This window comes from Pagrus pagrus (genome assembly GCF_965226575.1).
Source record: "Pagrus pagrus genome assembly, chromosome: 11".
Lineage (NCBI taxonomy): Eukaryota > Metazoa > Chordata > Actinopteri > Spariformes > Sparidae > Pagrus > Pagrus pagrus.
Genome location: NC_140195.1, coordinates 17640442 through 17757131, shown reverse-complemented (window position 1 = coordinate 17757131; position 116690 = coordinate 17640442). Strand labels below are relative to the sequence as shown.

The 116690-nt window shown below is 41.2% G+C and overlaps 9 protein-coding genes across 16 annotated transcripts; 3 read left to right on the top strand and 6 right to left on the bottom strand.

The window, feature by feature from the left end:
* The first annotated feature begins 3274 nt into the window (after positions 1–3274).
* Positions 3275–14020, top strand: rbm15 (RNA binding motif protein 15). The gene has a single exon (XM_084366931.1). The coding sequence runs from the start codon at positions 3419–3421 to the stop codon at positions 5966–5968; it is 2550 nt and encodes an 849-aa protein (XP_084223057.1). The 5' UTR covers positions 3275–3418; the 3' UTR covers positions 5969–14020.
* A 7-nt stretch (positions 14021–14027) lies between these two features.
* On the bottom strand, positions 14028–39895 carry slc16a4 (solute carrier family 16 member 4). Of its 3 annotated transcripts, none has more exons than XM_084366928.1 (11): positions 39577–39895; positions 39144–39225; positions 36745–36884; positions 30462–30594; positions 29938–30070; positions 29540–29683; positions 29178–29339; positions 27396–28049; positions 22421–22632; positions 18177–18270; positions 14028–15553 (listed from the first exon to the last, which is right to left on the bottom strand). In XM_084366928.1, exons 4-11 carry the CDS (start codon positions 30576–30578, stop codon positions 15345–15347), a joined length of 1725 nt encoding a protein of 574 aa, XP_084223054.1. In that variant the 5' UTR covers positions 30579–30594; positions 36745–36884; positions 39144–39225; positions 39577–39895; the 3' UTR covers positions 14028–15344. The 3 variants fall into 3 exon arrangements, with proteins under 3 accessions (XP_084223054.1, XP_084223055.1, XP_084223056.1); XM_084366929.1 differs by having other exon boundaries at positions 39144–39222; XM_084366930.1 differs by lacking the exon at positions 39144–39225.
* A 973-nt stretch (positions 39896–40868) lies between these two features.
* On the bottom strand, positions 40869–45444 carry lamtor5 (late endosomal/lysosomal adaptor, MAPK and MTOR activator 5). Its single transcript, XM_084367007.1, has 4 exons — positions 45294–45444; positions 45140–45201; positions 42620–42737; positions 40869–41243 (listed from the first exon to the last, which is right to left on the bottom strand). The coding sequence occupies exons 1-4, from the start codon at positions 45326–45328 to the stop codon at positions 41183–41185; spliced, it is 276 nt and encodes a 91-aa protein (XP_084223133.1). The 5' UTR covers positions 45329–45444; the 3' UTR covers positions 40869–41182.
* Positions 45445–45463: 19 nt separating this feature from the next.
* prok1 (prokineticin 1) lies at positions 45464–50215 on the top strand. Of its 2 annotated transcripts, XM_084367003.1 has the most exons (4): positions 45464–45503; positions 46229–46291; positions 49293–49418; positions 49789–50215. In XM_084367003.1, exons 2-4 carry the CDS (start codon positions 46265–46267, stop codon positions 49906–49908), a joined length of 273 nt encoding a protein of 90 aa, XP_084223129.1. In that variant the 5' UTR covers positions 45464–45503; positions 46229–46264; the 3' UTR covers positions 49909–50215. The 2 variants fall into 2 exon arrangements, with proteins under 2 accessions (XP_084223129.1, XP_084223128.1); XM_084367002.1 differs by lacking the exons at positions 45464–45503; positions 46229–46291 and adding an exon at positions 48096–48314.
* A 2727-nt stretch (positions 50216–52942) lies between these two features.
* LOC311264759 (pepsin A-like) lies at positions 52943–56140 on the top strand (the record flags this gene model as incomplete). Its single annotated transcript, XM_084365858.1, has 9 exons — positions 52943–53001; positions 53199–53340; positions 53511–53628; positions 54697–54815; positions 54921–55117; positions 55212–55328; positions 55421–55565; positions 55764–55862; positions 55960–56140. The coding sequence occupies 9 exons, from the start codon at positions 52943–52945 to the stop codon at positions 56095–56097; spliced, it is 1134 nt and encodes a 377-aa protein (XP_084221984.1). The 3' UTR covers positions 56098–56140.
* A 1363-nt stretch (positions 56141–57503) lies between these two features.
* On the bottom strand, positions 57504–59011 carry LOC311265140 (uncharacterized protein). The gene is made up of 6 exons (XM_084366490.1): positions 58955–59011; positions 58543–58854; positions 58196–58322; positions 57990–58108; positions 57842–57888; positions 57504–57714 (listed from the first exon to the last, which is right to left on the bottom strand). The coding sequence occupies exons 1-6, from the start codon at positions 58986–58988 to the stop codon at positions 57544–57546; spliced, it is 810 nt and encodes a 269-aa protein (XP_084222616.1). The 5' UTR covers positions 58989–59011; the 3' UTR covers positions 57504–57543.
* A 1330-nt stretch (positions 59012–60341) lies between these two features.
* On the bottom strand, positions 60342–73228 carry LOC311265538 (zinc finger protein 335-like). 5 transcript variants are annotated; one of them, XM_084367290.1, is made up of 28 exons: positions 73109–73228; positions 71013–71206; positions 70594–70870; positions 70393–70470; positions 69031–70158; positions 68751–68933; positions 68467–68631; positions 68091–68349; positions 67813–67990; positions 67604–67716; positions 67485–67503; positions 67271–67387; positions 66792–66868; positions 66453–66613; positions 66131–66351; positions 65921–66020; positions 65745–65833; positions 65403–65659; positions 65185–65299; positions 64896–65093; positions 64570–64712; positions 64304–64443; positions 64067–64164; positions 63862–63948; positions 63265–63348; positions 63114–63173; positions 62910–63015; positions 60342–61067 (listed from the first exon to the last, which is right to left on the bottom strand). In XM_084367290.1, the coding sequence occupies exons 2-28, from the start codon at positions 71202–71204 to the stop codon at positions 60946–60948; spliced, it is 4767 nt and encodes a 1588-aa protein (XP_084223416.1). In that variant the 5' UTR covers positions 71205–71206; positions 73109–73228; the 3' UTR covers positions 60342–60945. The 5 variants fall into 5 exon arrangements, with proteins under 5 accessions (XP_084223416.1, XP_084223419.1, XP_084223420.1 ...); XM_084367293.1 differs by having other exon boundaries at positions 63862–63927; XM_084367294.1 differs by having other exon boundaries at positions 63862–63924.
* Positions 73229–74103: 875 nt separating this feature from the next.
* mmp9 (matrix metallopeptidase 9) lies at positions 74104–79359 on the bottom strand. Its single transcript, XM_084366467.1, has 13 exons — positions 79037–79359; positions 78583–78821; positions 77903–78051; positions 77685–77813; positions 77399–77572; positions 76518–76691; positions 76251–76424; positions 75993–76148; positions 75681–75903; positions 75430–75569; positions 75188–75338; positions 74935–75038; positions 74104–74819 (listed from the first exon to the last, which is right to left on the bottom strand). Exons 1-13 carry the CDS (start codon positions 79172–79174, stop codon positions 74695–74697), a joined length of 2076 nt encoding a protein of 691 aa, XP_084222593.1. The 5' UTR covers positions 79175–79359; the 3' UTR covers positions 74104–74694.
* Positions 79360–93803: 14444 nt separating this feature from the next.
* On the bottom strand, positions 93804–100193 carry adora1b (adenosine A1 receptor b). Its single transcript, XM_084366879.1, has 2 exons — positions 99618–100193; positions 93804–96631 (listed from the first exon to the last, which is right to left on the bottom strand). Exons 1-2 carry the CDS (start codon positions 99956–99958, stop codon positions 95818–95820), a joined length of 1155 nt encoding a protein of 384 aa, XP_084223005.1. The 5' UTR covers positions 99959–100193; the 3' UTR covers positions 93804–95817.
* Between the last annotated feature and the right edge of the window lie 16497 nt (positions 100194–116690).

Genomic DNA, 116690 nt, shown 5'->3' with positions numbered 1-116690 from the left:
AGGTGGCACCTCATGTATCAGGAGCGGGTGGCAGGTTCATTAATGAAAAGCTAACCGAGCAACCACACTTCACTATTGATGATAAAGTGGAGAGCCTCCCACGGACGGTTGGCTTCATGTTGAGGCAGGCATTTCTCATTCACATCTGGCATCAGGGGTAAACCCGACCAAAAGGCTAATGAGTCACAGTTTAATCTGAGAAATTGGGGTTACCATGGCTCAGAGCGTGTTTGTTTACTTACGTTATTCATTGAAGCCAGTACAACTGCTTTCTGCTTTTAGTTATTAATACGTGTGTTTTCATGTATTATCTTTTAAAAGAAGAATATGACATGAATATGTTATGGCATACGTGTATTCTGAATCGTTCCTAATAATTGTTTTCAGGAAATCTCCTTGTTGTGCATTACCCCAAACAATTTACTTTATTGTCAAGGAAACACTGAATTGCAGGGTACCATCCCATCTGGTGTAAATTACTAAACACCAACATATTCATGTCAGATGTGCAAACATTTCAATCTGTGCAAGATGGAAAATGCAACTTGAATAGAGAAAAAACAGAGCTCCACTGGTGGACAAAGCCCTCCCAAGCTCCACATACTCCCCAGGACCGTGCATGGCTTACGGCGGAATATATTGGCTCTGCTCTCCCATTGCTTGCTTCACCATGACAGCCACGCTGGGGCAGATTAGCTGCCATTCCCGTAGTCTGTGCCGGGGTTTTGTGTGAGCCACTAACATGTGGTTCCAATAGAAGAATGCACAAACCCATCAGAAACACTTTCCACACCCACAGCTTCAAATTCCAGCCAGGCCCTGGGAGACTCTTACTGCAGTTACATAGCCCCCCTGATTAAATCCCAGATTAAGTGGAGAAGATAAGAAAAGCTGTCAGTAGGGATAAGGGATTGAGGCGATGGTCATCTTTCAGAAAGTTGAAGAAATAGCAGATGGTGGATCAGTGTTCAATTTTAATATTTATTTTTAGAGATAGAGAGCAGGTTAATCAAATGTATCTGTCCATAAGCAGAAGAGGAAACTCAGTGGCTTAGTCAATTTGATTTGTTAACTCTCAAAGAGTCGGGACGGCTGTAATAGAATATTTCACAATATTATAAATACAGTATGGTTTATTCCACTTCAGAAAGGACCAGTTACCCCCATCTTAAAGTTTTGATTAAGTTTCAATAAGAGTGATTTGGGATATGCTTTGATCTGTATTGACTCAATATATCAGCCTCCAAAAGCCTTATAAGATTTGTCAGAAATGAAAAACGTTGAGTTGAGACTGCACAATGCTGGGGGCAGTTATTAACTAAGCATCACTCCATCCTGTGTCAGGGTCATTGGGTGAAGACTGTCACTAAAGTCTGGAAATTACTATACCCTTAGCCTCATTAATGGACAAAAAAATATGATTTAATGCTCATTAAAATCTGCAGAGCTGCCTGCTGGCCACTGTTCTGAGCTTTGATCTTAACAAGATTTATCTTGGCCTTGAAGTGTAGCTATTGTGACACAACAGATCCTTGAAGTATTAGAACAGCATTAGCACGTTCCAACCAAGCTAAAAAATATGGCTGCACAGTCAAATGGTGGATTGAGGCAAGTTGAGCAAAGTCTGTCATGAAGTATTTGGCTGTTTTCAGACATTTATCAGTAGACCTTCATGATGACGTTCCACACTTGAGTCCACTTTTTGCACTTAATTGTACAGTGTGCACAAAATATTACCACATATGTCCGGGAGTGTAAAAGGGAGTTGACAGCAAGGGTGTCACTTTGTGCTGAAAAGTGGTGGGGACATAAGGGCACAGATGAAAAACATTTTTTTTTTTTTAAATGGTCTTCAGGATATGCAATTTTAGGCAATTTAATGAAGGGATCATGTGAGGTCAGAGTAGATTATTACTGTGGGTGAAAAAATTGCAAAAATGATGCATCAAAATTAATCTTAATCTTTAATGATGATCTTTTTTTTTTTCTAGCACATTTTAGCTAATTATGCTTTTAAAAAGTGATGGGGACAAAATCGTCCATTTCATTAAGTGGTGGGGAGATGTCCCCAGTGTGAATGAAACCTATGGTTGATAGAAACAGTGATTTTTTTTTTCTATTTTAACATTATTCTTACAAAAGTTTGACTCAGAAATGAAGAGAAAACAACTCTAATAAAAGGACAAGAAGTAGCAAATGACAATGTTTTTATTTTGTGTCCCTCCAAAACTTTTGTATTTAAAAGTAAACAAAGTGTTCTCAAGTAAAGGGCACTAACAAGTATAGAGGCCTAGTGTCAGCTTATTAGCACATACTTGCTTACTAGGTTCATTAATTACTTATTATGCCTCTACAATATGATAAAAACCAATCTAATTGTGATTATTCTTGACAAATATTGCGATTGTGACATGATTGACGATTAGTGGGAACGATTATCAGTGAAGAAAACTATTAGAATCATGAAGATGTGACATTTAATGGGGTCTGTACCAAACAAACATGTCTTTCTTACATCTGGAGAACAAGATTTGACATGTTTGCAGCACTACATAATGCTGTTTCCTCACATCTTTGAGCTTTATCAAAAATGTGCATCCTCTTGGGCTGTGGATACTGCACTTAACCATACTGCAATTTTGATTAACACAATTGTGCAGCCCTATTACTTTTTAACTCACAAGGCACTAAAATTACATTTTCCATCTTTACATAAATCCTTAAAATATGACAGGAACTTTGCTACTGTATACTTATGAGCACAAAGATCACAGCTGGTTTATCAGAAGCTTGCTCTTTCCATACAGAGAAAGGCCATGTGCCTTTCCAGGGTCATTTTTACGGATTAGTTAAGGGTTTATGGGCTACTGTACCCTTTTGAGCCGCTGTTCAAATACTGCCATCTTGTGGTTTATGGTGGACTTGTGTAAAAAGTTTCCCATCTCTCCCATAATGATCATTCTATTCCCCTCCTGTGAAATCCTAGATTATGTTTTATTGTAAAAAATCTGCTCAGTTCAGATGTGTAGTGTAGTGGAGTCATGTGACTGAGGAGGGACAAAATAATCATTAAAAAAGCCTCAGATATTAAATGAATACCACCTCTCTGTGCTCATGTTATTTAATATGCTGAGACAATGAGCGATTTTATCACTTGATAATGAATAACCAAAATTAAACAGTTTCACCAGAGGATGATTGACAGGCGTATTAAAGTTTTCCACCCACTTTTTCAACCAATCAGCGTGAAGAGGCGGGCCTTCGCACTAATCCTTACAAAATGGCGGCTGTTGTTGTTTTGCCGCAGGGTCACTGAATAAATCCGTTTTTCTTTGCAAGAATTTTCTGCACTAAATTGCATAAACAGCGCTAAAAAAACAGCCCAGGCGTCCCGACGGTCGGCTCCGTGTGGACTGAAATGAAAGGTAAAGAGCGGTCGCCGATTAAAAAACGCTCCCGGGCCTTGGACGATATTCGAGACAGGGGAGGATGCCACCCGACCAGCAAGAAAATGGGGGCTCTCTCCGTTTCCAGTGGGAGTAATAATGGAAACAGCTCGACCAAAAGCGACGGCGGCTCGACGAGAAGGAGCCTGCTCGGCGAAAAAAGAGACAGAGATTTCGACGGACATAGTCGGACTGGGAATAACCACAGTTTGTCTGCTGCCGCTAGCTCCGTCGGCAAAAACCACAACCTGAGCCTGACGCTGGATTTAGCCTCACCGAGGACAACTTCCCGGGGGGAGCCGCGGGTCCAGCCGCCCAGCGCCGAGAGTGAGTACAAAACCCTCAAAATAAGCGACCTCGGCACCCAGCTGAGCGACGAAGACATAGAGGATGGACTATTTCATGAATTTAAGAAATTCGGGGATGTGAGTGTTAAGATAAGCCGCAGCAACGATGAACGGATAGCGTTCGTGAATTTCAGGAAGCCCGACGACGCCAGAGCTGCTAAGCACGCCAGGGGCCGGCTGGTGCTGTACGACCGGCCGCTGAAAATTGAGGCGGTGTACATCAACAGGAGGAGAAGCCGGTCCCCTGTGGAGAGAGACTTGTATGGTGCAGCTCAAAGCCATAGACATTTGCAGAGACCCCTCTCGCCCACCGGGCTTGGATATAGAGACTACCGGCTGCAGCAGCTGGCCCTGGGACGGCTCCCCCCTCCCCCGCCGCCCCCTCTGCCCCGAGAGCTGGAGCGGGACAGGGAGTTCGCCCTGTTTGAAGCCAGGGCACGTCCAGCTTTCATTGCAGAGCGAGCAGCTTTTCGTGAGGAGGATTTTATATCGCCAGAAGATGACCAAAGAGCCAATAGGACGTTGTTTTTAGGTAATCTGGACATAACTGTTACAGAAGCGGACCTGAGGAGAGCTTTTGACAGGTTTGGGGTCATAACGGAAGTGGACATCAAAAGACCCACACGGGGACAAATCAGCACATATGGGTTTCTGAAATTTGAGAACCTTGACATGGCCCACCGTGCTAAGCTTAGTATGTCAGGCAAGGTAGTAGGCCGCAACCCCATAAAGATAGGTTATGGGAAAGCAACTCCTACCACACGCCTGTGGGTGGGTGGACTTGGACCTTGGGTCCCTCTAGCTGCACTGGCGAGAGAGTTTGATCGTTTTGGCACTATAAGGACCATTGACTACAGAAAGGGGGACACTTGGGCCTACATTCAGTATGAAAGTTTGGATGCTGCACAAGCGGCATGCACACACATGAGGGGCTTCCCGCTGGGAGGCCCAGAGAGGAGACTCAGAGTGGACTTTGCTGATGCTGAGCATCGTTACCAGCAGCAGTTCCTGCAGCCTCTCCCAATACCACCGTTTGACATGGTGGCTGAGTCGTTTGTCCACCGTGCCACTCCTGAACCTCTGAGGGTCAGGGAACGGACTCCACCGCAGCTTCACTTCAGGGAGAGAGAGCTCTTTCCTGGAACTGAGTGGCCCAACCCAGCTATCCGTGATCGAGTACGTGCCTCACCCTTTGAGCCTCTAGAGCATCTGGAACGTGAGCGGCGGGCACGTGAGCCCTGGTCCTTGGAACGAGAGCTGCAGGGACGAGAACCTGCACGCAAGCGCCGTGTACTGGAGGATGGACGCCACATAGACCACTCCCCTGACAGCACCGATAGGACAGTAAGGCGCAGGCGTGCTTCTCCAGATGGTAGTCCTGGAGGTAGCAGCAGAGACGGAGGGCGCTTCAGTGACTCAGAGCGCCCCCTGCGGGGTGAAAGACCCTCCCCCACACGAGAACATCACAGTGGACTAGAAAGAGTTGGTGCTGAAAGGAGACTCAAAAGCCAGAGTCTTTCTGAAAAAGGACCTTCAAGCAGCAACATTTCAGCAGTTGTAGAGCGTAAGCGCAAAGCTGGTGATGGTGGTAAGGGACCAGCCAAGAGAGAACGTTCTGAGAGCAGCACCAAGGGCGGTCAGTCATCCAAACCTGACGGCACCAGACTCGGTTTGGCCTGGAATGGCATGCTACTGCTCAAGAACAGCAATTTTCCAGCCAATATGCACTTGCTGGAGGGCGACCACAACGTAGCCAGCGACCTGCTTGTTGACGGCACAACAGGGAGGCAGGTGAGCGAGCTAAAGATTACCCAACGTCTCCGTCTGGACCAGCCCAAGCTTGACGAGGTGTCCCGACGCATCAAGGTGGCGGGTCCCGGCGGCTACGCCATCCTGCTGGCAGTTCCTGGCACCACGGAGGATGCATCTTCGTCTGACCCTGCAGCTTCAACTCAGCGGCCACTTCGCAACCTGGTGTCCTACCTCAACCAAAAACAAGCAGCTGGAGTCATCAGCCTGCCTGTCGGGGGGAGCAGAGATAAAGACAACACAGGGGTTCTTCATGCTTTCCCTCCCTGTGATTTCTCCCAGCAGTTCCTGGATTCCTCTGCCAAAGCTCTGGCTAAAAGTGAAGAGGACTATCTGGTCATGATTGTTGTTCGTGGAGCATCTTGAAAAACATCAGAACACACTAAGTTCGAATGGTGTAAAAAAAAAAAAAAATCTGCTGTATGTCAGTAACTATTGCATGCTGTGTGTTCTGCATTATGGGGTACACTAGTATGGTTCTTGAGTGTTTGTATGTTGCCATGTAATCCACTAAAAGGACAAACAGCGCCCTCCTACAAAACTAAAAGGATGTGTGTTTTTGAAATTATTTTTAAAGGGTGCATAAATTGCTCTCAAGGTCATAAACCGGCAGTAATTCAGTACAGTTGAACAGGAAAATATGAGGAGCATTTGCTGAATACATTTTATTTAAGAAGAGATACGTCACATAGAAAACAAATATTTGGTTAATTCACAGGTTTAAAATCTTACCCACCCCCTGTTCCATTACAAGAAAAGCAAATTTAGAAATGCAATGAATGGACACAGTAACACCTCAGACTCCCTCAGAGGCTACTGTAGTGTCGAAGCCACATCTATCAGACACAGTATTAACAAAATCTTAAAATGACAAGCTTAACAAAGTTCGCTTATACTGTAGTGCTGAGATTGTATAGGTGTTATTGTGTCTATCTCCTGCACAGGTATTTATGAGGGGAGGGGAATTAGAAAACATCCTTTTTCAAAGCTTTGAATTACAGTGCAATAATATTTCTACTATAATCACTTTGTTTGATGGATGGAGACAAAGGAGTGCATGACATTTTTGAATTGAAGGTTTTCAGTAATGGTGTAGTGAATGATTTGGTATTGCAGTTACAAAGCTAATCTCTTTGGAGAAGGAATCCTGGTTACATTTTGAAGGTCAGAACATGTTGGACAAGTTTTCTTCAGCACAACACTCGCCAGACGTGTTCTTCTTGCCTTCCACAAGTAACATACTTGATGATAAAAAAGATAGCTTTGCTGAATGGAGTTTGGTGTACTGAAGAAGAGTTGTACACTATGTTTTAATTTTAATAGTCCCTAGATACAAGTCACCATTTCAGTTACCTATGTTGTGATTAATGTTTGAAAAATGACAGATTATGTTCAGGTTCATGGTTTGGATTTGAGTGTATCTTTTTTTTAACGTGTTCCGCAATGTGGGAACACCAAATTGCAAGATAGACAATGAACTCAGTGTGTGTCCACTGGTCAGACTAAGGTGTTATGTCAACTCAATGTGGAATGCTCAATACTAACAGATGTGAGATTATTTTTGCCCAGGGAACAGCCCATAACAACACGTATAGCATAGTAAAGCAAATACTAACATGTTTTTCTTTTTTTACTCCATATTTTATTTCGTGCATCCCTACCTTAGAAATGGTTGTGTCATGTGATCTATGAAAATCTACAGTAGTAATGGATAAAAAAAAAAAGCTTAGAGAGGTTTGTGTTGTTTCATTTATTGCTCTGAAACCAGTAGGTCCTCCAAGAATAATAATATTCAGTATCAGTAAAATGTTGGTTCAAAGTAACCTGCTATTTGTTCAGTGTAATTTTAAAGTTTTAAAAACAATTTAACAGTTAATGTTTGAATTTAAAGTCTAAAGATCTAAATTGGACAGTATTTTACTCATGCCTGCCAACATGTTCCTAAGGCCTACTTACCGTATTTTGTTTTGACATTGTATGTTCGTCATGCAATAGTTACCCACCCTGAATTATAATTTGCTGAGTTTGGTTTAATGTGTATTGAAAACATTAATATGTCGGAAAACTGTTACATGTGTGAACACATCACACCCACTTCAACGTTGGACTCATGAGGAACCAAGTGCAGAGCTGAACACCTCTGCAGAGAAGTGTTTGTGAGTCCTCGCTAATGAGGCAGCTTTTAAGTTGTGTGTCCCCTCTGCACCTGTGATGACTCCTGTTTTTAAATGGAAAAATTGAGCAATGTACACTTTGATGTCATGGGAAAGGAAAATCCGTAGAGCCCATGCGAAGCTGTTCACATACCTGCAAGTGCGTTTGGGCACTTAATGTGACCGATTGTCAATAAATTGTTCATTTGAAGGGAAACATGTTTCTTCGATGGAAGTGAATTGAAGAAAAGAGCTGCCATACCTTATTGTGTTTCGAAGGAGTTTGTCACTTGAAATTGTGTTTTCCTGCACACGAAAAAGGGAGACAATTAACAGTTTGTTTAGCACCAGAAGAGAGACCCAGGATCACTGTTTGCTTACAGGCCTGTTCTGAGCCCCTAAGTTGCCCATCTTAAATTACTCCCCTGTTACACCCACATCTGTTCCTGTTGGCATGTGAACACCTGATCAGGATCGAGGAGCCTGCACTGCCCCTTGTTTACAGCCAGTTTGCAGTGTGAAAAGGTGGCAGACAGCTGTGCAGTCCGGGAGTCGAGGGCTGGAGCAAACAGCAGCACGTGCCAGTATCCTGTTGTCTTCCCTGCTCATAACTCAAAAGGTTTCATGTGCGTTCTGAATAGGAGCTGAGGAAACCCCATCACCGCCTGTCACACACTCCACTCGGGAGACTGTGGGTGACACTGCTCTGAAATTTCCATACAGTTCAGGCTGTCTCACTGCAGAGGCCAAGCTGAACCACTGGGCTGATTTGTCTTTATTAAACTTTGCCCAATTATGATTTGATTTGACTAAATGTTTGGCGCAGGGAAGAGGATTGGCCCAAACCTCAGCTAGGAATATTGTTTGCTCCCGTCTTTGTGTTCTCCTCTGATTGAACCCTCTCCGAGGAGACGAGTGAAGAAGTGTTTTGCCGTGCTGAAGCTGTACTCCATCATCATCTGAGGTCGGCTGCAGCATGGAAATGAAACATGAACAGGGTAGATTGTTTACCCTTTTCAACATCGCTGGAAGGAATCCACGCTGCGGATGCCACCCCTCCCCCATATTCTTCTAGGAGACCTGTTTGTTTAAGTTTAAGGCCACTTTACACAGGAGAGAAGGTTTTCCATTTCCTCCTACCATCCATTTTAGTCATATTAGTGTGAAAACAAAAGCTGTGTCCTGTGCTGAGAAGGAGCCCGCACTACACTAGAGAAACATTGCCATCTTGAGGACCTTGATGCTCCTGCCTTCCCCTCACAGTCTACCTGACAAATCATACTCATGCACATCAGACAGCCAGGACAGAGCTGGTATCAGTGTCAGACTGCTGTGTAGAAATGGCATGAGGGTGAGTACAGAGGAAAAGTGCTGTCTGCCAGGTCTGTATCGGTGGCTAAGGCAGCAGTGGTAAGTATAAAGTGTCAACACCACATGTTTTATAATAACAAATGCAAAGTGGCACACTGTAGTTTTCAGCCAAAGTCATTACTGACATTATTTCAACTAATGGCAGCTGGCATTAGTCCAGTTGTGTAAGATAATACAATGACCCATCACATAGTGCTAGTTTGATCAGCAGCTTAAGAATCAACAGAATAACATGATGATGAATTGTCTCAAATGGTGAACATTTTAATACCCAAATGTATACTTTTTTGATAATACACTCACACAGAGGCTTATGTTTACATTAATTGTAAAACTGATGTAAGAACACGTAGCTGCTTTTGCAGCCTAAAACCAATTCTGTATTAGTATCATTCATGTAAAGATTAATTATGTCTGATGAAAAAGAAGTACAGGCAGGGTTAATATGATGTGGTCTCTGAGAAAAGGGTGACGTAGGCCTCATTGTTTCATGCAGAACAAAAAAAACGCTTCAAACCACTCAAATACATTCATGTTGAACACTGTCAGTACGCAACTCCTGATAGATAATATTATTGATCCTGCTAAAAAGGAACCTCCATTAGATTATTTCTTGTGCACGACTGAAGCATTATTATCAGTAACCAGCTGGGCAAATGTTATTTAAGGAATTACAATAACATTAAGAAGTTGCTACTGCTACAGAATCATCTTTTACATTAGGAGATTGGCCACAAATGATAACCTCGTATTAATTAAATGGAGAATATTAATGTGACATTTAAAGGAAGTCATCGTACATCATATGCCACCAGCCGGCGATCAGAATCTAGCTTGTGAAAATAAAATCAATTTCTGTTCAATAGGTGTTGAATCCAGAAGCCGGCCCCTTACTGATAGCATATTAAGACTGTTTGAGCAGCTACGTGCTATCTGTCTAATATTTAACAGCCAGCTAAATATTCACTCATTATATATCAATCAGCAATACAATGTGTGGCTTAGAGCTTTGTGCAAAACATAGATATTCACAAATTAAGGTATATATAAAAAAAAAAACAGTGGCCTGATACACTGTTAATAAAATAGGCTAATTTATACCTCTTAAAACAAAGAATTGTAATATTTCACAAATTTGAAAGATGACTGAAAAAATGTACCTACATCTGGAGAAATTAAAACAGTACATTAAGTTCATCATTGAAATATACTCACTCTGGTATTGGTGTCACCAGTTTTCCAAATAAGTGTTGTTACCTTTAATCTAAAGCAAAATATGGTAAATATTATAATTTTATGCCAGTCGCACTACGATATTTTAACATTCTGTAATGCAATCCGCAGTAAGATTTGGTAATGTACAATCACCTCAGCTCAACACTTCTCATGTCATATTATTTGCTAATGCATACTGGCAGAAAGGTAATCTGTTTTACTCATAGCCAAACAGTAATTCACCGGTATGCTGACATGGATTTTTTTCAGCCACTACAATAACCGATAATTAGCTGCTTCTTATGGCCGATAACAATGAGATAACTGCTTCATATTTTTGTATTTTAAAAAGAGATTAATACCTGTAGTTTATGTGAACTACTTATTCTTCTTCTGGCAGATCACAAACCATCTTTAAAGGTGCAAACCACTGTATGTGAGTGTGTAGACAGTGAAAGCAATCTGGATTCATATTATTAACTTTATTAGTTGGCTAAAAGTTCACTGATATTGATAAGTAGCAGATAAATAATATGAATTTCCCAGTATCAGGCCGACAAATGTATCAGTCCAATATTATTGTGCATCCCTAATAATTTATAAAAGCCACAAATAATCAATTTCACACTTGATTTATGTTATCCATGCTGATTGCAGTGTAGTTCATCTTAGTGTAAAGCCCCTAGTTGGATATTAAGTTATTGATAAGCATTTAAATCTTGTAAAAACAAGTGTTAACTTGCCATAACATTCATTTACACTGTCATAGTAAACATTCACGTTTGTTTCCTTTACAGAGTTTCCTGGACAGGTGCATCAGTTTGTTTCCTGGCACTAAACACAACATCAGGTGACGTCTACTGTAAGTACCTGTTCTCTTTGATTACCAGTATTTTTACAATATGAAACAACAAGTGGAATAATTGAAAACATTTGATGGGTCAACTTTTGAAAACAAGATGAAATGAATGTAATGTATACATTAATCATTTGTTTATTCAAGTCAGTGTGTCTGAATAATGTCTCAATAAAACATGTTGAAGATGTCAAAAGTTGTGAATGTTTTTGTTTTTTTCCCCCGAAAGAGATGGAGGTTGGTCTGGCATCAGTGTATTTATTGCCAAATCACACAGGAACAGACTTGAGTCACATGTCAGTTTATTACAGCTGACTGCGCACTGTTACAAGGCTTAAAAATGAACTCTAAGGGCTCGGAACAGGATATCTATGATTGGTTAAGCAGGTTTTCTAATCTATCAGTTAACAAATGTAGGAGCAGAGTAGTGACAAAACAGTGCTTTACCCATAAATGCATTCACTGCGACAAAAACACAAAATCATACGCTGCCAAGCAGAACTCAGTTCCTTATCGGCAGAGTTTAAGACATACCAAAGGGACACATAAATCCTTTCAAGATATTTCTCAAATACACAGTTCCTTAAAACTAACAAGTAAAATAATCCCAAGACCAAAATCTACTCTTAAAGCATCAAATACTTTTCATAAAAGATTTATTATGGTACAAAATATTCAGTGGTCCTCAATCACAAAAGCATACTGGTGCTGAATGCAACTCGTGAGCCAAAAGAGCTTTTGTGCATGACTGTCGTTATTGAAACAATACAAAGAGCCTTGCTCAGTATTGTGAAAGTGAGTTGAGGGGGAATAATTTGGTACTAATTGAGACAGCATTCTTTGAGTAAGAGCGCTCCTCTGCCACAAGAGGGCAGCGTAACAACACACGTCCATCATTGGAGTCTGGGCTGTCCTCAAGACTGGATGACTGGATAATGATCATAGTGGTTTAAATTATTTGAACTCCCCAAACTATTTCTTTTTAAACTAATGAGCTAAAATAAGCTTCAAGTTGTAGGTAGGTTTCTAATGTGTCTTTGGCTGACATCACAGGAAGGTTAGTAAAGATACAGTACAGTACCTTGTAAGGCAAACTGGTGAAAACACAAAAATCTCTATTACATAAAAAAAAAAAAAGATTCACAACCAACAGACTCCCGTATATAAACAAAATATAACTACAAGTTGCATTGCCATTAATTGGCTGCCTGCAGGCACTGTTAAGGCTTGGCAACAGTTTCCTACCAGTCCAGTGGGGCGACGTGCATCTACACACATCTACAAGGGCAACAACAGCGAAATATCTTTGTTACACAGTTGGTCAGATGATTTACAGACATACAAGGTCGACAAAATGACACTTTTATCACCCTCATCAGCTCCGTCGCCCCTCAGTCTAACTGTGATCAAAATATTGAGGAAACATACTTAAATCTCGCCTTCAGGATCTACAGTTAAAATGTTGTGCAAGTGAGCTGTTAATGACAGGAAAAACTCTCTTTGTGTGCACTTGCATAGAACAGCTCACAAATGATGAGCCAGGTGTGACTGTTTGCCAAGATAGAGTTATTAAAATGCGCATTATCATTACTGACCCACAAACAGAGAAAGGCAGTTTGTAGATTTGTTGTAGCATTTAAAAGGTCACAACTGAGGTTTCAATTGAAAAGAAAGTAAAGAAAAAATTAAGTGTGCTTGCTTGCACTAAAAACTGCAAGTGCAAACACTGTAAACAGGTTAAAATGTGCTTAAAGTTGATGCGTCAGTGATGGTGTCAGTTCGATTTGTCATTTGAAGTGTAAGCATTGAAAAAAGCTGAGGTGTGAGTTGATCTGCAAGAGCTGAAGGCAGCTGAAATCAGTTGAGGTGCAATGACTGAAATCATGTGATATTTGAATTGATCCCTGGTTAGGGGCTACAGTATTTCTATACAACTGTCAGCTGATGCGTCAGTTTAACTGTCATTTGCAACAATACAAGTAAAAGTTCAAATGTCAGTTAAACTGTAAACAATGAAGGAAAGATAAGTATTAATACTACAAGTACTAGAGAAAGTTGAAGTGTCTACCCTGTATAAGTAGTTGGAATTGAAGCAATTAAAGCAACATTATGTGGAAACTGGCATTGAGTGCAACACCACTGTCGTAAATACAAATCCCAGGTCTGTAACAATTTGTCAGACGTAATGTAGGTGCTAACTACAAACAAAACTCACTATTCATGACAATATGCATTGAAAACTTGTATCTTGAAGTAAACGTGTGTAACGCTGTGATCCTACCCTCTTACTGAAGTTTCACAGTGCAGAAACAAGAGATAGGAGGGCGGAGTGGCTGAGACAGAGACACCATTCACCCTGTTACAAGACACTGTATCATCAAAATGAGTTTGAAGCTGTTATTTTAGGTTAAAAAGTTGCATAATGTTGCTTTAAAGTTGCTGAAATTTCAGCTGAAGTGGAAATGCTGGAGAGAGATGAAAGCAGGTGAAATCAGTCACATGTGAAAAGTTTTAAAGGTGCATTATGTAGTTTTGGGGAAGAATTCTTAATCATAAGAGAAAGATCTTCATTGACTGATTTTCTTTATGCCTAAACAAACTAAATAAACAAACTCTTCATTTTCATGGCTGAATAACCGGAATAAACAAACTGGCCTTAAAGGACAACTCAGTTTCATGCTGTTTATATTTGGCGGACCCTGCCACCATTCTAGCTTCAGACAGTGTTCTTATTTTCCTCTGAGAACAGCTTGTTTATTCAGAAATGGAAAAAAATCAATATTTCTGAGTTTGTATTATCACCTCATTAATATTGTAAGTATTGTGAGTTTGATTTTCCTTTTCCAAAACTACATAGTGCCCCTTCAAGGGTTACTTTATGTGAAGTCAGTAAAAGATGGTGACGGGCCATTTTTTGTGCAAGTACTGAACACAGCTGAGATTTTAGTCAAACTTCTAAATGCCTCTGAATGCTCTGCTGTAAGGAGTCGGTGTCACCAGCACAATATACACACATTATAACTCCTGAACAGCTCTGAAAAAAGTTTAAAGCTTCAACTGCGATTCCAGAAAAAGTATGAGATATGAAAAGACGTAACCAAAGGGTTTAACTGTATATAGATGTAAGTATGAATTACGAAATTGAAAAGGATTTTGAAAATGTTAACTTTTGAACATTCTGCCCATTCACTTCAATGGGAATAAAAGATTGGTGAGTGTATGTGAAAGAAGCCCTAAGTAGTTGACGGACAAAAAACGTCCAGATTATTATTAATAAAGATATAAATACGAGAATATGAGAGTGCATCAGCGAAAGCAAGCAAGTCATACCTCGAAATACTATATAATGCATGCCATACAATCTATAATTATCTTGTAGGGACAATAGATACCTTTTCTACTGAAGCAGCTGCTGCTTTTTTGGCTTTAAGGAGCAGATTACACATCGTGTCATACAAGCAGGCAGCAATTAAGTGGTTTGCTCAGTATCTTAACTATCTGGCAGTTAAAGGTCAGAGGAAATGACATGCAGCATAATCACATATTGGCCCAAAGTGCATATCAGTGAGTACAGGTTTACAGATACAGGTAAAGGCTTCCCAAAGGATTCAGGTGATGAGTATTTCTTCATGGATGTGTGCTTTCATTAACGGAGAGAACCAGCTGAAGACAGGATTTTGAGCTCAACCTCATAGCTTAGTTCCCGGCAATATTGTGTGCATTGAGAAGTTTCTGCAAAGTGAGCGCAGTTTTGCTGTTGCATTGGGAAAAATCTATAATATGTTTTAATAAGTTATGGTTGCACAGCGGCTGACATTAAAAAATGTGTTTGAACATATTTGTAGGGGATTATCTTCAGTTTGGATGCATGTACCTCTGATAAGAACAATAAGAGGGGATAAAATATTTTGCAGAACTCTAAAATTTTGGCTTTTTAAAAGTTCAACATAATCATCGTCCAGTCTACTGTATGTTCTCAGACATCTTAGGCAGGACATAACTTTCCTCTCCTCGGCCTGTGTTACGTTCCTGCTGAAATTAAGGGTCACTTGGGTCCCGACTTTAAGCTGGAGTCCAAGGTATGCAGGCCTATGTCAAGTTATGAGCATGCTGGCTCAAGATCCAAGGCCTTCCCTGGGTTTCATTCCTACACAGCGCCGTTCTGTAGGCGGTCGGGGGTGAAGCAGCCGTTGGTCCTACAGCTGCTTTCTGCCCTCTTGTCCCAGGTCAGTTTGTTCCGGGCCCTCCAGCGCTGAGCCAGCGGCTCCAGGAAGAGGGAGAGGGAGGAGAGCAGATAGCAGAGCCCAGCCAGGTAGAAAGAACAGTCGTAAGTCTGAGTGTAGTCGTACAGGAAGCCTGAAACACACACAAATGAACAGGAGCACTTTAAAAGTCTGGTTCATTCACAAGCTGAGGAAACCAACTGACAGTGCTTGAATTTTTTTTTTTTTTTTTTTAAAGAAACTTTTAAAACTGGGAATTAACAAAAGCATACGTGGACTTTAAGACAGAAAAAAAGTTTGTATCAAATGTGGCCTCTGTGTGTATCGTTAATGAAACAATATTTTTGAACTTTTCTATAAAATTATTTGAGCAGCTAAAGATTTGTACATTTCTACAGGAGCACTTGTCACTTTTCTTGTGTTTTAGGCTTTGGCAGCTTGGTTAAATCGTTGGACTTGTAGCTGAGTTTGTACTGAAAAAAGACACCGTGCATGTGGAGTAAGAGTTTAAAAAGTGGAAAACGATGATGAATGACAATCAGAAAAATGAAACTGGACTCCCAAGGTATAACACAGAAGAAAGCAAAAACTAGGCACCACTTTCTAGTATGGCACCGTGTATATAAAGTGTTTGTAAGTAGGGTTGCAGCAGTTATATGCCCTTGTACATTTGCCTGTATCAGATTTGAATTCTACCGTATTAGTGTATCAAAATATTTACATTTATTTCAAGTTTTTATGCGGCGTCATGTCTGTCAGGACATCATATTTTGCATGCAACCCCCCCCCCCTTTACTTTCAGTCCCAACTTATAATAAATATCAAGATAACAATTGCATAATACCGTGATACTATGAAACAGTAATATTCTCTGAGGTGGTTATCGCTATTTGTTAGTTGTAGCTGATTCCTTTATAATGGTCAATAATATCTCATTATTTAGCCATTAATAAGAAGAATTAGCGGTTGCCAGGTTGTGAAAAATCCTCATGGTTGATGTTTAATGTGTTTTAGCAAAACAGCTCTAGATCTTTTCTCTGACTTCATGGAAAAGTGCTACGAAACTAGCAGAACTCAATAACTCTTTATTAATGACTTATTATTATGTATAAGTGCAGATTTGGCTTGTTGGAAGGGGAAAACCCCAAGAGTGTTTCCTTATGCACTATGAACCTTAATAACTGCATTACTACCAAAAACTTCAGGATGAACACCATCCAGGAAGGTTTTTCACGACCTGGCAACCCAAATGTTTCTTTATAATAGCTTATAACTGCCTTACAAAGGATTAGTAACTGACATAACCATTAAGAAAACTATTCATTACAATAAGACCCTTTGTAAAGGTTGCCTTATTAGAAGGTGGTGCTAAAATTAGGCACATTTCTCATTTGACATATTCACATTACAGCACGGCGAGGGATCACATTTTAAGCATGAATGATCTCAGTGTTATCTATACTGCAGGTGACTCATAACTGCATGTGTTCCCGTGATTGTTTTCTCTGCACGATCCATGTTGACATTTCACTTCAGACAAGTGAACTGGTGTGAGACATGAGCCCCTGAGCCAGATAAAAAGCAGGTTCGACAACAGTAAAAGCTGCCGCTGCGGACATTAGCGGCCAGCTGGCTACCCTGAAGAGACGGACAAGACAACAGGAATGTTATCACGACCTGTGGCACGAAAGCCTAACGTCAGTTTCTGACTCGAACCGCATGGATGGTAAACAGAGCCACACGCTATTTCCATTCCACCCTGAGGGGGTCATTAGTCACATTTCAAACCTGAAATCCATAAGCTCCTCTGAGGGGATTGCCTAACATGTCAATAGGTTCAAGGGAACCCCCCTGCTTTCTCTGGGGCCAAATGTTACCTATGAGGGTAACTCAGAGTTACTTTTCCTAGAAAGACACACGCACATTCACAGAAAAAAATAGCCTGGGTGGATATATGCACTAATCATGACGAGACTTGTTCTATTAAGTTCAAAACAAGTCTGAGAGTCCCACTTAATGAAGATTAAAAAACTGGTTTGGTTCATGGACGAGTTCATGTGTTAAGAAGATGATTGATATATGACCTAGAAAAGGCGTAGTTCAACTTGAGGTAACAAAAAAAAACGCTTCCCAGATTAGAAACAGCTCTCAAAGACAAATATAGGCAATCTGCCTTCACTTAAACAAAGTGAGTCAAAGCCAGGCATGAACACAACCCTGTTATTCTTAGAGTTAGGATTGGCTTACGTGCAGGCAGGATGAAACTTGACCCAGTAACCCCTGTGTGAGTTTTCGTCAAAGCAACCCCAAAATCCCAGCCTGCATTGAGGGCGGCTCCATAACTAACTATAGGTTGTTTTTCTCCTGTGTGTTTCAGTTTTCACACTCCGCGGTGAGTGCAAGCACACGGACAGGCAAACACACACTTGGAGGCGCTGCCAGGAATTCAGGGCCCCAGGAAAAAATGTGCCACAACACCCCCAAAAAATATATGTTCATAGGAAAGGCTTATGAACCCCTTCACGGATCCCCCAATTCACTCACTACACACACACACACACACACAAGAACAAGCAGAAACACATACAAACTTCACCTTGCCCTCTGTGTAACAAATCACTTTCCGACAGTAACATCACAGCCACAATCCCATGCCTGTGCAGTGCATATGTGTGCGCTTGTTTCTGTATACGTGTGGAAAAGTGGGTTAGCACATGTCTAACTCCTGACATTATTCCATGACGTGATCCACTCACCCGCCAAAGGAGGCCCCGTGAGGCAACCCAGGCCCACGAAGAACATGGAGAAGCCCATGGAGTTGTTGAGTTTGTCCGCGCCGACGAGATCGACCTGCAAAACAAAAACATCATATTCAACCTGAAGCTCTTCTTTCTTATTTAAATTTAAAAACATAAAGCTGCATGCATGTTGGCACTGTACAAGTCACATATACTTCACATTATAACCATATTATAACAAACATTTTTCAATGATGCAATTTTAAATAAAAAGCTACCAGGTAGCTGCAAACATTCAACAATAGACCATATTCACACAGCGGCCATTTTCCTGACATCACGCTCAGGGTGGGAAGCTCAATAGCGTACTGCTGTCTCAGGTTGCAAGTGTTATAAAAGTAGGAAATCTGAAAAATTGTTGTAATTTCACTGCTTCCTGATTGATCAACAACTGAAAAGACAATAGATAGTTAAAATCCAGAGGAACATCGGGCCATAATTCAAGATAAAACCACAGATATCCTGTTAGCTTCCCGTTAGACAACTGCTAACGTTAGCATTCAACCGCTTTCTAGCTAACAATACTGTTTGATAGTGTTAGACGACACGAAAGGAAAGGCGCAAACTAATTCTAAAATATCAACACACATCTTGGACACTTTTATTTAAGTTTGAAAGTGAAACAAACTGGATGTAATTAAGACATAATCTTAGCTAGGCAGTGGTTGTATGCTAATATTAGCGAACAGTAACCAAATATGTTGTTTTACCTTTAAATAGGCCTATGGCCTGATGTCCCTTCAGATTATCACTATCCATCTTCTATTCAATTGCAATAGAGAAGCGGTGACATAATATTGTTTTGTCTGATACGTTCAGAGTTGGGACATGGTGTTTGGAAGCCAGGGGCCGAAGTGTTTTCATGTTTATTGTTTCTTTCCTTATTAATCACAGTTCATTTTACTAACAGTTGTATTCTTAACCTCAATTAGACAATGACTTAAAGGGTAACTCCGACAATTTTACACTTTGAAGTCTGTTTGAAGGTCTTGGGGAGTACTACTGCATATGTTAAAAAGTATTTTGTGGCTCCAGAGGAAGCTGCATGTAATCTGATAAACTGCCACCACTAATGTCATTCTGTGACTAAGGTGCACTGTTGGAGACAGATGCCAGCCTGTTGAAAAGGAAGAAGAATGTGTGGAATAAAAGAGGTGATATCTCTGGTTCTGCTGTATCGATTCTGATCACCTGTTTTTAAACTGTCCATAATTTACCTGGTTGCAAATGTGGCACATTTTCTAACTAAAAGGGGCTACCCTGTCAAGAGAGACAAGTTTTACACTCACTACACCTACCAGCAGTTACAGAAATGTAAAAAAAAAACATTGTAAGGGCTGTGGTGACGCTTAAGGCAATTAATGTAAACCGATAGCTCTCCCCAGGATCAGAATAATAAAAAAAAGAAAAAAAGAAAGAAAGAAAGAAAAATAACTCTATAAGATTTAGTTGTTCTCTACGGTGAGCTGCTGTGCTGAAAGACCTGTCAATCACTTTGGGAGTGACTACAGGTTCCAGACTTGTGTTTTGAATGCTCCTTTGTTTCCATTGTACTTTTAATGTCATGTCTGACAGCACTAGCTCTGACTGAGATTTTAAGGACAGCTGTTGCTTGCCATTTCAAACTCTTCAAAACATTGGCAACTGATCAACATCAGCAGGTTCTTGTCAAGTTTTCAATCTGATTGAGGAAGAAAACCAGTTTGACTGTTTCTTCCGTTCACATTCAAAGAAAAAAAAGACTGATCACACTTGTCGACATTTAGGCCCAGAGGCATGTCCTGGCCTTTGAGACCACACCATCGCCAGGTGATATCACACCACATGATGAACGTCCTCACGTTTTTGTTTTCAGTTGTGATATGACCTGACGTTACTGGATACATGCTGACTTAATATGTCGTTCCACCCATAAAAGGCAGTTGGGAAACATCTCCAATGATCTGCTTCAAGGATACTTTTCCCTCTCAGTGCGTGACACCCTGATGTAATGACGCCACTTTTAGTCCTCACATGCAAACACAATTATTGTGAATTCACCAGATTCGGAGTCTGATACTGTCGAGGTTCATGGTAAATGAACTACAGACTGATAATATAGTGAGACTAAAGTCAAATGATATTAAGAGAAAACACTGTGGCACTATCTATGGGTACCACAGACAACACTGCATTGTTTTTGATTTTCTAAAAGACAGCTTTCACTTGCTCAGAACTCCTTTTCCTCTGTGACCATAACTGGTTCTGGAAAACATTTTTATGCAAAGTTGAGTCATAGTGTCTTAGACCTTTGAAGCTGAAGCGAAAGTTAGCTAACTGTTCATTTCATAGGTTTGAAATTTCCTAATAATTTAATTGCAAGTTCCCTGTCAAGAATTATGTATTTTGACGGAGTGGTGCACAGGAGAGAGGTCCATTCAAATAAGGGAAGCAAAAAGAGAGTTTTTAGTATTTTGGTATGTAATGTGTCATAAGGCCCTGACACACCAGACCGTCAACCATTGTCAGGGGACTGACTAAGCATGTAGAGCAGGTGGCGGCTTGTTGTTGAGAGAAACCACTCTGACTGGCTGTTCAGGTTAGAGGATCAGTGCACGCAAAGAGAGACGGAAAAAGGACGGGAAAGCACTAAATGATTCTCCTTAATTTACAAGCTTGTCGGCCACTGGCTATGGTCTTTCCGGTGTGTTCCAGTTCAGCTTTTTGGTTGAGACGCAGGAGGTGTGTGGCGACAACAGTGGACCTTCAGCGCAGCTAGGTCCCTGATGTCAGTTTGGTGTGTCAGGGCCTTTAAACTTACAACTTAGAACTAGAGCTGCAATGATTGGTTGATGTATGGTGTATAATGATGTAATGATGTAGTTGATTAATTCATTGGAAATTGGCTCTTGGAAATTGTAATGAGCAATTTTTCATTATTTTTGACATTTTATAGACTAAATACTTAACCATCAAAATAATCCGCAGATCAATCAAAGATAAACATAATTGTTGCAGCCATACTCGGAACACGTCTGTTTCTAGCATAAAGTCAACCTGCTGCCAGTCTGATGATTTAATCGACATAGCAAACAAATGTTCAGCAATGCCACAATAATGCTTAAAATATAAATAAACAATTTTAAGTAAACACTCCCCCGCCAGTAGATGAAATATTCAAATGTATGTAAATAAAAAAATGTTTGCTGTGATACAGCAGGAATAGCTGTAACTCTGTCTGTATTTATCTCTAAATTGATGAATGACTCTTACAGTATCTGTTGTAGAGTTGTCATGATTTAATTCAATTTTCAGAAAAAAAAAAAAAAAAGTTTCATCACTGACGGCTATGCAATTGTAAGATTTAGACTTTTATCCCCTGACTTCTGCCATTTACATTTTTTATGAGGTGCACCTGAATGCACCATGAAGTCCCTCTGAGAGTGTCAAACAGGGACACAGACAGACAGCAGAGGAGAGAAGCAGACGAATCTACGGAGATCAACGCCACCAAAACACGACAGAGACGCACAGCAGAGTTTTGTGGATACTGCATTTGATTATGAGTGCAGAAACTGAAAGCTTATTTTGATGCACTTCCGTGTTAAACTTATTACTTAAAAAGCTTCTCCCTCACTTTAGTAAATCCCTGCAGACGTGAGGACAGCAGGGCAGAGATGCTGATACATTACACCAGAGTACAGTGCCAATACAAATGTCACCTGGCTGCTCTACACACTTCAGGTGGTTCGGTTATAACTGCCTTTTGTTGTTTACAGTATGCGGAAGACGTGCCTGTTGGCATCAGAGCTCAATCATCCTGTGTGTCTACGATTGAAATGCATCAGGGATCCTTTGTTGAACTATTGTTGTCATGAGTTATTACAATTGGCACAGCTGTTTCAGAGCCGTGACACCAGGGACGTGACTGTCTGAGAGTGCATTTATTCCCACACCCTCTGGTCTATATTACAGTTCAGGCAGCCTTTCTGCACTTTGAAGACTTAATTTATTGGAATTAATATTTTGGATGAACCAACTCAAGACCGTGTCTGTTTCCCTACACTAAGAACCAAATTAGCCCACTCCTGTGAATTTGAAGTTACATATCAGCAATTTCTACAAAACTACAAGACCTGTAAGGTAAAGCAATACTGAAAATTACGTCCCAACTTGTAATAGTACAAATGAATAGGCATGTTCAGATCAAGTGGTCTCCTTACTAGAACGGGAAGCAGCAGAGCCATGTATCCACCACAAAAGATGGCGAAGAAGATGGCGTAAACCATCAGCAGGATGTAGGAGGTCGCCAGTGGGGAGAGCAGGTTGACGAGGCCACAGAGGATCAGGTAGGCCTTGTGGTAGTGGTATTTATGGAACAGGTTCCTGTCTGTCACCCAGCCTGAGGCCAGCTGGGCGATGGTCTCTGTGATACCTGCGACAGACAGAGGTGGACAGGTGAGGCTCATGATGACTCACAAGTGAGAGAGAAAGGAGAGAAAACATCAGACAGGGATCAGACGGTTTGTGATAATACCATTTTTTATCCTTGAATTGTTTTTAAATGTATGCACCCAGAGCTCCTTGGGAAAAAAATATTGATAGTGAGTGTTTTATCTGAGTTAAATAAAGTGAAGTAAGATGTTCCTGTTTCTTAGAGGGAGGAATACGAGAAGAGAGGCAGACTGTGGAAGGCAGACAATGAAATATTCAGGTAGTAACAGGAAGATGCTCTCTGGTAATGGAGTTTTTGATGGAATCCAAAAGACAACAAGAGCATCGCTGCTCTCTTCACCTTTAGATATAAATGTCTCCATCTGCTCCGTAGGGCAGAACTATCTGCATGATAAATACCACTTGAGGTAACTGATAATTACATTTTTAGCCTATGGCATGGCTCTACGTGTACTTTAGGACTATCGGTATGTTTATCACTGTGGTCCAGACTTAAGTATCCCAACTGTAATTCTTAAAAACATTCATGGTTTCCAGGCGATGAATGCTAATAACTTCAATGATCCCCTGACTTTTCTTCTCGCTCCACCATGAAGCTCACAGTTCAGTTTTTAGTTTAGATGTTTTGACAACAATTGGATGGACTGAATTTGGTACACAAACCCTCAAGATGAACTGTCATACTTTTACAATCCCTACATATTTAATCTACTTTGTCCACTACTTTTGTTTATGACGAAACACCTACAAAACAAGACAGTGCTAAATAGAAAATGTTAGCATGCTTATGCACTTTACTAAGATGGTGGACATTATACCAGCTAAATATCAGCCTGTTAGCATCATCAGTAGCAGCATAGTAGCATGCAGATGTTAGCATTTAGCTAAAAGCCCCCCCACTTAGTCTTATTGTTATTTTGAGCTAACTGACCCTTCCAGCTCCACATAAACATTCAACCATCACGTAGTTTAGACCTATTCAACTAGCAGGCCTTTTTGGGAGCGTACCTATGTTCCCCGGGTCCTATGTTCCCCGGGTCCTATGTTCCCCGGTCGGGAACCCTAACCCTAACTCTAACCCTAACCCTTCACCTAACCCGGTCACATACAAAGCGGGGAACATAGGACCCGGGGAACATAGGGATGATCCCGCCTTTTTTATAACTCAACATGCTAATGAGCCCATTCATTAGTTGTGTCTTTTGCTAAGCGCGGAAATACTCTTATTTCATTTAAAATGTTTGAACCCAGGCTGAAACCCAGAGGAAATTCAAGAGAATCAAACCTTCCTCTAAGATTAAAAAGGTTCATTGTTTTGTTTCATGCACTTTTGTACATAGTGATCCTTTGTCATTGTGAAAACTAATAAGAAGTGGAGAGACAATGTGTTTCCTGGACTATGACACTGATGGCATAAAACACTAAATACCATTGTTCTTTGGTGTTCCTGGTGGGACGAACACTGATAAAGTATGTAGTTTACACAGAAAGAGTTAAATGTCAAAGTCAGCCATGACACTGCAAAGTGTGGTTCGAGTGCACCTTAGGCAGCCTATACATGCATCTACCAACAGTGACAAGCAGAGAGCTGTGCATGTTCCACTTCTTTAAAATAATGCAGTTTAATAAAAAGAAAGCCTTGAGGAAGAGATAGTGTGCACCAATACCTATGTGTGTGTGGGGGTGGGTGAAGGTGGAGCAAAGAAAGCACGCGAGGGAAGGCTGATGCTCTGCAGCAAAACTACACCGGTCTGCATTAATAAAAAACATGATGTCTAGACGAGTCTACTTCCTGTTGCTCCCGTTCTCTAAAACGAGAATGCTGGCAGGAACAGTGAGTGGCAACCTGTACATTTATTAACATCTGTATGACACCAAGCAAACTACTCATTATGCTCTATCCCATCTGATTGATTGTTTGCTCCAGTGGGGTATGATGACTGGGCAGATATATCCTCCTCTTTGCTGAGGTCAACTGGAACGCGATAGGCGGTGCGGAAGCTGCAGTGGTGTATTGACCGTTGCAGGAATAGCTACACACAAGCAGCCCTGAGCCATTGATCAATGAAACAAACTGGTTCTATGCAGATCAGAGTTACCCACCCTCCGCTCCGCTCAGCCTCTGCACCACAACCGCACAGGCTGCAGCCACGGAGACACTCAGCTTGAACTCCAAACAGAAGAACTGCTGAATATGGATGAGTTTGCATACAGCATGTATCACCAAGTAAACTTTTATTTTGACTAAAACTCACGTTTATCTACATAAATGAACATATCCCTGTAATAAAGGCTGATGAACACTGAAATGCCTTGTCAGTGAACACCTTTGCCTTCCTTACATAACCGACTCCAGAGCGTTTCTTTCCTCCAAGGTTACAGAGATGACATGAGGCAGCTGTGCAGTGTTTATGTGTCCTCCTCTAGCGACCCAAGACAGTGTCCTGGGGTGTCCCCTGCTTGCACACAGACAAGTTGTGAGTTTGTTTGTGTGTTTTAGCCTCAGCAGGTTGGTCCAGGCTTGCAGCTGTTCCTGTTCAAACTCAGCACAATGCAGTTTAAATTTGGCCTTGCCAAGTAGCATCTTAAGCCAACTGCACCAGGAACATTATTGGTTCTGTCCCTTTCTCTCTGCAGAGCTGACAGATATAAAAGGTGTATGTGCATGCCTCTGAACAGAGGGACAGTTTGTCACTAAAATAAAGCAAAGGATTATAAAAGGCATGTTGGTTTTCCCAGCTTCTCTGATCTGCAGTTGGCTGGTCTTCTTGCCTCCTCTTTTGTACGCACTGCTCAGTGCTCCTCTGCAAAGTATCAGCCACTTTAGCCACAAAATTGGGAGCCCCTCTTGTCACCACGCCAGCAAATTTACTCAGTTAGCAGTTGCTTAGCGACTTCGGTTAGCTCCAGTGTTGGCGGCTGAGGGTTGACGAACAGACTGACCCGGACGATAGCTGCCTCCCTCCCTCCCTCAGCCGAGTCAATGGGCCTCTATGACAAGCGCAGGGTCAGGGGAAAGAGGGACAGCGGGATGCTGGCATGGTGGCTTTGTGGTGAGGGTGGCACCACATCTCTTCATCTCTGTCTCGCTCATTGCAGTGCACGTGACCAGCGAATGGGACAGAACAAATGTGTGTGACTCAAAAGAATTCTTAACGCTCGCTGGCTAGAAGCTCGTGAGGAACCCTGCGGACCACCAGGGAAAATTCAGACACCTATATCCTCTGGTTTTTGTTACACTTCCATGGAAACGTTGTCATTTTATCCAGCAGTGTTATTTGACCTCAGTCTTAGTTGTGCCTAAATCCATAAATGTTTCATCCCAGCTATGTATCTTAGGTGTGCATATGGTTTTCTTGAGACCTCTTTCTTTAATTCTTCCACATTTTCTGTTGTTGTTGCACAGCAATACTGACAAAACAAACCCTGAATTTTTCCAGACGGTCTACATACAGTAATTCAAGATGAGTCCTCAAGGCACACGAAGACCATTTCCTCAAAAGCATGGATGCATAATTCAAACAATCACATCACATTTAAGAGATGTGAGGTTAAAAATGTATTAAAAGTCAGCACATGTGTATGTCTGCAGCTTCTCTCACTTTGTCTCTTTTTATTACATCCTACAGTAAACGATGACCGATGATCATTACTCTTATCTCCAAGACACCTTTCATCAAAGGTGATGCCATATCTGCCCTCTGACGACTAATTACCGACCGATGGATTACAAAACAGAAGCATGTAACTCATAAACGTACAACCCCATCTGGAGCGTTTTAATTATTCACAAAGCCTGACCGAGTACTCTTAGAGAATCACATGCACATGTGTTCGCTGGTCAAGATGTTAATGCTGTTTTCTGTTCATATGGAGTGGCCTCATCGGTGGCATACTGCTGAACCCACCCGCCCTGGCCAGTGGACCAAAGTTCAGCTTTTATGTAAGCACATTCATTACATAAGACTGCAGAGTCTGAGCAGCTCACAAATAATTAATGCCTAGAAGTTGACTGAGGACTTTTTTTTTTTTTTTTGCATTGCTTCTTAAACCGAGCCTTAAAGTAACCTGGACCTTCCCCGGCTCAGTCACTGTGGAGTCCCTGCTGGAAGCTGCTTTCAAAGACAGACAGCAGGAATCGACTGTGTACTACACTGTCTGTTATTTATAAAGAGTGTCAGGTTTATTATTTGACTTGATGCTGCAAAATAAGTCAGGCACAGTCAATTCCATCACTGGTGTCTAATGTAGAAGATGAGAGCAGGTGAGATTTGGTGCTGGTGTTGGATGGAGAGGACAGCATATTCGCTCTACAGTCAGGAGAAATACTGCACCTTACAGAGGCACCCAGAAGAGGAATATTAGAAACATATTACAAATATTCAAAGGAATTAAATGCCTCCATTCATTTTAATGCCTTGTAACAGTCAATAGCACCAAAGTTTCAAGAATGTGTTGTTATTACACTTTGGCTTTTATATGGATCAAACAAACACTATCTAACATTTTAAATTAGTGAGCTTTAAAGGTGTTGGTAGGAGGATTTTGTTACCTTAGGACTGAGCAGACTAGCTGTTTCCAACTGTTTCCCATATTTTTGCTAGGCTAAATGAATTGCCTGTAGCTTCATTTTCACTGTACTGATTATAAAAGTGAAGGCGCTGCACTTTCCAAAAGGTCAGACTGTTCCTTTAAGGTGGATCATAAAAACCCAGTCGGATTGGCTATTGGCCAATGTCTTACCTGCAACAGAGATGATAAAGGAAGCATCCATGGCATCGATGCCCAGGGTTCTGGCACGGGCAGACAGGTGGAAGTAAGGGATGAAGTAGGCCAGCTGGCTGAAGACCAAGGACCAAGTGTATATGCAAAAGAAAGGGTTCTTGAGCAGGGAGAAATCCAGTACTTTGGTTTTTCTGACAGGTACCTCAGTCGGCGTGCTGGCATGTGAGGGAAATCCAACAATGGTGGAGCCATTCATGCTGCCATTGACCTCTGCGGGATTGTCTGGAGTTGTGGGTTTACACTGACCCAAGTCATGGTGTGGCTCACGGCCATTCACTCCATTGAGGACCAGTCTGGTCAGTTCAGGGTTCACTGACTGGTCCTGGAGTCCCTGAGTACATTGGCCCCCCTGGATCTCAGTGTCCCCGTGAGGAGCAGGAGGAGGGGAGGGGAATGAGTCTGATTTGGAGATGCCATTGGATAAGTGGGAGGAGCCATTAGAGCTGCTCTTAGTGTATTCCTTCTCTGAGGAGCTCTTGATGGAGACAGCAGGGCTCTTTTGGATGGGAGAAGAGGTAGGGTTTGCAACGGGAGGCTTCACGTTGATGGGTCGCAGAAGCATCCCAGTGGCCACCAGATTCAGCATGAGACCGCCGAGAATCAGCATCGCCCCTGTGGAGGACAAAGAGAGCTCAGGACCAACAATGTCATCTTATATTTGCTGTATTTCTTCTATACTCTCTATTATAACTCTATATTAACATAACAGGGGGTCCCTCATGGTTCTATCCTGGGGCCTGTTTTTTTTTTGCCTCTACATGCTCCCTGTTGGAAACATTAAAACCTCCAACAAGGAGGTCATGTTTTCACCAGTGTCCATTTGTTTGTTTGTTGGTTGGTTTTGTCAGCAAAGTTACACAAAATCTTCTGAACAGATTACTAGAAAACTTGGATGGAGGATGGGTCTCGGCCCAGAATAGACCCCATTAACATTAATTCTTTTGTTGATTTTTTAAGGAAATGATGCATGCATCTTAAAAAAAATCATATTGAGGTGGCTGGGATGTATGAGTAAGTTCAAAAGAGGACTGTTGGGCCTTGGCGGCGGTTTGTGCGCTACTGAGTACCATTCCAGTTAGAAAGTGTAACATCTTTTGTCATTTCTACGCTGATGATTCTCAGCTGGACCAACCAACTGGATGGATGGGTTTGAGGACATTAAAAGCTGGGTGGCAAATTATTTCCTTTTGCTAAAAAGCAGTAAAACTGAAGTAATTATCTTTTGTCCCAGAAACCGTCTCACCAGTATGCTAGGCCATGCCAGCCTTGTGTTATCTTTTATTCTGAGCTCTGTCTTGATAATCAAACCAGTGCTGCTGTGATGGATAGGTGGGCTAGTAAGAGGAGAAAATACATCATTTTATGTTAAAACACCACTTGAGCCAACCAATGATAGGAGAATTTCCCTTACAGTTGATAAAAAAAGGTTAATGTTAATGTTCATTGGCTCCCTATTCATTTTACAATTCATTTTAAGACCGTGCTGATTACTTCCTAAGCTCTTATTGGTCAGACCCATTCTTGCATCACAGATCTCTGTATTTTCTCCCTTGTTGTTCATTGTTGTGTTTTTTATTCTTAACTATATATTTTAATGTGCTTTTGTACAGCACTTTGGTCAGTCTTAAGCTGTGTTGAAATGTGCTCTAGAAATAAACTTGACTTGAATTATACAATGTGCACCAATCAAAGAAATGTGTTAGGACCTGACAGTGCCTGCTCATGAACAGCTCTGCCTACCTTGCCAAGCATATTGGTCCAGGAGCAGCTGAGTGAACGGAGCGAGGGCAAAGGTCAAACCCATGCCAGAACGCCCGATCGCATACGCTGTCGCTAGCCTCTTTCTGAAGTACTGCGCTGTGACCACTGAGAAGGATTGGTATAGTAGTGCAAAACCCATTCCTAAGAGGAGAAAAGAAGGTTACCATGATCAGATATCTTTTATAGGAATGTGGACAGACAAGAGGTAGATGAAAAGTCTTTCACAACCACTGACCACAAATAGCTTTTTTTTCATGCTTGGTTTCGCTTTGTGGTTTCAGAGTCATCAGGGAGGTGTGCATCTCATTGAGGTATTTTGGCTCACAGAGATTTCTACTCACCAACTATGACTCCCATGCTGATGTAGAGGAACACCACACTATTGGCGAAGATACTCATGATGAATCCTCCACTAACCAGCACTGCCCCAGCGATGGAGGTCACCCTGGTTCCCAGCTTAGCACAGGCCACAGAGGCAAGGGGCGCTACAGACGATAAAAGAGAGGAAATTCTCAAACTTTTCTGTTTTCAGCATCTAAGAGTGAACATGTAGAGGTAATGTGGCTTGAAAATGATGCAACTTTGCAATCTCTTCTTAGAAACTCATTTGGGTCATGAGGGTGAGAGGACACAATTGTACAAGAAACATCTCTGAGATATTATTATCTTTATATCCAGCCTATGGATTCAGCGAGAGCTGAGTCAGTGATGCAGACAGTTTGCTGTTCTCAATACGGACCTCCGGACAGACGCAGACTCGACATGATGGAACCGATCCAGCTGATGCTCTCTGACGAGCCTCCAAACTCATCTTGAAATGCCACAAAGAAGATCCCGAAGCTTTTCAGGGTTCCCATCACGAGGACATTTACCTGCACACACACACACAAACACACACACAAACACACACACACACACACACACACACACACACACACACACACACACACATACAGGAATTGTCAAGTGATCCGTGCTTGCAGAAAAAACATCTATTTAAATGTGTTTGGCTCTGTAAAACAAACACGTGAGGGAAAATGAAACATGTTGCTGTTTAAAGTTTTGTCTTGCTGTTGCAACCATTTTTTTCTTGTAGAAAGAGAGCAGAAACTACATCATTGCACACAATATATCTGCATTTGATCACAGTGGTTGAGAAAACTACCGGTAGTAGTTTAAGGACTCTTTCACTGTTAGAAACTGTTGGGTTAAATATTTGCCTGTTTCAGGATGAAGGATCGTAAAGATTTGAGGTGGACATACCAGGAAGCAGTGCAGCACCACCATCCAGCCCCACCCTCCATCTGGAGGATCCTCGTACTGGATCTCTTTCTCCTTCTCCTTCTTGGTGGTCATGGCATCCTTCCTGAACAGGTTCATGGCTGCCTTGGTTTCACTAAGGAAACAAAAAGAAAACATCAGTAACATATCTCAGAAGCATTCACCGCATTACAGATCAAATTCATACAAACATGCATGACGTGTTTAAATGTAGGTGATGTTGATATATACACAGTTGTGGTTGTTGTACAGTAACACAGTGACATAGTGCTGTCCAGTGTTAATACACATTCAATTCATTTATATTCTGTGAGCGAGTCTCTTGGTTTCGGTGTAACAACTGCAGCAGCACAACAGTGTGCAGCATATTAGAGATTTTGAGGAGAAACATGAACAAAGAAAATCCTGATCACTTTCTAAATAAACTGCGATATAGATTTCTTCTGCAGAGCTTTTGCTTCAAGCAACTTTACAGAAATCTGTCGACCGAAAAAATCAAATCTTTTGAGCCATTCAAGGAGACAAATGAAGATCTGTTATCTTCATGTCTTACAATGACCCTGTAGGGATAACTGACACTGGACAGTTGTAAGGGTTGACCAAGTCTACCTTGATGTGTGGTAATTGTGGTGATTAACATGTTTTATTTGTTGCCAAATGTGATAAATGGGGGAGAGGGGAAAGGTCAAGAGAGAGATGACGAGTGCGGCAGGTGTAGACCGTCGGAGTTTGGAGGACGTGGCCAGCAGGATTGTTTGGTGAATCTCCACTGGAGGAATCCAACAGAAACCAAAAAAAGATTAAAAGACCACCGGATTGCGTGCCAAACGGGCTGGGTGAGCTTTGCGTGGGTTTGCTTCTTTTTTGCATTAAGACTTACGGCGGCTCGCCATGTTTCCTTTCAGGACTTATTCTTTCATGGACACTTTACGTTGGGATTTGGATGTTTGAACTGTGGGGATTTTCGGAGTTATTGTGGGGTTTTTTGGTGAAATGTTTGTTTGTATTGGAGTGTGCCTCCCCTCTTTTGTTTGGTGTGTGCGTCCGGGTCGGACGTAATTTAATTTATTTTCTGTTAATAAAGAGTACGAAATCAAACCTTCTGTGTGTTTTCGTTTACTTAGAATTTATCCCAACATTATCGTAGGTGTAACGGTGAGATTTGCTGTTTACTTTTTGGGGTTAAATTAGTTTCGGTCAGCCGACAGTGTCCATTCGCGGCATTTATCAGGTCCGCCCGTTCCCTTAAAATTTGCGCTTGTACTTTTCCTTTGTCTAGTTAATAATTGAGGGAGATTGTTACCTAGTAATACTGTATTAACTTGTTGAGTCTCTGAGCTGTGAAATAGGCCAGTTACAGAACAGCTAACCCTGGTTACTTTTCCACCTCTTTTGCTCTTATTACAACTTTTGTGCTTGACTGAATGTCTCAGCAGTGTTTATATTAAGTGTGTCTGTGTCACAGCGAGGATAAATATTCAATCATGTGTACCTCCAAGCTCCCTGACAGCATGTACTATAACAGCATGTCCTCTGCATGATGGCTAAAGTTTGCTTTGATGATGATGTTTTAACTTTGTGAGAGGTCTGTTCTGGGTCATCGCTGCGGCTTTGCAAAGTCATCCACATACTCAGTAAAACTTCTTCTAGGAACTGACTTTTGAACAACTTGAAACCATGCCACCTGAAAAACATGACTGACCTGCTGATGTTTTAGTCAGATTTGGAGATTAATTTATTTGCTTATAAAATGCTGTGTCAATTAGGTTTCGAGAGAAAGGTGCGTGAGGGAAGTGACGTGGCGACAGTTGTGACCACATGTGGTGCGCGCTGTAAGGATTCAGCTACCAATGTGCTCCAAGCATTTATCCTCATTACCCTGTGGAGTCTGACGACTTTTCGTGAAATGGAGTAGTAGTTGGGGTCCCTGTTTTGTTCGTATCTCCCACAAGGATGCAACTGCCTGCAGGTGTGCATGTGCGTCACCTAATACACAGCCCTGCCAATGGTTTCAAACTATTTGTGTAATCAGAATGGCACTCCGCCTAAGGCCCAACAGTCCTCTTTTTGACTCACTCATAGATACCAGCCACCTAAATATGCCTGTGCTTTTCATTAAGATCCTTGCATTATTCATTGAGAAATTAACAAAAGGCCCTTCCTCACAATATTGAAGAAAGTGAGAGAAATTCCTGGATCTTGGATATTTCATGGAAATTGGCATTTTTTCTTTAATCCTGCTGACAAACCAAGCCAACAAATGGACACAGGTGAAAACAGAACCTCGAACAGGGATTTAAACAATGCTGATTTCAAAATCAGGTTTGAAAACGCTTAATGAGGAAGGAAACAGATCCCATACCCATTTTATGTCTAAAATACACAAAGATTTGGTAGTTTTTTGTCTCGGTAAGGGACAGTAAGAGTAAACATAGTAAATAGAAAAGAAAAAACTCCACAGGGTACCTTCAGTTTGATGTCTGTACTGGCACATGGCAGAGCGGGCCGCAGAGGATGATAATGGTTCACTGATTGCATTGATAATTCAATGTTTTTCAGCTTAATGTCGTGTTAGGCATGCACAACGTTCTGCAGTGCATGTGTGTCCACACGTGTGTTTATTCTATATGGTATATGTGTAACTTACGAAGTTAAGACTTAAGCTGTTAAGACTGCAGCTTTGTGAAAGGAACCTGCGCTCCTGCTGTGAGGGTTCATGCCTGTGTTATGAGCCAACTGTACTGCAGTTTGACTTGGCACCCCAACACGCAACGTGTGACCTTGAATCACTTTGAGCCCTTCTTGGAAAACACCTCCAAACGATCCTCTTCTGACTCGTGTGAGCAGATATTTTATGAGTGAAAACATCTTTTTAGTCAAGAAAAGCCCTCAGTGTTGTCATTTTTTCTGATATAATTGATTATACAATAGCAGCTACACTAACGTGTTTAAGAACTGTCATTGTTATTATTTTGCCATTATTAGCTGCCAGACCCGAGCTACAGGCTTGTCTCCAAACCATAAACCACACGGTGCGGTGTTTTGGGTCCTTCAACATCATACAGCCTCCTCCAGGTGACCCAGCCGAAGCTAGCTACTCTGACTCCATGGCTCTCCTCTTTTGAGCCACAGGAGGGTTGACAGTGAGACGAAACTCTTATTTGTGACACGCAAACTTGACTGTAAATACAAAGACACAAATTCAGAAGTCTGAGACTGAAAATTCAAGCTTTTTTCAGAATAGCCATTATTATCCTTCTGCTGTACCTATCAGATAAAGTCATGCAATCAAAGTAGCTCAGTTCAAATACTGACCAGAAACAGATGGAGCATGTGTATCTATGAGAATGAAGCAGAAATGAGCTGCTTTATCAAATGTCTGCAAAAAAAACATGATAAAACCATATAATCTGTTCTCATTATCTGTCATCCGCTCTATTATTATCTCATTTAGGCTATGTAAGAAACGACTGATAGCAATACTCGTAATACTAGTTGGACGCGATGACTATAATTATGCTGTAAATCAAAAGATAGTGTCATGATAGATCATTGTCTCTGTTGGCTGACAAACTTACAGGGCATGGCAGGCAAGTGAGTTTGAACCTGCCAGGCGATCGCACTCAAACACATGAGGAATACAAAGAAAGTTAGGGTTACAAAATCCTCAGTTCGATGGGCTGTTTCAAACGGGAGGGCTTCAGTTTCAAAAATAACCACTGAAAAAACAACTTTTATAAAGAATGGAGAGTTGATGGTGCACTTTATATATAATGATATATAATTTCATATAGCTGTAAAAAGTGCTATAAAGGTGATGGAATCACTCAAGTAATGTATTTAAGTACAGTTTTGAGGTACCTGTTTTATTGAGTATTTCCATTTTCTGCTACTTTATACTTCCACTCCACGCCATTTCAAAGGATAATTTTTACCCCACTACATCTATTTGATAACATTAGTTATAAGCATATTTAGTGCGTTTTTACTACACTACGTCCTCTCGTGTAATATTAAATATCAGTAATATTTTAACATGATATCTTTACTTTTACTCAAGCATGACTTTTAGGAACTTTTTACAACGCTGATGCTTTATAACCCACAGATCTTTGTAACATTTCATGTGTATGTGAAATATGTACCGAGCGAATCAGCACATCTGTAACCAGATCTCAGGATCAGGTGCCCCATCAGGTACTTGAAATAACATCAAACAAAACAACTGTGGTTACATGCTTATTAAAACTTGCCTGTCTTACATTGTCAGCACGCAGAGAGCACGAGGGGACGTAGTGTAGTAAACCTGTGTTTATCACCAGTCTTCTGTAGCCTGCATCACTCACTCAGTCTGACTTAGACGTGTATAAGAAGCCGAGACCAAATTAGGCAGAGAGTGCAGAGCGGATTAAAAGGGGAATGAATTGGGCCAGTGTACTGTGAGGAAAGTATTTCCCCCCATGTGCTGTTCACAAGTTGTCCTCAGAGTGTGCTTGAGTGCATGTTTGTGAATGTGCTGGGGGTCTGAGGGTTTGGAGCGATGGGGGATTGGAGATCAGAGCTTTGTAGTGTGGTATTAACAACGTGTTCCTGCAGACTTCCACCAGGAGATTCTCTCTCCGACTTTAACACTGTGAAATCTAAAAAACATTCCTGTGGAAAGAAGCCCATGAGATACATTTAACAGATCTCTTCACCTTCATCAGAGACTTCAGAGTCTGGACTGGGCAAACTGGAAACAAAAGTCTTAAAGGGGCCCTGTGGAGTTTACTTTTTAAACATTTTTAAAAGTATTTTAAATCCAGCATTGTTTACTTCAGTGTTTGCTAGCTCACAGTCTTCCGCCTCCCTGCCTCTGCTTGCACAGTGCAGCATATTGTGGCTTGTTACCGCCAACTGTTGATCAGTGAATAAGTGTGAAATCATTGGCAGGAGTGTGTATGGAAGCATGCACCTCAAAACAAAAGGGGGACCCACTCAGAACAGAAAGAAAAATAGAGCCATAACATGACTAGAGGTAACAAAGAAAAGAAAAGGAAAACTTGACAGGGAACCTCTTGAAAGGGAGCCTTTACATGTATAAGCTTTCTACCAGCGAATTACATCAAAAGATCGTTACCGCTCTCATAACTGGAGCAAGCAACCTCATAAAAGTTGTACAAAGGCAATAAAATCCACCTACAGCACCTTGACAGGTCATTAATCAACATGCTGCTTCTTGTTTGTCTTGTCTGCTAATTCATTTCAACTGAGGTCTAGAGCTGTGACGATTAATGATGAATACATTTTTTGTCAACTATTACATTCATAGCCAAATATTTTAATAATCGATTAATTGGTTTGCATAATTTTCTAAGACAAAATTCTCTGATTCCAGCTACTTAAATTTGAATACTTTCTGGTTTCCTCACTCCCCTATGACACTAAACTGAACGTATTTGGGTTGTGAGCAAAGCAAGACATGTGAAGACGTCATCTTGGGCTTTTGGAAACACTGATCGACATTTTATTCACCAAACAACTAATCGATTAATCAAGAAAATAATTGGCAAATGAATTGACAATGAAAATATTTACTCCTCGCAGCCCTACCAGACTCCATGTCCGACTATAATGGCTATAATATAATCAAAGTTTAATGTTTCTCATTTGGTTTTGGTCTCTCGTGTTTCCTGACACACACATACACACACACACACACACACACACACACACACACACACACACACACACACACACACACACACACACATACTTAACTTGAGAGATCAGGTTCAGGGTGTTATTGGTGTAGCCAGTAAAACTGTGTGTTCTTCTGTGATTACTTTATTAATTCTGAATAATGTTTGAATGGAACATCTAAAGAGTATCGACTGATTTTTTAATCAACCGTAAAAACCATAACAGGACTTCAGAAAAATCTCTCCCACTAACTGAACTACCTCACTACTTATGTGGCATAACTCAGGAGTTGTACGTCGCTCTTCAACGCTCTTCATTATCATCTAATAAAAGCACAATGCAATCTAATTGCAAGTACATTTGTGTGGATAATGTGTATCATATAATAATGGTCAATATACTTGAATAAGAAGTAAAAAAACAAGATGAGAGCATTTTCAAATGTTTAGTGACACATCAAAATAAACACGCAGGAAAGGAATCGAACACACGTACGAATTCAGGTTAGTCAATCAGTGAAGCTGCGACGGCATCAGCAGCTCGCAGTGACAGATATTCTGATCAAACCAGTCTGTTAAGTTACCTCTGATGCTGATTCGGTCGACGCCTGAAAGCTCTGTCTGGAGATGACGGATAAACTCAGCAGTCCTATTCTCTGAATGTCATTCTCAGGTTGGCTGAAGGGCACTTGTAACTATGGCTGCATCAAGATTAGCGGTACACCTGCGACAAGAACAGGACAAGGAGAGTGATGAGTAAAGGGAGATTACACAAGAACATGAGAAAAAAAAACACTGACATCTGTGAAACTTAAAACAATAATGTGGATACTGGGCAGGAATATTCTGTAATGACAATATTTTACATTCAATCCATCCCGTGATTATTGAGACATTTCCCTCTTATCCTCAGAAAGACAGAAAAGCCATCACAGAAGTTACTAAGTTTTACCCTCTGGAGATAACCAGCGTCTGTCCAAAGTTACTTGTCCACTAATCTAATGGTTATTTGGATATTTCAAACCAAATACTGACCAATTTGGCACAGGAAATTGCCTTTAAATTGCCAAAACACCTGAGCTTAACTTGCATTAATCTGTAAAAGTTGTATTTATCAACCTGTTCAAAGTTTACGTGTGACTTAATGTGGGTTTTTTTCATACAACCCTGATGAAAACTTTACCTCATCAACTTCATGAATTTTTGTAACATTAGAGAAACAGAATTTGATGCCAGCCACAAGATTCCAAGTTGGGACAGGTGCAACGAAAGACTGGGAAAGTTGTGAAATGATCAAAAATACCCAAAATGATTGTAGGCTTACCACCTTGTGAAACACATGATTGTAAAAAGGTAATCACTGCACGGGCTCGCAAAATAAACACACTAAAACGCTTTCTGCTTCCTCCAGCCAGATGTCCCCCTACGTTGCAGACTTCCGAGCTCTCCCCACAAGTGTCCACACCTGCAGGCATTAGGGGACACCCCCCCCCCAACCCCGTCCACAGCTGTGCTTTAAGTAACCGAGCTGACAGGTTCAACAGGTTTGTCCTATCCAGGTTCTGTTTTTGTCCAGTGTCCAGCACGACAGGAACCTTTGCAAGCAAATATTATTTGAACCAGCACAAGAGTCTGAGGTTTGACTGATGGAAGGGCTCCCTGCGTGTTAGAGTTCTGACAAGAGTACTCACTGACACTGAGGACAGACACTGAGGGACAGACACTGAGGGACAGACACTGATGGACAGCTCACTCAATCTTTTTTCAGCTTTAAAACAAGAGATGACATTAAAGATCTCACAGAGATCTAACATGAAAATTCCGACATGGATTTGTCAGAAAAATTAGTAAAAATACCAAATCAAAATCTTTAATTGGCACCAACTCCTTCTCCCTCAATATGCAAATATCTTAACTGCTGGACACAATATCACTGTAAAGTCCATTCTCAGTGTGTGTGCACTGGAGGCTTCAAGTTTCCACATCACACTCGTGTACGGACCACTGCTGGCTTCCAAACGATGTGTGATGTCACAAATCATGCCTCTTGAAAATAACATTTCTTCAATGAGTAGAAAAATGTACAATAAATGTGAAGGAAACGTTAAACTGGAGGAAAGAGAAGAAAAAACAAACACTTTTGCCCGGAGGACTCTCCAATCTGCACAGACTCGTCTTGAGATAAATAGCCACAGCCAAAACAGCAGACAAATCAAATTCTGACACTTCCAAAGGAGCCTAGCGCTACGAGGCAAATCAGCTTCGAGGTAATTGTACAAAAAGTGGGTCAAAGAAGGATCCCGCTTCCAAAATAGTTACAAACTTCACGCCAACTCTGCAAAAAAGCATTCAGGTCTGCATTGTGTGAAAAACGTATGCATCAAATCTGCTGGCACCCCTGTAACAGATCCGTTATACACAGAGCAGTACTTGGTAGAATGATACGTCTGCCTCTGCATCATTATCGTCCTACAAATGCAGCCTGTGAACGTTGTTTAAACTCTCTGAAGTCTCCTCACCCAGTGCTGAAACGTCCTGCTCAGGCTCTCCAGGTGATCAGACGTGAGGATGTGCACATTTGATGCAGCCACCCCGTTTCACTGGAAAGTTTAAAGGCTCACCAGAAAGACACTCATTTACTCACCAAGTCAAAATATCAGGATTTTGGCCTCGTTCCAATCCTGACACTTTCTATTGCAGGTTATCCACTGATAGCTGGAGAGATTACTGTGTTACTCTAATGCAAGTAATTTTCTGTTTTGAGTGTGTTTATTTATTTATTTTCACTATTTCATCCATCAAGGTAGAAGCTGGAGCCTCCACCCCTGACCCCAGCACTGAGCCCTGGGGGCAGCCAGTCATCAGTCCTGAAGGAATTGTGAGATTATGTAGTAAACGCAGCAGAGTGTTGAGCTGAGAGCTTTTGGCTCGGGACGCATACGCAAAACCGCATTATCGTGAGGACAAAACAGGGTGGCCTTACCGTGTGCAGCTGTGGACGAGTTGTTATCTTCACCTCACAGGCCTGTTGCATCGTGCCCCTCACTCAACTCAACGCAAAGCTGCTGGGATGGGCAAGAACAGAGTGGTTCAGTCAGACGCACTTTGCACGTCGAGAAGACGTCACCTGGGTGACATCTGTCAATAAAGACGCGCAAACTCGCATTGACGCAAGAAAAAAGTTTTAAAAACTACAAGCACGTTTGGAGAGTCAGAGAGCGGCTCGGAGGATAAGTTGTGTTGATGTCTCAGGGGAAAAGTTTGTTCTGGCAAATAAACCAAAGAAAAAGTAAATAACAATCTGATCTTCTAATATTAAACATGATGGATGTGTCATTTTAAGTGAATGTGCCCCAAAAAACATTTAATTATAATAATAATAATATTAATAACAATAATAATGAATAAATACATACCTGAAATCTTCTGCGCTCCTGTCCCAATTTTCAATTAGTTTAATTTGACGCGTAATTTGGAGGTTTCCCGCTCCAGAGATGTGCGCCCCAGAAAGCAGTGCGTGTCACCGGTGAGGGACTTTTTGGCTGAGACGATCTGCTGCGGGACCTTTTTCTCCGATGGTGACCGTGCCATAACTTTGCCTCTATGAGCGACTCCCTCTGAGTTGCATCTCACGTTTCAGCCCCGACATCGCTGGCTGTGTGCTGAGGAGCTGCAGAGAGCAAAGCCTTCACTGAGGAGAGACACGTGACCGAGACGTAGCGGTGGTGAACCTCATCTGAGGGCTCACAGGGAGGGAGAAAGGGAGGGAGGGGGGGGAAAAAGCAAGCTCTGCGGTCTAAACATCAGAGCCACCGCAGACTTTCCTCAGGTCCTGAGTGTGAGGCAGTGCGCCACCAAGACGCACTGCACTGTCAGTCTGCAGCAGACAGGACACCGTGTGCTGTGACAGGAGGGGCTCACTCCTGCAAGGGAGCTCTGGAGATGATCCAGAGATACTGTAGGTGCATGATACACCTGGTCCACCTCACGGTTACCCTCCTCCAGTCATCCCTCACTGGCAGAACCACAGCAAAGCCACTCTAGGGAGACATCTACTTTGGTTAACTGAAGTTGTCAAGCATGTTAAAATGGGTTTAAACATCTTGAAAGATAAAATTGACAGTGTACTTATGATAAGGTTCATTTATTGTCATCTTTTTTTCTCCATTTAATAAGAAGGGTTTTAAAAGATGAAACAATGTTTGAGTCCTGCTACATCTATTTTGTAAAATGGAGTCTTGGTGATGAATTGAGGAGTCTCACGGCCTGGAGAAAGAAGCTGCTCTGTGGTCTGGTGGGACGGCAGCGGATACTTCTGTATCTTTTGCCAGAAGGCAGCAGGGTCAACAGACATCTCCCTTCATTGATGTCACTGATGCCCTGTAGATGGGTACTGTACTTCACTTCACTACATTTTGGAGGCAAATTTTGCATTTTATTTTACTCCGTTACATTTATTTTATAACTTTAGTTCTTTTGCAGATTACAGTGCGTTCCTAAAGGTGAAGTCAGTAATAATTGGCCACCTTTCAAATCCATGCTTCGCAGCAGCTTTAATTAATGATTGTTTAGCCTGAAACAAGTTTTCGTCTGTCACCTGTATGTCTGTGAAGAATTTCACACGGCTGCCAAAGAAAGTTAATTGGTTAACCACGAAACACTGAGCAAAGGAGAAAATAATGAATACTTAACGCGGAAGAGGGCAGCGTGAAGTCAAGTTAAAGTTTATTAAAGCTTGTTACTCTGTGCATGACTGCCCTGGATGTAAGTGTATGGAACAAAAAGACACGCACACATCACATGATAGCAATAAAATAAGAGAAAGAAATCACACTCAACATAGTAAAGTTAGCAATCATGTTCTGGTTTAAATATGAGATCTAAATATACGGAAAACACAACAGACGCAAGCAGAAACCGACAGTCTTTCACAGAGTTCATCAGATTGTCAGAGTAAAACTTGTGTGTGTGTTTACATGTACATTTCTTTACAGTAAAACTCCTCAGTGTGTCTTGTTGTCTTCAGGATGCTATCTTGTGAACTGCTACTGTGATGGTCCCGTGAGTCCTCACCAGAATGTTTCTACAGAAAACAAACAAACAAAAAAACAATTCAATTAGACACAATTGTTTTTATGATGAACAATAATCAGACAGACAAATAAGAGGGATTAGTCAACATCTGTGGATCTCTCTCCTTCGGACTGCATTATTACTGTTTCTGGTATTATGACTATAACAGTTATCTTAAGTGTTTCTCATCATCATCAATAAATTCACATTGTGCAAAGTGTAAATGCTGACTCATAGGATTTCTCAACGTCCCACAAATAAGTTGGGTCACTCCACATGCCAAGTCCAACCAAGTCCTGACCAAGTACCCTTGGTCTGCTTTTAAAGACTTATTTTTATGCAAAGGTCTTCTTATAAGGGTGTTTAAGTTTTGAGGTTTATTTTTTCTTTTTAATTACACTTAACTTTATTCTTGCTCTATTTGAATGTACCCACTGCTTTTCTAGCTTTTGATCTTTGGTGTTAATCATCCATTGTTATTAGCTTTATTTGTCTTTAATGACTTTGAATTTTATTATTGTGTTTGTTGTGAAGCACTTTGTAATGCTGGTTTTGATAAGTGCTATACAAATAAACATATTATTATCAGCATTATTATGATTATGAAGATGTTAAGGGCAAATTTCAACCCAATCCAGGCTAAACTTCAAAAATACATAATTTTAATAGAAGTTTTAACATGAATTAATTCAAGGAAATCTAGGAAAAGAAATGGGAAAAGTTCTGGGTGAGTTGGCATGAAATTACTCAGTTTTTTTAAACAAACTTGCTATTTAAAAAGAAGAAATATCGAAAGTCATTGAATGTTGACCTTAAAATCCTCAACTTCAGCACAAACCCAAACTGAAATAACTTGACCTAGTAGTTGATTATGGATTGGATGGATAAATGCCTGTAACGTTTTGTTTTGAAATTCAATATCTGTCCCGGTCATCAAGTCATTGATTTACACCTTGTTGACAGACACTGTAATCTTAGAAACCAGCCTACAAGTCACAACAAGGCAGCAGGCTCATCTACAGAAGACAATCACAATATCGTCTAACATTTTAAATAACTTCTTTCTATCTATCAATAATAATAATAAGTTCTGGTGTGAGTTGAAGTCATTGATATACGTGCAAAAGATGATGTTTTGTCCAGAAGGTGGCAGCACAGCCATGCAAATGAAAATAACCTCCTTTGCCAAGACTTTGAGTCTGAGGTGCAAACAATGAACACTCAATCTTTGATTTTGGATCTCTTTCAACAGTTTGCCCAGGATTTACTGATCTTCTCTGAGTATTAATCAGACCCACTACAGTCAGAACTCTTAAATTCACTGAGAAGGAGAAAAAAGAAGAGTCAGTCAAGCAGAAAAGACAAAAAGCTTGAGGCAGTGCTCACCCTGACTCAGACTCCAGGCAAACAGTCGGGGTGTCTGTCGGGTCTCTGGTGAGAGCTGCAGCTTGTTTGGCCAAAACTGACACAACACCTCCGTGTTCATCAGACAGGGAGCCTCGGCCTGGTGATTGTTAGATAAAAACAGAGTGTTAATGTGCAGCACTGAAGAAAGACAAAAGAAGCACTAATGAAACTTTCTCCTGAGGTAACTGAAGTGCATCCAACCATCTGTTGTATCTACAACCACGAGCTGTGGCTCTCCAAAGTTAAAATCTACATGCTTTTATCATGTAGATCAAGGAGACAGTTGGATTTTATTTTCACTGCAGTCATAACCTGTCAAACATAAATGTGTAGATCTGGATTGAATGAAACAAGCAGCCACGACCCGACAGAAGTTAACAGTGGACTCAGTGGTCTTGGACTCCAGTAAGGTCATTTTTCAATCACATCTCACTGAGGTACACATTCCGGTGGAGGTTTGTTCATACAGTTTTTTGTTTTTAAAAATACAGGTCAACCAGTGAATGATGATGGATTGATTTTTTGTCTTACATCTGGAGCTTCAATAATGAATCAGTTAATCGTCAGCTTTTAAATTAATCGCCAATTATTTTGATAATACATGAATTGGTTTGAGTTATATTTTAAGGAGAACATTTTCCCTGATTTAAGCTTCCTAAATGTGAAAGTTTTCTGGTTTCTTTACTCCTCTATGATAGTACACTGAATATCTTTTGGTTGTGGACAAAACAAAACATTTGACAAGATCGCTTTGTGCTCTTGGAAACACTGATAACCATTTTCTGACATTTTATAGAACAAACAACTAATCAATCAATCGAGAACAAACTCAACATTGATCAACAATAAAAAACATTAATTAGTTGCAGGCCTATTCACATCCAAGCTGCTCTCTGAACTATGTTAAATCCTCCCTTGGGTATATTCAGAACACTGGTGCTGGCACCTGACTTTGTGTGGGGTTCCCAGGATAACGTCCCTTCTCGATACCCACCTTTCCCCCTTTTTTTTTGGTCTTGTGTGTGTGTGTGTTTAAAAAATAAAATAAATACAAAAAACAAAAACAATGATTTACAATTTTCAGTGCTAATTGATAATGTTGTATACTTCCTGCAAATTCAACTTCAGTCATCCTTAACTTTCACATGTCGTTTACGGCTGTCATTTCTCAAACACATTAAATAAGAACTTCACACTCAAGGGGAAAACTAGCCATTATGTGGGGACCACAGTTACTGACTATGAACCAGGCCAACATCAGAGTGGGACAATACACTGCTTTTACAAAAGGGAAGATGTGAAATTTACTGTATGTGATATGTTTTGGTTGGCGCAGTAAAACACAGAAGGAAGAGACAGAGGGAGGACACAACCTATACTCCCGTCTTTGAGGATGTCACAGACTAGACATGCAGAAGAGTTGGATAAATAGCTGATAACATGCTGTGAACAGACAGACAAGAGTGTTTAGATGGCCAGTTAGTGGTTTCTTTTTTTCTTTACACTTCCTGCAAAAATGAGGTGAAATGAGATGTGGGTTTTTTTCTACTTTCAGTTTGACATTTCTGTTGCACAGAAGGTAATTACTGTTAATAGGGGACAGAGAGGTGAATATTTACAATTAGAAACCAGTAAATAGATTGTTTGAACCAGTGTTTTTATGACACGAGGTTAGCGTCAATGAGAAATGACAGCAAGAAACACTAGTTGAGTGGCATCTGTGATACTAACACTGTTATTCAAACATTTGACTGTCTTGGCTCTGATCACAATTTCTTTCTTTCCTTTGACTCATGAGGTACATGTTTGTTATTGGACTACAATGAATAATTGTTTTCATAATCAGATATGTTTTTTTTAATTAATTCATACTTATATTGGTCTCTAAAATGTCACCAAATGATGAAAAATGGTTATCACAAGTGTCCAGAGCCAACGGTGACGTCTAAAATATGCTGTTTTACTCGACAACTGTCCAAAACCCCAAGATGTTCAGTTTACTGTCATAAAAGACTAAGAATACCTGAAAATAGTCACATTAGACAAGATGTATTCACTTTGTTTTTGCCATTTATGCTTAAAAAACTATACTTATTTGTTAAGCAATTAACAAAATAGCTACCAAGCATTTTCAGCTCCTCAATTAATCAACTGTGCTGTTGAGTATAAAATGAGGTGGTGATTAAACTTGATGTTTTAAGAAGATTGTGTTTCATGAAAAAAAAACTATATACAAGTTTTATTAAGTAAATAATCATTGGACAAGTGTTGTTTAAAACACCAATGACAGCATCATCGGTCAGTTATCTGAGTGATTCACATGTAGAAATGAGTCTTTCCTGTCTGAAGCAGGTCTACTTGTTTGCAGTAATGTCATGGGAGCTAACAACAGAGGAAACCCTCACTTCCCCCTCAAGCAAAGGTAAGTTTGGTGTAATTAATTTTGAGAAGCACATTCCTGAAAAACCTCAGATAGACCAAGCAACTCTGTTTTCTTACAGCCCAGGTTGTGTCCCTGTTGATCCGTGCACAGCACCCCGACGACTGCTGGATTTTTCATGCTGCCAACAACAAACAAACAAAGAGCGATAAGTCGTCTTTAACGTCCCGACATTTAAAATACAAACTCAAACTGGGTCCGGTATCAACTTACGTGTCATCTAGATGTTGTTCGAGGGTCGACTCCATCACTAACAACCGTAAATAACTGCAAAATGTAAGTTTTGTGGAGGAAGTTTTGTTTTGTTGTCTGCTTCCTCAGAGCTTCCGGGTGGAGTCAGCTGACTGTCACGTGAACGAAGGGTGCCTGTGAGGACAAACTACACGAAAGGCGGCAAAATAATAAACAACCCCCAAATTGACGGTAAGATTGATATTTGAGCTAAAAAATGAAGACTTTAAAGTGTAGTGCGATCAAATAGATGTATTTATCTATTGTAAGATAGCTATGGTTATTTAAGCGGTGTTTATATGTATATGTGAGGAGATTTCATATTCTGCCATCAGCATTTGATATATAAGCTTAATATAGTGTTGATGCAATTATTATTATTCGTGGCTTCTTCTACGTGGCTGGACTGAAATCATTTTCTAAACTGGATTAGTTATGTGATGAAAGCCTGCCTCTCTATATGTCATCATTCACATGTCACTCTCTTCATCCAGGCCTCAGTGAGAAATTGATTTTGATATTCAGAGTTACATAAATATAAAATTACATTACTTGAGCTATTTTTTTCCCCCTCTGGAATCTTTATTGATAATGTAGCTCCCGCTTTGTTCTCACGCATTGCAGAGGCAGTCACACTCAGATGACTCTCACAAATAAGCTAAAAAAGCTCCAGAGTCACATGCTCCTCAGTCATAACACAGATATTTGGAGACACGTGAAGTTTTTTTTTGGACATTCAGCTTTAGAAACAAGAAGATAAAGATAAATACTTACAGCATTTCTCAACACAATGTGAACTTTACCAGTGTCTAGTCTTTATTGAACATAAAATATAGTATTAATATTATGAGTGTAAACCAGGAGCCTTGTTTCTCGCCTTTTGTTGACAAATTTTATTAATGTGTTTTCTTCAAAAGTTGGCCGGAGGCCACTGCTCGGGCTCACCTCCCTGCATGATTTCTGCTGCCTATCCCAAGACGGTGAGGCTTCAGCGCTCCTGCTGACAGGGCAGAAATGGGTGAATGTAATTATGTGGCCGCTGCATTGGAGGAATCCATCACCTGCGCAGCAGCAGGGTAATGTCCTGCTGACTAACCCATGGGGTATGCTCCCCCTCTTCTCCTCTAATTCCCATCCTTTCCTCTCCTCTTTGCTCACTCATATTTCTCTCCTCGCTGTTTAAATCACAGCTCGGCTGCTTCTGCTGACAAGCTGCTGCCCATCACTGTCGGAGGGTGCACGTAGGCTAACACACGCACAAGGGAAAGTTTATGCATGCATAATGATTTAAAAGGTCCACATGCATGTGATATCTTCTTCTCTTCTCTTCTCTTCTCACACACACATACATGCATCATGGTGCATCACACACACACACACACACACACACACACACACACACACACACAAGGAATCTTTCATCTTGTCTGAAGGGAGGTTGGCATAGAGAGTAGACCCCATTATTTTCTACATATGGCCCCTTTACAACCACAGTAAATCTCCAAATGAGCCGAACCCAAAATAGAGATCGGACTCAGAGTCAGTGTATCATCACCCTGACATGTACTGGAGGACAGCTAATATAATTCAGGGATTTAGCTATTTGTTTTGCAATTTAGCACATAATCAGGTCATTTCATTCATATTCTTTTATCCATTATGTGACGCTGTTTCTTATTAAGAATTTGCAGAGAGGTGAAATGAGCGGGAGTCTTTCCAACCTCGATACAAACTGAACCAAGTTGTTCCTTTACATCTTACATAACATTTAAACCAAACAGATACTTAAAGGGGCTCTGCTGAACTTCTGTGTTGTGCTTGAAGCTGGACATTAGTTTAAGTTAGTGGACTCCATTTCTAAATTAACGTTAGCTACTGTGGCTCTCTGTGAGAGGCTCTGAGAGGAGGCACTTGAGGACGTGCAAAAAGTCACATCCTTTGGACTTCACGAAGAAATCCACAGTCCAGCACAGTTAAACAACTTAAACACATCGTCCACAGGCTTGTATAGGCAACCAAGAGAGACGGGGAAGGTCTAATTTTTCATTTCACGTTACAGTCTGCTCACATATGACCAATACAACAGTGATTTAATGTTAATTGCAACAAATTGTTAAATAGAGTGACTTTAAGATCATATACATCACACTGATTACAGAGTCGTTTATGTGGTAAAGAGGATATTTTAACCTTACAGGCCTTATTCTCTCAGTGTGGATGGACTGGTGATGTCCTAAACACCACAGCTGTCACAGTTCATGGCATTCTGGAACACATCACCCATAATAAAATAAGGAATATCACTTTCCATATAAACGATTCACATGACGCCCAGTCCATGAGTCAGCCGGTGATAATTTGAGTAAACTTGTTATATGGCCTTGATGCTGATTTGTCTTGTCCTGCTGCTCCAGACTGACAAATAACTCTGGATTTCACGGCACCTGTGCCCTTTTTCTCTCATGGAGGTGTCGGATTCATTTCAGCTCATATGAATGTCATCAACTGGCGAGTTCCATACTTTTTGTGTGTTAGCTTGGACCACTTGAGTCATGGAAACACTGTCAGCCTCTGCTTTGAGCAGATGTGCTCAAACCCTGAAGATCTACAGGTAGAGGGGACGACTGTGAGCCTCCATCAGCCGTCATCCGGATGAGTAAGATGACGAAGCTTCTGATGAGAGGGCGTAGAGGGATGTCAGACAAGGGGAAAGAGGGAGGGAGGGAGGGAGGAAGGGAGGGAGTGTTGGGTGGGGGTCTGAGGTGGATAAAGAGAGGGAGAGAGTGCAGCTCCCCCCTCTGAGGAGTTCTGGGAACCTTTATGAGTGACTGGAGAGCCGGGGATCCAGTGCGAGGTGATAGAGAGAGTGTTAACAGCTGTTGTCCAGTGTTGAGGGTGTTGTGAGAGTCCAGTTCTCCTGTTGCTGTCATGGGCTTCAGGGCGGTGCTGCTGTCTTTGCTGCTGGTGTCTCTGAGCCTGTCCAGAGGAGCCGTCATCACCGGGGTGAGTGAGACGAATCTGGAAAAGTCATCTTCTGTATATTTTATCTGTTAATTAGATTCATGTTTTATACGTTTTTAGGAGAGTTTACTGATTACTGTAAATTATGAATTACTCTTTTGAGTAATGTCTCATTTAAAATAACATTTTAGATTGTTATTATCCAGTTTTTGTGTGATTGTGCATTGAGTCACTCATTGATTTTACACATTACATGGCTGCACTTAACAGTTATTTTCATTATCACTTAATCCATCAGGGTTTTCTTTTGATTACTTAATGAATCATTTAGCCTGTTACATGTAAAATGGTGACAATTGCCCATCACAAGGTGACGATAGGTTGTTTTTGTCCGACAAAAAAAGTCCAAACCCCCAGATATTGAATTGACAACAATATAAGACATAGAAAAGCACCAAATCCTCCCATTTGAGAAGCAGAAGCCAGTAAATGTTGGTCATTTTTGCTTGATAAATGACTTATTTTCTTTTGATGAATTAATTGACCAGTTATTTCAACACAAATTGTGTCTATGCATTGTGAAATGTGCTGAACTTGCAGTCAATCCTTTACATATACTTTGTTTTAAGTACTACCAGCCCTTGACTCTTGATTTTTTGGTCCAATGTTCAAACGATAAATGTGCGCATAAAAAAAGCTATATATGCAAACAGCACAGTCCAATTTTCAGGATAATTGTCTTAAATTTGATTACACGTGAGTGACAGGAGACCACATCCTCCTCCGCTTCAAGTCGGCTGGAAAAACGAGAGGAAATTATCTCAGTCCTCTGATTGATATTCATTTGTAAATGGATTAGGGAGATGACGGGCAACGGACGACATGTCTCTGACTGTAAGAACATGAGAGGACGTCTCTATTAACACAGAATAGAGCAAAACTAATTCACTGGCATCAAAAGAACTCCCCTCGTCTGACCTTCTGCCTCTTTTATTCTTTTAATGTGTGTATCTCCTGCAGGCCTGTGAAAGAGACATGCAGTGTGGGTTTGATTTTTGCTGTGCCGTCAGTCTGTGGCTGAGGGGTCTGAGGATGTGCGTCCCGAGAGGTGTGGAAGGGGATGAGTGCCATCCCTTTAGTCACAAGGTGGGGAGAAATGTGAAGTCACTAATCTGCCTGCATCACAGTCTCATACTCGCCCACACTTGTTCTCAGCGTTAGTGGAAACTCAGATGATATCAAGTGCTGGCAGGTTGGCTGAAGCTTTAGAAAAGCTGCTGATAAATGCAGGAGCTATTGATCTCCTCTCCGGAGCGAAGCGTCCAATCAGAGCCATACATCACTTTGATCAAATGGCAACAATTAGTTGTTCTAACACCACATCCATCTAATTCAGAGTTTTAAAGAGCAGCTTTTTAAAAAGACCTGCAGCTCCACTTGTCAGCCGATGAAGGATTTAAACTGTCAGATTATCACCTCCTCCTCCTCCTCCTCCTCCTCTTTTTCCCACTTTCAGGTGCCCTATCCAGGCAAAAGGCAACATCACACCTGCCCCTGTCTGCCCCACTTGGTGTGCACCAGGTACGATGAGAGCAGGTACAGATGTACTGAGGACTTCAAAAACATGGACTTTTAAAACATGCAGATGAAGAGGAGCGTGACAGAAACAGCATTTCGGAGTGAAGATCAGAAACTTATTTTATCTTCACTGACTGTATTCTTCATTTGTATTCTCTATGCACTATAATACATAGTTTTGATTCAATTAATCCACATATCAAGGACAGAAAAGAACAGAGACTCGGTAGACATCAGACACTTTTTACTTCTTAAAAAACAAATGTGTTGTTTGTGATTGTTTTGTTTTCCTGCTCATTTTATGTTAATTTATCAAGAGAAATGTATAAATATATTATTGTCAATAAAAATGGAATAACAACATTGTCATGCCCTTTTTCCATGAGCAGTTTATGTTGCTTGATTAAACATAATGTGTTTTATGGGACGGAGGTGTCAGGTGGTTTTAATCACAGTCTGATTAAGATGAAGGTCATGATCAGAGAAAACTCTTGACTTTGCTGACTTACTGAACTGAACTAAACTGAAAGCATTTGACTCGTGCCAAACTACTGCAGATGTCAATTAAAGGGCAATTCCACCAGAACAACACAAGATTTAGGGGTTTTTTCTGTGCACAAGATGGTTAGAAGCAAGGCAATATGAATCACATTATTATCATTGACAGTAGTAGTGGTACAAGCAGCAGTATAAGTATTATTAACAATGAAAAAGGTTATTTTGATAGAAACAAACAGATTTAGATACTAAACAATGGATCAACAGAGAGTTTTCAGCTGTAGAATTCATCACAGTACAGATGTTTTCACAGTAAATGTACTTGAAGTAATTGAATGTGCTTTTTACTTTATTACACTGACAGCTGTGGTTACCAGTTACTTTGCAGTTTGCAGATCAAGTTACCGTGCAAGAAATTAAAGGAACAGTTCGCCTGTTTTGTCTTTCGACTCTCTCTCTTTCCTCCAACACAGTAGTTCTTTGCCTGTTTTCTTCTCCACCAGTTCTTTAATGTTTTGTTTTTTTTCAAGTCTTGTCAAGGCAGTTTTAGTTTCATGAGCGGCTTCTTTGTGTTCCTGTCTTAACGTGTGTAGTTCTGCCAGAACTGCAGCATGCTGCTCATAATGCTCCTCAGCTGACGTGTCCATTGTTTCATTTGTTTCTTTTCTGTCGCTCTCTCCTTTTTTCCCTGCGCCTCTTGACATTGTCTTCACTTTAGGGCAGTGTTGACTTCATTCTTTTTGTTACTGTTTTAAATGAATATGCAAGTTTTGTCAGGGGTTTTCAGGGAGCAGTCGTTCTCATGCTGCCACCATCAGCAAGACACCAAAGAAAGTCCTCCGAAAACGTTCACCCAAAAATGAAAATACAGTCATTATCTACTCAACCCCATGTAAATGGAAAGTCAGGTGAAGTTTTGTAGTCCACAAAACATTTCTGAAACTTCACAGCAAAACAGTGTTGCAGCGTTCTCCTAAACAATAAAAAAAACAAAATAAACAACAACATTAAATTGCTCTATACAGCTTGTCCGGCATAATCCAAGTTTCCGGAAGCTGTGAGAACCCAAATTGAGTTGAAAGATGTTGTTTGCACCCTTTTTTAAACTGAAATTTTCACTGTCATGAAGTGGGTGCACGAGCTCAGCTGCACATCGAGGGTGTAAATTATGTCCTATTCAAATCAATTTTGGATCTCAGCGGCTTCCAGAGACTTGGATCACACCAGACGAGCCCTACGGAGTGATTTTACAGTTTTTTTTTCATTGTTTTTTCACGTTTTAAAACAAGTCACCATCAACTTCAGTTGTTTAGCAGAATGCTGCAACACTCTTTTGCTGTAAAACTCCAGAAATGTCACGTTGACTGCGAAACTGACAAACCTATCCTTTATTTCGGCCAACGAAATTAGCTTGACCTCAACCAGCTGCAACAAAAAAGCTACTAATATATTAATATATTATAATAGTTGAAAAATATGACAATTAAAACACTGGCAAGGGGCATTTTTCTGCTTTAGGGGTACTCTGTGTACTATATCTACTGCCACTTAAGTCACATTTATGTATTTTTTACATTTATGAATCATAATACTTTTCCCACCTCTGTGCTTTGATAAATGTTACTTTCACTATTTTATGGAATAAATATATTGCAAAAGCCAAAAGTTATGAAAGCAGTTCTGAGTGGGATTTCAAATTAAATGAATTATAAAATGCAAACTCTGTCAGTATGGCATAAAAACAACTTGTTAATCAAAGTCAAACCACAGTATATGTACTTAAAGTTCGCCAAGAATTTTGACATTGTTTGTTAACACTTCAAGTCAATAACCTGAAGTCTTTGTTTTGTGTATTATTGTTATCAGATAACCCTGCCCACGTAACCTCAGTTCACACCCTTGAAACACGTGGAAAGTTTCCATATCAGTGTTAAACAGAAGTTTTGAACAGCAAATCACCTGACCTACACACGGTTCACATTGTATCACACTGTAAACACTTATCCTGCACTTATATATTCAAATGATCAGTTAGATAATAAAAGTCAAAGAATTTTTTTGCTGAACTGTTTTCCACATTAAGGAAAATACATCAACAATGCTGAGATCATCATTAGCAATGTCACACTACTTTTGCATGTAAAGTTTCTCTTCAGCAAAATTGTAGAAATAAAAAAAACCACAAAGATTTACATTTTTTTTATCAATGTATATGACGTGAGCAGCTTCTATTCATTAAGATTATTTGAACTGTATACAATCAACACACGCACTTACAAAATATCGGTTAATTTGAAATGAAAACTTTAAACTTGAACTTTAAAAAGCAAACTTTGTTTCACAGTACAATGTTGCCACAAAATAGTTTAATAATTCCAGTAAAACTCTTCATTGTTCAATCGTTTAATGGAGTATTTGCTTCTAGATAAGAGGCAATTTATCACCATATTGCAGATTTCTTATCTCCAGCTGAATCATGATATCAAGTTATGTAGAAGGGCATTTCGGAGTCACAACCTTGATATGTTGTATATAAGGGCTGGGCTCTGCTACTGAAACTTCACTCCTCTGAGTCCAACAGTAAAGTGACCGACATGATGAAGTGGCTCGTTGTCCTTTCAGCCCTTGTGGCTTTCTCCGAGTGCCTCCACAGGTAAGTCTCACCTGGCTGGTTGAAAAGAACCTGTCCCTCCATTTCTTTGACACTTCATGCCTCAATAGGCAAAATTATTGGAAGATCAACATCTAAAGACCGTCTTTCTTAGAGCTTACTCTCTGATTCATCCAGCTATAAAATGGTGGACATCTGTGCATTTTTGCTGATTCTTTATTCACCTTCTCTGTGTGTAGGATGCCCCTGATCAAGGGAAAGACTGCCAGGCAGACCCTGCAGGAGCAGGGAAAGTGGGAGGAGTTCAGGAAGCAGCACCCATACAACCCAATGGCCAAGTTCGCCCAGTATGGAACTGAGTCCATGACCAACGATGCTGACGTAAGTCCAGACCAGTCACCATCTTATTGTTTGCAGCCTCTGGTTGAATAGCATACGTATGTATAGAGTTGTGTGTCTCTTAATGCACTAAAAGCAGGTATTTATAGCACATATTTTGTGCTTTGAATCAAGTTGTTAATCTCTTTGGTTGTCCTCTTGCGTCCCTCTAGCTGTCCTACTATGGTGTGGTCTCCATTGGTACTCCTCCTCAGTCCTTCAGCGTCATCTTTGACACTGGCTCCTCCAACCTGTGGATCCCTTCAGTCTACTGCAACAGCCAGGCCTGCCGTGAGTGTTACTGAGACTACTAACCCGGGCTGTTATTCAGTCAGTTGTACTCTCTCTGGGGGGTAAAAAGCTTCAAACATTTGGATAGTGTTTTCCACAGTGGTTGAAAGTAACTAACTGTATTTGTTAAATTACTGCATACAAATATAATATTGAAGCACTTGCATTTTGAATGAATATTTCCATTTTATGCAACTTTAGTCTTCTTTGTACTCCGCTACAGTTATTTGACAACTGTTGTTACTTGTCACTGTGCAGAGTCATATTTTACAAACAAGATATACAATTATCATATAAAATAAAATGCATAGATTATCATGGATTAAATTACCTAACTGTGTAAACTAAAGTTGTAACTGGTTCAATTCATAGTAATGCATCATTAGTAGAACTCAGCAGTATAATAGCACTTTTAGCTTTGATACTTAAGTAAATTTAGCACCTCATAGGTCTGTGCCTCTACTTTATTAAACTTTGATTTCAGGATTTTAACTTGTAATACAGTGTTTATTGGGTTGTTGTGTTGCTCATTGTACAACTAAAAGATCCAAATACTTATTTAGCAAATACTACAGTAATTAGCAAGCAGTGATAAGAGTTTATTAAAGCAACATTATGTAAAAAATTGCATTTTGTGCGATTTGGCGCCCCCTACAGTTTCTGAGTGCAGCACCACTGTCGTTAATACAAATCCCAGGTCTGTAACAGTTTGTCAGACGTAATGTAGGTGCTCACTACAAACAAAACTTATTACATTAAAACAATGTTACATGTTGAAAACTTGTATCTTGAAGTAAACATGTATGTAACGTTGTGATGCTACCCTCTAACTGAAGTTACATAGTGCAGACACAAGTGATAGGAGTGGCTGAGACGGAGACACCATTTAACTTAGTACAGAAACTGTACCATGAAAATGATTTTGAAGCTGTTTTTTTAAGATAAAAAGTCTCATAATGTTGCTTTAAGTATATGCAGTGGTACAACACTCAGTTAATGCAGTTACTCCATGACAAAAGATGTTCCACGTTTTGTGGCATATTCCTGAAAATGCACATTTCTCTGCAGAGAACCACAAGAAATTCAACCCTCAGCAGTCCTCCACCTTCAAGTGGGGCGACCAGTCTCTGTCCATCCAGTATGGCACTGGCAGCATGACCGGATATCTGGCCAGCGACACTGTTGAGGTAGCTCAAAACCCCTGGAACAACATGCATAGTCTATTTAGACTTCAAACATGCATGTCCCCGTGCTCTGTTGAACTGTGACTGACAGCTGTCTCGTGTGTGCAGGTGGGCGGCATCTCTGTGGCCAACCAGGTGTTTGGAATCAGCCAGACCGAGGCTGCTTTCATGGCTTCCATGGCTGCTGATGGCATCCTGGGATTGGCCTTCCAGTCCATTGCCTCTGACAACGTCGTGCCTGTCTTCGACAACATGATCAAGCAGGGTCTGGTGTCTCAGCCAATGTTCTCCGTCTACCTGAGCGGGTACTGAAATAGGATGGAGATCTGTGGGATGAGTGCTTGTCTGTCATTTTACTTTGAATTCACACCAGACATTTGTTTTTTTACTCTATAACAGCAACAGTGAGCAGGGCAGCGAGGTGGTCTTCGGTGGCACCGACAGCAACCACTACACTGGACAAATCACCTGGATCCCCCTGTCCTCTGCCACCTACTGGCAGATCAGCATGGACAGGTAAAAAAACAAAAGACACAAAATGAGCCCAAAACATTGCACAAAGCTTCCTAGCTCAACTGCAATCCACTCTCTGTTGTTCCTCCTCACAGCGTTACCATCAATGGACAGACCGTGGCCTGCTCTGGTGGCTGCCAGGCCATCATTGACACTGGCACCTCCCTGATCGTTGGTCCAACCAATGACATCAACAACATGAACTCCTGGGTTGGAGCCTCAACCAACCAGTACGGAGAGGTGAGTCATACCATCACACCATACCATGTGAAGTAGATTTTCCCCCATTTTCTGAACTCAGAGTAAACAGACTTTAATGCTCTGACGTCAAAACTCTCAAATGAAAATAATTAAGCAGGACTTGGTTACTTGCTTTAGCTGGAAACCTGTAGAACACCAATAAATACATCTCCTCTGTGCGTAATGTTCTTCTCACAGGCTACAGTGAACTGCCAGAACGTCCAGAGCATGCCTGATGTCACCTTCACTCTCAATGGACACGCCTTCACTGTCCCTGCATCTGCCTACGTCTCTCAGGTCAGCTGGATCCCTGACAACCACTGAAACAGAAAAGCTTTCAACACTATAATGAAGTTTGGGGGAAGTAACTCTGTTGTCTCTTGTCTCTCCTCAGAGCTACTACGGTTGCAGCGTCGGCTTTGGCCAGGGTGGCTCTCAGCAGCTCTGGATCTTGGGCGATGTCTTCATCAGGGAGTACTACGCCGTCTTTAACGCCCAGTCTCAGAACATTGGTCTGGCCAAGTCTGCGTAAGCAAATAAGGCACTTGATGGATAATCTAGAAGTGTGTATTTCCCTGCGGGGGCTTGTCTGATTGAAGATTTAATGTAAAAAGAAATGGTGCAAATAGAAGATTGTGGAAAGCATACACATGACTGTGTTGTAGCTGCCTTTTCAATAAACTGATTACAGCAACTCGAAACATTCTGCATGTGTTTTGTGTGTGTGTCAGTCTGACTGTGGTGACTACAATGGAGATCATATATCTTAAGTGAGTTTTGTGTTACAGTGCTGCGCTGAAATGTCACAGGAATAAGAATCTGTCCCGTCTCTTTATTCATTTGCTCTTAAGAGAAACTTGACCTTTAAGAGACGATACAAAGAGGAATCGCCAACAGCTTTTTTGTGTAAAGGGAAGAACAGGGCCAGGAATAGAATATCGAACGGCTCTCAGAATAGCGGAGGGCCAGGTTTCCTCTGAGGCTGTAATCGAGATGAAACTGATAAGGAAAAACATTGATATGACAAAAGATAACCTGATGACACGATCTGACAACATCGCTGCTCTCTCAGCCTGTGAATAGGAGCACAGTGTTCAGAGGAAACCACATGGAAACAAATGTTTTGTCTTGTCAAATGTTTTTTTTACCACACAATTCATTTCTTTAATTACATCATCACTTCATTTTCACAAACCACACACATTTTATACACTTAAAGGTATTAAAATGTATTTAATATTGCACTTCCATAAAGCCATGACAGACAAAAGAACAGTTTAAACCAGCAGAGGGCAAGATATCACGATTTTTAATCCAATATAGAGGTCAAGCTCCAAAAATGCTGGATCCTTCATTTCCCATGATGCAACCAAATGCCTCTTTTTGTTACTTCCTCCCTGCCTTGTAAATGTCTTAAAGGAGATCTATTATGCTTTTTTTTGTTTTCTCCCCTTCCTTCAGTGTGTTATAAAGGTTCTTGAGATGTAAAAATCTTTAAAGTTAAAAAGGTCAAATCTGCACCAATGGGAGCTCCTCTGTCCCACAGAAAACACTGCTCCTGAAACGTTCCATCAGTAGTCCCGCCTTTAATTGTGTGACTTTGTGACATCATACTATGTCATCATGTCACACATTTGCATAACTTATGCCTAGCGGCTAGTTTGGCACATACGGATTGATTTAGCACAGCTGCTCTGTTGATGTAAGTGGCGCTGGCTCAGGCTTGTGTGAGCTGACCAATCGGGAGGAGACTGGGTATTCAGGAGGGATGACCTTAAAGAGACAGGAGCCAAAATAGAGCCTTTTTAGACAGAGCGCTAATAACCCAAAATAAAATTATGAACCTGAAAATGAGCAAAATATGTCTCCTTTAAAAACTGGCAACCAGTACTTGCCATTCCATTCCTTTAAAAACAAGCAAAGAACAAAGAAAATCTGTCCCATTAAAATCAGACACTGACTAAACTTTCGCATGAATTCACTGGTGGATTGCCAGTGTGGAGTACTCCACCACCCCATCACCCTCTGCTCTCCAGGTGGAGTCAGCGGCTCCCACTTGGGTTGTGTGCGTCCTCAGGTTTGCATATACCTCCATCGGCCTCTGGTGGGCTCTGAAGTCCACTGTGGTGTAGACTATGCCACTCGTGTCCTGTGGGAGACAAACATTTTCAGGAGACAGTGTCGTAGAGGAAGTCTGGGGCACAAACATTCAATCTGCTATTAAAAACAACTGACGATGAATCATAGAGGCGACATGTTCCCTGTTTAGCACTTACCGGGGCCTCTTGTTTCACTGACTCACATGGAGTTTCTCCATATTTGTCTGCAAAGAAAAACAATATCAGTTCAGTCTGATTGACCCATTCCAAAGAAAATGCACAATATTTTTTACATGCAAATCATCAATCTAAGGAAACTACTTACCTGACTGTTTACGTTTGGGCTTGACTCTGCAGAAAACTACACCAATAATGGAAGTGATCAAAATCATTGCTGTAAAGGACACAATGACAGCAAGTGACAGACCAAAACTCCAGGGAACTCTGGGAAGGAAGAAAATACACTGCATTCAGATCATCCATTATTCAGCAAGGGAGCAGCAGAAGATGAGCAGTCTGCAGAGTGAATACCTGAGGCTGTCACTCTGGTCCTCTGCCAGAGCAGCCCCAGTGGAGTCTAGGAGTGTTATGGAGGTGTTGGGAGCTTCGATGGTTGTTGTCACCGCAGGCTGAGACTGGCTATGGTGACCGGAAACCTCTGTAAAATGCAAGAATATCAAATAAGCTTCCAGAGTTTCAGGCTATAATTAACCTTTACAATTGTTTTTCATGCTTAAGAAAGCAAACTTAAATTTCCTTTTGCAAGAAAACATTTATCTTATGAAGCTGTAATAATCCAGGCTTGGCCTGAGCGTTAGAGGCTATCGCACAATACACATTAATAACATCACATGAGAGAAGATTATAAGACTGCTTACCAGAAACCTCCACGTAGTAATCACTGTAGACACGGTTCTGAGTTCCCAGCACAAAACATCTGTAATAGCCTCCGTCCTCAAACCGTACATTCGATATTTTAAATTCTATCCAGCCATCACTCTCGGTTATCGTAACTCTGCCTTTCAGTAAATCACAGACGTATCCTGTGCTGTCCAGCAGATTATAACATCCTGCTGGATAGAGTTTACAGCAGGACTTGTTGTAAGTATTGTAAAATGAAGGGAAGGCGAGTCTCAGCACAACGTGTTCGAACTCCTCAATCCTCTGCTGCCCCCTCAGATGAGGGATATCTGGAAAACAAATATTAATTAGTTATAACAGGCACTGGAGAACAGAAAATTATCAAATTTGCCTTTGTGTAAAATAAATAAATAAATAAATTCATCATACCTAATAAAAGTAGGAAGACAAATGAAATCTTCATCTTCAGTGTAATGCTCAGTGACACTCAGCACTTTTGATGGTTTTCCAGTCTTTTTAGAGGATCTGAAGCCCCTCCTTGGTGAAGAAAAGAGGAAGTACATCAGCTGGAGGGAACAGACAGATGCGTTCCACGCGAGGCTGTCGTCTCTCTGAGGATTGTTGTGGCACACTATGGATTTGTTTCATTTTTAACTTCTTTTTTTTTTTTTAACCGAATGTTAACTGTTTCCATAAAATTGCAGACACACATGGGGTGGACACAGGAGCAGGAACACCTGTGATATAACCGACAACTTTCGAAACTAATGATGATGACAGTCAGAAGGTTGTTGATCATTTTTGAGGCCGTAGGTTGTGGCATGTTTGTGTTGGATTACATTACATTTCTCAAGAGTGGCTGTCATTGCATCCTTCCCTATAAAAGGAGTGTTGACACATGCTGGAACTGCCTTCAGTACATTGTGGTGCAATGTAACCACAAATTACAGCCTCACAACGAGTTGCATCAACTCATTTCTGACTGAATGTGCGAGCAAAGTGATTGTTTTGTAATAGATCATATTCACATGGTGGTCATTCTCCTCTGACGTCACGCTCACGGTGGGAAGCTCAAATGTTGGGATAATGTGATATAAACATAATGAATCTGACAAATTGTAAACAATATAAATGAAACATGGTATAAATGAAGTATTTCCTGTCGTATTGTGTGACACTATCATACAGTAATGTTAGCTAGGAAGTGGTTCAATTCTCACCTTAGCTGTTGTCTAACGGAGGCTAACGGTTTTCAAGTAGGCTACGTTGTTTTACCTTCATATATGGCTCAATGTCACTCTGGACTGTCACTATCCATTGTCTTTTCAGTTGCTGACCAATCAAGAAGTGGTTAAATGATAATAGTTTGTAAGATTTGCTATGTTTATACGACTTGCAACCTTGAACACAGCAGTACGAAATTTGAGCTTCCCACCCTGAACGTGATGTCAGAGGAAAATGGCCGCCGTTTGAATATGGTCTGTGGCTTTGCCGTTTTTTTGTCCACTGCATTATAATATAGTGATACTTTAAAGTGGATATACCGTAAATACCTTTATGGGCCCATTTTATGCTCATTTTCAGGTTCATTTTATATTTATTAATTACATTGTTCTTTTCATACTGTCCATTGCTGAGGATGGTGACTTATGAAAGTCTGGAAGTCCTGACGGGTCGCTCGAATGGACAGCTTCGGAAAACAGGCTGTGTGTATTTCTCTGTGAATTGAGCCTTTTAATACATTCACCTATACCTGCTTTATAATGAAAAACGAGAGAAGTATTACTTTGGGACCCGTAAGAACAAGATCTTGACATAAAAGTATACATAAAGTGATTTATTTGGTGTCAGCTTTCAGCTTATTAAACCATTCATATTCACCAAATCAACACATCTCCTCCATCACAGAACAGAAGACAAATGGAAAAAAGTATGTACATTCAGAAAACACAATGCTGCGGATTAACAACAATCATATCTGATTACAGATGAAAAATAAACACTCCCTTTTCACTACTCCATTCAAAAACTTAAACGTTCGCTCGGATGAGCTGTATAATTTCTACAATATGATATAAGCCATTTGATTTTCGTTAATAACATTGTCTCGCAAATGGAAGCAGTTGAGGCACATAGACACAAATCATTTTTAAGGATTCAGAATAGACCAATCTTGCCTAAATTAACTCTTAAATGCACAGCCCCTATGATTAAGTTAGAAGCAATGGGTGCAATAACTTGAATTTACAAAAAGCTGTTCACCTCATTGAACAGTGCGACCACCCTCGAGCAGATGATTCTGTAGTTCACAGCCAGCTGAATGCATAAATAAGTTGAGGTCACTGTACTTGTCAGCTCATAGTGGTTTGTGTTGGTCCTGCTCTGTGCAGGTTTGAACCCAGGTAGGTTTGAAAAAACGTCTACTCGTCTGTGAAGGTAATGACGTCATAGTGGATGCCTTGCTGCTGCAGCTGCTCCAGCTGCTCAGGTGTAGCTTCAGTGTAAAGTGTCTGGGTCTGTGCCATGGCTGCATCTGCTACAGCTGCAAGAACAAAGATCAGAATTCATGTTATTTACAAGCTTATAATCATTAATAATAATAATAATGATAATAATAATAATAATAATAATAATAATAATAATAATAATAATAAACTTTAATTACAAAGCACCTTTTCAAACTAGTTTCAAACAAGTGCTTTATTGTAGCAATAAAAACAGATTCCAATACAATGACAGTGATATATTGATATAAAAATAGTCTAAGAGGATACGATAAGACAGAATGAAACATTATGAAACACATGTTTAACCAGTGTAATGAAGCTAAAATTGGGGTCAAATGTACTCTTTCATTTGAATTTATGATGAGTTTGCAGCAGCATTTTGAATTAACTGAAGTCTGGAAAAGTTGGGTTTGTTTTAGCATGAGTGGAGTGAGTCACAGTAGTCTAAACGGGAAAGTTTCCAGGTTCTTAGAAGACAGAAAGGACCAGATCTTAGAGATTCTGCATAACTGCGAAAACAAGGCAAACCCATTTCATTAAGATATTCTGTTAAAATCGTATGGTCTACTGTATTAAAAGGCAGCTGTGAGATCTAACGGTTTAAAATAGAAGGTTGGCCATAATCATTCATTATGGATAAGACCTTTAAAGGATAACTACCGTTTTTTACAACCTGGACCTTATTTCTGGCAAAATATATGGTCATTTACTCACCCAGATAACTTTGGTGTCATTCGGCGTCGTTCGGACGAAATTAGATCCAGTGTAGCGGCGATATATCCATATAATGGGAGAGACGGGGCAGCGACACACAGCCTCTATATAACGCATTATCTGCCACGAAACTAGTTCATTTCATCAATATTTTGTTATGAAATGCTAGCGCTATTAGCCTCTGAGTCCGGGCTCGTCTATTGTCAACATCCGGGGTCTGTAGGCTGATCTACTACCTCTGACCTGGAAGATGTCGTCTCTGAGCTGCGCGCGCACCCGCGACAGCGCGGCTTGTTTACCTGTAGCTGCTACTGCTAGTTTGACCCCGGATGTTGATAACGGACGAGCCCGGACTCAGAGGGGAATAGCGCTAGCATTTCATAACAAAATATTGATGAAATTAACTAGTTTCGTGGCAGATAATGCGTTATATAGAGGCTGTGTGTCGCTGCCCCGTCTCTCCCATTATATGGATATATCGCCGCTACACTGGATCTAATTTCGTCCGAACGACGCCGAATGACACCAAAGTTATCTGGGTGAGTAAATGATCATATATTTTGCCAGAAATAAGGTCCAGGTTGTAAAAAACGGTAGTTATCCTTTAACTATTCATTCCACGGATCACACAGGTGGTTTGGTGATGTAATGTATTTTCACCATTATCACCATTTTCACCAGCAATAAAATTTCAATTCCTTTCACTGAAATCAGCCTTTAGCCATTGTCTCCTCCTTGATGGTGCGTTCAAGAGTGCATCGTCATCAGTGTTTTCAGAGTCGGCTACCAAAAGAGGAACTTTTTTACTCCACATTACTTCGCATTAAAATAGGATTTGAGTCAGATGCTTTTTGCCAGCCAGCTCTCAAACATGCATGAGCGCATCTTGAATAACACTAACAAGTAGGCAAGAGAGTTTAATGGATTACTGATATTGTATACAGTCTCCTCAAACTTGTCTTTATCTGATAGATTTTTATAGTAACGAGAGGAAGTCAACAGCTGCAAGACAATTTATAAACCTTGATTACTGTGGTATGCTTTGGGAAACGTTTCATTGGTATAGTCCTTACTGAATTTGGTAAATATAAACAATTTAACAGTGTGGTGGAGGACAGAATATAAAACAAGTGAAGAGCAATCTGCTCCCTGTGAGAGCCAACCTGTGACAGCAGAGTGGGCGGCAGCCTCCAGGTCTTCAGGATTCACAATCTGTTGCTCCGAGCTCACAGGTAGGTACTGGATCTGACCATCATGACTCACAGCAATCTGAACACATAAAGAACAAAACAAAAACCTCTCACTGTAAAGCATTTGAGGTTATCTGCCAACTTTAGATTGTTCTAGATGACGAATATCTGCCTCACCTGTTGCTCCTGCAGAAATGACCCGTCATGCTCATACTGGATGATCTGTCCATCTGGCATCTGAGAACAGAAGAGCAGTTTGAACAAGACGCCTCAAAACACAACATTTATCCTGCAGTTACGGTGACTTCTCACAAGGTAAAACACTGACCTGTATGTGGTTGCCATCAGCTACTACAACATACTCCTGAGGGAGCAAGTGCTGCACTCCGTCCTGTGAGATGATGTACTGAACCTGAAACATGTGACGAATGAGTTGAAATGAAGGAACAGAACTAGCTTTACTATTTAAAGGGATAATAAGTACCATTTATGCATTCAAATATATGTATTTATATATATTATATTGAGTTGTGTACTGCATTATCTCAAATAGGAAAGGAGAATATCATTAGATCATTTCAGCACTGACATTGCAATGTGCACATGCACAAAAGCTATATAGCGAGACATGCAATGTCAAATTAATTAAAATGTGTCATGCTACAACTCTTACAAAATAATAATACAAAAGGGAAAGTCAGATTTTTCTGATTTTTCACACTAATGTATATGAGAAGTCTGTCTGTTATTAGATCATTTAGTCCGATTGGGTTCTTGTACACATGGGAGTTTGTTGCTTATGAGTGACACAGCAAACATTACTTGACCAATTAATTAACAAAGCAGGGCCTACTTAACATATATTCATCTCTGATATTCAACTGTTGTCGGGGACATTAAAACAGGAAGTGGTAGAATCTCTTACCTCAGTCACCTGGTTGTCTCCTGTCATCAAGTGCTGAACTGTCTGTCCGTCTATGGTGGTTATCTGCTGGATATATGTGCCCTCCTCCTGATTAATGTACAATTAATCCATTTAGTTATAAAAAGAGTGGCTACATACAGTATGTAAAAACACCTATACTGCATGAGACCATCATATTGAGTTACATGTCCAGCATCATATTTACCTGGTCTGACAGTGCCTGTTCTTGAGCTACAATGATGTGTTCCTGTCCGAGGGCCTGTAATCGCTCTGGAGTGATCACTGTCTGATGTGCCTGCAGGGCTGTCGACACACACAGCAAAACACACACATTTCATTTTTGTGACTTTATTTCTTTTGATTCTTGTCTACTTTAACCTATAAGCCTGTTTTGATCTGTTTGATGAGCTGATATTTTTCAGCCTTATTTTGTGTTCCGTACACTGTAGTGTGGCCAGGGCCTCCTCATCACTGTTCACTATGATGGTTTGTTGAGATGTGGCGCTGCGATTCTTGCGTGTTGGATGATCCTGATTGTGAAGACGTTCCATGTGAAACTTCAGATGGCCATTACGGTTAAACCTGAGATATTAGACAAAAAAACATTGATGTTTGTACATCGGTGTCACCGCAGATGTGTTGCATTCAAATATTTTCCTAATTTAAAGCAACACATTTTCTGCTGATTCAAATGAGGTATGCTCCCACCTTTGTCCACAAAGTTTGCAAGAAAACGGTTTCTCATTGGTGTGTGTCATCATGTGTCGCCGCAGGTCTTTCTTGTTCTTGGAGGCAAAGCTACAGTTTGGACACTTGTGAGGGCGTAGATAGGAATGTTGCCCCATGTGAGCCTAAAGACAAACAAGATATCAATCGCAAGGTCAAAAGATTCAGGACAGAAATGCTTTTGAAATGACAGAAACACCTAAAAATAGATAATATTGACAGTTAAATTACATAAAGGTAAAGGTAGGTCTAAAGGTTGGAAATTATAAAGAGTTGAGTACAGAGTTGAAGACAGAGAGACGGCTCACCTTGACCTCGGGCCAGGAGGTGGAGGTGAATTCACAGTCAGGACACTTGAAGGTGTTTGTATCCAAGTGCGCCCTCTTGTGGTTCTCCATGTCGGAGCGTCCGTGGAAAGACTCCATGCATATTCGGCAGGAAAACCTTTTGGTGCTCAGACCGGGAGAGCTCACCGCAGAGGGAGAGGCTGGAGCTTCACTGCTCAGCTGACAGAAAACACAAAACACAGTCAGAGAGGAGGAATCGCCACTGTACACAGATCTTTACATGCCAAAACAACTGATCTCTTGTAGTTACCTCCACCTGCTGCAAAACACCATCAGGCAGCGCTGAGGCGAGGTAGAACTTGTCACTTTTCAGGCTCTCTGATCCCGAGACTTCTACAGTCTGAGAAGGACTGCTCTCACCATTACTGCAAAGACATAGAGGTCATCAGTCTTATTCTAATTATTCATATGACTATGTTTTCCAGTAACATCTGTTCTTTCTAATCAGAGAGAAGTGTGTTATGTTACCTGTACTCAGGGCTAGGATTCTCTTCAGCCGTCTGTTCCACCACACTGAAGTCCCCTCCACCATCATAGGCTTCGATGGCGATCTGGGTGAGCTCTCCTGTTTCTGAGGTGGCTGCCTCGTAGGCCTCTTGTAGCACTGTCTCACCGTTCTCAGACACATGGAAGGTCACAACCTTCTGGGCCTGACCTGGTGTTGCGGTCAACGTACTCCACGTTCCCTTTTCTAAAGCTTTGCTATCTGACTTCAGCACTGCCACCTGAGGAGCACAATCAGTCAATTCTTCCATTTTATTGCTTATTCTCTATGTTAAGTGACGTTTTATAATGAGCCACAGTACCAACCTGTAAGGCGTTTCCAACCAGTTCCCGGGCATTGCTCATATTTAGCAGCAGGTCGAGGGCATTTTGTGCGGATAGATCACTGGATTCAGCTGTAGTGCACATGGAGAAAAGTCAGAATGTGTCCTTAAGTTGACATACCTCACCAGAAATACTAATAATAAAGTCTCTTCAGTGACCTTGTTCGTAGATGATGGTGGTGTTTCCTAATGCATCCTGGGACACTGAGGCATTTTCCATACCCTGCATGGCTTGTAGTGTCGCAGAATCCACTGCGACCTAATAACGGAGGGTGAAAAAAACATTTACAAAACTGCAAAAAAAGATATAACGCTAAAATTAAATTTAACTGGGGCCTGAAAAAAATAACACAACATTAATAGACTCACAATAGTGTTCTGCATGCCCTGTGTGTCCTCATGTTGTTGCTTGAGCTCCTCGATCTGCTGCAGGGTGAAGAAGGGTCGGCGTCGCCTCCTCACAGGCTCCTCAGGGTGAGACACAGACCAATCCTCAAACGCCTCAGGGTGGCGACACTGCACGTGTAGACGCAGGTTCTTCCTGTGCTTGGTCGTGAAGTGACACATTTCACAGGAGAAAGGCTTCTCTCCTGTAGGACGCACATTCATAACTCAGCGTTTGTACAGTTTTACATTCATGAGGTCGAACATTAAATAATAAACTTTGTAAAAGCCTTTCTGCCACACTGACCTGTGTGTTTGATGGCCAGATGGGAGACGAGGAACTCCTCTTTAGAAGTGGAGTATTTACAGTAGTCACACTTGAAGGGCCGGTCGTTAGTGTGGGACAGCTGATGGTTGAGCAGCAGCTTCTTGTTGTCGCAAGTGTAATCGCAAAATTCACACTTGAACCTGGCACAAGCACATCCACGAGTTATTAAGTGTGATGATGTCATCATTGCTTACATCAAACAAAATGACCAGTGTTGATTCATGAAGGCCTACTGCAACAAAAATTGCTCATCAGATAATTCTGTTAAATTCATGTTTTGAAATGCACACTGACAAAATCAATGTTTGGAATACTGACTTGCTGTCTCCAAGGCTCTGGATGTGGGTCAGCAGGTGCATTTTGAACGTGTACCGTTTCTTGAAGGATTTCCCACACTGCGAAGACAGAAAGGCATCTTCAACAAGAGTTTTGGAGTAGATTAAAAAGCTTATAAAATTAAAGGTTTAAGTTTTCTACTTGCTTTCCTGTGAGGACAGTCATGGTTATGCACAACATTGTTGCACAATGACATTGTTTTATAGGGCAAGTAAATCATGCGCTCAAAGAAGGAAGGAAGGTAAACCCAAAATCTTCAAAACCTCCAAAATCAAAAATATCTTTATAGGTAATTCTCAATTGGTGAACGGTGTCCAAAGTTTCTGGACACTAGAATTAAGTGAAAACAGAGAATGTATGGAAAGTCACTACATTGTCAGGGAAGTACAGGTTGTGGTTAACTCATGATTCAAATTCTTAAATAATGGTGATCTTGATTTATACAATCTTTGTTCTCTGACCTTGTCACACATGTGTGGTTTCTCTGAGCTGTGGGTCTTCATGTGCTGGGTCAGTCTCTTTTGCATGGGGTAAACTCTGTGACACACAGGGCAGAGGAACTCGGACACCTTTGGTACCTGCAAGAATGAACACGGAGTTGATGGGTTAAATGGCCCAACACCATGAGGATGCTAATGGGCATTTTACTATCATTCAAATACAGAAATGTCTTACCGACTCTGTCTTTCTTCTTCTGTTGGATGGAAAAGAAACAGAAACAATATTAAAAATCCTGCAAAAACGTGTTCTGTATTTGGAATTATTTATCGTGTGTTGTTAAATGAGCTACTTACTTGTCTTTTTTGTGGACTGCTGAATGACGAATGACGTCTTTCCTGTACACACTCGTGTAATCACACTCGTCACACTTGAATGGCTTGGTGCCCTCGTGATTGAACATGTGTTCCTGCAAAAACAGACAACTTTTAGGAAACTGTTGCATGAAACATGCAAGCAAACTGAGGTTAACCTAAATATTTTGGTCTGTTTTATTGCAACTGACCTTGAGTGAGGACCAGCGCTTGCAGCGATAGTTGCACTGGAGGCACTTGAAGAGCTCGGGGTCATTGCCTTCGTGAGAGTCCACGTGGAAGCGCAAATCTTCTTGAGTGAGGAAGCGCGAGCCACAGATCCAGCAGTTGTGAGGTCTCAGGAGCGGTTTGAGGGATTTATAGTACCGACTGGAGGACAATGAGAGAAAGAAGCAGTTAGCTTGTTGTGAGTTGTTTTACAGTTAATTCTGCAAAACGACCTTATTACTAATACTAATTTGACACTTACTTTCGATTCATATACTTCTTATACTTCTTCCGAAGAAAATGCTTGGAGGGTCGGCCACGCTTCCTCTGGAAGAACTCCTCCTCTGGCTGTGTGTTGGATGAGGGGTCTTTGTTCTCAGAGTCTGATTGGCTAATTGCTGCCTCAGCTGTGTCTCCATCGGTCTCCATTGCAGGAACATTGTTTAACCCAGAGGAGGTTGCCTCTTCGGGCACACTAGCATCCCCATTAATCCTGGGCTTCTTTGCAATGCTCTCTGCTTCTGTAACATAGATACAAAACAAGAATAAAAACACAGCAACCACAATTGTAAGCTTTGTGATGTAAGTGATGCATCATGTGCTGTGTTAGGCTGTTCTGTCTAAAACTTAAAACCGACCTTTGGGGTTGTAGCCTTCTTCTAAAAGGCTGTACTTCCTCGGACGGCCAACTTTACGTCGAGGACGCCCTGGAGAGGAGGAAGAGATCGGAGGAGCGGGCTTCTTCAGAATGGCTGGTGGTCTTCCGTTGCAATCCTCCTCTGCTGGGTTGTAGTCACTGTCCTCTGCAGATAAACAAAGAAGCAGGGAGAGGGATGTCAGAATATGATTCCTATCTTTTGACGAATTCACTAACTCAGAAATGTAAGAATGAATGTGTTTAATGAAAATCATCCTCACTGACCTTCAGGATCATCAATTGCACCAGCATCTACAATATCATCCTCCTCTTCTTCTGCTTGTTGAGGCTCAGCAGCCTTCGATTTTGCTGCCCTCCTCTCTTCAGCTTCCTCCTTCTCCGCCTGGCGACGGGCCAATGTCTCACTTTTAGGAGGCCGTCCACGTTTACGTTTCTTTGCATTGTCCCCTAAAAACCAGACATTACACCAAGAATAAATTACAATTAAAAAAAAACAGAAGGTCCATAAAAAAAAAAAAAAATCAACCATACCACTGGACATTACCTGCTGGTTTAAAGTGTTTGTCTCTCATATGGTTGATGAGTGTGTCTTTGGAGGCACTCTTGTATGGACACATCTTACACTTGAACTGCTGTACGATCACCACTTCCATCATCTCCTCAAGCTCAGCCAGGTTTGGCGGTCTGTCTCCAGAGCCTTCAGCCACTGTTGATGTCTCCATCTCCCTGACCATCCCACATTCATCCTGTGGCCCCTGGGAGCCTTGAGGCTCCTCTTGACTGGGTGAGCACTGCTGTGCCAGCTCAGGCTCTGGATTGGACGTGTACGTCCCGCTACTGCTGATGAAAGGCCCGGGCTGGCTCTCGCTGCACTCCAAAGCCTCTGGGAGCCCGCCCGAGCCGGCCGTGTCTGCCAGAGGGTGGTCTGATGAGGAGCTGTCATCGGCGTACAGAGAAGCTTCTGGTCCGTTGCTGCTTTCCATGTAACAGGAGTGATGTGGCTGCTGTTGGGAGTGCTGCGGCTGATCTGGGTCCTGGTTCTGCTCGTCATCTTCATCATCGTCCCTCGCTTGGTACTGAGAGCAACCTGGTTGCTCAGAGTCTGCAGCTGCGACACACTCCGCTCCGTACTCAGCCCCATACTGCCGACTCTGTGTCCGGTGGTCTGCACTACTGTCAATGTAACTTCGTGAATGATGCGGTCTCTCGCCATCGTCCACTGCACACTCCAGATACCCAGCGCTGCACTCCACCACATAGTGACCTCGGCTGGTTGGGTTTGAGTCAGCCCCGCTGCATTCCACATATCCAGGCAGGTCCTGGTCACTATTATCCCCACTGTAGTCAGGGAAACCAGACTGGGACCGAGTCTGGTCGGGTTCCTCGCCTGAACACTCCACATAGGAGGATGAGGACTCCTCTGTCTGGTCTGGACCATCTGCACTGCAGTCCATGTACTGGGAGGGGTGGGAATGCTGGGGCTGGTCAGGTTGACTGCTGCTGTCCTCTGGGTAACCCGAGTGACCCGGCTGGTCGTCAGGCTGGTCAGGTTCAAGGTTGCCCTGCAGGTCTCCTTGGTCCACACAGGTGGACGTGGGGCCTTCTGCAAGAGCTTCTATGGATATACGATCAGAGAGGGCTGAGGATGACATGTGGGCTACCATGGGAGCACCTGTAGTGGATAAATACAAATACATGGATTCTACGAGTGTACAATTATTTCAATAAAAACTTGTTAAAACGCTAAAATAAAGTTGGTTCATAACAAGTTAACACAGAAAGGTTAAATGATGTATCTGCCTGATAAATAAAAACTTTCTGAGTAACATCCAGCCGGAATATTCTGTATGTTGTTTCTTTTGTCCATAAACATTTATTGAGTTAGCGGTAACAATAGCACACTCACCGTCATCCGGTCCTTGCAATATCAGATACTGGGTTGTTTCTGCACCTCCGTCTTCTGCACTTGTCACAGCTATGCAACCTGATAGAGGAACAGTAAATAGGATCAGATTTTTGCAACTTAATGGCGAACTAATCAAACTGACAAAGCCCCAAAGCTGCTCAGCTTATGATATAATGGAAAGTGGAGTCTCAGTGGAAATACCATTCATGATATCAGGGCCGATTGTTGACTCTATGATCTTGTCAATGGCAGATCCCAGATCTGACGAGGTAGAAGCTGTTGAGTCAGAAACCATCATGGCTCCCTCAGACACAGCACTGGAGTGGACCAGCATTTGGGGTGACTCAGACACTAGCACTGACTGAGTCACTGTGGACACGCTGGACACGCTGGTGGACTGGGCCACTGAGGAGGAGTCTGGGAGATGGACTGATGAAACTCTGACGTCTGTACTGGAGCTGGTTTCTGGGATGAACACCTTGAGGGGAGGGGCAAGAACATGATATCAATAAACTTTTGTCATGAAGTCAAAAAGCCTGGTTTTGTTGCCTTTAGGACAAAGCTGTTTCCTCACTCATGTGCACACAGTCATCCTTTTCATTTGTTTACAAAAAGCTTACCACAACTCCCTCTGAGCTCTGTCCCACATGACAGTCGGACTCTGGGGCCTGTGCATGAGAGGCAGCAGCATCACTGCTGTCTGCAGACATGGCCTCCGATGACTCCATACCCATGCCGCTTTCAGACGGCTCCTCCATCCCAGAGGGACCTGCATCACTGCTGCTCTCCACCTCATTCTCCTCAGAATCCATAACTATCCACAAAAATAAAAACAAGAAGTCATTTTGTGTCATTTTTAAAGCATACTTCAGTCACCTGCAAGTTCATTGTGTTACGATAAACATAACTCATTCCTAGTTCCTTAGTTACTTGCCATAGGGCAGCTGTTTGAGTGTTTGGAGGATTTAAGGTACTTTATAGTTCTGGCTAATTTGTCCCTTGATAAACAGCAAAGCGTGTAAATAGTAAGACCTTCAAGACCTGCTGGAACAGGGGCAGTTTTTCAAACAGTTTTTTCATAAAGGTAACTAAGGGCATGTTGCCCATCTGTCTCATTAACTCTAGCAGAGGGCCAACTAACTGGAAAAATGTTGGAAGTATGCCAATGATAGGTTTGTAGCAGAGATGTGGACTCGAGTTGACTGAACTCACTGTTTTGATGACTTGACAGAAAATAAATGACAGGAGACTCTACTTCAACTTGGACGTTAAAGACTTGTGACTTGACTTCAGACATGATGACTCAAATCTGTGTGTTTTCAATTTAGTGTATTGTAGTCTGGCTGTCAGTATTTAACTCTTTAAAGGTGATGGGAGGGAATATTTTTTGATTGAGAAGAAATTAACAAAGCTTTAATAAAGTTTTTTGTTTGTTTGATTTATTTCACTGAATCTCAATAAACAAATTCAATTCATTGTCATACTTCATGAAGAGGTTGGATAAATTGGTCAATAATGTTATTATCTTACAGGTACTAACACCTTGTCTTTTCTCTTTACAAAGACCAGATGCTGCAGGTAGGACTGAAGTTTCTTGGGTGAGGAAAAAGTAATTCTATCTTTCCAAATATAATGCAGATGGAAACAAAGTTTAAAATAGCTAAATCCTTATGCAGTGGTGAAGAGTGACACAGTAAGTCCACAATTGTGACTTACTGACACGTTAAACTTTTGCTCCACAACATACAGTTCATGTTTTTGTAAGGACAGAACATTTCCTATGCTGCAGGTGACAGATTGTAAACTCCTTTGGGCAAATGATGTTCTTATGATCCTGGGATAAATAAACTGACATGAATTGTGATAGTATGAAACATGTATTAATATACCAAGACTTTTCCTTGATTGCAGGTCTTTTGCACACGATCCTTTTGCTATAGTCACGTTAGTAAAGGAGTTTTCTGATGTTTATCTATCATGACGTGGTTAATCATACGTGTTCAGAACATTGTTTATGTGGCAAATGTTAAAACCAACGTAACTGCTCCTTGAGTTTATCTACACAACTAACACAGCTTTTACCCTAGCCGATGCATGTTGTCTGTATACATTATTATTAGCAACATGAAGTTTCTTTACTCAAGGATGTGTACTCAATGTTGCTGTGATTAAAGGGTTTGCTGTTGAACGGTTTACGTTTTAACTGGTCAAGTATGACAATACTTGTAAAATGACATCACCCTTGGTAAACAGCTAGCTAAGCTATGTAGAAACTTACTGCCAACGTTAACCAGAACAGCTAACGTTAGCTTTTAGCTGGCTAACTAGCAGTGTTGTCACTGTTGCTCGGGATCTTATTTAAAGAGGCTGCACATCACATATAAATGTCTCGCACTTATACAATGACAGTTTCTGTGGTTGAACGGGATAGCGCTATTGAACGAAGAACTTGTCATTGATCTAAGCAAGTTGACACATCAACAGCGTCCGACACAACGCGTGCTAGCCGTTTAAAAACGGGCCTAGCTGCCCTTCATCCTGCCTGCTCCGCGTCGCCATTTTACACCAGGCAGCCCGATTTTACACTCAGGCATTCTGAGAGCTCTACTGGGGACCTCGAGGGCCTCAGCTGCGGCAGACCGCCCAAATGCTCTCCCTGAAGAAAATGAAAACATTTTCCCTCCCCGGCACTAGAATCTCCACGCTTTTTTCTTACCGTACGTTTTCGTGTAGAAAGGTATCCTTTAGTGTAGATGCGCTAAATAGAACAGAAATTAGTAACCGATAATTGTTGCTTCATTCTAGTCGGGCGCCATGAGACTCTCCTTGCTTCCTGTCCGTGCAACCGGATCTTATTTATTTTTTTGTTGAAAACTGGCTCGTTGTTTAACCAAACATTTTTCTATATATACGATTATTCAACTGTTTGTATTTACTGACATATTGGCCGTTTTTTGGTTTCTTCAGATTCGGTTAATGTGATGTTTACAATCACTTGGTGGACTATTGTTTTTAGAGGAAGGCGTATTACGCAATTGGATGCGGAGTAATATGTATACACTTCGGGCTGTTGTTGTCAGTGTTGATAATCAATACAGCAGAAAGTAAATAAGTGACATGTCCACAGGACACATCCTGGCTCACAATGTCGCCTGTGTTTTTGCGGCTGTGTATGAAGGGTGGAAGTATTTTTTAAAATTATTATTTTATGTTACTTGAGGCCACTTTCCTAAAAGAATAATGACAGTTTTGTGTTGTGAATGATGAATGTAAGACAGGATAAATGGTAAACATGACTCTGTTTTCATCATAGCATGATCCATTTTTCATTTCACAGGCATTTTTACCCCTTTGTTTTATTTCACATGTAATTCTGTCACCTCCATTTTTATCATTTATCTTTGTTACTTCCACCCCTCATACACTACTCAGAATTAGTTTGGGATATTTTACTGTTTATTCTGTGACATAACTAAATTTTCTTTTTATTTTGGTCCCCAAAAATGATGCAACACATTTCATTTTACTTCTATTGCATATTCATGCACACGCATTTATGTGCCCATATCCCAAATATCCCTAACTCATTTCGAGAGGCGTAGTTGTGGGAACATAGATTCAAATGTTGAATAGTATCGGATGTGGGAATCATAGTGTTGTTGTCAGATAATCCGTGTGCTCTAGTAAAGGATTGAGACGGAGGACAGTGGCTTGTAGTTCTCATGGAATGTTTATTGCATTGAAAGTTAAAACTTTAATACAAAACACATCAGTCACATAAATAATTTCAGTGAAGGAGACATGCATTGTCTTCCAGTGCAAGTAATTGGCTTTAAAGCCATATTTAGAAATAAACACAGAATTATACAAAACAAACAAGCTTGTGGACACAAAAATAAGATAATTGCTATAAATACCAAAATAATCCAATACTGTTAAAAGTCTGAACCTGTCAGACATAAAGAAATTAAATATCTGGAATCTGATCCAGATAGTTTTTAAGAATAGTTTAATTGTGTTTATGGCTCTTAAATTTTAGACCACCATAATAAATTCACAGACGATCAGACTGGGAGCAGGGTAGTGTCTTGCTCTCCTTTTGGGCCTCTGACTTAATTTTAAGTCAATGCTGTATGTTTCAGAATTAGCCAGCAACCATGGTGGCCAGTTATTCACATCCGAGAAAGCACAAACATACAACAGGTGCTATACACAAATACTGCATCTCATTTTCCCAGACGAGATAAATAAATGCTTCCACATTACAGACGATTTCCAGCTCATCCCTGTGTGTTCGTCTCCTCAGTATCTACTGCTTGAAGAATCTGAGCACTTGAGGAGGTCGTATTTCACGTAGCCGACACGATCCACCTGTCTGCGGGAGTTCATGCGCCAGTAGAAGCGGTCCCGGCAGAAGTAGAAGTGACCTAAAGCAGAAATGAAATCAAAATGAGGATTCTTACATGTAACAATCGGCTGTTATTTGCAGATATTTTTATTGGGCTCAGTAGATAAATATTTTGAATTGACAGGTTTATTTACCATTGTACTGGAACACATCATGGGCGTCATTGGGGACACCACCAAAGACGGCATCTGTGTATCTGGGGTACCCTCTGTCGATTTTCTGGGCCTTCACATCAAGCCTGTGTTGATCATACCAGAGAATGTTGTCAACATGGCAAAAATAATCACAAAACAAAGAATTACAGTTGTCAAAGAAGAACAGAGTAGGGCAAAAATTAAGTGCTTCCAGGAACATATATTTCCTAACCCAACCACAATTTTAACTCACCTCCAGAAGTTCTCCCCACTGAACAGCAGCACTTTGCCTTTCCCCCTCTGCAGTGCTCCCTCCACCTTCTGAATGCTGCTGGGGAGGCCGAGCTTCTCAATGCTGCGGGGTCCCAGAACACTCTGGCCTGTGTACACCCAGAATCGGGTTCCTATAGACAGAAAATGTTCATTATAAAAATGATCTGCACTTTTGGTTTAATTTGTCACTGGTCCCTTATACAGTGTATACAACTTAATTACCTGAGAAGAAGTACAGTTTCTTGGTCAGAATGTCCTCAAAGGCAGAGTCAATGACTGCTGGCAGGGCTGGCCACTTCTCAGAAACTGCAAATGGTCCTTTGGGTCCTGCATCACCCGTGCTGGACGTCTTCCAGTAATTTCTGTCAATCAACACATACAGTTAACATATCATTTCCAGTTCTTGATTATGATGCTTGTTTTTTTTTTTTTTTTTACTTCTGTCACAAAGATGAACAGATGGATTTGCTCACCCGTCCTTGAAGAAGTGCAGCTCTCCCTGAATCACAGTGATGGTGTCAAATTTGGTCATCTTGCAGGCGTCTTTGGTCGGGTCAACAGGTCGTGTGGTGGTAGTGGGGGTGTGTTCAGTGGGTTCAGGTTCATCTGTGGTGTCAGTCTCGTCAATGTCTGGGTAGATGTCAGTGGTGGGGACGTCAGGCTGAGGAGGGGTGGGATCAGGGCCTGTTCTGCTTCCTGAAAACAAAATATTGTAGTTTGAGAAAAATTGCTGATAAATATTTTTATGCGATTTTGCTTGGTAAAGCAGTTTGTCATGACCGTACCATAGAGAAACTGGATGCCCTCAATGTCGTCTTCATGCAGATGGAAGTCCTCCACATAGGTGTACATGGGGTACATGAGAGCCTCTCTGATGTTGGAGTGATCCAGGCCAAGGGCATGTCCGAACTCATGGGCTGCCACCAGGAACAGACTGTAACCTGGAACACATTCAGAAAGGAATATTAATGAATGACAAGGATGAACATCCAAAACATTTGACCTGTAATCTACTTTTCCTATTGTATTTCTTTGTGACTTACCCTGGTCAGGACAGAAGCCCCATTTCTTGTCGTCATCGTAGTTGTCAGTGGTAGCGCACCACAACTTGCCATCTCCTCTTCCCTCACTAGTACAGGCGTCGTACTCTTTACCCAGGAACACAAAGGGGAAGCGGCAGGAATCTCCGTCAGAGTTTCCACCGATTGTAGTGGTGTCTGTCCAAACACAGTCATCACAAAAACAGTGAGAAAACAAGCCATTATGGCAGCACTCCAAGGCATTCGTGCAATGTGGTTCCTGTCACCCACCTCTACTGGGACAGAATCCAAATTTCTTGTCGTTGTCAAAGTTGCTTGTGGTTGCACACCAGCGGTAACCATCACTGCGGCCCTCTGTGGTGCAGCTGTCATATTCTTTACCCAGGAAGACGAAGGGGAAGACGCACTCAGCTCCGTCGGCGTTTCCTCCAAATGTGAAGAGAACTGTCAGGATGAAAATTGAGGGTGAGGATGAGCGGGTGAAGCGAGTCAGCGCGCCTAACAAACAAATCCCCTCATCTGGCTGACCTCTGACACTAGCAGAATAAATTGTCAAGCTACAGGGATACAGATACAGGGATGAGGGAGGGCTTTAAAAATCGCTAGGTGTTTTCATAGATGTATGCATGTGTTTGTGTGTATAAAATATAAATGTTATGAAATATAAATTTGTGGTAATAACTTGATCAATGTATATATATTATGTATATTTGTATGAATGTGTGAGTGTATGTATGTACGTAGATGTGTGCGTGTGTAGGTATGTATATGTACGTGTATTCAGCACATATTTATATATGCATATGGGTGTGTATGTAAATATATTTATATATAATATGGTATAATTGTAATTGTACATATAGTATAAGGAATTGTATATAGTTAGATGGGAGTGTACAAAGGTACACGGGTTCCGGAATGGAAGTAAATTGATTATTATTTAATACTGAGTTGTGGAGAAGGTGGAGGATTAAATGAGTGTATACTTCTTCCTACTCCTTTGAGGGCATGTCAATGCTTGTTAATGGAATATACTTTGTAACATGCTTTTCATTTTATTATGCTTATTTATCCAACTACTTTAACTTTTTTGTTGTGTTTTGTTTTCAAATGTCCATAATAAATTCATTCATTCATTCATTCAAGCTTACGTTCGCTTGGGCAGAAGCCAAATTTCTTGTCCCTGCCGTAGTCGGCTGTGGTCGCGCACCATGGCAGGTTGTCTTCACGGCCCTCGGTGGTGCAGGTGGTGTAGGACTTGCCCTCGAACAGGAAGGGGAAGTGGCACATGGCTCCATCCGCATTCCCATAGCGAGTCTTCACAGCTGAGGTGACACAAATGTTTTTTTTAATGTTTAATGCAATACACAAAGTGAACACAAGGTGGCGACAACGTCACATTAATTGTTGTTGGAGTGAGCATCTTTGTGTGATTACCTGGTCCTGTCCCCAGAGTCCAGTACTCATCATCGTCAAAGTGGGCGTCTCCCTGCACGCCCTGACCGGGGGGGAAAGCGTGGGCCAGAAGGCCATCCTTACCATCAAATGGGTACCCGTCTCCGTGGTCTGAACAGAGGATTAAATCACACATCAGCACAGGTATAACAATTACAGTTCAACTTTGAGCCATCATTAAGAACAGCACAGAAACACACCGGCTTTTCCAAATGAAATCATGATGTCAGCTGTGCCATCAAAGAGGCGCGTGAACGTCAGAGGGGTGACGTCCCTCCACACCTTGAAGGCTCTGGCGAAGGCATCATCAATCAGCGCAATCTCCATGTCCGGAGAATAGTTCAAGATCCTGTGGAGAAGAGCAGGATGGCACTGTGCATTCAGACTTACTGTACAACGATGTAAGTGAAGACACGTACTGTAGTAATATGTCTCCATCAGAGACTGTGTGAGGCGCACAGTGCTCAAGAGGAAACTTACTACAGTCACTCAGGTAGTACTGCACTTTTGATGCACTTAAACTGTAGTATCTCTACGTTGTACTTCTACTCTGCTACATTTCAGAAGCAAATATTTTAGGCTACTTTTCATTCCTCTTCATTTATCTGACAGGTTTAGCTGCTAGGTACTTAAAAAATAAAATGAATAACCAGCCACATTATTATGTCAGTAATATTATAAAGATTATCAGATTATATAATATAATATATTTTACTTATAAATTTGCACTTTCTAAAATTTCAATGCAGGACTTTTACTTTTACTTAATACTTACTTTTAAAAATGTACTTAAAATATTTGAATACTTGTTCTACCACTATTGGTGCATTGAAGTGAAAACATTATAATATCATCAACTCTATTCTTTCTCTCCACTCACCTATAAGTGACATCTTTATGGTCCCATTTGAGGTCTCCATCAAATGTTTTGTAGTTGGCCACATCAGGAACCCCACAGCGAGGCGTTTTCATGGCAGCCAGGGTAGGCTGATCCAGCTCTCCAGTCTCCTCCAGCCCCATCTGCCTCTGCATCCTCTTCAAAGCCTTGGAGGTGGACACCATAGACTGGAAGCCACTGCGTTTCAGCGTGTCCATGTAGCCAAACTTCTTCAGATAACCCTGGCAGGAAAACACGAGAAACCACATTAATGACTTGGTCCATAGAAGAAGAAAAAAATCTGTCATTTTTGTGTCTCTTTAATGAAGAAGAAAATATTTTTCTCCTCATTATGATTGGGATGTCTGTGCAGGTAATTACCTCCCTGCACAGCTTGATTGCACACATTTTTGGGAATCTCACTCCATCAAGACAAAATGAACCATCTGCTACTCACTTCTGCCAGCTCCGTATCAGTCATGTTTTTGATGACATCTCCTGGGAAGGTGACAAAGACGGACTTGAGGGGAAGGCTCGATCCGTCCTGAATGCTTATCCCCAAAACTAAGCACACAGCAAAAGCACATAATCTCATGATGAGATTTTTAGTAGGCTGCTGCAAATATCTAAAAAAAGGTCTAAAGTCTTGCAGTGAAGTGCAAAAAAAAGTAAGTGAAAAGCTTCTCTGCTGAAGTCAACAGTGTCTCTCCTTCAGTGTTGGCTTCCTCTTTGTTTTGACTGGTGACTCTTGTTGTTGTCTCTGCTTTGTGCCCTTGCTTGAGCTTGTGGACCTTGTTTTTATGCAATGTAAAGCCTTAGTCACCTCGCTCCCGCCTACTACTAACCTCAAACCCTCCCACTACATCTTGACAGACGGTAGTGGTTTAATGGACGTGGGGAATTTCCAAAATATCCACATTTAGCTTTACCTAACAGCAAATGAGTGGTGAACTAATTGTTCTTGTTTGGAGATATTTCAGCCTAGAACGGGTGTGGTGTGTTGAGTGAACAATGGCAGTGGTAAATGAGACAAATTATGGTGGCAAATTATTATGGTTGCATTCATGTTATTGTTAAAATTCTGCCTGGAAACCCGCACAAATTATTAACCAAATGACAAATAGCTGTGAAAGCTGTTAAAGTAGCCGTCATCTTAAGAATTTACATCAAAAAAACTTGTAGGAAATAACCTAAAGGGAGTATAAACACAATGTTTAGATCAGGGGTGCCCCAACTTTTTCTCTTTGAGGGTCAAAACTGAAACTTAATGATGGACCGCGGGCCAAGAGCAAGCACCTGTTGTATTGCATTGTTTTGTTATTATGCAAAATGGTCTGTTGATCCAAGTCTGACCCAATTTGTTAATTTGCTGATTCTGCCCGCAGTGCTCAGGTTCTGAAAAGTAACTAAGAGCAATTTATCTCGCAAAAAACCCAGCAATAACATTGATTCATATTTTATTCTTTTAAAAAGTGAATTTTATTTTTTTTTTGCTAGAAACATCTGGCAAGCCAAATCAAACCTCACGACGGACCATGGGCTCTACTTTGGGCAGCCCTGGTTTAGATGCTTATTGTACATTGTCGTTGTCATCGTCTTAATTACTGTGAAAAGGTCTTTTACATGTTTTTTCACGAGTACAACACACTCATCATGGGACCTAGCCAGACACTTCCGTTATTTTGAAGCTTAAAGTAATGATATAAAAAAAAGTTTGCTTCCACTTTTTTCATAAATAGAAATTTTTTTCCCCGTAATCTATAGTTAGATACTGAATAAAATGCCAAAGTAGGTCAAGCCCGAAAGTACATATAAAAACATGTTTTTATTTTCTAAGATTGCAAACCTTTGGTCTGTTTTACTTTAATCTTTAAATTTTCCATGATGAAATGATTGAGGTGATTAAGAAATCCCTGTGTATTCTTTGTTGTATTACTGCACTGTTGTTGGCAGAGGTTTTGGGAACTACCTGCTTCATCATCATTATACTAATGCTGATGTAATGTCCCTAAAGTGACCCAATTCATTAGCAATGATTTATACGCCTTATTTTGGCAATGACTGTTGCACCAAATGGTTCCCTATTTTTCCTAGAATGAGGATCTTACTCCTCTATCAGTCATGCACATCTCTATTGTATAACAGTCTCAGCCATGTGTCAAAAAACATTTTTTTTTTAATGAAGAACCACTTGTGTGTTGGCTTATCTGTCATCTTCAGAGTACCAGCTATGTGCAGTAGTGTGTGTATGCTGGGTATATGTTGATAGTTTGGGGTATGTGAATATCAAGGTGTTGTGGGCAAGGTTGTGTCTCAGCCAGCATTCCATGACTCACTGCGTTCCCACATGAATGACCAAAGCTGCAGATGAGGGGCTTTTTCTTCAGTGAGCACACCACTGACATCCTTTCTTCCTGTGCAAACATGTTTACTTAGTAGCTCTGCTGCATTTTCAGATGCAGGAAAGTAAACAACTCTCTTTAACTGATGTGCCAAATCAAAATACTCCATTAAAAGTCAAAAGGGTAGGTCCTCCCCAGGCCCCTGTGGAATAATGGTATTCCGAATCATACGTGGACTCAAAAATAGCTGCACGGACTTTCTTAATTTGGAGAGTTCAGAGAATTAAATTGACATCCGCTTGCACAGATTCTCTTGCCTTTTAAGGTCAAGGAAATCTTGTACCTATCAATGTACTAATGAGGAGGAGGTGTAATGTTTTGGCCTGTGTTTTGAGGAGGAAGACATCCTTCCTCAAATTTGAGATGGTGGTTGATGCTTCACACACTTGGACACATGCATCATTCTTACTGTTGAAATATCAAGGAAATGTTGTCATATCTTCTTCTCGCTGAGTAGTTCTTCATTCGAATGTTATTTCTGTTATTTGTTGGGATTTAACCATGGAGAGCAGAATCCATGATAATGCCTATCTTTGGCATAGTGAGATCAACATGTCTACGCAGGTGCTTTAAAGTTGAAATCTATCACAATACACATACTTCTCCAGATTAGGACAATGATACTGACAGGTCAAAACACATTTGTTTGCAAGGGGGATTCAAAAAAGTGAATTTCCTTTATATTTATGATGCTTGTGGTCCTTTGCTCACAGTTATTTTATAAGCATGTTAACATAAAAAGAAACCCAACACATTATTGCTGGAAAATACTAAATGTAATACTGCATGAAGTGAAAAATGTCCTTTGTTTTAAGTGGGTAAAGACATTTAAAACAGGCATTTGGTTAACACACAAAAATAATAGCAGCTCCATTTTAGTTACATTACATACATTCATACTGTACATCTATTTTTGGTCACATGGATTAAAATTCATTCAGACTAAAGCTACTCTATCCGGCTCTGGTTTTTAACGCTCATTCAGACACAATCAGAAGGTTATTTCTGTCTAAATGTGGCTCCTCAGAGGATCCCCAGGCCTCCTTTGAAAACATCTGCCACTGATTTTACATGGCGTCAAAGGCTTAATGAATACGGCTCCATGCATTTGAACAAATGCCACATTTCATTTGGTTTCGCCACTTTGCCTCCGAAAAGACGTCTGGCACAGAAACCTCGAAAAATACACATTTTTGTGTGGCATGCTTCCCAAAATTGCCCTCAATCACAGCACAGCCCGTTGGCACACAACATAACTGTAAGAGGTGGCCAACTGCGTCATAGAGAGCTGGATAATATCATAGTAGAGCAACAAGACCCTCACAGGCTCACGTGGGCGAGATCCTTATGAAGCGTGCAACGTCAGAGCCGTGGAATATCAAAAAGTCTTCATTTGTGACCTCGCTCTATTTTTTTCTGGGGCTGCTAAAACACAGCCTCACGAATGAAAACACAATCTCTATTAAATGTCCCAGACATGGTCTAAATGTTGGCATTTTAAGATCAGTAATAGCTCAGGGTGAAAACTCTAGCTCTACATATGAAACACTGAGTTTAAATCAGGGCATGATTTTCTTTAGCTAATCTAGATTTTCAGTGTTTACAGCCAGTTATGCAACGTTGTGCTTAATTGAGACATGCCCTGTTTAGACTCAAACTGTCTTGTTAAAGCAAACTGTTTATGTCTTATGGTATGTTTCTAGCAGGCAGTTATAAATGCAAAAATCACTTCCTGTCTGCCACAGTTGATGTGGTTCCTTGGCCAGCTTCCTCGTTCAGCTGCGTTGTGTTTTTTATTACGACTGGTTTGTTGACTTTGTGGTGGGACACAGAGACTGTGCAGCGCACAGGACCGTCACTGCGTTTGATGTGGAAGGGGAGTGTTACCCCATCGCCAAGTCCAGGTACTTTACCCAGCCCTGCTGAGTCTGCTGTTCCTTGCAGTTATTCTGGGAATAGTTGTGTTTTTATACCCCACTAAACTCTGGCAACAGTTTACTCTGGCTTTCCAAGAAGTTTGCCTCTGCATTTCCTCTGCCTTATTTCGATCATCCTGTGTTGTCATTATTATAGTAACAATGAAACTAAAACAGAAATGAACATTGTGTCTAATGTATTGTGTCTAATGTATTGTCTCTGAATATTTGCATCTCTAATTTGTCAAGACAGTATGCATGCTTGTGGGTGAAATTGGCACACTAAACTCCTTAGAGCACAACAAACAAAACAAGTGACACAACCAAAACAGAAACTGATCAAAACAAGCAAATCGGCAGGGCGGATACCACATTCTGCCCTTCAAGCCCTCAAGTGTCACTCATAACAGCTTGTCTGTAATGAGTCATAAGTCAGCATGCTAAGTTCGGCAGAAATTATTCCATGAACAAACTTAAAACACTGGCCATAAAGTTGTGTACAGTCATATGAACAGGACCGTAGGAGCACAAAAACCCACAGCTTTGACTCATGTTTCCCTGGATCAGCAGACGGGAGTGCTACTTCTGCTTCATCAAACACTTTATCAAAATGTAGACTATTAGTCACCCCTGGGAATATTTCTTGGCCGCTGTGCTAGTACCTGCTCAGACAGTATCTCAGTGTAACAACCTGATAAGCAGCTGTAAAGATTATGAGATTCTGATACAGAGGGAGGCAAACAGAAATAAATTAATCATATAAACAACATCCAAATATAAATATATTCAGTGTTTTTAGATGCATTATAGTACATTGAGATGATGAAATGGCAGACGTAGTGATAATGATGACTCATATTGATGCGTCCTCCTTGTCATATCCACTTCAGGATGACTAATAAAGTCAGTTAATGAGTGGTGAACTAATTATTCTTGTTTGGAGATATTCCAGCCTAGAAGGGGCGTGGTGTGTTGAGTGAACAATGGCAGTGTTAAATGAGATAAATCATGGTGGAAAATTATTAAGGTTGATTCATATATTTTAATTCTGCCTGGAAAACCACACAAATTATTAACCAAATGACAAATTACTGTGAAAGCTGTTAAAGTAGCTATCATCTTAAGAATTTACATCAGAAAAACTTGTAGGAAATAACCTAAAGGGAGTATAAACACAATGTTTAGATCAGGGGTGCCCCAACTTTTTCTCTTGGAGGGTCAAAACTGAAACTTAATGATGGACCACGGGCCAAGAGCAAGCACCTGTTGTATTGCATTGTTGCGTTAAGATGCAAAACGCTAGTACCTGCTCAAACCATATCTTAGTGTAACAACCTGAGAATCAGCTGTAAAGATTATGAGATTCTGATACAGAGGGAGGCAAACACAAATAAATTAATCATATAAACAACATACAAATATAAATATATTCAATGTTTTTAGATGCATTATAGTACGTTGAGATGATGAAATGACAGACATAGTAATAATGATGACTCATATTGATGAGTCACCCTTGTCATATCCACTTCAGGATGACTAATATAAAATACGAGGTTAGGTTTAAGTGCTGCAGGTCATTGTTAAAACCAAGATTAGGGTTGATAAGGTGAAAAAACTAAATAAATGAGCAAAACATAATAATTGTGTTAATCTCAATCCATGTTGTTGCAGTGACCTACTGGTGTCCCGCAAAGATCTATTCTTGGTTCAGTCCTATTCAGTCTGTATATCAGCAACCTTCTATCTGTTTGTCCTGAAGTTGAAACCAAATATACAAAGATGATACTGTGTTATTTGCACATGGCAGACCCAAAACAGACATTGCGACTAAGCTCACTAGCTGAAGGTCTCAAGAGGGCTGTCAAATCAAAGCACTTCCATTGTTGCTCAGTTTTTTAAGAAAAATTCAGATTTTAAGTCGGGATAAACAGGAAAAAGACTCCTGCACACTGTCCACTTCACTTGTGGTTAAGTTTATTGACAACGTTTCAGTACTTAGACCTTCATCAGGTGTACTAACAGTATAAATGTAATACAAATGTAGGTTAGAGCTTCAAAGAAATATACTGTGGGAACTGGCTAGAAAAAAAGGCACCTCTTTATTGTGAAATATTAGACCATGCTTCCTAGCGGTCTGGATGACTTAATTCTTAATGTGACAGCATGAGTTGGCCTGTTCTGTAATCTTTGACAGGTGCCTTTTTTTCTAGCCAGTTCCCACAGTACATTTTTTTGAAGCTCTAACCTACTTCTGTATTACATTTACACTGTTAGACTATTTCTATTGTGTACATATGTGCATTGATTGATGCATTGATTGATTGATTTTATATATATATATACATATATATATATATTTAAACGTTTGTCATTCAGTGGCATAGATTTGTTAGTCCAGATGGGTTTGATGACATTTTGAGGGACGTCTGTCTGCGGTGTGGCTGATTGGGCTACGCGAATCCACAACCCTACTTAAGACATCTTCCACCATTGTCTTGTACAATAACCTGATGAAGGTCTAAGTACTGAAACGTTCAATAAACTTAATCGCAAGTGAAGTGGACAGTGTGCGGGAGTCTTTTTCCTGATTTTGTCGGCCTTCAGTCTTCTCCTATGCACCTGTCGACCCTAAGGTGTACAAAAGCTGCACTCTGTAAGTTGGGATAACTCTAACGAAATATTCAAACTTGTGCTCAGTATAAATACTCACTCATGACTTAACTCCACCGCCAATTGTGGCTCATATCAACAGCAGAACTGATACTGATCATGCCACTTCAACTGCATACCCTGTGTTATTTTGTTTGCTTGTTTTGTTCTTTCTTTTCTTTTTTTGTTGTTGTTGCTATGTGATATCTTAGGAATCCTTTTGAACATGTTGACCTGGGGACTGCAGATGATAAATAGCCTTTTTTCTAATCCTGGCATCTTTACTCATGTATTACCAAGAGATTTATTATTTTGCGCAGTCCCTTCTTAATTAAACCGAACTAAATCTGTGACTCTTGAAACCTTGAATCAGGATCAAGACTTCTTCTGGCTCACACTAGCCAACATCTCTCAATCTGATGTGAGGAAATGAAGTTCTACCACACTGCAGAGGATCAGAGCAGAGTGCCATGTCAAGCTGATCAAGCCTGTTTAAATGCATGACATATAAACCACTACTGCTTATCATTGTTTTCTTTACTATTTCTCAGGCACCAAGTCTTTGGTGGCGACCGCAGACCGCAATGTGCACACTTCCTCTGCTTCCACTCAGGTACTCTACAGGATTGGGTCATAGGCACTGAGGAGTGAAACAGGATATGACAGAATCCTCAGACTAACGGGATGTATGTTTATTGATGTTTTGCAATGACTTTGTATGTATACATACCGTAAATGATTATATCATTTGTGGTACTTGTTGAGTAACTGGTGGCTTCACAGGAACTAAACATATCATCTTAGTTATGTACCTGGGTTAGAATAAATGATGATGACAGAAGTAACTGATGGATATATATACTGTATGGTAGACTGTCATGGTCATTTCTGTCTCCTTTTATTGTGGCTTCTGGGTTTTCGTGGTGTCTTTGCTGTTGCACATCTGCCTTGCATCATACTCATTTGCCCTGCCTGGGTCCCAGTGTTTTTCCGAGCCCATCGGCTCCTTTCCTGCTCTCTTGTTGCTTCACCTCATTACCTTCACCTGTGCATCTCTGCCTCTCTTCACCTGCATCTCACCCACTCATCAATTTAGTTTGTATTTAAGTTCAGTTTTCACTCCAGTCTTTGTCGAGTTGTCAGTCTAGTTTGCCCCTTCCTGTGGATTATTTTGAATAATGGCCTGCCTCCCGTCTCTTTGTGTAACATATACAGTGTGTATACACCTGTATTTTGGCATTTTCTGCTTTTACCAGGATACTGAGAGTCAAGAGATAACAGGAAGTGGGAAGAGTGTGAGATGGGGAATTACTTGCTGCAGAGGTTCCTTTTTGGAAACAAACCGGGGACATTGTGGTTCATGGTTGGCGCCTTAACCCCGATGCCACCATGCCATCTGGGGAGATATAATTTTCAAGTGATGCTATAGACAATTTGTATGAGTTCTTGTAATTATATAATATCGCTAAAAAGCAGCAGGCGTGTCTGGACAGGAGCCATTCATGAGGGTAGACTGCGTCTGCTGAGGCGTGGGCTGCCACTGCAGAGCAAATCCTGGCAGGCGGAGTTGTGTTGACTTTATGGACAGCCATCTTTCACCACCACCGTTAAAAGCTAATTACTGCCAGTCATAAGCAGTGGCCTTTATGGGCGTTCCATCCTCTGTCATCCAGAGCACAGCCACAGGGAGTGACAGCATGGGTCACGATGGGAGCACTGATTGCGACGAATATTATTATTGCTTGTTTAACTTCATACGCCTCCATAACGTTTTAAAGAGTTGTTTTCAGAATCTGCCACAGGGAACGGAGAGCCTGTAAAGCAAAACAAAACAGTGCTTTGTTACAGATTTTTGAATAATAAGGAGGTCATGTATTGTAAAGTCCATTAAACTGTTTTTTTTTTAAAACAATGTCTCAGAAAATGGGAAAAGGGATGGGAATTTCCCCTTCCTGATGAGGGACAAGCAGCTGATAGCAGGGAAGTGAGTCAGGCTCAGCACTTTAGCTGCCTCTGCAAACTTTGGTTCAGACTTGTTGAGGCAGGCAATTATCCCTCCTTCTGATGTGTTACCATGTGTGTGGGGTTGCCGGAGTTTGAACTCATGTGGCCTAAGATAAATCCAGCATTTCCCTCCAGGACAAATAACCTAGATTGTTGTACGCATGCTGTGTCATTTCCCAGAATCGCAGCAAAACAACAACCCTGACATTACTGTTCGTGGTTATACATTTGCTGATGACTCCGTCTGTGTCACTAATGACCAAAGCAATACATCTAGCACAACATTATCTGAAGCATGTCCTCTGCAATCCTTGAGGAATGAAGCAATAAGAAGTCCTGAAGTCACAGTCTTTTATCCTGTCGGGACATTATACTGACGTTCATGTTCACAGCAGAACAACCTCCTGGCACAATGACAGTTTGTAGGAAATCTTAGAATGTGGATGTGGGAACACTTTCCGGGATCATACCTTTAGTATCTCTTTGAGATAATCAACAACTGTTTCATCCTCACAAATCTAGAATGATATAAAAAATGTTGTTTATGATAGAAACACATGATGAACTCTCTCTCTACATTCTTTTGAACTGCATTTTCTAGTTTAGAGGGTAACTCCACCAATTTTAAGCATTAAAGTGTGTTTGAAGATGTGAAAAAGTAGTATAAAGCCTTTTGTGGCTCCAGGGGAAGCTGCATGTAATCTGATGAACTGCCTCCAGCGATGTCACTCAGTGGCTAAGTGGCATTGTGGGTAATGTAGGCACCAGGTTTTAAAAAGCAGTCAACTGGTCTAGGATTGTACTCCTATGTCACTGTTGGACTCATTATGGACAGTCCAAAAAAATTATTATTACGATCTTCCTTTCCAAAACCTGGCACCTAGATTACCCACAATTCAATTTAGCCCCTAGGTAGTTTTGGGGAAGAAATTTTAATCAGAAGAGAAAGATCTTCATTGGCTGATTTTTTTATTCATACCAAAACTAAATAAACAAACTCTCTTTGTTTTCATGACTAAATAAACTGAATAAACAAACTGACCTTAAAGGACAACACAATTTCATCCTGTGTTACTTTGTTTATATTTGGCGGACCCTGCCACCTTTCTAGCTTCAAACAGTGTTCTGGGGACCTTAATTTGCTCTGAGAACAGCTTGTTTATTTGGTTATGGAAAAGAGTTTGTATTATTACCTCATTAATGTTGTAAATATTTAAATTCTACATTTTAATTTCTTTTAAACAGAGTAAGTTGTGGATTCATGTTATTTCTGAGCACAATGTGGCTAAATTGTATATTTATTCTAATGTGCAAGAGCCTATAATGTGCAGCAGCCTTTTTGTTTTGGCTCTTTTATCCATGATCTAATTCTGGTGTCTTGAAGATATTAATTAGTCAAGCCGGTCTTTGGAGATGCCTTCAGAAGATTTTAAATAAAAGCCTGCGGACACTGAAGTAGCCATCAGGACCTGTGGGAGAAGCTTAATGAAGGAACCAGATGTGACCTTGGTAGCCTCCATCAGAGAGCCAGGTCAACTGCAAGTCTTCCTGGCACTGCTCAGTTTTAATTAAACATACCAACATATTCTTTACCAGCAGGTGGCAGTCTGCCATAAGGACAATCAATGAGGCCAGAGGAGAATCAGAAATAAGAGCTCTGGTACAGGGAATTAGTGTCAGAGAGAAAATGCAGCATCAAGCTTTAACAGCCAATACTGTATAAGGAAAATCTCTCATATACAAAAGGAAGTGAATTATGGCACTTAACAAAGTGTAAAAGCATCCATCTGCTCCATAAAAACATAGTTTTAAATGAACCATTTATTGCATCTTCTCTTCAGTCTGGGTTCACACAGGAGGCAATCTTCTTCTATTTTACAACCTTTCTTTGAGGCTGCGCTTTCAAAAACACCTCCTAAGGCAGAGATTTGATAAAAAAAGAAAAGGATGATAAAATATTGATGTTGTTCTAATTTTGTAAGCCTGTTCAGTGAATAATTGATTGTAAGCGGGAATGAGTTTGTTTTATTTGCGGGGCCCTAATGCTGTTTTATTGAAGGGTTTTCACACATGCTGTGAGCCCTTGTTGCTGTTTGCTCAGAGTGGGATGAAGGACAATTGATCCAGTTGCGGCACCTTTAGGTTAAATTCACAGCTAAAGATGATGGCACTTAATCGGCTTTGTGTAATTGCTTTGCGATATCTCAGCGGTTTATCTAAAATATGGTGCATGTCATTTCATCTTAATGGGCCCTGTTCAGTTGTTACTGGATGCAAATTTTTCCATCTGCTGCACATTTGCATCCACTCATATTTTTTCTGGCATCTTCTCATTTTTATGCTCATCATCAGGCCAGACGCAGCCAACTAGGAATTGATGTTCCCACACTGCTGAATCCTGACGCAGATGAGTCTGGCGCAGATGCTCTTTCAGCAGAGGCAGAATCGCTGGCCTTGTTTTTATGACTGATTGCTTTGCAGTGAAATCACACATGCAGAAGAATGAAAACAGCCAACTGAATGTGATGGTGGAAATTGGTCTGTGCTTTAATATATGACACCATCATGCTGTGAATCCTGCTGTGACTGGCTTACAGTGCTTCTTTTATGACATGCTACTCTGCACTGGAGCCGTGTTACAGCTGTTCCCTGAGACAGATGTTGTGATGGTATATAAAGTGTTCTGACAAGGAGCCTTGTTTCCTGTTGTGCAGCGGCACCGGGGGCACAACGTGCTTGCTTATTCATGACGCCTGATCAGAGCTCAGGTGGATCAAACGCTCCTCCATTTTTAATGAAAAAAGCCCTTCACTGGCACATAAATATCAAGCTATGCAGTTTCCCCTCAGCCTGCACTAGTGGAGGTGCGGGGAGTCTTCAGGGGATTGGAAGGTCAGTGTCGGCCAGAGCCTCAGATAATGTACAGAGCTAAATATTGAGCTGAGACATGGTTGATACAAACCATCCGGAGGAAATATTGACCCGGTGCATTTTTACCAGAGGGGACAAGGGCGAGAAGAGGAAAGGTCACAGTATCATCACGATACTCTGATATTTCCACCTAATTACACTTGCAAATATGCACCAAAGCATTTACTGAGTCCAATAAGCACTTATGTTATAAAATGTCATAAAACACAAGGTTGGTACACCCTGCACTGAAGAATGTGAATTTGAAGTGGTTGAAAGAGAGGCTCCTCTCCTTCTCTGCGGTTAAAACCCACATTAGACCCAAGGACAGGAGGTCACTGCAGGGAAAGGTCACCTCTGCTGCTCTATTGGACACACGCTGCTCCAGTATTTCCTTTCCTCTTATTTGTAGTTCTTATCTGAAGTCTCCTTCAACGTGATATTCAATCCTTCCCTCAAACCCAGCATCTTTGCCCAGGAAGCCAAGCCAACATGATAAGAATAGACTGAATGATTTGTGTTATACTGTGTGTAAAATATTCATCAAGTTGAGCCAGACTATTGATTCTGTATAAGCTTTGAGCTCAGAACTATATCACATAAAAGTATGCACATGTTTGGTGTATTTTTCTGTTGGATGGATCCTGGACGAGTTCAATCTGAAGCGGAGACCTCACAGCAAGAGCGAGCAGTCCTCACAAGGATTACAAGGTCTCTCTAGGATCTTTATATGATGCCAGATACCAAAGGAATTCATATATTGAGAGGAGAAGTGGCTTGTCAGAGCTGTGATAAGTCTCAACTGTTATCTAAGAGCCATTCGCTGTGTAATGAGAATTCTTACAGCACGGCCGAGCTGCAGCAAGGTACCAATAAAGAAAGCTGAGATATCCAGTGTTATGAAAGTGTTGATTGTTCTGGAATAATTATAACTCTGGAAGTGCTGACTTTTTGAGAGGACTGAATAGGTAGAAATTAACCTATTTATCATTCTTTTAAAAAAATATATGAATAAATGCAGAGGGTGGGTGGGTGGCTATACTTGATTGTATTCTCTATTAGCATACAGGAAGTGCTGACTTTACGTGAAGAAGGAGCAGATTGACGAGGGCAATTAGCACCCATCTTTAAATCTGCATTACCAGATTTTTTGGCCACACCAACATTGTCAGTGAACAGTTGGTTATTTGCACAGCTAGCAAATGTGTAACAACATTAGGATTCATTTGGAGTTATGTTCATGGCTGCTTGATGAGTCCAATATTAAAGATTTCCTTTTTATCTCTGTTCTGATCTTGCTAACTCAGGAGAAACATGTCTGAATCCCTTCTAAAATGGTCAAATTTAATCACCAGCTAGATGCTATCTTTGTCTGAAATAGCAGCCTACTTCCGCTAGAAACAATGACGAGAGTGTTGGCACTAAACCAAAACATTGAAGTTGCAGGCCACAAAACCAAAACAATGAGCTGAAAGATGCTGAATGTGCATAAAGCTGAATGGGAAATGTATATTTTACACAAGTTGTCACATGATCCATCATAACTGAAGGCCTATTGCTATTGGAATGAGTGCACCAGGGATTTGTACTTGTGCAACCCCGTCCCCTAGAAATGATGTTGTTGAGACAAATGTAATCACTACTTGAATTATGTTCAAAGGCAACTTTGTTCTGAAACTGCACTACTGCACAGTACTCAAGGATGTGGTTGGGGTGAACTGTGAGCATACAAAATTTCATTAAACGCACTTTGGTTGAGGTCAAAGGAGGACGGTGGTTTTGGTTAAATGTTGATGAACTTTAAAGCTTAATCCATGACAGACTGATTTCTGTATTAAACAAAGCCCATGTTTTTTCATGAAGTTATCAGTTTAGTTATAACTAAAAGTCAGGAACTAGACCACGCCACTCACCCTTGCTAATTTGCCACCTGATCTAATCAAACCACCTGTGTCTCATTAATGCAAAAACACCTGTGCCTTTCCAGTTCCATCCCCTGTGCAGACCTATATAGGTGAGCCTAACCATTTCACTTTCTCACTACCCTCCCCGACAGACCCTCTACTTCTCCTCCATCCCCTCCCACAGGATCACTCGCGGCTTAGCATTTGACATCACCGTCTCACAGCAAGAAGACTCTCCAGAATTGGACCCTGGCCATTCAAGCACAGGAGCCACAGGGGGGGATAATGAAGCCGCACCTATCGAGTTGCGCGGTTAAGGAGACATACCCCCACTCTGAGTCTCAACATCCCTGGTTCTTAGACGGTTAAGACACTCTACAACCTTATTCAACCCCCTCTCCTCCATCTTGATTTCAACCCCCTCATTCCTTCGTCCTCCAAACTCGACCCCCTTTTCCTTCGTCCTCCGCACTTTCCTTCATCCACCTACCTCAACCCCTTCCCTATCCTTATCAAGCCTTCTATTAATTCAAATAAAACTACCTTTATGCTAAATGATGGTGTGGTCTTTGTTAGTAAACTTATCTTACAAGTGTAATTTGTAAGACATGGCCAGAATTAGAAAGCCGCTCCAGAACTATAGGGGGCAGCATAATGGCTTACTGCTGCTCACTATACTGGACTTGCTAGGCTGCCTAACGATTAGCTGCCGTTAGCAAGTAGCTCAGTTGGGAAACTGGCAGGACTGGAGAGGCATGAAGTAGCAGAGGAGCAGAGATTGTGTGTAGAGCCCCAACTGAGGATTCATTTTGACAAACCCAAAAGCGATTGTGGAAAGACAAACCAAGTTTTGGTGAGTTTTGTTTCATTCAGTGTCGAGTTTGAATGAAGTGTGTTTCACGATGAGTTGACAACGCAATTGAGCTCATCTTAGTTTGGTAAAAGAGATAAACTTGAAACTTGCGGCCATATTTTTCTGTTTAGAGAGGAAAATAAGTGTAAAAATACTTCCTATCTTGAGTTTATTATGTTTATTTATTATACTACATCACAAACTCACCGCTTTTACATCTCCCAGCTAAAACTGCGGGGGCTATCGAACTATTGCCTCTAGAGGTGGTAGAAGTGGTATTAGTAGACAGGGCGGGCTGAGGCTAGCTAGTTAGCATGCTAACATCGGCAGACATCTCTTTAACACAGTACCTCGACGTCTTTGACAACGACAACACTGTTGTTCCTTCACTCTGTTGATTATGTTGGTTCATTTTTTGAATGTTCAACCAAAGTGCGTTTGCTACCTATGAAAAGTTTAATGATGCAGTAGTCACTACTGATGCATTTGAATCGCTACATTGGATATTCGAAAATTAAATACACTCTCAATGATCATTTTTCTGAGACATTCAGTTACAACATTTTTGCAAGTTACCAGATGCCAGATACTTTAATGCTTTAATTAACAACATTTCCTCATTAGGTTTATAGAAATTGAACGCATGTGCTGCTGCAGATTAAGAATTTATGTAATTTCTAGGAGACAGAGTTGGACTGTGCGCTCAGTTGCCACATTGGCACCAGAGATCATTCATCAAGCTGTAAAATAAGATAAAATAATTACAGAAATACTGTGTGATTATTCCACTATTCTCTTGGAATCAAACTTAAAAACCTAGGTTGTAAACAGCATTATCTATGGAAAGCACATTATGTTACACATTTTCGCATCCACTTTTTTTCCCTCAGGTGTTGTGGATTGCATTAAGGTTTATGTTGGCACTGTCCTAACGATTCAAGTAGGGGTGAGTGATCTGTCCAAACAAATAATATCACTGTCTGTCAAAATCCATGATCCTGCATTTTGAAATGCCCTGTAGACTTTAGCCAGCTCTTCATTCATGTTGCCGCTTGCTATAATTCAAATTGCAATACTTACAATAAGACCCCAAAAAAGGAGCCGTGTGAAGCGATTTGTCCAATCTTATCAGCCACATTACTCTATTGGTTTGTCGTGTATTGTTGATCTGCTAGTCAATGAGGTTATGTGAAGTTTGGAAACAGATATGAGGACATTAAATACCACAATCTCTAAGATTCAGCTGGAGAGTAGATTGTTGCTGCCTTCAAGATCAATCACGATCTAAAATTGTCAGATCGCCCACCCCTACATCCGAGGATCAACACTGTTCACTGTCTGCTCTTGCCAGAGATGTCTGTCAGGACGGCATTAAAAATGTCTCCCCCTTACATAAGAGATTGTCACCCAGTTAGGAGAACATCAGTGCTTGTCTTGTCCACAGCTCTGAGTCTTTACAAGAGACAAAACAGAATTACTTTACATTCTCATACAGTGTTTTTTTTTTTTTTATGTCAGTGTCATTAACATAGTTTAATCACTAATCTACAGATGCCCCAGTTTGGCAATATGCAAAATGTTGAGCTCACAATATAGTAAAGATACTCACAATCTTCAGGTTGTCTTTTCTTGTCCAGTTCATACTAAGTAAAACACTTAAAAAGGCCATGGAAGCCACTGTGCCTAGTGGTAACTTGTAATAAGGTTATTATCGGTTCATGAAGGGGAAAAAAGAGGAAACCCCTCCTCTCTCACCACCAGCTGGAGGCTGGATAAAGACGAGCTTTAAGTGCATCTTGTCTTTCTCCCCCCATGAGTAGCTGTCACCCTGCAGCCAGGAGTCTCCTGCACGCAGCTTCTGAAAGGTTAAAACCTCCCATTCCCTCCAGCTGCTTGTTTCTTATCCATGTCCATCTCCTCTGTAATGGATCAGAGCTCCTGGATCACTCAGAGACTCCAGCGGAGGAGAGTTAAGGGATTACAAAACCCCTCTATCAGCACATACACACCTCCTAGCTGCAAAAATCTCTCCCATAGTGCCACTTGCTCTACCACTGTTGTGCGATTAAGACCCTGAAGAAGAGATGAGCGTTCACAGCTAGTCCATTATTTACAGCAATATTACATTCATATTCTTCAGCCACTGTCAGTTTACACACACACACACACACACACACACACACACACACACAGAGGGGATTACAGTAGTAAGATGAGCCTGCTCTATTTGAATTTAGAAAAAGCAAGTTATAATGTTTGATACTGTCCAACCACAATAACTTATATTGCACGTTTTGTAATGTTCACACGAACTGTTTGACTAAAATGAACGTTAAAGCTTAATGTCTTAAGTCTGTTACTAAGATAGACAGCTGCTGTCAAAGACGTCCATTATGGCGAGTTTGTAGGCAGCCTTTTTTAAATCCACTCCTCCTGAGTAACAATACATGATCTTCCAGTGAGATTTATCATCCCAGTTGCCTCATTCTTTACAGCACCGTAGCACTTCATGCTCCTCATTCAGATGAGGACAGAACCAATGCTCTTGCACTGATCATCATTACTTTCCCAGCCAGTGATCAGCTCCGTTCCTCGGCCTACACTGCGTTCTGCTCCAGTAAGGGCGGATGTTCTTTGGGTTGCTGCTGTGGTTCGGGCGTCTGGGCCTGCTCCTCTTCAGGCGGCGGTGAAGGCGGAGGCTGCTGCTGTTCTGTTGGATCAGAATTCAGGATTTTCTTCTGAGGGGGCTGTGGTGATCTCACCTGCTGCAGCTTCGGATTGGGCATCTCTTTCCTGTCGCTGGGCTGAATCTCCAGAGCTGGCGTGTCCTTGCAGCAGAAGTACTGCTGCCAGATTTTCCTGAAGGCCGTGCGGAACTTCTTAATGCGGAAAGCGTAGACGATTGGGTTGACGGCGGAGTTGCCGTGGGTGAGAAGAATAGCGATGTAGAGGAGGACGATGGGCGTCTTGCAGTCGGGGCAGAAGAGCGTGATGCAGTTGATGATGTGGAGGGGGAGCCAGCTGATGGCGAAGAGAAAAAGGACCAGAGCGAGCGATTTAGCAAGATTCAACTCCTTGTCATAGTACTTGTTGGGGTCTGTGTGACTGGTGGTGAACTTCTTGCTGTTAAGTTGCTTGTGGATCATGTAGAAGATCTCTGCGTAGATGAGCAGCATGAACACCAACGGTGGCAGCACCCAGCCGAAGAAGTTGAAATACACCATGTAGTCCATGCTGATGACGTTCTCAAACTGGCAGGTGATGACGAGGTCAGAGCTGATGGAGCCATTCTGCTGGAGGCGCCTCAGGTTGTTCCAGCCTAGCATGGGTGTGAGCCCCACAATGAAAGCCACCGTCCAGCATATCACCACCGCCACCCCCGCTCGCCGAGGGGTCACCACCCGCTTGTACCTGCAGGAGCAAACACAGCAGCATGTCAGTACTTTCTCTCACGGCGCTGTCAGGGCACGCATGCTCTCTTATTTGCTTACATTTTTCATGTTGGCAGTTGTTCTTGGGCTGATAAAAGGTGTGATTCATGAGAAAGAGTTATTGTTTAAAATACAAAGCACCTTGACGCTTTACACACAGCTCCTTGCAGCATATTTCCACTCGAGCAAGACAGTCTCTGCAAACCTTTATCAGCATACCTTGCCCTTTGTAGCTCTGCTGCTTTTCGTTGAGGGCAAAACTGAATTATAGTTCCTAAAATTGGCTCAATATTATCTGCTAACTTATTGCAGTGGAACAGTGGACACAAGCTGCAGTACTTGGCTTCACAGGTTTGTTTTTTTCTTTGTTTATCTTGCTTCATGGATAAGAAGTAGGAGGTAAAATCTTATCACTTCTGCTCTGTGACCAATTAATGACAGAGAGACTGATGTTTACTGATGTTGTAATTGTAAGGGAAATATAAGCATTACAATAACCTGACCTTTGCCTGCAACTCTGCAATTTAGCCCAGCTATCACCGGCGCCATGTCTTGGATTAGTGTTGAGGAATGTATATGTTAAATTAACGTCTGCGTTTGAAGCACAGCAAGAAGATCGTTAATCACACACCAAGCCTGAGAGCCCGGAAGAGATCAGATAATGATTGAACAGTGTGTGGGGAAAGGAGAAAATCAGCACTTTGTAGTGTTACTGTGAGGAAGAAACACAATGTCAGGTTAATGATTAACTAAAAATGTTCTACTTACTGGAACAAAGACTGTCGTAATACTGTAATTGTGTTTTGTACAAGCTCCTGGCCAATTTATGCAGTATATCACCTTAGATTTGGTATATCTTTGTATTGTGATATGGCATAAGGAGACACGTTGTGCGTTTTTGTTTTCTTCCTTTCCTTCAGTGTGTTATAAATGTTCCTGTGCATGTAAAAGATCTTGAAAGTTTAAAAGGTCAAAGTCTGCACCAACATAAGCTCCTCACTCCCACAGAAAACACTGCTCCTGAAACGCCTCGTCAGTAGTCCCGTGACTTTGTGACATCACACTATGTCACCATGTCACACATTTGCGTAATTTATGACTAGCGGCTGGTTTGAGACTAAGAATTAATTTAGCACAGCTGCTTTGTTGTTGTTTGTAGTGCTGGCTTAGGCATGTGTTTGCTGACCAATCAGAGGAGACTGGGTATTCAGGAGGCGAGCTTTAAAGAGACAGAAGCTAAAACAGAGCGTTTCAGACAGAGGGGAGATACAGTGTTGCAGCACTGGACAGTATGAGAAAACTGATGTGTTTTTTGAGCACTAAAGCATGTAAACCTACTCTAGCAGTAACCCAAAATAAAATTATGAACCTGAAAATTAGCGTTATATGTCTCTTTTAAAGGCTGCATTACAGTAAAGTGATGTAATGTTCTGAACTTACCAGACTGTTCTACTTATTCTTAAACTTGCCTTTAGCCACTTAGTCATTATATCCACATGACTGATGATTATTTATCAAAAACCTCTTTGTGTTAATATTGAACATACAGATAGTCATCCCTACAACACTGTCGATATCGATAGTGAGGTATTGTTTAAAGTAATGTGAATGTGAATTGATTTGTTGCCCAGTCCTAGCGTTTATGAGGTGCTGAGGAGATTTCAAAATATCGCGATATATTACGTTTTACGATTAGAGATGGACCAAAAAAGATTTTAGCGTGAATTGCAATAAGAAACACTCACAATAAGTTGATTGTGGTGATTTAGGATTACTTAATTTAGATATCTTTTGATTGAATGTTTTCCACTAAAAAAAGACGTTTGTCTTATCTGTGATGAAATAAAAATATTTGTTTCCTAACAAAATGTATGGTTAAAGTCACTCCAGTCTGTTCTAGTGCAATTTTAGTTGTTATCTAATGCTGCAGTATGTACGGTAGTTTTGGGGAAGAACTTTTCATCAGAAAAGAAAAATCTTCTTTGATTGATTTCATGATTGATTAACAATTGCTGCACAATTTCGTACAGTTTTACTTACAGGATCTTTCTAACTAGTCACCTTTTACACTTCAGACAGCGTTTTGGGGAACTTATTTCCTTCTGGGGACAGCTTGTTAAGTGTAAAAAGGACCTTTCTGAGTTTGAATTTTTTTTTACAAAATAACATAGTGCACCTTTAAAAGATAATTGTGGTATGAAATGTTAATATCGGCCCATGCCCAGTTGCAATGTAGTCTAAAAAAATTGCAATATTATTTTAAGGCAATATCATCGGCCCTGCTCACCCCTGATAACAAAAATAAGTTGTGGGAAGAGAGAACTCCTTCAGCAGACACCATTAAGCTGGGATAGTTTTATAGTTAATAAGACTCAGCAGTCAAAATCTTGAAGTCCTGATAAACTGCTATCATAACCCTGGAAGACGAAGCCGAGTCTTAGACAGGAGATTACACTTTGAGACAATTTTCTCAGACAATAAATTCCCCTCTTCTACAAGCTTATCTTTTCAGCCTCTCAGCACCGCCTCAGTCTTTTGTCTCAGCCTGGCATGATAAACCACTGGTGGTCCTGGTTCATCAAACACTAGAGAGGAAGAATGAACATCATTGACAGCAAATCTGACCTCTCTTTGAGCCCTTCCAGAAACACAGAAAACCTCATTCTCCTGCACTCACCCCTACAGCCAAATGCACTAAATCTCTCTGTCACTGCACTCTTTCACACTTAAAATCAATCTTGACGATAGAGGAACTAATTGAAGCTGCTGGTTGATCAGCCATGCTCTAGTTAGCTGTCATGTCAGTGCTGGAGAGTCAGATCTATACGCATATGAAGGGACTGGGAGGAGGGATGCATCCTGTGGAGTGAAACAGGACCCATGAGGGAATCGATGCAGGAGCACAGGAGCTTTCACCACCTTTCCTCATGGCTCAGGCGGTAAAAACAACATTTCACCTCATTTACCTGGTGGGGATCTTGACCCTGAGATAGCGGTCAATCGCAATAGCCAGGAGGGCCAGGATTGAACTTTGCGTGAGCACCAGCACCGTGCACGCCACGAGCAGGCAGCTGTAAAAGTGAGTTTGGAGTCCGATGCTGATGGTGATGGCCAGGGGGATGACGAGGGCTCCCACCGCAATATCCGCCAGAGCCAGGGACACGATGAAGCAAAACGTGGTATCTCGCAACGATTTATTAATTTTCACCGCCCAAACCACCATCACGTTCCCGATCACAGACGCGAGCGCAATCAGCACCTCCATCGCTATGTAGAGCGACTCGGCTGATAGAAGGGCTCCGGGCATCCTTGCAGCTAGATGATTGTGTCCTTGATAAGGAGAAGATTGATTGTAGTGAGGCAGAAGAGCAGCCCCTTGGTTTCTTGTTTTTGTGACTGTTTTTTCCAAATGAGCCGCGCGTCTGTCCGTTTCACGGTGCCCACGTATTTCTCCTAACTTGCAAGAAAAAAAACAATTTAGAAAAAATCCAGTTAGTCTGAGAGAGAGGGAGCTCGTTAACCAGCAGCATACACAAGGATGAGGAGGTTATCCTTGTGGAGCAGGTGTTGTGGTCCGGCGGCTGCTGTGCGTCCCTCCTGCCTCCCTGTGCCCTGCGCCTCCTCCACTTGGCTGAAATCACCTGCTCCTGGTGAGGGCAGCATCCTTCCGATGCATGCGCTTCAAATTATCCAAGAGGGCGCTTCATCTTCATCAGGCTGCGTTTCTTCTTCTTCTTCTTTTATTTATTTAATTAAACAAAGCGAATGAGAAACTATCTCCTGGATGAAAGCGCGCACAGTTGCAGCTCCTGCGCAGGCGGCTGCCCCCCTCTTCCCTCGCTCTCTCTCTCTCTCTCCCTCTCGCTGTGCTTTCAGTAATAGAAATAATGCTGTTGCCCGAAATAGCTGCGCGATTTTCTCGCCTCTTTTTTGTTCCTTTCACATGTGTTGTTTTTGTTTCTGTGAAATCTCCTGATCTCACTCTCGGTTCCTTCGTCGTTTTCCACGCTGAAACAAGCCAGAGCCGCCGCAGCCCTCTGTGGGACTGTCCCGAGGAAGTCAGGTAGTGCAGAGGCGATTGAACTCACACCTATATTCTATGTAACGCCATGCACGCCTTTCCTTCTCCCACGCCCTTTCAATTGCTCATGGACCTTGCTCGTTTGTGCATTGTGCTGATAAGAGTTGCAGGTATAGCTGACACCAATAATAACAGATGAAAAAGGCACTGTAGTTTAAAGGGGCACGGTGCAGTTTCAGAGAGGAGATTCAAACTCACAATTTGAATGATAATAATGAAAATGACACAAACTTTTTTTTTCAATAACTGAATAAACAAGCTGTTCTCAGAGGAAAATAAGGTCCCCAGAACACCGTTTGAAGCTAGAAAGGTGGCAGGGTCCGCCACATATAAACAAGGTAAAACAGTGTGAAACTGTGTTGTCCTTTAAGGTCACTTTGTTTATTCAGCTTATTTGTAAACCCGATAAGTCGTAAGGGACTGAGTAAACAGTGGAAGCACACACATCTTGTTTTCCGCCTTCATCGACACACTCTTCCTTTAATTCAAAACGCACCACAGAAGTATGCATCTGTAATACAAAAAGATATTCAGGTCATTCTAAATATATTCATGCGATTCAGACTTCAAAGAAACTCCACGCTGAGCCTCGGGCCAGCCCCCATCCTCCAAACTAATAGGAAATCTATAACAACAACAAAACTGGAAACCTGACTGATTGCATCTATTGATCAGACTTTTTAAAAAATCATCTGCAGCTTTCTAAGAGGTTTGTAAAAAAAACTATGTTGATATTTCCTGCTTCTGACTCCTGACACAATAACCCACCCCATCGTTGTCTGGGAAACACGCTGAACCTTGAGCAGCCAAGCGTTGCATGCATATACAGTAGTGACAACACTGACATCTCCCTCGCTGTGGTTCAAAGGTCAGCAGCACACAGCAGAGTGATATCTCTTTTCACATCTGAGCAGAAATGACTGTGTAGACTGGATTTGATGGCGTCCCAGATGGAGCTCTGCTCACTCACTGCATCACATGTAATATGGAAGAGACGGCAGGCGGGAAGTCCTGGATTTCAGCAGACAGTTGGCATGTGATTCAGAGTGAAACAAAAACAAAAAGCAAAGCAGGGTAGCACTGTGGTCAGTGTTCACAACAAGAAAGACACCACGTGTGTTGGCAGCATGGCCAAGAGTCAGCAGGAGCCCCGCTGAAGACAGCCTCCATCTGTGACCAGCATCACGGTCACAGATATCAGCGTGAGGTCCAGAGGTCAGCCAACATACAGTGAGGAAGGAAGCAGCCATATGGTCGGCTCGCAGTGATTGGCATCAGACCTACTTGTAGCACTTTAATGAGCGTGGTTGTAATGCATTGGAAATCCATCATTGTAGAGCAAATGGTGCGGGCGGACACACTTTGGCCGACAATTAAGTCAACAATTAAGAGAGAATTCTCTGTGGTTTCACTTCCACTGTCGCTCATCGTCAAAGTTGCATTTCCTTCCTTCCTTGATGAGTTTAATATTTTGTATGAAATCCACCAATAGTTCAAACCTCGGTTGAGCGGAGCAAAGGGGTCAGGAAAGAGGCTTACTCCTTTTAGCAGCTTACAGACTCAGCGGAGAACACAGTCGTGCTCATCATGGCCGTCATTATTGTAACATCCTGGAAAAACATAATCTATTGAACTTTGAGAGTTTTTTTTAATTCATAAATATGCTTGTTTTCAGTATAAAGCTTTACATGGGCCTAACCCAGCCTCCTTACAATGAATTCACCAAACTGAGAGCTGCATCAGCACCAGGGCCACTACTAGAGGGGATGGTGAGGTACCTAATGGGCAAACTGTGCTATCAGTGTGGGGAAGTAAATGTTGGATTGACCTACCACTTGCAATAAGGGAGTGCCCTACATATCCCACATTGAAAGGAGACATATTATTCTCATCTCCAGATTCACAATTGTATTTTGGGTTACTACCGTGAGCAGAGCAGTGTTTTCTGTGGGAGAGAGAAGATTCGTTGGTGCCGACTTTGTGCTTTTTACCTTTCAAGACCTTTTACATGCACATCAACATACAGTATATAAAACACCCCGAGTGTTCACTGAGGACATCACTGCAACTTGACAGTGTGTGAGATGCAAAACATTTCCTGCATCTCACGCAGACTCCCTAAAATAACTCAACTTTGCTGACTGTCAAGGTCTTTCAGGGATGAATTTTAACATCCCTGAAGTACTTGTATGACTTACAATTCAGTTTCACTGACTGCGTGTCCATAGAGTAAAAAAATAAAGAAATGCTTCAGTAAACTTTTGTCAGATTTTGCCATTTGGGGATGTGTGACCATTGGAGTGCAGAGTGCTTCATTTTTATCAGACATATTCTGCAGTTCAGTGCTCCTTTCCCGCTGATTCAAAAATCAAAGCAGTTACAAATGTCCACGGTTTATATGTGGCCTTCAAAAACCCAGCTCCAGGGCTGGTGAAAAGAAAGGTGGTTAGTTATTAGATTGACTGCTTTTAACGTAACCTCTTTATTAAGCATAGATAATTCTGATAGATGACAGAGAGAGCCTCTAATGGGCGCAGGCACAGTGCGATGCCCTCACAGCTTGTAAAGCACATCAACCTTTTTGCTCTGACATCGCATGATTTATACGAAGGCCTCAGCTGCCTGGATGAAGAAACAAGCGCTCAACCATGTCCATATTCAAACAAGAAAAGATCACATAGAGGCTTCCTCCCCAGTGTCTTGTCTGCTGAACTGGGTTCAAAAACAATATTGCTCAGTCATTAAAAAAAAAGAGAAAAAAGCCGGCAATGAACTGCAGTGGCGTCCTCAGCGGACTGCTGAACCAGACGGCTACAACATCATTAAAACTGCCAAAGACTGGAGACCTCGTCCTATTAGCCAACCCTCCCTCCAGGAAAACAGTTTAGCTGTTTCAAACAAGGCCAGGGCCATCGAGGAATACAATTGCAGTGTTATTACAAGAGAAACTCGAGGAAAAACAACACAAGATGGATGGACCTGACTCAGCCCTTGCTCGGAAGGCCTTCAATGAAAATCTCAGATAGGAGGCAATATAAGAACACTAAAGGACTCGTATGTATCCCCTGGACGGTGGAACAGCATCCAAACTATTATAGCTGCTGGGAATGAATGTGGCCATCTGTAATTTACATGGAAATTCTCAACAAAGTGGTGCAGCCCAGAAAAACAGATACTTTCTAATCTCTTCCATGGAAAACTTTTGTTTCCACACAAACAGAGCCATTAACCAGGTTATAGTAAACAGCTTTACACAACAGAGAGTGGGAACACATCGCCTCAGGAATAATAGATTCAGCAATGGCGGTCACTTTATTGATATGAATACTGCACATTTGATTGCACAACAATGGCATTTGCCATTATTAAAATTTGACGTTATCCATCTGACCCAGATTTTGTGTTACGTTTCACAGCTAAGCTAGTTGGAGTCGTGTCTGCTGAGTCTCATTTTGGCTCATCAGCAGCACATAATGACACGTGAAAAGTACTTCACTCAGAGAAAACAACCTTGTGAGCACAGTGATTTTCCTGTAAGAGTTCCTCTTAGAGCTGCCAGCAGGCTGCCCCACGTCACCATCGCCTGCTCGAGACTCTCAGTGTGCCGGGGAAATTACCCACCACGTCTCCTCAGAGCTTGAGCTGACAGGGTGAAAATGAAAAATGTCAACAGCTAATCCGGCCGCTCGCTGTCTCGTATAATACAAAAAGCCCTTCCGTGATCAAACCCCGGATATTTTGATGTGTGAGCCGGTCAGTTTGGCCAGCTGATGATGTTTTATCCAATAACATTCTTGACTAGCACGGCCACAGCCAGGATTTCAGAAACACTAACAGTTTACTTAAATGATTCATTAAACCATTCAATTATATATTCTCTTGGTAAATGTTATATCCCCACATGATGGTCTAAATGTGGTTCCAACCCTTCTTAACCCTGCCAGGAATACAGAAATGTGTGTGAAACAACCCTGTTGTTCTTTTGTTTTCTATGTCACAATTGCTTTGGCAAAGTAAATTTCCCATGCCAATAAAGCTCCACCTAATTGACTTGAAAAAAATAATAAATCCCCTTATTGTATTTAAATTTTAGCTTTGTTTAAAATAAGCCTTAAGAATGTAGAAAATATACAAATAAATTGATCACTCAGGTGACAGGTGTATGTTACTTTTCTGTATTTGTTACTGTTATTGTCATAATGGTATGGCTGTATTACAATTAAAATATAAAGTTAATTAATTTGTTAAGAGAGAGTAAAGGTATTAATTGTATGTTATTTTGCTTATTTACCTTTCTATTAATGACCTGATATGCCTATATGTTATGGCATATGGTTTCCCTCCTGCGTCTCTGTGCTCCTCCGCAGCGAGAACGTATTTAAATGAGGACCAGCGAGGGATTTAAAGGTTTTAACAAGCCAGCGTCCTTAACTTGAACACATGTCATATTATTGCCTCTGATAAGGGACAAAAATTAACAGGTCCACCCGGGGAGTTGAGTTTTCATCGCAGCTGATTGGAGCCGGAGGCGATAAATACCTGTCACTAATGCAGAGTCAAATGACGGATGCCAGATCTTAGTGGGGTTTTCTGTCAAGTGTGAAAGGGGTAAATGAGCTAAAGCCAGGAGGTGATTAGCCAATAAAGACTGGAAACAGGGAGAAAAGCTAGCCAGGCTCTGTCAAATGGTAACACAATCCACCTACCAGCAGCTTGAAAGCTCAATAATTAAACACATTATAACTCACATTCATTCTCAGAAACACAGAAGTGTAAAAATAACACTTTTCAGTTTTGTACTGATTAAACAAACAAGCTGTAATGTGTCAGTTAGTGAGCTTTAGAGGTCCTTGTAGGTGGATTTTGTCACCTTTGGATAGAGCCAGGCTAGCCTTCACCTTGTTTCCAGTCCTTATGCTAAGCTAAGCTAACTAGCTGCTGGCTGTAGCTTCATATTTACTGTACGGACAGAACTCTCACCAAGAACACAAATAAGCATATTCTCAAATTGTCAACGTATTCCTTTAACACTGTTCCTTCTTATATATTTGTATGGAAAAATAGGCTACCATGCAATATAATAATATAATCGTATAATCATGTTTTTACAGATTCTCCTTTCGGTGGTTCCCCAATAGTTGGAGCGTAATGGGATTCCCCGGTGTATTTTTGTCTCTGTATGTGTATGAGTGTGTGTTTGTATGCCTGCTGAAATATGAAGAGGAGGTCCACTCCAACAGAAAAGATAAACCCAAACCACAGGCTCCCTAATGCAGCTCCAGGGGAAGAGTGCCTCCATGCGCGTCATCTGACACCAGCCCCAAATAAGATTACTGTGCAGAAAATACTGTATCTCCCACAGCTCTTCACTCCCCAGCAGCGAGTGGCACTCTGCATCTCACAAAATATCAAGGTTAAATATATCATTCGCACCTTGCATGTTGACATTTGCATGATGAGCAGTTGATCTGGGTGCAATAACCGCTGCTCCCCCAGACAGCATGACAGTAAAATGCTCTCAGCAGCCCACACTTATCATAGAATTACATACAGAACTCTTTATGGAAAAACCCACATCCTGTTTTCATGCCGGTAGGTGAGCTGGCTTTACTTTGTGTCACTTTTGTCTCTTAAATTGGCCACCATGAGCCCAGTGTAGCTGATGTTAACAAAAGATTTATGATTATTCTCAATTTCTCCTTGTGGTTGTGAACATATTAAAGGCCTCTGGATAATGAGAAGGAATATTAAATGTCTTTTCCCCCAACATGTTCTCCCATTACAGCTGCATACTGATAATTGGAAGCACTTTGACAGCATGTACAGTAATGCATGCCTCCCATGATCACAGCTTGCGAATGAAATATTGATGCTCTATATCATATCAGCCGTTGATTGCAAATTTCTAATTTGTAAACAAAGGTGATAATTAGGGTGTAATGGCATACTCTGCATATGTGCTTATTACTGCATAAACAAGTCCCACACTACACAATTAGATTACTCTGTATTCAGAGGAAGTGAAGGAGTAAAGATAGACCTGAATAATTATGGTTTTCAAAACACATGTCAGCATTTCTCTTTGAAATCAGGCTCTTGTTCTCGTTCGCCTCGACAGCTCTGAACTCTCCCGGCTCAGCATATGAAGGCAACACAGAGGAAACTGGTGGAGAATCAGTGAAAGGGAGAAAGAATATAATTAGATAGAGGAGCAGGAGGAGAGAGGCATCAGTTAGGGCTCTGCGCTGCGACGAGATAGATGAGAGAGGAGATGAAAGGAAATGGAGGGAGAGGTGGAAAAAATGTGTGGCTTAATGACAAAACTCTGAATCTAATCTGTTTAAGAGGTGTGGTCAATCCTGAATCAAAGGACCTGATATGGCCTCTTGTGCATTTATCGCTTCAGAATGTGTCTTTTAAGTCCTGGCTGTTGTCGGCCCACTTTGCTGTGATGTTCCTTTTGAAATGACGCTTTGGAAAAGCGAGTCCTGGTGAGTACAAGAAAACTGGGTCAAACGTGTAGCTTCGACTCTCTGTGGAAGAGGACGTTGAGCTCCAGCCTCGACTTCTTTGATGTTGGCTCGGTAAATTTTAGAGGCTGTCAGGATCCAGTGTTGTAAATGAAAGAATTAATAATCAAGTCTAATTCTTCAGCAGGATACACCAAGACGCTCAGTGTGCATGTCTGCATACTAAAGACTTCTTCTGGATGCTCATAATCATCTCTGTAGCACACAATGAAACTGGGCTGGGACTGTGGATCTTGGTGTATCATGCACAGCAGTTTGCATGCCATTAATCAGACTCTGACATACTTTGGGATTGATGCAACATAAACAAACATATTCTAGATGCTGCTGATTAGATGAGCGGGAGGCATTTCATCTCCTAATTTATTCTGATTTCTCTAACGTGTGTGCCTCGGTGTTTGTCTAATTGTCTTTAGCCTCTGTCATGCATAATATCGTGTCTGCCCACGGTTGCTGTGTTCTGTAAATTCTCAAAACTGCGTTGATTGACCGAAGGCGGGCACCGCAATGTTTGTTAAATGAGTTCTGGTGAGGACATCAAGCGGTTGCCTAAGTAGACCTTATGTTTGTTTGTTTTTTTGCGAAAGACTTGCTGGATGTCCAAAATGACTATGGCTCATTACTTTTATTGTGCAGATTCATACTATTTAATCCGGTCAAACACCGCCATTTTGTGTCATGTCAGTCATCGTAGTATACAGACACAGTAGGTTCTCTTTAGCATCTGTATGGTGATGCACCAGGCTTTACATTAACTCCAATGTAAACCACTCCAAGCCCCAAGAATGGTGCAGGTTGAGGTTAAGCAGCGGGTCTCACACAGGGAGGCGGAGAGGCTGACAGAGAAACCATTCACCCTATTACAAGACACTGTACCATCACAATGATTTGAAGCTGTTGTTTTAAGATAAAAAATTGACATAATGTTGCTTTAAGCTAATCTGTCAACTATGATTGTAGAAATCTGATGATTATTATCCTTTTGCTTCTGTGCATCAGTCGGATTAAGTCCTTCTCTTCACACTTTTTACAGCATGTCAAATCCCGGAAACATATTTTCTACTTGTGCTTCTTATTCCTCTAAAAGTCTGTATCATTTGAGTGTGCATGTGAGTGTTATTTAATTGTACTTTTCTGTATTTTTCACAGTGCTCATGAGTGGTCCTTGGGACTCTGTGGGCTTTTCTTCCCACAGTCCATGCGCATCAGTTTAGGTTAATAGGCAACTCTAAATTACCTGTAGGTGTGAACGTGAGCGTTAATGGTTATCTGTCTCTATGTGTCAGCCCTGTGAATGACGGGCAACCTGTCCAGGATGCGCCCCACCACTCATCCAGTGTGAGCTGAGATTGGCTCTAGCCCCCCGTGACCCTCCAGAGGATAAGCAGTTATAGCAAATGGACTGATGGATGGATGTACTTGCCTCACAGCTTTCCATGAGTAAGACATGTTACACCTTCTCAATAAAACAAAGCCCACCTCCAACAACTTTTGTGGATTTGTGGGTGTATAGAAGACCAACCTCAGGGCCAACATCTGTTCCTCCCACAGAATAAATGAGGCTGGGTACTATGGATGTTTGCTGCATTCACATTGCATGCCTCCCTGCATGGCTTGCTGCAGCATTTTTCCTGTTCACCACCTCTCAGTCATAAGAATGCCCAGACTGAAATGTGGAGCAAAAGATATGTTAGACGGAGTTATGTGGGTCTTCTAACGCTTTTGAAATATCCAGCAGATGGTGTAAACACTGTGGGCAAGACGGTATCTACTTACCTTTACCACCTCCAGCGATGACAAATCTCTATGCATGAGACACTGTGATTCGTGCAAAAAGCAGTCTGCGTTGTCTTGTTTTGCTGCTCCTGTTATCCAAAACTGGAGAATATAAAAATAGTTGGTCACACTTAAATGATATCCAGAATTTTACCTCAGCTTGGCAGTCACTGTTTACATGGACGCACTTAGCAAACCAATACTGTATTTAATATTGGACAGCCTCAGGGGGAAAAAAACATTACCATCTGTAATGCTTTAAAAGAAATAACCACTTGAGTCAGAAAGAAGGAGGAAGGAGAGGTTTGTGCAAATTGTTTCACCCAAAGATCTATTTCTTCCCTGTCAGTTTTTGTTATAGCATGTCCATCCCTTTCCCTGAAAGAGAAACAGAAAATTGATTTATGTCCTCTGCCTCTTGCCACCCTGAGTTCCTTTGAAATCATCCGAGGCGTAATAGTTTATTAATGAGATAAATCCCTGCACTCTATGGCCACTTGCCATTTCAATCTAAGAGCAATATTGCAAATGAGGGAAATTGTTGGCGATTCTGGGATTATAAAGCAGCATTTGGAGAGTAGTGTGTGTTTTTGTTTGCACAAATGGGAGAGCCAAATATTGGAGCTAAGACAGGAAATAATTATAGCAATGTGAAATGCATTATTCTTGCCTGCATGCTGGAAAGTGCCAGGCAGTTAAAAGAGTTCTGCAATGGAAGCGTTTCTGTCACTCGGCGAGGGGATAAAATCCCAGTGAGATATGAGGATGAATTATTAACATTCAGAAGAGAATGAGTATAGGCACCATTTTAGTCAGTCATTTGAATTGTCATGATTAAATTATCAAGGCAATCATCGGTGTAGTGCACTGTGCCCTGCATCTTTAAACTGAAATAGACTTCGCTGGTTTAGCTTTGATGGGTTTAATGTAAGCAGGTTTTCACGAGATTTTAAATCACAGAGCAGTTTAATTGAGGAGGCAATGAAATGAGCTTTCATGTAAGAGACTACAGCGCAGTTTTAGAGCTCAGGGTCTAAACAATCATGTAGTTGGTCATCATAGCCAGCCTCTCCTTTCACTGATGTTGAGTTCAATTTTGACTTATACATTCTTCCATCCATCCATCCTTTCAAAACAAGTTAATCACAATTAAATCCATGAATCACTCCATCTATTAATCATCTATCTTTCAAAAACCAACCAATCTATCCATCCAACAATCATTCATTCAACCATCATACATCCTTTATCCTTCCTTTCAAAAATCCATCCATCCATCCATCAACCAACCAACCAACCAAGCCATCCATCTATCCATTCATCCATCCATCCTTCATCCTTCCTTTAAAAAAAATCAATCCATCCATCCATCCATGAGCCAACCAACCAACAAACCAACCTATCCCAACGATTCATCCATCCATCCATCATCCATCCACGCATCCATTCATTTGTTAAAAAAACAACCAATCCATATATCTATCCATCCATCAAGCAATCCATCCACCCAACAAGCAATCCATCCATCAAGCAATCCACCTGTCAATCCATCCACCCAACAAGCAATCCATCCATCATCCATCCAATGAGCCATCCAACAAGCAATCCATCCATCAAGCAATCCATCCATCCATCCATCCATCCATACATACATCCAACAATAATCCACCCAACAAGCAATCCATCCATCTATCAAGCAAACCATCCATCGTCCATCTAACAAGCCATCCAACAAGCAATCCATCCATCATCCATCCATCCATCCATCCATCCAACAAGCCATCCAACAAGCAATCCATCCATCATCCATCCATCCATCCATCCATCCATCCAAGTGTTTGTGACTCACTCTGATCCTGGCTGATATGTTCACAGTTTGGGCGTTCTTTTTGCCATCCCCAACCATTAATATGTATCAACACATATGACACTAAGATAAATTGATGCGACTGTGCTCCCCACTCAGAGGGTACAGTATACATTCAGTATGTTGTTGTCCTTCTTGTATGTACCATTTCCATATGCAAAGTACTCCATGGCTTTGCATATTGATAGGAAATTCTCTCTGATTACTTTTTGACCCAGTGACCCTCACAGTGTATGTGACAACCATGCAAAAGCTCTTGATTAAATTCTTTGTTCGGAGCCAAATGCATTCCATATGCACTGGTGTATGCACCCTTCATCATCCACCACCCTCAATGATCCACCATCCTCCATCATCCACCGACTGCCATATGGGAATTCAAGTTTGTTTCTATGGCAACAGATATCAATGACGGGAATGATACATTTTTAAATTTTGTTGGAGAGAACATTTGTAGTGTTTAGTGACATAATAATGCATACAGACTCAAACTCACTTAAACAGCCACACAGATGCTTATTAATTGTAGGGAAATGAAGCTGAATGTTTTAGTTCACGGTGGAGAAAGGCAGTGGAGGTAGACACCTAGAAAAACAGATGAGACTGCTTTTGCAAAAACACCCAGAGAGCATTTTCCCCCTCGTTTGCCCCAAATCCTTTTTAACCCAGGCATCCAGACCATGGCTGCAAACAACTTAACCGCCTGAGCGATCCAAGTCTATTCACACAGCGATGGAGAGACTGAATATTGCTTGAGAAAATAAATAAAGTGAAAAATAGATGTGGTTCTCTGGGATCAAGACCTCCTATTTGCAGGTGTATATGGGACCATTAAGGACCAGATGGACCGTGGGTGTAGGAATTGTTTTGTGTGTGTGTGTGAGTGAGTGTACGTGTGTGTGTGTTTTAGTGTTTAATAATAGTACAAGACATATGATAAGACATGACAAGGCAAGCAAGAGAAACCACAACAAAGAAGAAGTCAGAAATACATATACGCTGCAGTAATCATCCGGAGTAAAACTGAATGGATATAATTTGATTTCCTATTGTACTATGCACACAAATAGGCGTATGTGTGTGTGTATGGGAGTTGTGTGTGGAAGGACAGAGTGGGAAGAGAGAGAGGGAGAGAGGATGAAAAAAAATCTAGGGGGCATCTTTGGTCGGGTCCCAGGAACAAAGAGGCGTCAGTGTGGAACCAGGACAGGCAAGGACAGCTGAGTCCAGCCAGAGTTTTATTTATTTAATTATTTATTTATCCATCTCTGATTTATCCCATCTTTCTTTTATCCATGTATCTATCAGTTATGGTTCAACTTTGTTTTAACTTTTAAGTTTTTCCCCATCCTTGCTTTCTTTGCTTCCTCTCGCTCTAGACCACCACCAGACCACTAGAAGGTTTCTGGCCTGATGCAGATCAAACCCCCTGTAGAACAGCTCCCATCACTAATGAACCCGTTTCCAAATTTCCATGTGAAAATGACAACCAGCCCCTCTCTCATCATGCTATGCCATAGTTTTCCCCCCTCAGAAGGTGACATATGTAAGATTTTTGGTTGAAAACATTCAAAAATACATACATGCGGTGCCCTTTTTATTTTTTTCGCCCCTGCCCCTCAAACAATCCGAGTCCGCCACTGGTTACACTGGTGACATGTTTGCCCTCAATTTGGTTTTAGTATTAATTCGGCAAGTGCCACTTCTTACATATTGCACCTTTAAATCCCTCTCAGCTAACAGGAGAATTGTTGGTTATCGAAGTGGTGGAGAGGTTAATAATATATAATTGAAGATAGATAAATAACAATAACAAATCAGTAAATGAGTAGAAAAATAAATGAGACAATAAATAAATAAAGAGAGGAGGTTCTCTGTAATTCTAATTTGTATGTTTGTGTAGGGTATGCACATGAAGATATCTTTGTATTGCAATGCTTGTGGTGTGGTAGAAATGGGCATAAACTCAAAAAAGGACTGTTGGCTTCTGGGTTAAAAAGTGCAGAATTGGTCATTAAATGTGAACCGATGTGGAAAGAAATTTAAGTGTTTAACATCTCAGGGTTTAGCTAAATTGACTGTCCCTGAGAAGAATTACTTTGGCCTTTCCTTCAATTGACATTTGCTTTTCCGGTGGCTATTGAATCGCTCATGCTTCATTACACTGAGCTGGAGAGAGGGAGTTTATCAGTCGTCACAAAGTTCTGCAGGAATGCAGTAAGGACACTCCTGTACTCAAAACCAATCACTGTCAGTGCTGCCAACAGACAAACTGCTGACTGACTCAGTGTTCCTAAAGCTGAGGTGTTAGAAGACTGTGAAACAGCCAGTGGCATTTCCCTGCTCTATTAGCATATTCATGTGCAAGAATTGATTCTGTTTGACACAACTTGAGCACACACAAGCTGCAGCTGCAACCTCAGGCTTTGTGCTACCTTATACGATACTTTACATTTTTAAACAGGGAGAAATTTTATATCTACTGGCACAGAAACGCAGAACAAAACAAAACTAAACACAGACTATGACAACATCTGCTTACCTCGCTATAAATGTTGAGACCGTGGCAGTGAGTAAAACGTCATATATGAGCCTGGTGAGCTTGTTTCTTGGGTGCCAATGTAATATACCCTCCATAAATTAGTCCACCTACTGTATACGCAATACTTCTCTGGGTAATGAAATATCACCCGCCAAAGTAGTTTTCATCAAATAAAGACTGACCCCCTCAATCACGGACTAGCAAGGTCACCACACATTAATTATAGCTCAGGGTGATGGAAAGCCTTGGAAGAATTTTGGTTTGAAACCTTGATATGCACAGAGAGCTGATTTCCTATAAACACACACATGTAACTAGAAGGGCAGTCCAGGGCCAATAGTCCACCCTTCTATAATGTGCAAATCTGAGAGCAAAACCACTTTATATGTCTGGACATATTCCCAAAACTAATAGGATTATGTCAAAATATGCTTGTGCCTAGCTGAAGCCTCAATTTGAATGTGAGTAACAGTTAGAGCTGGGCAATATATATCGTTAAAACATTGTAATCATGATATGAAACTACATATCTTCTTAGATTTTAGATCCTTATATTGTGATATGGCATATGTGTTGTCTTTTCCTGGTTTTGAAGGCAGGAAAAGTGATGTGATTTTCTGAACTTACCAGACTGTTCCACTTGTTCTAATACTTGTCTTTACCCCCTTAGTCATTATACAGTATCAACATTATTGATGATTATTTATCAAAAATCTTATTGTGTTAATATCTATGAAAGTACCAACAGTCATCCCTAAAAATTGTCACATATTGGATTTTGCTGCTCAGCCCTAACATTCATGAAGTGCTTTTTACATTTCAAAATATCAAGATATATATCGTCTATCAAAATACAGCCTAAAAATATCATACTATTACTTTAAGGTCATATTGCCCAGCCCTAGCTACAGTATAATCCGTATTTACATTTCCATAGCCACACCTTAGTTTGAGAAAAAAGCGATGTTAAAAGTTATAGTGATATTAATTGTATGCAATTATAACATCACCATAACTTCTAACAGCAGTATACCAGTTCTACCATTAAACCACTGTCCCAGAGTGCTCCATAACAACTGCTTTCTGTATTAAGTTTGAGCAGCTACATGTGCCTGCTATCCCAGAGGATTACTGGTACCAGTAAATGTGATATTAGAGTCATTGTATTTCTACAATAGCTGATAATGTTTCGTCACTACTGAATTTACGCAGTCCAATTGTTTCTGCAAACCACTGTAACAAAAAAAACCCAAAAAACCCAAAACTGTCACATTTGTACGTGTCATAGGCAACATACCATATTGACATTTCAGCAAAATACATGTCATATCACGGTGATGTGGTTATGACCTGACTTTCATATCAGGAGGTGGCGGGGATGGTGGTGGAGTTACAGTTGAGAGTGCTGCTGTTTATGGCGACCAAACCAAGTGGTTTCTGTGCCAAAAATTAACCAGGTCACACACCAAATAGAAATCTAAAGAAACATAAAGACGCAAAATAAGGAAACGTAAACTTTCAACATATCTGTAGTTTTCAGAAACGTACATTGGAGACATTTCGGCATTCTATTCCTATGTCCTATTTTATTTCTATGTCCTTTCTTGCAATGTTAACAAAAATGAAAAATAATTAGTGTATATGCCACTGTGATACGGGTCCACTCTGAATATAATGGGTTCTTTCTTGGACGATGCTGTTCTTCCCTGGCAATGGAAATCAGGACAGTTTTTCCATAATCCTGCTGACAAACAAGCAGAACTGAAAACACAACCTCCCTGGCTTAATAATAAGCTTATTTCAAACATCTTGCAAACTCACATAATTCTCTCCACAAAACAAAATCATCAAACAAACCCTCAGTAGATGAAATGAACTTCAAAGTCTGTCAATCTTTTAGCACATTTAAGCTTCAGTCTACAACTGTGAACTGTCAGAAAAGCTTGTCTGTGGATCTGAGATAATATCTTTGTTCTTGACATATCAGTAAAGCAATACAAGCCTTTTTTCTTTGCTGTAATGTTAATCAAATCTGGAAGTCACTAAACAAAACCTCATAAGTTTGTAAGTGAGAAGCTTTTCTGCATTCTTAACTAACTGCAGGTACTGAAGCGTTTTTTCTCAAAGATGAGAATCTAGAGAGTTAAAATAGTCAACGAGAGATTAGTCAAAAATATGAATTTCTTTTCCCATGGAGAGCAGCTTTCATAGTAACTTCCAGAGATTTATGGTTGCTTTGAAAATGGGAAGGTCACTGGCTCCCTTCAGGACCCAGCAGCATACAGACTGCAGTTTGCAGATGTACTGACATTGTATTATAATGGCTGCGAGATCTCAGATAACAATACGGACCAATATTCTCTTGCTACAGTTTCGCCTTGACACTGTTCTATGTCATGTTCAGTCCCTCCAGGCATTTATAAGCAGCCTGTGATACTGTAAATGTACTGCAGAGGTGTATGAAACTGTCACTGTAATGTCTTAATAGTCATGTGTGTCAGTGTGAGAGATGGATATTTCATGCAATACATTTCAATTCAAACATACTGTAGTTTACAGTTGTGGTTCAGGAAGGCAGATACGGGAACTGGACAGTGTCCCTACAAATAATGTGCAGTAAAATAAACATTCATGAAAGAAACTGTTATTCAGTTTTCTCATTTCCTTAATTACCCTCGATTGTGTCTTGCTGGACTGACGCCATCACAAATGAGTTCCAGAGGACTGTATGAACTGTGGCACCGGTCACTGTTTAAAAACTGAAGGATTAAGTTAGTTCACATGATGACTTCCACACAATCTAACTTAGTTTACCTCATGTCAAATTGTGCATTTATAGAAATGACTTTATGACCAGCAACGCTACAACAAGAGTAGATTACAGTAATTAGCTTTGTGTAAATATGATTTTTTTTTATTGTGCATCAGGAAATTGTTATAGTGACTTAACTACAGTATATTGTCTTGAGGCCATAGTTTGTGGTGCTGTTGTATTGGACTTACTTACTTACTGCATGGCTGTTCAGATAAACTGCATTACAGTGAACTGGGATTTCTACTATTCAGTCTCTGTTTCTCAGCACCAACAGGACAGGTGACAGTTAAATCTTTAGACATGTTCACTGTTACCTGATGATGAATCTTAATGGTTTACTGTCTCCTGCTCTACTCTCCTCAAACACTACTTTCTATTTGTACACAAAAAGTATTCAAATCATTAGACAAACAGTTAATTTGTGTATT

Excerpts from the sequence above, each read along its gene's own strand:
- rbm15 (XM_084366931.1), top strand. The coding sequence starts at position 3,419 with ATGAAAGGTAAAGAGCGGTCGCCGATTAAAAAACGCTCCCGGGCCTTG.
- slc16a4 (XM_084366928.1), bottom strand. The coding sequence starts at position 30,578 with ATGAACCTGTTCAGGAAGGATGCCATGACCACCAAGAAGGAGAAGGAG. Across the intron at positions 29,684-29,937 it reads GAGTCTGCGTCTGTCCGGAG|CGCCCCTTGCCTCTGTGGCC; the intron begins GTCCGTATTGAG and ends TATCGTCTGTAG. Across the intron at positions 22,633-27,395 it reads CTTTATCATCTCTGTTGCAG|GTATCACAGAGACCATCGCC; the intron begins GTAAGACATTGG and ends TGTCTGTCGCAG.
- lamtor5 (XM_084367007.1), bottom strand. The coding sequence starts at position 45,328 with ATGGAGTCGACCCTCGAACAACATCTAGATGACAC. Across the intron at positions 45,202-45,293 it reads GAACAACATCTAGATGACAC|CATGAAAAATCCAGCAGTCG; the intron begins GTAAGTTGATAC and ends TGTTGTTGGCAG. Across the intron at positions 41,244-42,619 it reads TGCCTGGAGTCTGAGTCAGG|AAACATTCTGGTGAGGACTC; the intron begins GTGAGCACTGCC and ends TGTTTTCTGTAG.
- prok1 (XM_084367002.1), top strand. The coding sequence starts at position 48,240 with ATGGGCTTCAGGGCGGTGCTGCTGTCTTTGCTGCTGGTGTCTCTGAGC. Across the intron at positions 48,315-49,292 it reads GAGGAGCCGTCATCACCGGG|GCCTGTGAAAGAGACATGCA; the intron begins GTGAGTGAGACG and ends TATCTCCTGCAG. Across the intron at positions 49,419-49,788 it reads GCCATCCCTTTAGTCACAAG|GTGCCCTATCCAGGCAAAAG; the intron begins GTGGGGAGAAAT and ends TCCCACTTTCAG.
- LOC311265140 (XM_084366490.1), bottom strand. The coding sequence starts at position 58,988 with ATGAAGATTTCATTTGTCTTCCTACTTTTATTAG. Across the intron at positions 57,889-57,989 it reads GCCCAAACGTAAACAGTCAG|ACAAATATGGAGAAACTCCA; the intron begins GTAAGTAGTTTC and ends TTTTCTTTGCAG. Across the intron at positions 57,715-57,841 it reads CAGTGAAACAAGAGGCCCCG|GACACGAGTGGCATAGTCTA; the intron begins GTAAGTGCTAAA and ends TGTCTCCCACAG.
- LOC311265538 (XM_084367290.1), bottom strand. The coding sequence starts at position 71,204 with ATGGATTCTGAGGAGAATGAGGTGGAGAGCAGCAGTGATGCAGGTCCC. Across the intron at positions 66,869-67,270 it reads AACCACACATGTGTGACAAG|TGTGGGAAATCCTTCAAGAA; the intron begins GTCAGAGAACAA and ends CTGTCTTCGCAG. Across the intron at positions 65,094-65,184 it reads GTGTTTTGCAGCAGGTGGAG|CTGAGCAGTGAAGCTCCAGC; the intron begins GTAACTACAAGA and ends GTTTTCTGTCAG.
- mmp9 (XM_084366467.1), bottom strand. The coding sequence starts at position 79,174 with ATGAGATTATGTGCTTTTGCTGTGTGCTTAGTTTTGGGGATAAGCATT. Across the intron at positions 75,570-75,680 it reads CTGCACTTCTTCAAGGACGG|AAATTACTGGAAGACGTCCA; the intron begins GTGAGCAAATCC and ends GTTGATTGACAG. Across the intron at positions 75,339-75,429 it reads GAAACTGTACTTCTTCTCAG|GAACCCGATTCTGGGTGTAC; the intron begins GTAATTAAGTTG and ends TTCTGTCTATAG.
- adora1b (XM_084366879.1), bottom strand. The coding sequence starts at position 99,958 with ATGCCCGGAGCCCTTCTATCAGCCGAGTCGCTCTACATAGCGATGGAG. Across the intron at positions 96,632-99,617 it reads AGGGTCAAGATCCCCACCAG|GTACAAGCGGGTGGTGACCC; the intron begins GTAAATGAGGTG and ends TTGCTCCTGCAG.